Consider the following 117,374-nt stretch of genomic DNA (forward strand, 5'->3'; position numbering starts at 1 on the left):
CCTCACCTGGTTGTCTTGGTCTTAATTGAAAAGAAAAACCAAAAACCAGCAGACACTAGGCCCTTGTTTTTTCCTTTCAATTAAGACCTAGACAGCCAGGTGAGGGGAGTTCCTTACTAATTAGTGACCGAGTGGCGCAGCGGTCTAAGGCACTGCATCTCAGTGCTGGAGGCGTCTACAGACCCTGGTACAATTCCAGGCTGTATCACAATCCGGCCGTGATTGGGAGTCCCATAGGGTGGCGCACAATTGGCCCAGCGTCGTCCGGGTTTGGCCGGGGTATGCAGTCATTGTAAATAAGAATTTGTTCTTAACTGACTTGCCTAGTTAAATAAAGGTTAAATAAAAAATGAATAACAAAATGTATCAATCAAGTACTGTACAAGGGAGGCCGAAAACACACTGACACATGTGCATTAAATTAGAGTATACAGTGCGTGTCTGACTTTAAATAGATTGTCATATTTCCTGGAACATAGAGGTTTATTGAGTCAATGTCAAAGTAGATTCCGTAAATGTAGATCTACTTTGAATGCATTAGTAAAGGTGAGCAATGAAGTTGAAAAAAACTCTGGTCATGAAAGAAGTAAAGGCTACTGTCTTTTTTGACATTGAAAAGGCTTATGACGCTATGTGGAGAGAAGGCCTACTGATTAAGATGGAAAGACTTGGTATTGGTGGGAGATTATATAACTGGGTTTTGGCCGCCTTATTTAAAATCGCTCTTTTCGAGTTAAAATAGGATCAATTTTATCTGATGGAGTTGACAATGGTATTCCTCAAGGCAGTGCTATCAGTCCTATTTTGTTCAACATTATGATTAACGATGTGTTTTCAAATGTAGGTAGGGGTATTGGGGCTTCCCTATATGCTGATGATGGAGCTATTTGGAAGAGGGGAAGGAATGTCTCATGATCAAATCTATTCAACTAGCTATAGTGGATGTTGAAAAATGGTCAATTGACTGGGTTTTTAAACTGTCAGTGGCAAAGACTTGTATGTTCTTCTCGAATAAGAAAGTTTCTGATAATATACAGTTGTTTCCGTGTGGACAGTGCAGAGCCTGTTTCTAAGTACAAATATTTGGGTCTATGGTTCAATGAGCGATATACATGGAAGGATCATGTCATAAATGTTGAAACAAAGTGTAAAAAAGTGTTGAATCTTATGCGCTCAGTCTCTGGTTATTGTTATGAGAATTTCTATCCCAATGTTTCAAAAATGAACTTATTACTCAGTCTGTATCCCAGAGGTTGTAAATCTCTAATAATCAGACCAAGCAGCCCAGCATACAATCATCAGGGTTTATTCATGAGAACATTCTAAAACAAAATGGTCGTACAATATTTTTATATGCACACGTCAGAGAAAAAATCCCTCCCCTATGTAGGCAGGCTGTAGTTTTCCACTTTATAATTGCTCTCCTGACCATCAGTTCACACACACACACACACACACACACACACACACACACACACACACACTCACAAGCCTAAAAGTTTCTCTCCTCCCTAAATTCCTCAGTTATCTTGGTTACTCAGTTGCCTGTAGACAGTTATCCTTGTCCTTTGTTGTCTGGCCTAACTCTTACTCACATTGCTAAATAGTAGCACAATGTCATAATCTTTACTGGTCCTTCACTCACACATTACCAGGTAGTAGATTCTAACACATCTCACACAGTTTCAGAGTGTAATAATTAGTCACTACTAAGAAAGTACTAATCATACTTAAAACAATAACATTTCACAACTATATTTAAGGGTGGAACATTTAGTCATTACTTTTAACCTGATTCCTATATCAATCCACCCTTTGACTAAATTATCCACACTTTAATACACAGAAAATCATTACAATTACTTTTAAACTAGAGGTTTATAGTTCTAGGAATACATCCAGTCTCAAACTATCTGAATCGTCGTCGTCCTCCACCAAGCCTGGTGGGTCATATTCTTCATCCCTTAGGTCGAAGTCCGGGATTGGGCCGTATCTCACCATCTGCTGTGATACTGCATCCTCCAGCGCCTTTCTCACCAACCCTCGGACACAGGGAATAAGACAACATCCACAAAGAACAAGTATACTCATAGAAGCTATAGCTGCACCCAGAATAGTTACAACAATAGTTTTCCATTTACCAAACATGTTATCAAAACAAGTTCTCAGCCCATTCTTTACTTAATGCAGTGAGACCTGCCAGTGCTCTAGTTACTGTACCATCTGGGGCTGTATTGTTGGGGATAAACATACAACAATGACCTCCCACCATCTTGCAAATCCGCCCTTCTCTGCTAAAAGAATTTCGAGAACCAAACTATTCTGCAGGTCATGAGTGTGGTGGCGGATAGTTGGCCTGAGATTCTCTTCACTGCATCCCTTGTCTAATTAACGAACATTTGTAGATGTAATTAATCCAGTCAACATTTTTATCAATTGTAACCCACCAGAAAAACGTTGTAAACCCTTCTCCAATTTGATCTGTGATTCGCATTACTTTGGTGTCTATAACACTGATAATCTCCTGGGTTCATGGTGAATTGGGGTGCCTTAGTATTATTTTTTTAAAGAGTGGTTATTTTAATATCAGAACAATTAGGTGAGGTTTGGTTTGATCCCAAATCTATCACACAAGAGAACATAGTCTGAGGCATAGGTGCAGTTAGAAGGGTTGGCCTACCTGTTGAACAGGCATAACAATTAGTTTGACCCAACACCCTAGCTGTGTAGTTCATCCACCTTACCTAGAAGTTCTCATTTGAAATTCCTTCTACTTCTCCTTGGTTCATTTCCTGCAAGAGGAAATATTCTACCCTTGGTGGTTTAGTACTATTTAGGATTCCTTCTGAGGGCCTTCCAAGGGGTATTAGACTATTTGTTGATACCTCTGGTAATAACATTGGATCTACCTGCTGATCTGTCTCGGAGGTGGAAGATTCATTTCTCTCCTGAAAAATGAACCTCAAACATATATCTGCCCCGTAATCATCAACACAGGCCCAATAGTTCCTTGCTATGTCATTTTGCATAATTGACTTTACCGTTATCACCAGTTCCGTTTTACATTTATCATGGGTTTGTTTAATTCCCCATCGGTGTACTGCGTCCATTCCATTCTCATAGTATGTTCCCCAGGTATGTTTAAACACCCTTGCCCAAGGACATGAGCGTTCCCCAGTGCAAATGTATTTACCATACCTTCTAGGACCTAACTTTCTTGTACACGCCCCCTTCTTACCAAAGCCCCCAAAACCTCCTATCTCTTCATGGGAGAAGTCGAATGGTATCTTGAATCCCCCATCTTGTCCTAAACTGACTTTAACTATTAAAATAATAATTCCCCCAATAGTCTTTCTTGGTTTCAGTATTTCTACGAGATCGAATCAGTGCATAATTTCCCTGTTTAGGTTGACCTGGATTAATCCATAATATGGTTAACATGATGATGCAGCTCAGAGTCCCCCAAAATCCCCAAAACCGCCATCTCAATCCTGTCCCTGACCCACCTGCCTGGTACTTCCCCATACCCACACCTCTATAAACAACCCACAGTGATGAAAGGTCGGGGTAGGGTTTCTTCGTTAACAGAGTTTACCCCCGAACCCTAGTGGTTCAGTTCTTCTCTTTAACTCTGTGTGTGTTCAACGGTGTTAGTATGTGGGCCTACCTTTTTGCAGTGGGTAACGTGGACCCAAGTGGCTCTCTCAGCTATTCTTATAGCGAAGGCAGTTACCAATAGGACTTGGTATGGTCCCTCCCAGCGTGACTGCTTTCAATCCTTTTTCCTCAATGATTGGATCCACACCCAGTCTCCAGGTTATATACTATGAATCACCTTCTCCTTTAATTCTCCTGTAGGACACAAATTCTTAGACATACGGGTGTGGTTAATAAACTACCTTCTCACGTGTTCTGCTAGGGTGCTCTCAATTTCTATTTCTGCCTGCTCCGGTCCTCCTAACTCGGGCATTCTGTATGGTCTACCAAATCACTTCTCCAATGGCAATAACCCTTCTTTATCTGGAGTTCTCCTGATTGTAGTTAATACTATCGGTAGACATTGTACCCCATTTCTTCCTGCTCTCCTGTGTGTTTTCCTTAACCCCTCTCTAATCATACCGTTCACATTAGTATTCTCTTTCTAGACTGTATCTAAAAAAAACGTTTTATTTATTTAAAGTATTTAATCTTTACTTCGTCTGTTTATCTTTAATCCTACCATCTACCATCATCCCCCCTCTTGACACATGTCACTGCCCATGTGTCAATATTACCACCTACCTAAACAATCACTTAGGTAATATTGGTCATTTATCATCCAATTGCCATCCCTTATTTATTTTTGAGACTGTCCCTTGCTTCTTTATTGCTCCTATCTTCCTGATCTCATTACTAAATCAATTATCTAGGTAATAGCTGTTTCGCATTAGATTGTGCCTTCCTCTGATTACTGCAGCTCATTGCATTAATTTAGTTTCAAATACCAACTTGTTGTTTATTAAAGCATAATAAAAATTAAATTTAAATGACAACATTTGATAATACCTCAACTTACTTCTATCCCGTAAAAGTAATCCAAGATTAGTACAATTGACTAGCAACAGGTATCCCTCATGCAGGGAAAGCTCTCTCTCTCTTCTGTTATTTTATGGTTCAAATCATATATATTATTACCAAATTATAATCTTCTTCACACTTTTCACAGTATTATAAATTACCCTCAACTTGGTAAAAGAAACTATCTTAAAGTCCTCCTCTCATGCCTTTAGAATTACCAGTGTGGATGATTAATTAACACCAGAAAGTCAAAACAGAGTTCAGAGGCAATTGAAATCATTAAATGAACTGTTCCATCCCATAGTATACTAAACATTACCATCATCCTAAATATTTCATAAATGTTACTTATCCCAAGTGTTCATTAAGTCCTCATGACATTTATTCTCATAAGAAATCATATATATCCTAAACTCAGTAAAAACAGAAAAACTCCATAAAATTCACTGTGTGTGCTCCTTTAAGACTTACCTGTTGAAAACCCCCTAAAATTGAAATAACAACCCTTTATAAACATCATACTAGGTGTGTTGTTTTTTATTTGAAAAACCCAATTGAAAAACAACAACCAAAAATAGCCAGGCCCCACTTAATTTGGTAACTCACTTTTACGACCTAAATACTGCCTAACTCCACTAAACTGCTCCCCCTATCCCTGGGCAACATTCCAATGAGATAAGCGCATCTCTTTCTCCTGGAAGAGATATTATTCATTTTGTTAACCTTCAATTACCATCAGTAATCTAAAGATGGTAAGTACACACAAAACATGATACAGATATCCCCAGTCCTAACTCATCAATAATCGTTTGTATCAATCTAATTCCTCATAACTAATCCATAAAACCACTCAAAATTCCTCGAGTATACAATGATTATGTTTAATTGATTACCCTTCAGATCATATCCTCTTTAAATCTCACAATGATTATTGAACCCCTAAATCTGCTCCATGTGATCTCATCTCAAATGATCCATTATCAATTATTTGATCAACACCATAGGAAAATCTGTCTCCCCTTCTATTGTTCCTGTCGCCCCTGTAAATGTCATATTTCATTCATTAGCCAATACAATCACATACTCCGTGTAAGTAAGACATTATATTTTATCCCAGGCATCCCCTTAACATAATGCTATAGGAGACTTCCATCAATCCTGGAAGACACTATATAATACCACGTTTCATTAAGTTCACTACACCTTCTAATATAAACCTATAACCCCTTTCTATTAATTTAATCATCGCAACCTGTTGCATTAGTCTTTTAAAAATATAAACCTATTGTTTAATAACTTCATACTTATAACCAATGTTTATTCAATCCATCATCCTAATAGTCACAACTATATCCCATTGTTCAACGTACCATAAACAGTTTATCGTTTTAGAAATCACCAATTATTTTCATACACCACTGGTGTTACTCAACCTATACAATAAAGTAATAACCATTAGAATTTGTCAAAGAAATGTTTTTCATTCAACTATTCAAACTTCTGCTCGATACAGTCAAGCAAGTACAACTCTTTTACCCGCGAACTAGAACCATAAATTATTTTCCTTTGTTCTCAATTCAAATCATTGTCCCAACTCTATAGCAATTTTCAGTTCGCTATTCAATTTCTTTAACTGTTCTCTCTGATTAGGCCCTAATTAATAAAACAAATACTTGCTATCGTTGATAAGCATACATTTAATTATATTCCTATCATTTGAACTACAGTGGGGGGAAAAAGTATTTAGTCAGCCACCAATTGTGCAAGTTCTCCCACTTAAAAAAATGAGAGAGGCCTGTAATTTTCATCATAGGTACACGTCAACTATGACAGACAAAATTAGAAAAAAAAATCCAGAAAATCACATTGTAGGATTTTTTATGAATTTATTTGCAAATTATGGTGGAAAATAAGTATTTGGTCAATAACAAAAGTTTCTCAATACTTTGTTATATACCCTTTGTTGGCAATGACACAGGTCAAATGTTTTCTGTAAGTCTTCACAAGGTTTTCACACACTGTTGCTGGTATTTTGGCCCATTCCTCCATGCAGATCTCCTCTAGAGCAGTGATGTTTTGGGGCTGTCGCTGGGCAACACGGACTTTCAACTCACTCCAAAGATTTTCTATGGGGTTGAGATCTGGAGACTGGCTAGGCCACTCCAGGACCTTGAAATGCTTCTTACGAAGCCACTCCTTCGTTGCCCGGGCGGTGTGTTTGGGATCATTGTCATGCTGAAAGACCCAGCCACGTTTCATCTTCAATGCCCTTGCTGATGGAAGGAGGTTTTCACTCAAAATCTCACGATACATGGCCCCATTCATTCTTTCCTTTACACGGATCAGTCGTCCTGGTCCCTTTGCAGAAAAACAGCCCCAAAGCATGATGTTTCCACCCCCATGCTTCACAGTAGGTATGGTGTTCTTTGGATGCAACTCAGCATTCTTTGTCCTCCAAACACGACGAGTTGAGTTTTTACCAAAAAGTTATATTTTGGTTTCATCTGACCATATGACATTCTCCCAATCCTCTTCTGGATCATCCAAATGCACTCTAGCAAACTTCAGACGGGCCTGGACATGTACTGGCTTAAGCAGGGGGACACGTCTGGCACTGCAGGATTTGAGTCCCTGGCGGCGTAGTGTGTTACTGATGGTAGGCCTTGTTACTTTGGTCCCAGCTCTCTGCAGGTCATTCACTAGGTCCCCCCCGTGTGGTTCTGGGATTTTTGCTCACCGTTCTTGTGATCATTTTGACCCCACGGGGTGAGCTCTTGCGTGGAGCCCCAGATCGAGGGAGATTATCAGTGGTCTTGTATGTCTTCCATTTCCTAATAATTGCTCCCACAGTTGATTTCTTCAAACCAAGCTGCTTACCTATTGCAGATTCAGTCTTCCCAGCCTGGTGCAGGTCTACAATTTTGTTTCTGGTGTCCTTTGACAGCTCTTTGGTCTTGGCCATAGTGGAGTTTGGAGTGTGACTGTTTGAGGTTGTGGACAGGTGTCTTTTATACTGATAACAAGTTCAAACAGGTACCATTAATACAGGTAATGAGTGGAGGACAGAGGAGCCTCTTAAAGAAGAAGTTACAGGTCTGTGAGAGCCAGAAATCTTGCTTGTTTGTAGGTGACCAAATACTTATTTTCCACCATAATTTGCAAATAAATTCATAAAAAATCCTACAATGTGATTTTCTGGAGAAAACAATTCTCAATTTGTCTGTCATAGTTGACGTGTACCTATGATGAAAATTACAGGCCTCTCTCATCTTTTTAAGTGGGAGAACTTGCACAATTGGTGGCTGACTAAATACTTTTTTCCCCCACTGTATGTACTGTCTCTCACCCCCCTTCCAGTTCATAGAGCAAGTGACATCACCAAATGAAAACCGCACTAGCTCTCACCTCATTCAGCAACACAAAAACTATCTCTCCCCGCACCTATTCCTGTTGAATAAGTGAGTCTTTCTATTTAACTCAAACCACGCTACAAATCTTCCATTCAACATCACCAAACCAAATACTCAGTAGTATCCGGTTACCACCCATACCAGCCGTTGAATTCCACTCATACATACAGATTTCACCTTATGCCATTGAAATGCCCAATAAAACCATAATAGTTCAATGGAACCCTATATTGTCTTTCTACTATATTATACATTACTTCTATAACCACATTATTTTTAACTTTTAGTCAAAACAAACAAAACATCTGTTCCCAGAGCTGCAACTTAAACTACTCTGTTATACTAACCGCTATGTGTTGCTAGGACAATCTCTTTTCTCACCCTTGACGTATATCTATGTTTGGGTGAGCAAGTCAATATATAATTATTCTTCAAATTATTATTTTATGAAATCTCTCTCATTTAACACATCCCCTTCATCAAATATACTCCCAGCAGACCTGAAAAAACAAAAACAGTGTCACGCCCTGGCTCTGGGACTCCGTTATGTTGAGCCAGGGTGTGTTGTTTCTATGTGTTTTGGGTTCTAGGCTGATTATCTAGCTCATGTGTTTCTGTGTTGGCCGGGGTGGTTCTCAATCAGAGGCAACGAGTATCAGCTGTTGCTTGTTGTCTCTGATTGGGAACCATACTTAGGCAGCCTGTTTTCCACAGTGTGTTGTGGGATCTTGTTCCGTGTATGGTTAGTGTCTGTTACCAAGGACGTCACGTATCGTTTTGTTGTTTTGTTCGTGTGGTACTCTAATAAATAAGTATGTTCGCAAATCACGCTGCGCATTGGTCCACTGTGTATGACGATCGTGACAGAAGATCCCACCAAAACTGGACCAAGCAGCGTGTCCAGGAGCCAACGCCAGAGGTAACTCTAGCAGATATCCACTTCGACTGGGTCAAGCAGCGTGTCCAGGAGCCAACGCCAGAGGTAACTCTAGCGGATATCCACCTCGACTGGGTCAAGCCGCGTGAGGAGGAGAGAGGTTGGACTTGGGAGCAGAGGCTGGAGAGTCTGGTGAGAGCCATGGAGGCCATAGCCACGGGGGAGAGACGAACCCAATACATTTTTAGGGGGGGGCTCACACCGTGGACGACGGGACTGCTGGAGGCAGATAAGGGGCGAGTTAGTGGACGAGGAGAGAAGGCCACCGGGTTACGGGAGCCATTGGCGAGTAGAGGGAAGGAGAATGTAGAGGCACGGCGAGAGGTACTGAGGTGTGTTGCCAGTCCGGTCCGGCCCGTTCCTGATCCCCGGGTAAGGCCAGTGGTGTGTGTTCCCAGTGCGGTCCGGCCTGTTCCTGTCCCTCGCACCAAGCCTGTGATGCGCGTCGCCAGCCCGGTCCGGCCTGTTCCTGCCTCTCTGGCTGGCGACGCGCACCATTGGCTTGGTGCGGGGAGCAGGAACAGGCCGGGCCGGGCTGGCGACGCGCACCATTGGCTTGGACGCGCACCATTGGCTTGGTTCCTGTCCCTCGCACCAAGCCTGTGATGCGCGTCGCCAGCCCGGTCCGGCCTGTTCCTGCCTCTCGCACCAAGCCTATGGTGCGCGTCGCCAGCCCGGCCCGGCCTGTTCCTGCTCCCCGCACCAAGCCAATGGTGCGCGTCGCCAGCCCGGCCCGGCCTGTTCCTGCTCCCCGCACCAAGCCAATGGTGCGCGTCGCCAGCCCGGCCCGGCCTGTTCCTGCTCCCCGCACCAAGCCAATGGTGCGCGTCGCCAGCCCGGCCTGTTCCTGCTCCCCGCACCAAGCCAATGGTGCGCGTCGCCAGCCCGGCCCGGCCTGTTCCTGCTCCCCGCACCAAGCCTGTAGTGCGCTTCGTCAGCCCGGTTCGGCCCGTCCCTGCTCCCCGCACCAAGCCTGTGGTGTGCGTCGTCAGCCCGGTCCGGCTCGTTCCTGCTCCCCGCACCAAGCCTGTGGTGCGCGTCGTCAGTCCGGCACAGCCCGTGCCTGGGTCACCGGTGCCTGGTCAGCTGCTTGGTCAGCTGCTCCACATCGGAGCCTAAGCAATCCGCTCCACCGATGTCCAGTCCAGCTCCAGCCAGCGGGGCCAGACCGGACCAGGGGCGCTACGGAGGGTGGTGGTCAAGCCCGGAGCCGGAACCGCCTCCGAGGAGGAATGCCCACCCGGCCCTCCCCTGTTCGGTTTATGTTTGGCGCGGTCGCAGTCCGCGCCTTTGGGGGGGGGTACTGTCACGCCCTGGCTCTGGGACTCCGTTATGTTGAGCCAGGGTGTGTTGTTTCTATGTGTTTTGGGTTCTAGGCTGATTATCTAGCTCATGTGTTTCTGTGTTGGCCGGGGTGGTTCTCAATCAGAGGCAACGAGTATCAGCTGTTGCTTGTTGTCTCTGATTGGGAACCATACTTAGGCAGCCTGTTTTCCACAGTGTGTTGTGGGATCTTGTTCCGTGTATGGTTAGTGTCTGTTACCAAGGACGTCACGTATCGTTTTGTTGTTTTGTTCGTGTGGTACTCTAATAAATAAGTATGTTCGCAAATCACGCTGCGCATTGGTCCACTGTGTATGACGATCGTGACAAACAGACTGTGATTTCCAGGACACTGCCCCTTTGTTTCTGGCCTCACTATCTCCCCGAGAGTTGGCACTCCCTTAAGGTCTCTCCCAATCTGCTCTTGGTAAACTGCAAACCTTTTAACCTCAATATGTGTTGCTGTGCTTTTCTCCACCCTATCAAAGTATTTTTAATGGTCCTGCTTATCTCTGGTCTCATTCCACTGAGGAACACTATATTTTTAATTGCTGATGGTAGGGCGTATCATTCCCCTGTCTCTGGTCTGGCTTGGGTATGCCACTGTTTGCGTTAAACACATCTTTAACCCTCTCTAAGTACTGGCTGACAGTCTCACTATCCTCTTGTTTACACTCGTGTGCTTTAGAGAAGTCTGCATGACGATGGTAATGTTCTCTGAGGCTATTACACAATTCAGTTATTTTCCCAACATACTCTCCGTGATCGGCCCATGGCAAAAGTGCCCTCTGGGCATCCCCTGAAACCCACTGCCCTCTAACGGCAGCCCAAACCTTACTATTCCTGTTTTGGGGTGGGTCATTCCTTCTACCGCTCGGTTGCTGGGGCCCCTTCTTCCCTGCCAATAGATTAGGTAAGGCTATCAGTGGGTACTGGCCCCCTCCTACTCTCTCATCTCCTGACTCATACTGACTCCCTCCTGAGCTTAGCTCTGAACTGGACCTTTTTGGGGTTCAAGTCTCCTCAGGGACCTGGGTCTTCCACCCTTCGGTCCCTTGACCCCCCTATTGTACCCTAGTACTCTAGTTACTTTCTTAGCCTTCTCTTTCCGTCTCTCTCTCTCTCTTTCTAATTTCTGCAATGACCAATTGGGTTGCTGCTGTTATTCCAAACATTTCCTTAGAACCTCAACTGTACTATCTTCCTTTGCCTTATCCTCAACCCCCCTCTGTGCTCCCTCAGCTTCCCCTTGGTTCTGGTAAGGGGGTGGAAACTCCAAAATGGCAGCCTGCTGTGGCACCCTTCCCCTCACCACTACCACCTCATCGTCTGGATTTATTCCTCCAGGCCTGATCTGCCAGGGAGGTGTATAGTCTTGATCTAGACCTTTCTACAGGGGGAGCTGTGGGTTCTGTCTTAGACCTCTCTCTCTCACTCACTGCTTCTTTCTCCTTTACACACCTTATGTATCTGTTTAAGCATCGATTCGAGTTTATCTGCATCCAGACGTCCCTCAAAACCATACCTCTCCCTCCACCTGGTTACATAATGGAGATTTCTTCTATCCCTGGATTCCATAAATCTCTCATCTCCGGTTGACCCCGGGACCTCCTTGGAGGGTTTGCTTCCCTTATTGGCAGGACTCTTTGATCGTCCTATACCCAAAACTTTGAACAATTACTTTATGGCTTTTACCAAATTCCTGAATCTCACCTTTATTTGAATTTAGATTACTTCCAACTCTCTAATAATTGTTTTTGTCACTTTAACTGAGTTGTTAGGTATTAAATAATTTTAAAATTTTGCTTTTAATGATTTATTCGATCTTTAATTAATTTCTTATATGTTTCTTCCTCAAAATAGTCAATTATACTTACTTACTTCCTCACACAACCTATTTTGGTCCCTGTCTTTGGAATGTATTCTTAGATGTGACTTTTGAGCAAATATTAAGTCTCACACAAGATTATTGGTTAACACTATCGGCAACTTGGAGTTTGTACTTAGACAAATTACGGCTCCAGTTTCATGGAACGGATAGAGTTACTGCTAATCTACAGTTGTTTATGACTTATAATATTCTATTTCTCACACATACTATTTTAAATTCCCTTTACTTGATATTTATTGACGATCCCAGACCGTCTCACTATCACACTCTCTTCCTTTGAAGTTTCACCCCCGTTTTCCTATTTATCTAGAATACTCACGCTAAAGTTTACTCCCTTCTTGTATACTTTTGACAATCCTCTTTCATATTGTCTCAACACAAGGCTAGTTTATGTTCGGTAATGGCCTCTCTACCCGGAGTCTATTTCGGACCCCCCCCTTTGCTACACCAGTCGTATTTCCTACTTATTTAGAATACTCACGCGTGGTTTTCTCTAGATAAGCGTCTAAAAACACGACGGCAAGACTTCCTTGAGGGTTTTGGTAATCATTCTCTGTCCTTTACAAGAATTACAACAGTTATTGCAAGTTCAGATAATTTCCCCCAAAATCATGAATAAAGACTACTGACCTTATTCTTGTAGCTGGGACTCAATTTGGTTGGATCTCGTCACCGTTCCTGTCGTGAACCAGTTCACCGCCGGCCTGGATTAACCCTCAATCTTAGAGGTCAGGACTTTGTCCCACGGATCCTAGATCCGCCCGTGCACGGTTTCGGGGTTCCCTGGGACGACAGACAACGGGTGTTGAGATCCGGCTCGAAGGACCAAGCTGTCATGAGAATTTCTATCCCAATGTTTCAAAAATGAATTTATTACTCAGTCTGTATCCCAGAGGTTGTAAATCTCTAATAATCCGACAAAGCAGCCCAGCATATAATCATCAGGGTTTATTCATGAGAACGTTCTAAAACAAAATGGTCGTACAATATTTTTATATGCACACGTCAGAGAAAAAATCCCTCCCCTCTGTAGGCAGGCTGTAGTTTTCCACTTTATAATTGCTCTCCTGACTATCAGTTCACACACACACACACACACACACACACACACACACACACACACACACACACAAGCCTAACAGTTTCTCTCCTCCCTAAATTCCTCAGTTATCTTGGTTTCTCAGTTGCCTGTAGACAGTTATCCTTGTCCTTTGTTGTCTGGCCTAACTCTTACTCACATTGCTAAATAGTAGCACAATGTCATAATCTTTACTGGTCCTACACTCACACATTACCAGGTAGTAGATTCTAACTCATCTCACACAGTTTCAGAGTGTAATAATTAGTCACTACTAAGAAAGTACTAATCATACTTAAAACAAGAACATTTCTATATTTAAGGGTGGAACATTTAGTCATTACTTTTAACCTGATTCCTATACAGTGGGGGGAAAAAGTATTTAGTCAGCCACCAATTGTGCAAGTTCTCCCACTTAAAAAGATGAGAGAGGCCTGTAATTTTCATCATAGGTACACGTCAACTATGACAGACAAATTGAGATTTTTTTTCTCCAGAAAATCACATTGTAGGATTTTTAATGAATTTATTTGCAAATTATGTTGGAAAATAAGTATTTGGTCACCTACAAACAAGCAAGATTTCTGGCTATCACAGACCTGTAACTTCTTCTTTAAGAGGCTCCTCCGTCCTCCACTCGTTACCTGTATTAATGGCACCTGTTTGAACTTGTTATCAGTATAAAAGACACCTGTCCACAACCTCAAACAGTCACACTCCAAACTCCACTATGGCCAAGACCAAAGAGCTGTCAAAGGACACCAGAAACAAAATAGACCTGCACCAGGCTGGGAAGACTGAATCTGCAATAGGTAAGCAGCTTGGTTTGAAGAAATCAACTGTGGGAGCAATTATTAGGAAATGGAAGACATACAAGACCACTGATAATCTCCCTCGATCTGGGGCTCCACGCAAGATCTCACCCCGTGGGGTCAAAATGATCACAAGAACAGTGAGCAAAAATCCCAGAACCACACGGGGGGACCTAGTGAATGACCTGCAGGGAGCTGGGACCAAAGTAACAAAGCCTACCATCAGTAACACACTACGCCGCCAGGGACTCAAATCCTGCAGTGCCAGACGTGTCCCCCTGCTTAAGCCAGTACATGTCCAGGCCCGTCTGAAGTTTGCTAGAGTGCATTTGGATGATCCAGAAGAGGATTGGGAGAATGTCTTATGGTCAGATGAAACCAAAATAGAACTTTTTGGTAAAAAGTCAACTCGTCATGTTTGGAGGACAAAGAATGCTGAGTTGCATCCAAAGAACACCATACCTACTGTGAAGCATGGGGGTGGAAACATCATGCTTTGAGGCTGTTTTTCTGCAAAGGGACCAGGACGACTGATCCGTGTAAAGGAAAGAATGAATGGGGCCATGTATCGTGAGATTTTGAGTGAAAACCTCCTTCCATCAGCAAGGGCATTGAAGATGAAACGTGGCTGGGTCTTTCAGCATGACAATGATCCCAAACACACCGCCCGGGCAACGAAGGAGTGGCTTCGTAAGAAGCATTTCAAGGTCCTGGAGTGGCCTAGCCAGTCTCCAGATCTCAACCCCATAGAAAATCTTTGGAGGGAGTTGAAAGTCTGTGTTGCCCAGCGACAGCCCCAAAACATCACTGCTCTAGAGGAGATCTGCATGGAGGAATGGGCCAAAATACCAGCAACAGTATGTGAAAACCTTGTGAAGACTTACAGAAAACGTTTGACCTGTGTCATTGCCAACAAAGGGTATATAACAAAGTATTGAGAAACTTTTGTTATTGACCAAATACTTATTTTCCACCATAATTTGCAAATAAAATCATAAAAAATCCTACAATGTGATTTTCTGGATTTTTTTTTCTCATTTTGTCTGTCATAGTTGACGTGTACCTATGATGAAAATTACAGGCCTCTCTCATCTTTTTAAGTGGGAGAACTTGCACAATTGGTGGCTGACTAAATACTTTTTTCCCCACTGTATCAGTTATGAATGGGGTGCTGACAGACAATCGTTGATGGATATTTATAGAGCTCTGATCATTTAAAGTTATTGATTACGGGTGTATAGTTTATGGAACAGTGGCGAAGACTTGGCTTCAGAAGCTGGACATTATCCAGTATATAGCTTTAAGGATATGTATTGGTGCATTTAAATCAATGTCTGTATGTGCCTTACTAGTAGAGGCAGGTGAGATGCCTTTGGATATACGGCGTAAAAAGTTGTCATTAGCTTATTGGGTTAGGTTGAAAAGCTGTCAGGTTGAGCATCCCACTGCTACTTTTCTAGATGACTGTTGGGAATATACTAGCAGACAAGCCAGTGGTTTTGGATGGAAAGCTTGCTGATGAGAGTGGTTTGAGGGAGTCGGAGGTTGGCCCTTCTGTGGTGATAGGGCACGTTCCTCCATGGTTACTCCCAGATCCTGTTGTTGATCTAACCTTGGTAGAGAAAAGCTTGTGATTACTTGTGACTTAGAAAGTTAGCACTTACCTAGTAGATAGTTTCCTTCAGCAGATGTTCCCAGGTGCTGTTTTGAGATAGCCATCTTGAACAAATGTATGCACTGTCAATCGAAAGAGTAGAGCCAAGTCTTTGCAATCGCAAAAAAATGTCTTTGAACTAATAAGATTAAAGAAGTTTCATATAAATTCATCCACAAGTGCTACCCTACTAAACATTATCTTAAAACGTTTTTAAAAGATATTGATGTTTCTTGTACCTTCTGTAATGAACAACCGGAGACTGTTTTACATTTATTTTGGTATTGCAATTATACCCGGAAGCTGTGGCAAGATATCTGTTGATTAGTTTTAGATCATATACATGCTAGTTTTGCCCTTCTACTTGAAAATGTGATATTTGTTTTTACAAAATATAGCAAAGACTATGCAAAGCCTTTCTTCTTAATAAACTTCATTGTTTTAGCTAAATTCCATATTCATAAATTACATTTTAGTCGAAAACCTCTGTTTATTATTTTTGAGAATGAAATTCAACAATATATAAACACAATGTCTTCTCATAACAAAAAAGCAATAACTTTAAATGATTGTAATTTTTACAAGGTCTTTATATAATGTATTGTTTTGTATTCAGGATGACTGGGGCGGCAGGTAGCTTAGTGGTTAAGAGCGTTGTGATAGTAACCGAAAGGTCGCTGGTTCTAATCCCCGAGAAGACTAGGTGAAAAATCTGTCGATGTGCCCTTGAGCAAGGCGCTTAACCTTAATTGCTCCTGTAAGTCGCTCTGGATAAGAGCGTCTGCTAAATGACTAATTATTATTATTCCCCTGGCTGTTTGCAATGTTTGTATACTCCGTTGTATACTCTTTGTTTTTCTGTATTGTATATTTTGAATTGCTTTACAATTATTTGTATTGTATTTTATTTTTAAATAATAACAATAGTCTTCGAGCAAAACGTTACGTGACTTGCGTCACACGCCGTTTCCCGTTAAATTGAGCTTTCAATGGAGGGCATGGCTCATATGACTGGCACTGGCATAACCCAATGGCAGTGCTGATGCAGCAGTTCCGTACTAGCTTTTGACCAATACACCGTCGATGGGCGTGTAACGTCCCGCCCACCCGAAGTGCTTCCTCGCTGCGCGAAAGTCATTTTATTCGGGAACTACCCATCAGCAGAGCGAGGTAAAGACAGAAAAGCAGGTGCAAGTAAACTATCCAAAATGTCGCTGTCAAATAAACTCACCCTGGACAAGGTGGACGTGAAGGGAAAGCGCGTGATCATGAGGTGAGTTCCATTTATAAAGCTTAAAATTGAGCCATCGGAAAGGGTATTATTGGTGCCTTCACGACAACTTGGAACTTGGAAAAAAACGAGGTCAAATCAGTGATCTTCAGATCGGAAAGTCGGAGTTCTAGAAAGATGCCCGAGTTTCCGACATGGAATTCCGGGTTGGATGACCGTTCAAAACGATTTCCCTAGTCGGAGGTCATTTTTTTTCCGATGTTCTAGTAAGTTAACGCACTGAAGTCAGAGATTTCCAAGTTCCCAGTTGTTTTGAACGCGGCATTAGACATCGCTAGCAACCATCTTTGGCACTGTGATTTGTAACAGAGAGACGCTTGATACTTTGTAGCGTTGGAAACATTCACGATACGTTATCGAAGAGCTACATTGAACTTCATTGCAGTTACAAAGTATCAATTTGGGTAGCTATTAAAAATATCGCCTAGTCAGACCGTTATTAGTGTTCTTTCGTGGTGATACGGATCCTCACTAGTTACCACAGCCACAAAGTCAGAAATACCGCTTATTTCTACAATTTATTTTCTGAAAATCAGATTTTAAATCTAACCTTAACCACACTGTTAACTTTCTGCCTAACCCTAACCTTAAATGAACAACAAAAAGCTAATTTTTGTTTTCATGAATTCTTACGATATAGCCAATTTTGACTTTGTGGCTGTGATAACTAGTGAAAACCGGTGATACATTTGCAGTCTGCATGTAGGCTACATGTGACAGATCAGCTAGCTTGCCACTAGCTAGCTATAATGAACAAAAATATAAACGCAACAATTTCAAAGATTTTACTGAGTAATCAGTCAATTAAAATAAATTAATTAGGCCCTAATCTATGGATTTCACATGACTGGGAATACAGATATGCATCTGTTGGTCACAGATACCTTTAAAAAAAGGGTAGGCTGTTGATTATGGCCTGTGGAAGGTTGTCCCACTCCTCTTCAATGGCTGTGCAAAGTTGCTGGATATTGGCGGGAACTGAAACACGCTGTCTTACACGTCGTTCCAGAGCATCCCAAACATGCCATGGAAAAACTGGGACATTTTCAGCTTCCAGGAATTGTGTACAGATCCTTTCGACATGGGGCCGTGCATTATCATGCCGAAACATGAGGTGATGGCGGCAGATGAATGGCACGACAATGGACCTCAGGATCTTGTCACGGTACCTCTATGCATTCAAATTTCCATCGATAAAATACAATTGTGTTCATTGTCCGTAGCTTATGCCTGCCCATACCATAACCACACCGCCACCATGGGGCAATCTGTTCACAACATTGACGTCAGCAAACAGCTCGCCCACACCACGCCATACACGTGGTCTGCAGTTGTGATGCTGGTTAGGCGTACTGCCAAATTCTGTAAAATGACATTGGAGGTGGTTTATGGTAGAGAAATTAACATTAAATTATCTGGTGGGGTGGACATTCCTGCAGTCAGCACGGCAATTGCACACTCCCTCAACTTGAGACATCTGTGGCATTGTGTTATGACAACTGCACATTTTAGTGGCCTTTTATTGTCCCCAGCACAAAGTGCACCTGTGTAATGATCATTCTGTTTAATCAGCTTCTTGATATGCCACACCTGTCAGGTGGCTGGATTATCTGTGCAAAGGAGAAATGCTCACTAACAGGGATGTAAACAAATTTGTGCACAAAATTGGAGAGAAGCTTTTTGTGAGTATGGAACATGTCTGGGATCTTTTATTTTAGTTCATGAAAGATGGGACCAACACTTTACATGTTGCGTTTTATATTTTTGTTCAGTGTAGTTAGCTGGCTAACATTATAGGTTTACAGAGTCACGTCTAACAATACAAATAATTGTTTTCTATTTCCGGGGTAATATTTGTGTCAACTCTGGAAAATTGTGTTCTGTGGGTGTCACTGAGTAGGCTGTTACCCTATTTCATGGGGTGCACAGTCCATAGTTAAGGCTGTACAGTGCAATTCGAATATTCAATACGCACAATAGGCTGACCAGGAAGGTGATTTCCCACAGTCAAAGTCCTTCAATAAGAGCTAAGACAACATTTGTGTGAACTCTTGAGGTTTGTTTTTCTGTGGGTGTCTCTGAATATGCTGATACCTCATTTCATGGGTGCACAATCCATATAAGGCTGTTTTTTTTATTTTTTATTTCACCTTTATTTAACCAGGTAAGCCAGTTGAGAACAAGTTCTCATTTACAACTGCGACCTGGTCAAGATAAAGCAAAGCAGTGCGATTAAAAACAACACAGAGTTACATATGGGGTAAAAAACATAAAGTCAAAAATACAACAGAAAATATATATATACAGTGTGTGCAAATGTAGCAAGTTATGGAGGTAAGGCAATAAATAGGCTATAGTGCAAAATAATTACAATAGTATTAACACTGGAATGCTAGATGTGCAAGAGATTATGTGCAAATAGAGATACTGGGGTGCAAAAGAGCAAAATAAATAACAATATAGGGATGAGGTAGTTGGGTGGGCTAATTTCAGATGGGCTGTGTACAGGTGCAGTGATCGATAAGGTGCTCTGACAACTGATGCTTAAAGTTAGTGAGGGAGATAAGAGTCTCCAGCTTCAGAGATTTTTGCAATTCGTTCCAGTCATTGGCAGCAGAGAACTGGAAGGAATGGCGGCCAAAGGAGGTGTTGGCTTTGGGAATGACCAGTGAGATATACCTGCTGGAGCGCAGACTACGGGTGGGTGCTGCTATGGTGACCAATGAGCTAAGATAAGGCGGGGATTTGCCTAGCAGTGATTTATAGATGGCCTGGAGCCAGTGGGTTTGACGACGAACATGTAGTGAGGACCAGCCAACAAGAGCGTACAGGTCACAGTGGTGGGTAGTGTATGGGGCTTTGGAGACAAAACGGATGGCACTGTGATAGACTACATCCAATTTGCTGAGTAGAGTGTTGGAGGCTATTTTGTAAATGACATCGCCGAAGTCAAGGATCGGTAGGATAGTCAGTTTTACGAGGGCATGTTTGGCAGCAGTAGTGAAGGAGGCTTTGTTGCGAAATAGGAAGCCGATTCTAGATTTAACTTTTGATTGGAGATTCTTTATGTGAGTCTGGAAGGAGAGTTTACAGTCTAACCAGACACCTAGGTATTTGTAGTTGTCCACATACTCTAGGTCAGACCCGTCAAGAGTGGTGATTCTAGTCGGGTGGGCGGGTGCCAGCAGCGTTCGATTGAAAAGCATGCATTTAGTTTTACTAGTGTTTAAGAGCAGTTGGAGGCTACTGAAGGAGTGTTGTATGGCATTGAAGCTCGTTTGGAGGTTTGTTAACACAGTGTCCAATGAAGGGCCAGATGTATACAAAATGGTGTCGTCTGCGTAGAGGTGGATCTGAGAGTCACCAGCAGCAAGAGCGACATCATTGATATACACGGAGAAAAGTGTCTGCCCAAGAATTGAACCCTGTGGCACCCCCATAGAGACTGCCATAGGTCCAGACAACAGGCTGTACAGTGCATGTAAGTATACCCCCAATTCAATTATGCAGTCAAATACATCCACGGTGGGATTTCAAGTTTTTTTTGTTTATTTATAATTTATAAACGAATTACATGTGACAGATCAGATGGCTTGCCACTCTAGCTAGTTAGTTAGCTGACTAACATTATAGATTTACAGAGTCATGTCTAACAATGCAAATGATTGTTTTTAATCTATTTTTGGGTTAATGATTTCTATTGACTGTAAATACTTTTTATGCATGCTTATGGTGTTATCGCACAGTTTCTAAACCCAGAGGCGCAACATTGCAAGACTTCCGGAAACACTTGCGAAACAGACCAGGCTGGGGTTTGAGAAGTCAATGAGAGAAGTGAAAAATTCTTCCTCGAAATCTAAAGGCACAACCTAGATTCGAGCCAATGTCTTAAGTAGTTGGACATGTTATTACTCCAACCTTGTGAAAGTGACAAACTGGTACATTTTCGTCAAAAACAACTTAATATCAAAGGAGTGCCTTTGATTTGATGGCCTGCACATTCGCAGTTCGGCGCGAGACGACCGTTAGACCCGATGACGTGTTTTTGCGCATGCGCTTAGCTAGCCAACAACGCCATGACATCGCCTACATGTGTGATCTGGGATTTCTATTGGAGAAGCAGTTTTAGACTCTCTTCCTAATGTACTGTCTTTGGTTATAGTTCATTTTTCACACGTTGATTATAATTTTTTACTCTGTTGCTATGGTCACTGGCGGCTGTAATCCTCCATGTGTGGAATTCGTGGTTCGCCTTCAAAATGAAAGTTATTCATTGAAAGTGATGCAAACGGATACAAATAGTGAAATCATTACATATTTGGACTTGCTAATGCTAAACAATGTTGGAATGTTACATAATTTTGTAAAAACCAAAAAAACAATTAGTTTGACAATAAACTGAAATCCCACTGGATGTATTAGACTGCATAATTGAATTGGGGGCATACTTATATGCACTGTGCAGCCTTACCTATGGATTGTGCACCCAAGAAACGGGGTATCAGCCTACTCGGTGACACCCACAGAACACAATTCTCAAGAGTTTACACAAATATTAGCTTCTTAGCTCTTATTGCAGGACTTTGACTGTGGAAAATCATAGGTAAGGCTATATAGTGCATAGAAGTATGCCCCAATGCAATTATGCAGTCTAATAAATCCAGTGGAATTTAGTTTTCTGTTTGTCAAACTAATTATTGTGTTTGACTTTAAATTATGTAACAACATTCCAACCCTGTTTAGCATTATCTAGTCCAAATATGGCATGATTCCATTATTTGTATCCGTTTCTATCACTTTCAATGAGGGACCTTTTATTTTGAAGGTGAACCGCAAATTTCACTATTGTGGCTAATTGTTATTATGGCTTGCTTCACATAGGTAGGGACAAAATCAAATCACATTTTATTTGTCACAAGCGCCGAATACAACTGGTGTAGACTTTACCCTGAAATGCTTACTTAGGAGCCCTTTCCCCAACAATGCAGAGTGAAAATTTGCACAAAAAAAGCAAAGGGTAACACAATAAAATAACAATAACAAGGCTATATACAAGGACTATCGGTACAGAGTCAATCTGCTGGGGGTACGAGGTGATTAAGGTAACATGTACATGTAGGCAGGGGTAAAGGTAACTAGGCAATCAGAATGGATAATAAACAGAGTAGCAGCAGTGTGTGAAAGTGTGTGGCGTCAATATGCGTGTGTGTGTGTGAGCATATGTAGTGTCTGTGTTGGAGTGTCAGTGTGGGTAGAGTCCAGTGAGTGTGCATAGAGCCAGTGCAAGAGAGTCAGTACAAAAAGGAGAAGGATAGGCTAAAACGACCAAGAGCCAACAGTTAGGCAGGCGGCTACTAAATATTCTTAATTAAGTTGTTGTTATTTGTAACTGTAGGATGCACTGCAGCCTCAGTTAGCCTAGCTAGCTAACATTAGCTAGCTTAACTAGTTTCTCCCGGTTGAATGCAGTCCAAGACAGGTATTACGTAATCATATTTGATGATAAATAACCTAGCTAAGGCAGCTATTAGTCTACTATAGTGCGAGTCGGCTTGGTTGGTTGCTGTCTCCCCTCCCTGCTCCCATGTCATTCACTCACAGTACGGCCTCTCCCCCGCCTGCTAGAACGGCACCCCTCTCCCTCCTCTCGTGCTTTATCAGCTCCGGTTAATAAAGTAGCTTAAATGACTTTTCTGCTGCTCCCCTCACTCTGATCGGACCGGTTCTGGATCTGACCAGGTCTATACGGAATGGGTCTAGTTGTCCTCGGGTCCGTTTGGAACGGGTCTCTATATTTAAAAAAATATATTTATGCATATCGGTTCCGGTTGGGAAAGCCCCAGGTCCGTTTCGTAAAGACCTCTAGTGTGGACCATGATAGGTATTTAGTGATGTGGACACTGAGGAACTTGAAGCTCTCGGCCCGGTCCACTATAGCCCCGTCGACGTGAATGGGGGTGTGCTCAGTCCTCCGTTTCCTGTGGTCCACGATCAGCTCCTTCCTCTTGCTGACGTTGAAGGAGAGATTGTTGTACTGGCACCATACTGCTAGGTCTCTGACCTCCTTCCTGTAGGCTGTCTCATCGTCGTCGGTGATCAGGCCTACCACTGTTGTGTCGTTGGCAAACTTAATGATGGTGTTGGAGTCGTGCACGGCCACCCAGTCGTGGGTGAACAGGGAGTACAGGAGGGGACTAAGCATGCGCCCCTGTGTTGAGGGTTAGCGTGGCGGATGTGTTGTTGCCTACCCTCACCACCTGGTGGTGGCCCGTCAGGTGGCGTTATAAGGTAGGTAATGTTAAGCACAGCACAGAGAATTTTCAACCAACCTTAGTCCTACGTTAGCTTTGGGAAACCCTGCACAAGATGACTGAGGGGGCGCTATGTTGAAGACACCGTACCTCCATCTTGGCACTCCCCCACCATTGAAAAATATATTTAGGAAGCTATAGAAATGCATTCATGTCTACATCTTTTGTTTGTTTTTTGCCAAGTTTGTTCTATTATAGACACCTTTTAATGCATACTTTTAAATTATATTATGTGAACTTAAAATATAAAAACATTTTCTTTAAAGTATAATTTCTGTTGAGATTACTAATGTTACTTTCCGCTCTACAACAGAAACACACTTAAATACAATTGTTTTTATATATTGTTTTTATAATAAAATGTCCTTTTTTAAAATGTTTAATTGAAATACTGTGGAATTCCATTCATTCCTATGGAGGACTGCTCCTACTGAGGAGTGCAAATATGGCCGACCGGTGTCGTCAAAGCCTCTCGATGGCCAATGCATAGCATCATCAATCCAGGGTTTATATACATCATTGGTGTCCACCCCAAAGTCGAAGGTGCGTACACATTGTTGGATTACTTCTTGGAGCAAATGTATTTAATTTAACAATTCAAACGAACCCCCTGCAACTAGACATGGAAGTTTAGAAGACGTGTTGTCTTCCAAGTTGGGAATTGAGGAAGTATCGCCAAGTAAAGGTTGGTTGAAGAATTCTGTGCTACACTTAACATTACCTACCTAATAACACGTATCAGCTAGCTGGAACAGTAATAATGACTAGGTTACATTTTTTAATAGCTATATTTTGGGTACTTGAACAGGTGATGCATGCCACCACTCGTGACAGAACACAGGTAGTTGTCTATCGAGTCTCACGTTTTCCCTATTCAAACCAATTTACATGCCATAGGAGTGATGCAGAATGTATGCAAGAATCCCTAAAAATCCCAAAAATGTTAATTGCAATAATTTTAAAGTTTTATTTTGCATTAAGATATCAGATTCAAAGTCAAGAAACTACAAAGCTCTAAGCTGAGGATGCACTCTCTACTGTATTCATATTCAATTAACTAGTTGAATATCTTAACATCATCCTATCCGTTTTCGCTGATGACATTTGCTCAGATATTGTTGTCATGTGTGGCTCCCAAGGGTGCTTCAGTACACTGAAAAACGACACCCACTTTTAAATGTCATAGGGCCATCCTGGAGTCCCCAGCTCCATGTACCCATGATGACTGCAGGAGATACATTAGGCCTTTTCCTTACTAAAGGTCAAATCCACACTCCTACTACACAGCTGATTCAAATAACCAACTCATAATCAAGCTGTGTAGTGCTAGGACAAAAACCAAAACGTGGACCCAGGAGGGGCCCCAGGACCGAGTTTGGGAAACCCTGGAGTAGACAAACTATACTATAACAATGAAAATATCTCATCACATTCCATCCTGGGCTTGCCATAACATGCATATTTGTCTATGAACATCCTACTTCTATGACGCGGCATTGCATACCCATATGGCATTCTATGACGAGGCATTTATCCCATATGTAACTCTGTTGTTTTTATCGCACTGCTTTTCTTGGCCAGGTCGCAGTTGTAAATGAGAACTTGTTCTCAACTGGCTTACCTGGTTAAATAAAGTTGAAATAAAACAAAAATACTAGGCTTACTTGTGCAGAATGGGACAAACTGTAACTGACTGTCAGGATCTCAGGGGCTGCTATGGAGACTTCGCTGTGGTAGAGAGAATACTCTTAGTGCCAAGCCTGTCAAGCAGCCAGTGTGTTGGCCTTATTCTGCGTATATGCATCTCCTTGCTCCACCTCCAGTCTTTTATCCCTCTTATAAAACACCTGCCTTTATCGGCCCTGTAGTGTAAGGTGCCTTGGGTTACACAAATTGTAGCCTATTACAAGGGCATCACTAGTGCGGCTGTGAATAATTGTGTTCCCATTTACCCATTGAAGGGAGCATTTCTGTGTAGTGGGCATTGCTAACAAAGGCATTCCATAGCAGTATCATTCTTCCCCAATGCTGACTGTAGGGTTCTAGTACAATATAGTACAGTTATGGCACCACTGCCTGATCCTGCATGCGCCTCAGTGCATCAAGTGGGCCTGAGGAGAAACTGAGAGGGGGGGTGGAGTTACGTAATCGGCCGGAGAATGAGGGATACAGCATGTTCTCATGTCAGTGCGTGTGTCATACAGGAAAGTTTGTCACTGTTGCATCATTTCCTTTCAATACTAACCCCAGTGTCATGGACACATTTTATTAGGGTTGCAAGACACTGGTAATTTACCAAAGTTACCGGAATCTTCAGTAATTCTGTTAATTAACAGAAAATCTATGGCAATCTATCATAACTTTGGTAATTTATTCTTGAATAGCTTTTAAAAAGTGTTAATATATAGTATTCCTTTATTATACAGTATATGTCTATTTTCCATGAGTTTCTAGTAGATAGACCATATGGTTTGAGGGAAAATGGCCTAATTTAATGAACAATGGCATTATTTTCAATTAACTCTGCAACTTCCAACTATTGACTTTTTTTCACAACTGCCACCAGTTTGACAACAAATACATATTGACATAGTAAAATAAATGTTAGTAAAATAAATAAAGGATATTTCATGCTGAAACCTTCATATTAAACACCAATGGTATTCAATAAGCTGATTTATATTTAGGATAATGTTTTACAGCTTTGTCATTCTATTTTTTCAGTTTAATTATTATTTTATTATTTCATATTTTACATGTGATAAGGCCACACAGAGGGCCAGAGGTAATTGCAGACACCCAAAAGGGCCACTAGATGTCTTGTGATAGGTTACATAAAATCCTTGAAAGATGCCAAAATTCTGGTAGTTTACTGGTAAACTTAAGTTTCCAATAATATACCCTTCCTTTTCAACCCTACATTTTTATAACGCTCAAAACACTTTATTATTACTGTGCCCAAAACGGAATGTTTTCAATGTCTTTTGCAGGGTTGATTTCAATGTGCCAATGAAGGACCATAACATAACGAACAACCAGAGGTAATAATGAGCTTGTTTTCATTTTATCATCTTCTATTAGTAATACACATGATTAGACCAAATGCTACTAATTCATTCTATAGGAGCCCGATTCCAGCCTTTGCTCATACTGTGTACCTGTGTATTCCAGGATCAAGGCTGCTGTCCCCACCATCAAGCACTGTCTTGACCATGGGGCCAAGGCTGTGGTGCTGATGAGCCACTTGGGTCGTCCTGATGGGAACCCCATGCCCGACAAATTCTCCCTGAAGCCTGTGGCCGCTGAGCTCAAGAGCCTGCTGGGCAAGTGAGTGAGACCTCCTGGCATAGCTGGTTATTACCATGATGCGAGTGAAATATAACTATTGTATGTGTGTTACTGTGCCATTGACTGAGTGAAGCATTGGTATGATCTCTATTGACACACTTGGGTTCTCTCAACTGACAATGTTTCAGTGAGTATCTGAATAAAGTACTCAATCGTGCACGTGTTTCCTTTGCACCCATTCTCAGGGACGTGCACTTCCTGAAAGACTGCGTAGGTCCCGACGTAGAGAAGGCCTGTGCCAACCCCGCCATCGGTTCAGTCATCCTCCTGGAGAACCTGAGGTTCCACGTTGCAGAGGAGGGCAAGGGCAAGGACGCCTCTGGAAACAAGGTGGGTGCATCGCCATGTCAATGACTGCAGTAGCCATTCCCAGAGACCCTTTCTATTTACATAAAATGAGGGCTCCTACCCTGCAGAGGCCCAAGCTGCAACTGTCACTGTCCTGTTGGCGTCAGCAGAGCTGCTAAGGGCAACGCAGAGAATAAAATAAAGCCAAGCTGCAAAAGAATGAGGCACCAGTCAGACATCTGACCTAAAAAGCAGGAATTGTCATTTGGAGACCAGGGTACAGAAAATGGCATCTCATCTGTTTGAGGAGTACAGCCACAAATTACTGCATCACTGAGTACATCCATACTAAAACTGTTAGCAGCTCTTTAGAATGTTGCACCCCTGAGAGTATTATGTAAATTCTTAGGTTTATAGGATGAGTTTTCTGTAGTGTCTATGCCTGTGCCTGCCTGTATCAATGGCCAGGATGCTACTTCTACTTCTCCCCCTACTCCATCTCCTCTCATTCACCCGAGGTGACCTTTTCACCTGCTGACATTTGAGTGAAGGGTAGTGGGTTGTCCCGGGTCTAGCGTGTTACTTTTCTTGTCTTGTAAGCCCTGGCTGGTATGCAGCCCTTAGAGGGGGGAGGAGATTGGGAAGGGGGGTAGTTGTCGACCTTTCACAAGATTCCTCAATGGCTGGGTGGTGGTAGGCGACAGAGTTGGTAAGTCTAGATGTTATCCCTAACCACTGATTCGGGGTCAAATATTTTTCATTCACCTAATGGTTAAGGTTAGGATTGGGGGATAGTGTAATCCGATCCCAGGTCTGTGGTTAAGGGTAAGTTCTATGATGACCTGGTTGAATTGTGCTAGTGCCAACGCCTGGCATTTGGATGGGACACCATAGATCAGCCATGACCTTTCTGTGAAAGAGTCAAGAACTTTGCCTGTTAAAGTGCAGTAGGAACCTGATATAAAGTACTTAACTTACAGTGGGGGGAAAAAAGTATTTAGTCAGCCACCAATTGTGCAAGTTCTCCCACTTAAAAAGATGAGGCCTGTAATTTCATACATCATAGGTACACGTCAACTATGACATACAAAATGAGAATTTTTTTCTCCAGAAAATCACATTGTAGGATTTTTTATGAATTTATTTGCAAATTATGGTGGAAAATAAGTATTTGGTCAATAACAAAAGTTTCTCAATACTTTGTTATATACCCTTTGTTGGCAATGACACAGGTCAAACGTTTTCTGTAAGTCTTCACAAAGTTTTCACACACTGTTGCTGGTATTTTGGCCCATTCCTCCATGCAGATCTCCTCTAGAGCAGTGATGTTTTGGGGCTGTCGCTGGGCAACACGGACTTTCAACTCCCTCCAAAGATTTTCTATGGGGTTGAGATCTGGAGACTGGCTAGGCCACTCCAGGACCTTGAATGCATCTTACGAAGCCACTCCTTCGTTGCCCGGGCGGTGTGTTTGGGGTCAATGTCATGCTGAAAGACCCAGCCACGTTTCATCTTCAATGCCCTTGCTGATGGAAGGAGGTTTTCACTCAAAATCTCACGATACATGGCCCCATTCATTCTTTCCTTTACACGGATCAGTCGTCCTGGTCCCTTTGCAGAAAAACAGCCCCAAAGCATGATGTTTCCACCCCCATGCTTCACAGTAGGTATGGTGTTCTTTGGATGCAACTCAGCATTCTTTGTCCTCCAAACACGACGAGTTGAGTTTTTACCAAAAAGTTATATTTTGGTTTCATCTGACCATATTACATTCTCCCAATCCTCTTCTGGATCATCCAAATGCACTCTAGCAAACTTCAGACAGGCCTGGACATGTACTGGCTTAAGCAGGGGGACACAGGATTTGAGTCCCTGGCGGCGTAGTGTGTTACTGATGGTAGGCTTTGTTACTTTGGTCCCAGCTCTCTGCAGGTCATTCACTAGGTCCCCCCGTGTGGTTCTGGGATTTTTGCTCACCGTTCTTGTGATCATTTTGACCCCACAGGGTGAGATCTTGCATGGAGCCCCAGATCGAGGGAGATTATCAGTGGTCTTTTATGTCTTCCATTTCCTAATAATTGCTCCCACAGTTGATTTCTTCAAACCAAGCTGCTTACCTATTGCAGATTCAGTCTTCCCAGCCTGGTGCAGGTCTACAATTTTGTTTCTGGTGTCCTTTGACAGCTCTTTTGTCTTGGCCATAGTGGAGTTTGGAGTGTGACTGTTTGAGGTTGTGGACAGGTGTCTTTTATACTGATAACAAGTTCAAACAGGTGCCATTAATACAGGTAACAAGTGGAGGACAGAGGAGCCTCTTAAAGAAGAAGTTACAGGTCTGTGAGAGCCAGAAATCTTGCTTGTTTGTAGGTGACCAAATACTTATTTTCCACCATAATTTGCAAATAAATTCATAAAAAATCCTACAATGTGATTTTCCGGAATTCTTTTCCTCAATTTGTCTGTCATAGTTGACGTGTACCTATGATGAAAATTACAGGCCTCTCTCATCTTTTTAAGTGGGAGAACTTGCACAATTGGTGGCTGACTAAATACTTTTTTCCCCCACTGTATATTCACATACAGTACCCTCATCATGCAGTCACCTCCCCTGGCATCACTGCAGTATATTCACCATGTGCTCTTGTAGATACACTGTCTAGAATTGGCTGTTCAAAGAAAACCGAACCATGGTTTACAGTCTCTTCTGGCCCATAGACTACTTTCAGGGTGAGGGAGCCTCTAACATTCATATTAGGTTGTAAAATACAGAACTTCCCTTTTGAGTTTATGTTCAGTAGTCCTGAGCGATTTAGTGCTTTTGAGGTCGGTGTCAGTTCGATTATTACAAAAATAATAACGGTTTTCAGTTTCAATTATTATTTTTGACATTAAATGCACTATGCATTGTGGATTGAATGATGTCACACAGAATAAAACAATTAATACAAGTAAAAAAATAATAATAATAATGGTAATGACTTCCCATTACTGCTTATCACTTATGAACCATCATTTATTCACATTACTTTACTTTTTAATAAAATATTTGTTATATTTGATGACAAGTCATCTCATATCTATAGAGCTGCTACCTATGCTCGGACAAAATCACTATTTTAGTAGTTCTTCAAAGTACTGCTGAATACCAACTATCATTCACTTAGATAATGTATTTTCAGGTAGAGATACCTCACGAAGCAACTGCTCTCTATCCCTCCCGATCGCGCATTCTCTCTTTCAATCGCCGTGCCTGCTCCACACCATTTCTATTATAGCTCAATGCTCCACACAGACCGGACAAGTAGGCAGTAGGATTATGGTAGTTGATTACCTTTTTTTTTCCCTTTTCGCTACACTATGTAGAATATTGGCCTGTTGGAAATGACAACTCCCTACTACATGTACAGTTCAGGCTGGATCTGATTTATCTCTACAGAAACTGCTCATTGAGCTCACAGAAGAAGGAAAAAAACGAACAAAATGGAATTCAAGTAATTGAACCGACATTGGTCACTTAGTTGTTTAAAAAAAATATATATGGTTAATCGCTCAGCGCTAATGTTCAGTAATGCTCAAAGTGGAGCCCAGCGTTTTCTACCATTTGTGTAAACCACCTTTATTTGGTACCTTTTATTCCGTGGCGTGTGTGTTGAGCCTCTAAATTGTCTTGCATAACTACTTTTCTATATGTCACACTCAGTGTTCTGCCACACTGGTGGAGTTAATGCAGGCACAGCTTTACCTGGTGGCCTAGAGGTGTAGTGCATAGGAGAATTCAGAGCGCTCACACATTTGCACCAAAATGACCGTAGACATTCATGGATGGATGATGGATCCCCTCACTGTTCCATGGCTGCAGGGGGAAGGCAAAGAAGTACTGCCAGAAGATCAAAGGGAGCTCCTCCTAAACATCCTGAAGAAACCACCAGGTGTCCAAAGATGTGAGATGAATAAAGGGTCAAAGGAGCTATGGAAAGCTCTAAATAACATGATGGATGTGGCACTAGATGTGCACCACAAGGCCTGGCAAACAGAACCGGATGCATTGGCCAGGAGTGGTACTCTACAGTGTATCGTCAGCATGGAGAATGGACACTTACTCATCCAGTCCCCTGGGGAAGAAGGGGCTGGGTTTGGGCAAGAAGGCCAAGGTTCTGTCAGCAAGCCAGATAATGGGGAACATGAGCTAAAGGCTCAGCTAACTGCCGAAGCTGAGAAAAGGAAGAAGGCTGAAGAAAGCCTGCTGAAACAAGAAGTCGCTCTCCAGAAAGAGCAACAGCGAGCCGCCAAGCTGGAGAAGTATTGGAGCGGAACTTTGCAGGAGCTGCAAACTTTGAAATGGGTAACTAGAAGAAAATGTGCTCCACATGATGAAGCTGAAGAGTTGAAGAGGAGGCTAAAGATTTTTCAAGATCTCCTCAGCAAAACTGAAGAGGAGAAAAAGTGTCTTCGAGAAGAGATTGAAGACCTCAATGAAGAATGCACAGTCCAGAGAGAGTGCATTGAGAACCTGAAGTGGGAGAATGGTGAGCTACAAGCCAAGGTGGGAGAACTGGTACAGGTACCCAAGAGTCAAGATGAACAAACCCAGACTGGTGAGTCTTATACTGTTCCTCAAGATGTAAGCTGCCAAACCAGCACATTAATAGATGGTCACAGCCAGACGGACACCCAAGCATATTTGATCTCTGTGATTAATCAGACTGACGGTCTTGGTAAATCTCACAAGAATGAAGAATCTCAGACCTGCCCATCACATGTTGATGTTAACCATGATGCCTGTGAGTGTGACCCCAGTGCACTGCAGAAGGCCCAGTGCACTCAAGAAGAAGAGTGGTGGTGGGATGCTGAGTGGGAGATGGATGATGAGTGCTATGCGCTGAACTACCAGGAACCCACAAACTCGGTGAGTGAATCCATTTCATATGGGGACGATTTATGAGAAACATTCAGAACCAGAGAGGAAGAAGGATGTATGACTAACAACCATGGAAGCGAGTCTCACCTCCCAAACACTAAGGTTGCAGCTGCCAGCACCCAATTCGCCACAACAAAGATGGCCGCTCAAATGATTGGACCACGTTTGGACCATTTCTGTAACTCACCTTTTGATTTAAGAAATACACCAGCTTTTGGCTGGTTTTGAATCGTGCCTTGTGTGTTGAGCCTCTGAATTGTCTCATCACCAAGTGTTCTGACACATGTATAATAAACCCTTAATACAGTTACTCAACATAGATAGATGATATGGGCCATATTGTTGAATGTGGAAAATGGCTAATATCTTCCCATGAAGGATGACTAGTATTCATCGACGTCATCAATATGAATAAATTAGGCCTCAGTTTGCTGCACAATAGACCATACAGCTCTGTGTGCTAGGTGTGTAAACAGTTCCTGCTAGTAGTAACCTGATCCCTCTGCAGCATGAACAAGAGTATATTATTTCTCTTCTAGACTAAAGCCACCCAGGAGCAGATTGATTCCTTCAGAGCCTCTCTGTCCAAACTGGGAGACGTCTACGTGAACGATGCTTTCGGCACAGCACACAGAGCCCACAGGTAGGGGTCACCACATATTTCTGTGAAGGAGTTAAGCATAAACTCTGATATTTTGGTATCAGTTAGCTGTTTTAATGAGAAATAGAAGCCATCACTCATTGCCACTCCCTTTCTCCTATACTTTCATTTAAAAAATACTTTGTCCCTTCCTGTCATCTCCCTGTCTCTTTCTCTTCCTCTCCTTTTCAAATCAAATTGTATTTGTCACATGCTTCATCAACCACAGGTGTAGACTAACAGTGAAATACTTCCTTACGGGTCCTTTTCCAAAAATGCAGAGATAAAAAATAAAAAAAAGATTTAAAAAAGTGAAATAGTGACTTCCTTCCCTCCCCCAGCTCCATGGTTGGAGTGAACCTGTCCCAGAAGGCCGCAGGCTTTCTAATGAAGAAAGAGCTTGACTACTTTGCCATGGCTCTGGAGAAACCAGCCAGGCCTTTCCTGGCCATCCTCGGAGGGTAAGTAACTGGTCAAGTTTAACTGCTTTAGTTTAACATGTCACTGATTATGGACGGGCAGGGATAGCTGATCTGTGATGAGTTAAGAATTAAGTACCCAGAGGACTGTATCTGCTTCTATGGTATCACTCTACTGGGGACTGGCTCTTCAACTGGTTGACCCGGTTAAAATAGACTTCATCTGGTCTTATTATAGGCACAATGAAAGCCATGCAGCATTACTTAATATTTATCTCACTCTGTCGCTCTCTTTCAATCTCTTTCTATTCTCTCTGCCACTTATTCACTCACTCAATCTCTCGTTCTCTGTTGATACATCAGCCTTGGGCTGTTGTAGTATCATTCTCAAGTGCAGGTCTCTTTTAAATACACAGAAGGCAGTCCAGGAATAGAGACCTTAAGCGTGTTATGTAATACCTCAATCTGTGTGACAGTGCATTTTTTTTCCTACTACTGAGCACAGTGGAGGCTGCTGAGGGACGACGGCTCATAATAATGGCTGGAATGGAGCGAATGGAATGACGTCAAACTGTGTGTTTGATGTACTTGATACTATTCTACTCATTCCGCTCCAGCCATTACCATGAGCCCGTCCTCCCCAATTAAGGTGCCACCAACCTCCTGTGACTGAGCACTTTACAGCCTAGCACAGTGGGGAAAACTAAAGAACATGCATGAACACACAGCTAATTACCGTTGCTCACATATCGAAATTGGCCACATGTCGGAGCCCATTTCAGCTGGGCATTGTGCAACCGCCATATCCAATCAGTGTCTCTGAGTGCAGCCAATCGGGTTCTGTCACTGCCACAGTTGTGTATTTTCACAAAAACATTACCCAGTTCAGCTTTTTGGACCCCTGCCAGTGACAAAGTACATTGATATGAATTGGCTAATGATACGCCCCTCAACAATGGATGAAAGACAGTAGGATTTAGCGCTAAATTTGACAAAAGAAACAAAAGTGTCAACTATAACAAACACTGTACAGCAAAAAAATTGTCTGTCCCAATATGACCATCTTCCTCAACTAGAAACCTTTCCATATGTTTTACCATGTATGTTTATAACTACACGTACACTGAATTATGACTGCATTATAACTCATCCTGAGTTTTATAATGGATTATAGATATGGGCTTCATATCATTGGGCTATCAATGGGTTATCAATGTTTTACTATGTTTAACAGTTTTCATATGTTTTCATAGAGTTTTTCTCTGTCGGTTGTTGTGTGCAGAGCCAAGGTCAAAGACAAGATTCAGCTGATCAACAACATGTTGGACCAGGTCAATGAGATGATCATTGGTGGTGGCATGGCCTTCACCTTCCTCAAGGTCCTCAACAACATGGAGGTGAGGACAGAGAGAGGGAGGAAGATTATACTTTCTGTTTGAGGGAGACGTTGGAGGGGAGAAGGCAGTAGGGAGGGTGGGAGAGATGATACCCCTTTTTTGGCAAATTGTATTTAAATCATAATTTTAACCTCAATATTTGATTGCATATAACTCAGAACTCACTTGTGCCTCTGCACAATCTAGTTACATTTGTTTAATGTTAGACTATGGTGTATATCGCGGTTATAGTTGACATCTTACAATGAGTGATCCTTTCCTCCCTGGCAGATCGGCACCTCCCTGTACGATGATGAGGGTGCCAAGATAGTCAAGGAGCTGATGGCCAAGGCTGAGAAGAACAAGGTCAAGATCAACCTCCCCATCGACTTCATCACTGCCGAGAAGTTTGACGAGCATGCCCAGACTGGCACCGCAACTGTGGCTGCTGGCATCCCCGCAGGCTGGATGGTGAGGAGAGCAACCTGGGTCATGTTCATTAGGGCACGCAACATAAAATGTTTAAAAACAGTTGTAACAGAAAACAAAAATAAGCGTTTCTTATTGGACAAATCCAGGGTAGTCCCTCCCTGATTTGTTTTTTCCCCCTCTGTTTGATGCCTAATAAACATAACACTGATTGGGTTTTTTAGTCTTCTTGAGGGGTTTTTATGGGAATCTTTCTGATAGTTCTTGTGCTAGCTAGAAATTTGATATACTGTATCACTGAGAGTGAAATAAATAACAACACACAAAACTGTGGTTGAGCTCTGTGTCTCCCTCTGTTCTCCCCAGGGTCTGGACTGTGGACCAGAGAGCAACAAGTGCTTCGCTGAGGCTGTAGGCAGAGCCAAGCAGATCGTGTGGAACGGCCCCGTGGGTGTGTTTGAGTTTGAGAACTTCGCCAAAGGAACCAAGAGCCTGATGGACAAAGTGGTGGAGGTCACCAAGTCAGGCTGCGTCACAATCATCGGTAAAACCCTCGACCACTGTGTTTATATACAATGACCAAAACACATGTATTTCACCCTGCACCTAAGCCCAACCTTTTCAAATAAATACACATATGATTGAGATCATTCATTGAACAAAGCCTGCTGCTGCGTATTATGTTAAGGAATTTAATGAAGTTTATACTTGCACTGCCATTTTGATTGGAAGCTTTGGTTCATCCACTCTTGATATCATTCTCACCACCAGATGGCGCCAAACACCTTTTCTTCCTCACATCTATAGTAGTGAATGATCACTATCACAGTGAAGGATCTCTATGATTCTAATGTTACCCACCTGTTGTCTTGGTGATGCCCAGGTGGAGGCGATACCGCTACCTGCTGCGCCAAATGGGGCACAGAAGACAAGGTCAGCCATGTCAGCACAGGAGGCGGAGCCAGCCTGGAGCTTCTGGAGGGTGAGGGATCACAGTCTAATCCTGACCGGTATCATCCTGACCTTTTGACCTATGTCCAGTTCAAAATCTGTTTCAGTTCTGCAAGGTGGCATGATGTAGTGTCTAAGGGGATGCAGGCTAGAAAGAACAATTACATGTTGGTACTGCTACCAATAGTTACAGCATACATGGATATGATGACTTAAGAACTAATGCTGAATAGTTTTTTTCCAAAGCAGTGACCATATTGCATGTCGTTCCTTTCTGCCCACAGGTAAAGTGTTGCCCGGTGTGGATGCCCTCAGCAGCGCCTAAGCCCCATCACCGAGGCGAGGGGGAAGTGAAGACAAACTCACCCGCCAGCGTTTGGACCCCCAGCCCCCAAGGGAAAGCTCTCCCTAAGTGTTCCACCCTGCATTAGCGCCTCCTCTACCACCATCCAGTGACCCAGACGTCAAATCACCTGCTCTCTAGTTTACTACTGTACAGACGGCTGGCACAAACGGCAATGAGCTCTCTCTCCCTCACTCCTGCCCCACATCCACATCACTAAGGAATTGGAGGTGTTCGTAGCTGAAGCCAACCTCACTCCCTCATATGCACTTATGTATCACTGTTCCTTCCTGCTGTGTTTCTCTAAGAGACAAGGGCCAGAGACCAGTCAGCTGCAGCTACAGCCATTTTCACCATACAGGAATTTGGGAATGTGTCATCTTGTGTTAAAGAGCGCCTGCGTGTGCGTACATGTGTGTTTGCGTCACTCTTGTATAGGCAGCCAGCCAGCCCTGGGAGTATTACAACCCTTCTAGCGTAAAACGTGTGTTGTAACTATCTAGACCTTTATATTTGTCCTCAGCCTCCACACAAATGTTGGCTCTGTGTCACAGTTGCCCCCCTTGTCTCAACCATGTTCTCCCCCCTGTTATGTCATCCATCCTATGACCCTGTGGCCTGTAAGATAGTCGTTCCCCAGTGGGGGTTTCAGAGGGGTCGAGCTACTGTAAGTCATGTGACCTGAGAAGATGCTCACAGAATAAAACACTTGGTGTAAAATATATGTTTGATAATTTATTTGTATGTCATTCTCATTGCTAATTATAAGTGTGTATGCTGAACACAATGCTACATGTACTATGCTTATGCTGAATTGTGAATACTATGCTGAATACCATGGCACTACTACACAGGGTTGGGGAGTAACTGATTTCATGTAATCAGTTACATGTAATCTGACTTACAAAAAAACTAACCATAATCAGTTACCAGCTAAAATATTGTAATCAGATTACAGATACTTTTGAAAAACTAGACCATTACTTCTTGGATTTGTTTTAAATTCAGATTTATTTTTATTACACCTTTTCTGTTTTCTAGTTCTGAGCGATTAGTGCTTTTTGAGGTTGTTTTTGGTTCGATTATTTAAAAATTATCACAGTTTTTGGTTTCAATAATTTTTTTCCAACATTAAATGCACTATGCGTTATGTAGGTTGAATGCTGTAACACAGAATAAAACAAAAGTCCCTTGATTGTAGTGACTGCCCATTACTGCTAATCACTTATTATAAACTGGGTGGTTCGAGCCCTGATTGGCTGACAGCCGTGGTATATCAGACCGTATACAACGGGTATGACAAAACATTTATTTGTACTGCTCTAATTACATTGGTAACCAGTTTATAATAGCAATAAGGCACCTCAGGGGTTTGTGGTATATGGCCAATATACCACGGCTAAGGGCTGTATCCAGGCACTCTGCGTTGCGCCTAAAAACAGCTCTTAGACTTGGTATATTGGCCATATACCACCCCCCAGGCCTTATTGCTTAATTAACCATTTATTCACTTTACTAAAATATTTCAGTTGTGTGTATTACGTTTGTTTAGACTTTTTCATTCCAAGTTATCTCTATAGCACTGCTGCCTATCCTGACAAAATCACTTTTGTATTTCTTCAAAGTAAATAAGGCATACTTTTATGACTGCTGAATACCAACTATCAATCACTTAAATCATGTATTTTCAGGTATAGATACCTTGCGAAGCTGCTCTCTATTACCCAAGATATTTATAACTAACCAAAGATAGCCCACAGCCTGTCATTTCCAATGGGAGAAAATGTATCATAGTGGGCAGAACAAGCAAGGAGGTGGGCAGAGCCAAGCATGAACTAGCGAGATCCTATTGGGACGTTCTAGCATGTATTTGTATATTTCCGTTAGTGAACGCCTTCTGAAGTGCGCGTGTGCAATAACTCAATTCGCCCTTGCACTCCTAAACAACACAATTTTTAGAAACTTTGGTAAAGGGTAAAGTCTACTAAACTTAGTCCACTCTGTTCTTAACAGATTATAGTAATGGGAACAGAAAACGTTATTGAGATAAAATGTTTCATTGATTAGAAAATTAGCAGAATGTCGGCAAAAAGCCATCTTGCTTCATCTTCTGCAACTGGGCTTCCTCCCATCACCATATTTGGTGGTAGGAGGAATTGCCTGCCAATGCTTCAGATTTATACATCCGGTGAAACATCAGGTTCATTTCAATTTAAGGGACTTTATTGGCATGGGAAACATATGTCTACATTGCCAAAGCAAGTGAAATAGATAATAAACAAAAGTGAAATAAAGAAAAAATGTACAGTAAACATTACACTCACAAAAGTTCCAAAAGAATAAAGACATTTCAAGTGTCATATTACAGTTGAAGTCGGAAGTTTACATACACTTAGGTTGGAGTCATTAAAACTTGTTTTTCAACCACTCCACAAATTTCTTGTTAACAAACTATAGTTTTGGCAAGTCGGTTAGGACATCTACTTTGTGCATGACACAAGTAATATTTCCAACAATTGTTTACAGACAGATTATTTCACTTATAATTCACTGTACCACATTTCCAGTGGGTCAGAAGTTTACATATACTAAGTTGACTATGCATTTAAACAGCTTGGAAAATTCCAGAAAATGATGTCATGGCTTTAGAAGCTTCTGATAGGCTAATTGACATTATTTGAGTCAATTGGAAGTTTACCTGTGGATGTATTTCAAGGCCTACCTTCAAACTCAGTGCCTCTTTGCTTGACATCATGGGAAAATCAAAAGAAATCAGCCAAGACCTCAGAAAAAACATTGTAGACCACAAGTCTGGTTCATCCTTGGGAGCAATTTCCAAACGCCTGAAGGCACCATGTTCATCTGTACAAACAATAGTACGCAAGTATAAACACCATGGGACCACGCAGCCGCCATACCACTCAGGAAGGAGACGCGTTCTGTCTCCTAGAGATGAACGTACTTTGGTGCGAAAAGTGCAAATCAATCCCAGAACAACAGCAAAGGACCTTGTGAAGATGCTGGAGGAAACAGGTACAAAAGTATCTATATCCACAGTAAAATGAGTCCTATATCGATATAACCTGAAAGGCCGCTCAGCAAGGAAGAAGCCACTGCTCCAAAACCGCCATAAAAAAGCCAAACTACGGTTTGCAACTGCACATGGGGATAAAGATCGTACTTTTTGGAGAAACGTCCTCTGGTCTGATGAAACAAAAATAGAACTGTTTGGCATTAATGACCATAGTTATGTTTGGAGGAAAAAAGGGAGGGTTGCAAGCCGAAGAACACCATCCCAACCGTGAAGCACGGGGGTGGCAGCATCATGCTGTGGGGGTGCTTTGCTGCAGGAGGGACTGGTGCACTTCACAAAATAGATGGCATCATGAGGAAGGAAAATTATGTGGATATATTGAAGCAACATCTCAAGACATCAGTCAGGAAGTTAAAGCTTAGTCGCAAATGGGTCTTCCAAATGGACAATGACCCCAAGCATACTTCCAAAGTTGTGGCAAAATGGCTTAAGGACAACAAAGTCAAGGTATTGGAGTGGCCATCACAAAGCCCTGACCTCAATCCTATAGAAAATTTGTGGGCAGAACTGAAAAAGCATGTGCTATCATGGAGGCCTACAAACCTGACTCAGTTACACCAGCTCTGTCAGGAGGATTGGGACAAAATTCACCCAACTTATTGTGGGAAGCTTGTGGAAGGCTACCCGAAACGTTTGACCCAAGTTAAACAATTGAAAGGCAATGCTACCAAATACTAATTGAGTGTATGTAAACTTCTGACTCACTGGGAATGTGATGAAATAAATAAAAGCTGAAATAAATCCTTCTCTCGACTATTATTCTGACATTTCACATTCTTAAAATAAAGTGGTGATCCTAACTGACCTAAGACAGGGAATTTTTACTAGGATTAAATGTCAGGAGTTATGAAAAACTGAGTTTAAATGTATTTGGCTAAGGTGTATGTAAACTTCCGACTTCAACTGTATGTCTATATACAGTCTTGTAATGATGTGCAAATAGTTAAAGTACAAAAGGGAAAATAAATCAACATAAATGTAGGTTGTATTTACAATGGTGTTTGTTCTTCACTGGTTGCCCTTTTCTTGTGGCAACAGGTCACAAATCTTGCTGCTGTGATTGCACACTGTGGTATTTCACCCAATAGATATGGGAGTTTATCCAAATTGGATTTTTTTTCGAATTCTTTGTGGGTCTGTGTAATCTGAGGGAAATATGTGTCTCTAATATGGTCATACATTTGGCAAGAAGTTAGGAAGTGCAGCTCAGTTTCCACCTCATTTTGTGGGCAGTGTGCACATAGCCTGTCTTCTCTTGAGAGCCAAGTCTGCCTTCGGCTGCCTTTCATAGCAAGGCTATGTTCACTGAGTCTGTACATAGTCAAATATTTTCTTAATGTCACGCTCTGGCTCCGGGACTTTGTATTTTGAGCCAGGGTGTGTTCGTTTTGGTTGTGTTTTGTTTGGTTGGTTTGTCATTGGTTGTGTTTGGTCAAATGACTCCCAATCGGAGGTAACGAGTGTCAGCTGTCGGCTCGTTATCTCTGATTGGGAGCCATATTTAAACTGTGTGTTTTCACCTTGTGTTTGTGGGTTTTTGTTCTATGTTCAGTCGTTGTCACTGAGGACTTCATGATCGTGTTTTGTTTTGTATTCTCGTGTATTTCATTAAAGTCAATATGTTCGCTACCAACGCTGCGCTTTGGTCCTACTTCATAGACGGTCGTGACAGAAAAACCCACCACAACGAGACCAAGCAGCGTTTCCAGGAGTTGGATGACGAGTGGTGGAGACAGAAGAGCGAAGGTTGGGAGAGGACTATAGAGGCCTGGTCCACGGGGAGGAGAGAACCCCAGAAAATTTTTAGGGGGGGGCTCACGACATCGGGGCAGCAGGAGGCCGCTATGGAGCGGTCCAGCGGGGTCGCAGAGGAGGCCGCCAGGTTACGGGGGCCACTGGTAGAAGAGGGGATGGAAGGCGTAGAGGCACGGCGAGAGGTACTGGCGGGTGTTGCCAGTCCGGTCCGGCCCGTTCCAGATCCCGGTGTAGAGCCAGTGGTGTGTGTCCCCAGTACGGTCCGGTCTATTCCTGCTCCCCGCTCCAAACCTACGGTGTGCGTCGACAGCCCAGCCCGGCCCGTTCCTGCGCTCCGCACCGAGTCTGTGGTGCGCGTCGCCAGCCCAGCCCGGCCTGTTCCTGCTCCTCGCACTAAGCCTACGGTGTGCGTCGCCAGCCCAGCCCGGCCTGTTCCTGTTCCACGCGCAAAGCCTACGGTGTGCGTCGCCAGCCCAGCCCGGCCTGTTCCTGTTCCACGCGCAAAGCCTACGGTGTGCGTCGCCAGGCCGACCCGGCCTGTTCCTGCCACTCGCACCAAACCTACGGTGCGAGTCGTCAGCCTGGTTCAGCCCGTTCCTGCTACTCGCACCAAACCAGGGATGCGAGTCGTCAGCCTGGTCCAGCCCGTTCCTGCTACTCGCACCAAGCCAAGGGTGCGAGTCGTCAGCCGGGTTCAGCTCGTCCCTGCTACTCGCACCAAGCCAAGGGTGCGAGCCGTCAGCCTGATCCAGCCCATTCCTGCTACTCGCACCAAGCCAGGGATGCGAGTCGTCAGCTTGGTGAGGCCCGTTCCGGCTCCACGCATCAAGCCTAGGGTGCGTATCGTCAGCCAGGTCCGGTCCGTTCCTGCCTCACGCGCCAAGCCAGGGGTGCGCGTCGTCAGTCCAGATCCTACCAGCTGGGTCAGATCGGACCGGGGGCGCTACGGGGGGATTGAAGAAGGGTGGGGGTCAAGCCCGGAACCGGAGCCGCCTCCGAGGAGTAATGCCCACCCAGCCCTCCCCTGTTTTGGGGTTTTGAGGCGCGGTCGCAGTCCGCGCATTTAGGGGGGGGTACTGTCACGCTCTGGCTCCGGGACTTTGTATTTTGAGCCAGGGTGTGTTCGTTTTGGTTGTGTTTTGTTTGGTTGGTTTGTCATTGGTTGTGTTTGGTCAAATGACTCCCAATCGGAGGTAACGAGTGTCAGCTGTCGGCTCGTTATCTCTGATTGGGAGCCATATTTAAACTGTGTGTTTTCACCTTGTGTTTGTGGGTTTTTGTTCTATGTTCAGTCGTTGTCACTGAGGACTTCATGATCGTGTTTTGTTTTGTATTCTCGTGTATTTCATTAAAGTCAATATGTTCGCTACCAACGCTGCGCTTTGGTCCTACTTCATAGACGGTCGTGACACTTAATTTTGGGTCAGTCACAGTGGTCAAGTATTCAGCCACTGCGTACTTTCTGTTTAGGGCCCAATAGCATTCTAATTTGCTATTTTTTCTTGTAAATTCTTTCCAATGTGTCAAGTAATTATCTTTTTGTTTTCTCATGATTTGGTTGGGTCTAATTGTGTTGCTGTCCTGGGGCTATGTGGGGTCTGTTTGTGTTTGTGAACAGAGCCCCAGGACCATTTTGCTTAGGGGGCTCTTCTCCAGGTTAATTTCTCTGTAGGTGATGGCTTTGTTATGGAAGGTTTGGGAATCAGTTCCTTTTAGGTGGTTGTAGAATTTATCGGCTCTTTTCTGGATTTTGATAATTAGCGGGTATCGGCCTAATTCTGCTCTGCATGCATTATTTGGTGTTGTACACAGAGGATATTTTAGCAGAATTCTGCATGCAGTCTCAATTTGGTGTTGTGAATTTTTGGTTGGTGAGCGGACCCCAGGGACTCAAATCCTGCAGTGCCAGACGTGTCCCCCTGCTTAAGCCAGTACATGTCCAGGCCCGTCTGAAGTTTGCTAGAGTGCATTTGGATGATCCAGAAGAGGATTGGGAGAATGTCATATGGTCAGATGAAACCAAAATAGAACTTTTTGGTAAAAACTCAACTCGTCGTGTTTGGAGGACAAAGTTTTTCTGCAAAGGGACCAGGACGACTGATCCGTGTAAAGGAAAGAATGAATGGGGCCATGTATCGTGAGATTTTGAGTGAAAACCTCCTTCCATCAGCAAGGGCATTGAAGATGAAACGTGGCTGGGTCTTTCAGCATGACAATGATCCCAAACACACCGCCCGGGCAACGAAGGAGTGGCTTCGTAAGAAGCATTTCAAGGTCCTGGAGTGGCCTAGCCAGTCTCCAGATCTCAACCCCATAGAAAATATTTGGAGGGGAGTTGAAAGTCTGTGTTGCCCAGCGACAGCCCCAAAACATCACTGCTCTAGAGGAGATCTGCATGGAGGAATGGGCCAAAATACCAGCAACAGTGTGTGAAAACCTTGTGAAGACTTACAGAAAACGTTTGACCTGTGTCATTGCCAACAAAGGGTATATAACAAAGTATTGAGAAACTTTTGTTATTGACCAAATACTTATTTTCCACCATCATTTGCAAATAAATTCTTTTAAAATCCTACAATGTGATTTTCTGGATTTTTTTTTCTCATTTTGTCTGTCATAGTTGACGTGTACCTATGATGAAAATTACAGGCCTCTCTCATCTTTTTAAGTGGGAGAACTTGCACAATTGGTGGGTGACTAAATACTTTTTTTCCCCACTGTAGGTAGCACACAAGGACATTTTCCTCTGTTGAGATAATTTCCTTATTAATTTCTAGCCAGATGTCAAATGTTCCTGTTTTGACTAATTTAATAGAGTGGGTTAGGTCTGCTCTATACCAAATTAGCATACACCCAGAGTCTCTTCCTTGTTTCACACCTGGTATTTTGGTGGATGGGACTACCAGCTCTCTGTAACCTAGAGGGCAACCAGTGGGTCCGTCTCCTTTATACCATGTTTCTTGTAGGATGACAGTGTCTGTATTTCCAATTTCTTTGATGAAGTCTGGGTTCCTGCTCTTTAGGCCAAAGGCAGATGACCTCAGACCTTGTATATTCCAGGATGAGATAGTAAAAGCTTTGTGTTCCATAATGTCTAGTGTTGTTTTTGTGTGGTTTAGGCCCGGACCATCACAGTAGGTGTGAGCAGAGCATGTTGAGCATCTGATACATACCTCTTAGGTCGCAGGATGGTGCTTGGGCGGGTGTAATAGTGGGGGTTGGGCCTGTTGCTCTGCTCACGGCCTGGGCATATGTCCTGCTGTCATGTTGAGGTCCTTGCCACAGGGGTGAGGGGCATGGGGTGGGCAGAAGGGGCATAGGTCTGATATGGGGGGGCCTATATAGGGTGTGGCCAGGGTTTGCTTGGGGTGGTCTTAGCGTGTTGGGGTGTGGCTGGTGATGCTGTGGTCTGGGTGTAGGTCCTCTTGGCGTGGGTTCTCTCGGTGCAGGTCCTTCAGGAGGGGGTCTTGCAGGTCTGGGAGGGTGTCTTGCTGGTCTGGGCGGGGTGTTGGTTGCTCTGTTACTCCTGTGTGAGGTGCTGGGGCTACGGTTGAGAGTGACGTCCTTCAGGGTCCTGGCAAAAGTTGGGATTTCTGCCTTGTAGAGGTGGACCTGGTCGTAAAGGCTGTTCAAGTCCAGGGTGGAGTGGTTGTCCAGGTAGACATTAGGTTTTGAGTCACAGTCTCATGAAATGCTTGCATTCACCCGCTGTATGGTGGGAGGGTGAAAGTATTTTCGTGGTAGCAGGGTGGAGATAACCACTTGTGCGTTAGGGAAAGTGGAAGAAGCTTTTTCAATCACTCCCTTGAGTGCTGTGGCCACCCTTTCCTGCTGGGCCCTCAGGTCATTTGTGCCCATGTGAATTATGATGTGGCTGGCAACAGCTCCAGGGCATGCCTAGAGTTTGGGCACCGGAGTTTAGCCCCTTTGTGTTTGGGAAAAAGTTTATCCTCTTGAATGTATTTGCCATTTGAGTCACTTAGGAAGCAACACTGATTGACAATAAATTTCACATGCTGTTGTGCAAATGGAATAGACAACAGGTGGAAATTATAGGCAATTAGCAAGACACCCCCAATACAGGACTGGTTTTGCAGGTGGTGACCACAGACCACTTCTCAGTTCCTATGCTTCCTGGCTGATGTTTTGGTCACTTTTGAATGCTGGCGGTGCTTTCACTCTAGTGGTAGCATGAGACGGAGTCTACAACCCACACAAGTGGCTCAGGTAGTGCAGCTCATCCAGGATGGCACATCAATGCGAGCTGTGGCAAGAAGGTTTGCTGTGTCTGTCAGCGTATTGTCCAGAGCATGGAGGCTCTACCAGGAGACAGGCCAGTACATCAGGAGACGTGGAGGAGGCCGTAGGAGGGCAACAACCAGCAGCAGGACTGCTACCTCTGCCTTTGTGCAAGGAGGAGCAGGAGGAGCACTGCCAGAGCCCTGCAAAATGACCTCCAGCAGGCCACAAATGTGCATGTGTCTGCTCAAACGGTCAGAAACAGACTCCATGAGGGTGGTATGAGGGCCCGATGTCCACAGGTGGGGGTTGTGCTTACAGCCCAACACCGTGCAGGACGTTTGGCATTTGCCAGAGAACACCAAGATTGGCAAATTCGCCACTGGCGCCCTGTGCTCTTCACAGATGAAAGCAGGTTCACACTGAGCACATGTGACAGACGTGACAGAGTCTGGAGACGCCGTGGAGAACATTCTGCTGCCTGCAACATCCTCCAGCATGACCGGTTTGGCGGTGGGTCAGTCATGGTGTGGGGTGGCATTTCTTTGGGGGGCCGCACAGCCCTCCATGTGCTCGCCAGAGGTAGCCTGACTGCCATTAGGTACCGAGATGAGATCCTCAGACCCCTTGTGAGACCATATGCTGGTGCCTCATCAGGAGCATGCCCAGGCGTTGTAGGGAGGTCATACAGGCACGTGGAGGCCACACACACTACTGAGCGTCATTTTGACTTGTTTTAAGGACATTACATCAAAGTTGGATCAGCCTGTAGTGTGGTTTCCCACTTTAATTTTGAGGGTGACTCCAAATCCAGACCTCTATGGGTTGATAAATTTGATTTCCATTGATAATTTTTGTGTGATTTTGTTGTCAGCACATTCAACTATGTAAAGAAAAAAGTATTTAATAAGATTATTTCATTCATTCAGATCTAGGATGTGTTATTTTAGTGTTCCCTTTATTTTTTTGAGCAGTGTATTTGAAGTGAGAATGAACAGAAATTAACATGCTCATACAACAGTTTGATTTACACAGTGTTGCTCCCATGATGCCAGGGGCTCTCCAGATTAAGTCATGAACTTCAAGTAAGGCAACATACATATATGAATTGATATGAATGTATGAGTATTCCATATATCATACATTTCAAAGGACTGAGATTCATGCATGCGATACATTTTCATCATGTCAGGGGCACCCGATTAGACTACGGGTGTCAGGGGCTATGGAGGAGTTGACGAATACAGTAGGGCTGTAAAACGACACTACCTACAATGCACCGGACTGTTAACGTCTCCACCCTCTACCTGGCGAGGTGCGCATTGTCCAGCTATCACAGCTCTTGACAATACTAGGTAACATTTTGATTTGTTGCCTTTTACTTTTGAGAAACAAGGGTACATTTTACAAAGGTGTGCACGCACTTGGCGTATTTATGTGGTCGCGATATACAATTGTTGCAAATAGTTTACTCCCGGGGCGTTCTTCTGGAAGCCTAAAAGTAGCCTACGGAGGGCTTCCATTGTTGACTCACATGCCCATTCCCCATTGTAATTTGCGTAACCTTTGAATAATGGGAGATGCACGGTAATTGACTGCACTACCGTAGTGACACCATGTGACAGCCTACGCCATTTCAATGGCGATTTAAAATGTTGCGTCTGAGTTGGCAACTTTATCAGTAGCCTAGTTTAGCGGTATTGTACAACAAAGTAAACGGACCGTAGACCTATGACGTTATGTAACATTTTATTCCTTTGTTCCTTTAAAGGGAGGAATGGCGGTGAGATCTGAAGAAAACAACTTACAATGATCTCAGCCGAACACTGGAGTCCCGAGGAGGTGGCGGAATGGATCCATCTCATTGGGCTTACAGAATGCGCACAGAGTTTTCTCGGTGAGTTCAACAATGCGCAGCTTACATACAAATTCATAATCACAATGAATAAATTATTGAACATGTTAAATGCCGGGTTTACATAACTCTCTCCAAACTTTGGAGGAGGGCATAACATTCTTTCCAGGCCCCATTGCAGTTAATATTTCCACCACACAGTGGTGAACATCATACGCCAAACAGCATCCCCTGGACCAGCCCGCTCATTCGGCAGTTAGGCGGGCAGATTTACGAGGGCGGCATTTTTCAACATCTCCAACAATACATAAAACATTTTTAGCGCTGATGCTGCACTGTGATAAGCAGTGCCCACTTTGTCAAAGGCAGGGGCGCTTGTCCATTCCTAGCACGACTCTCCAGGGTGCTGTTGGAGAGAGGCGGCGCTCCACCAATGTTCCATCAAAAAATAATCTAATTGATTAGTCACAGGAATCAGGACGAAAAAAGCCAATGCAACTGTATGTTTTACAAACGGTAGACCTACCACATGGATGGGCATTCATAAAATTCTATTGTGGCTGACATTGTAGGCTACACCCAAGTAAGCATGGACTGACACAGAAGTCTTTTGGAAGTATTTTTTTTGTTGTGTTTTACAAACGGTAGGCCTACCACAGATGGGCATTCATAAAATGTAATTTCACACCACACTGTAGGCTATACCTCAGTAAGCACAGACCAACATCTTATTTCCACATCCATGGACGTTGGTTTTTGGTCCGGACCAAATCTGAACCAATCATGGATGTCTGTTTGGTTCCAAATTTGGTCCGGTCTGGACCAGCCTTGATTTGGCCCAAACATTGACGTCAATGTTTGGTTCAGATTTGGTGCGGTCCGGACCAAAAACCAACATCCGTGGACGTGGAAATAAGACGTCCAAAAGGCGTTGGCGTCAGTCCGTGTCACATACTTTTTCTACTATACAGTACATTCGGAAAGTATTCAGACCCCTTGACTTTTTCCACATTTTGTTACGTTACAGCCTTATTCTAAAACTGATTAAATAAATAATTTTCCTCATCAATCTACACACAATACTCCATAATGACAAAGCGAATACAGGTTTTAGAAATCTTTGCAAATGTATTAAAAATAAACCTACCTTATTTACAGAAGTATTCAGACCCTATGCTATGAGACTCGAAATTGAGCTCGGGTGCATCCTGTTTCCATTGATCATCCTTGAGATGTTTCTACAATTTGATTGGAGTCCACCTGTGGTAAATTCAATTGATTGGACATGATTTGGAAAGGCACACACCTGTCTATATAAGGTCCCACAGTTGACAGTGCATGTCAAAGCAAAAACAAAGTCATGAGGTCAAAGGAATTGTCTGTAGAGCTCCGAGACAGGATTGTGTCGAGGCACAGATCTGGGGAAGGGTACCAAAACATTTCTGCAGCATTGAAGGTCCCTAAGAACACAGTGGCCTCCATCATTCTTAATTGGAAGAAGTTTGGAACCACCAAGACTCTTCCTAGAGCTGGCCGCCCGGCCAAACTGAGCAATCGGGGGAGAAGGGCCTTGGTCAGGGAGGTGACCAAGAACCTGATGGTCACTCTGACAGAGCTCCAGAGTTCCTCTGTGGAGATGGGATAACCTTCCAGAAGGACAACCATCTCGGCAGCACTCCGCCAATCAGGCCTTTATGGTAGAGTGGCCAGACGAAAGCCACTCTTCAGTGAAAGGCACATGACAGCCCGCTTGGAGTTTGCCAAAAGGCACCTAAAGGACTCTCAGACCATGAGAAACAAGATACTCTGGTCTGAAGAAACCAAGATTGAACTATTTGGCCTGAATGCCAAGCGTCACATCTGGAGGAAACCAGGCACCGCTCATCACCTGGCCAATACCATCCGTACGGTTAAGCATAGTGGTGGCAGCGTCATGTTATGGGGATGTTTTTCAGCGTTAGGAACTGGGAGACTAGTCAGGATCGAGGGAAAGATGAACGGAGCAAAGTAAAGAGAGGTCCTTGATGAAAACCTGTTCCAGAGCGCTCAGGACCTCAGACTGGGGCGAAGGTTCACCTTCCAACAGGACAACGCAGGAGTGGCTCTGGCCCAGAGCCCAGACTTGAACCCGATCGAACATCTCTGGAGAGACCTGAAAATAGCTGTGCAACGACGCTCCCCATCCAACCTAAATAAGGCTGTAATGTAACAAAATGTGGAAAAAGTCAAGGTCTGAATACTTTCCGAATGCACTGTAGGCTATATCTGCTACATTATTTTTGTATTTGTTATTTTTACGGAACGATGGTGGAGCGCCGCAGCAATGCATCTGTCCAACAGCACCCTGGAGATGCGCGCTGGGAATGGACAAGTGAAATATGTTACATCCCTGCCTTGGACAAAGTGGGCACTGCTAATCACAGGGCGTCATCAACGCTAAAAAACCCATTTGCCACTGGTTAAGCGAAATTTGCATTGTTTTTGGGCAGAACTATGTGACGTTTTATGTGATTAATGTCCACGGACATTGATTTCTGGTCCGGTCCAAATCTGAACCAATCATAGACGTCTATGTTTGGTCCCATCTGGACGTCTTTTCAACTTTCATTCAGAACCGAAAATGAAACCGATATCAACGTTCTAAAAATGTATTTTCAGCTTTCTTTCAGAACAGTTAATGAACCTGATTTCGATGTCAGGAAAATACGTATTTTAGAGGCCTTTTCAACTTAATTTAGCTTAGGGGACTATTCTAGTTCTGCAGGGGGCAGCAAATTTTGTCTAGCTGAGGGCTGCAGAACGGCCAGGACCGGGCCTGAGCATCCCTACTCTCTAGTTTACAATTTGGCAATAATGTAGCCTACAGGATATCAGACAGTACTGTGTTCAGCATTGTCCTCAAACAATTTGTGACACATTGATAGACATTTCTCTTTTCTCTCACAGAAAATGCAATAACTGGCGTGGATCTCTTGGAAGTCAGTGATTCAGTGTTAGGTGAGTTAAGTTATAGCCTCTATCCTTTCAGACATATCCCCCCAAAAAACAGAGGTTTTAATATGATTTATTCATATTGAAAGCACACAAGGAATAGTAAAGTTCTGCCATCCTTTGGTGAGCTGGAAGGGGAAACCTATATAAATTCAGTGAGTGGGATTTTTGTCAAAACATTAATACTATTGGGGGTAGGAGAATATTGTTCAGTGGGGGGGGAAAAACACTACCTTGGCCTACTTCCATATCACATGATGAGTGAGGTGTGTTATGTTCTTTTTTAAATTGTATTATTAATTTTTATTTTTTATTGGGGGTAGATCAGCTTTAATATTGCAGATAGATTGTAACTTCCATCAATGTAATTGTTTGCATCACTTCCAATCCCCCATGTTTTTTTTTCTCACAAATATACAGTGGGGAGAACAAGTATTTGATACACTGCTGATTTTGCAGGTTTTCCTACTTACAAAGCATGTAGAGGTCTGTAATTTTTATCATAGGTACACTTCAACTGTGAGAGACGGAATCTAAAACAAAAATCCAGAAAATCACATTGTATGATTTTTAAGTAATTAATTTGCATTTTATTGCATGACATAAGTATTTGATCACCTACCAACCAGTAAGAATTCCGGCTCTCACAGACCTGTTAGTTTTTTCTTTAAGAAGCCCTCCTGTTCTCCACTCATTACCTGTATTAACTGCACCTGTTTGAACTCGTTACCTGTATAAAAGACACCTGTCCACACACTCAATCAAACAGACTCCAACCTCTCCACAATGGCCAAGACCAGAGAGCTGTGTAAGGACATCAGGGATACAATTGTAGACCTGCACAAGGCTGGGATGGGCTACAGGACAATAGGCAAGCAGCTTGGTGAGAAGGCAACAACTGTTGGCGCAATTATTAGAAAATGGAAGAAGTTCAAGATGACGGTCAATCACCCTCGGTCTGGGGCTCCATGCAAGATCTCACCTCGTGGGGCATCAATGATCATGAGGAAGGTGAGGGATCAGCCCAGAACTACACGGCAGGACCTGGTCAATGACCTGAAGAGAGCTGGGACCACAGTCTCAAAGAAAACCATTAGTAACACACTACGCCGTCATGGATTAAAATCCTGCAGCGCACGCAAGGTCCCCCCTGCTCAAGTCAGCGCATGTCCAGGCCCGTCTGAAGTTTGCCAATGACCATCTGGATGATCCAGAGGAGGAATGGGAGAAGGTCATGTGGTCTGATGAGACAAAAATATAGCTTTTTGGTCTAAACTCCACTCGCCGTGTTTGGAGGAAGAAGAAGGATGAGTACAACCCCAAGAACACCATCCCAACCGTGAAGCATGGAGGTGGAAACATCATTCTTTGGGGATGCTTTTCTGCAAAGGGGACAGGACGACTGCACCGTATTGAGGGGAGGATGGATGGGGCCATGTATCGCGAGATCTTGGCCAACAACCTCCTTCCCTCAGTAAGAGCATTGAAGATGGGTCGTGGCTGGGTCTTCCAGCATGACAACGACCCGAAACACATAGCCAGGGCAACTAAGGAGTGGCTCCGTAAGAAGCATCTCAAGGTCCTGGAGTGGCCTAGCCAGTCTCCAGACCTGAACCCAATCGAAAATCTTTGGAGGGAGCTGAAAGTCCGTATTGCCCAGCGACAGCCCCGAAACCTGAAGGATCTGGAGAAGGTCTGTATGGAGGAGTGGGCCAAAAATCCCTACTGCAGTGTGTGCAAACCTGGCCAAGACCTACAGGAAACATATGATCTCTGTAATTGGAAACAACGGTTTCTGTACCAAATATTAAGTTCTGCTTTTCTGATGTATCAAATACTTATGTCATGCAATAAAATGCAAATTAATTACTTAAAAATCATACAATGTGATATTCTGGATTTCTGGATAAAAATTACAGACCTCTACATGCTTTGTAAGTAGGAAAACCTGCAAAATCGGCAGTGTATCAAATACTTGTTCTCCCCACTGTATATATATCCTTTCAAAATATATATTTCCCTTTATTACTTTCCAACCCCACAACCCCTTCCCTAATTGGAGTAAAACTAGTGAACAACAACGCTTAGGCCTCTATTTCCAGCTTATACATACTATATAAATTTTATGGACACAGTCAATTTTACAATAATTATATTTTGTTTGTTTTTACGCCTGAACTTCCTCTACCCTCAACCTCTCCGATCATTTTCATGATGTCCATCCGGTTTTCTTCTATATGCCATATCTTTCTAACTGTGCTCTTTCACAAAAGCTCTCAACCTATAACCCATATACTTATTATGGACATATTATGCTTCACATTAGTTATCTTGTTGTTATTAGTCCCATCCTTCAACTCCATTCAACACCTCCAATCTATCTCTTAACACCATCCATATTGGATTTCTATTTGCCATATATTTTTCAACTGTACTGTGATTTTTCACAAAAGTTCTGAACCCTTCTATTCTCATTGTTTTTACATATTGTAAATTTAAAATAAATATTTGTGCTAAAAGTATTATTATATTATTGATCGATTGACTGACTTTTCAGATCACCCAGTAGTGCTATCTGCAGGGTTAGCTCCAGGTAAATATTGAAATCCTTCAGCCATTCCTGGACCTGTGACCAAAAACAAGCTACAAATGGACAGTACCAAAACAAATGATCTAATGATTCTGTCTCTTCGCAGCAAAATCTGCAGAGCTGGGAAGATTGTATCCCCCATATACAGTGGGGAGAACAAGTATTTGATACACTGCCGATTTTTCAGGTTTTCCTACTTACAAAGCATGTAGATGTCTGTAATTTTTATCATAAGTACACTTCAACTGTGAGAGACGGAATCTAAAACAAAAATCCAGAAAATCACATTGTATGATTTTGAAGTAATTAATTTGCATTTTATTGCATGACATAAGTATTTGATACATCAGAAAAGCAGAACTTAATATTTGGTACAGAAACCATTGTTTGCAATTACAGAGATCATACGTTTCCTGTAGGTCTTGACCAGGTTTGCACACACTGCAGCAGGGATTTTGGCCCACTCCTCCATACAGACCTTCTCCAGATCCTTCAGGTTTCGGGGCTGTCGCTGGGCAATACGGACTTTCAGCTCCCTCCAAAGATTTTCTATTGGGTTCAGGTCTGGAGACTGGCTAGGCCACTTCAGGACCTTGAGATGCTTCTTACGGAGCCACTCCTTAGTTGCCCTGGCTGTGTTTTTCGGGTTGTTGTCATGCTGGAAGACCCAGCCACGACCCATCTTCAATGCTCTTACTGAGGGAAGGAGGTTGTTGGCCAAGATCTCGCGATACATGGCCCCATCCATCCTCCCCTCAATACGGTACAGTTGTCCTGTCCCCTTTGCAGAAAAGCATCCCCAAAGAATGATGTTTCCACCTCCATGATTCACGGTTGGGATGGTGTTCTTGGGGTTGTACTCATCCTTCTTCCTCCAAACACGGCGTGTGGAGTTTAGACCAAAAAGCTATATTTTTGTCTCATCAGACCACATTACCTTCTCCCATTCCTCCTCTGGATCATCCAGATGGTCATTGGCAAACTTCAGACGGGCCTGGACATGCGCTGGCTTGAGCAGGGGGACCTTGCGTGCGCTGAAGGATTTTAATCCATGACCGCGTAGTGTGTTACTAATGGTTTTCTTTGAGACTGTGGTCCCAGCTCTCTTCAGGTCATTGACCAGGTCCTGCCGTGTAGTTCTGGGCTGATCCCTCACCTTCCTCATGATCATTGATGCCCCACGAGGTGAGATCTTGCATGGAGCCCCAGACCGAGGGTGATTGACCGTCATCTTGAACTTCTTCCATTTTCTAATAATTGCGCCAACAGTTGTTGCCTTCTCACCAAGCTGCTTGCCTATTGTCCTGTAGCCCATCCCAGCCTTGTGCAGGTCTACAATTGTATCCCTGATGTCCTTACACAGCTCTCTGGTCTTGGCCATTGTGGAGAGGTTGGAGTCTGTTTGATTGAGTGTGTGGACAGGTGTCTTTTATACAGGTAACGAGTTCAAACAGGTGCAGTTAATACAGGTAATGAGTGGAGAACAGGAGGGCTTCTTAAAGAAAAACTAACAGGTCTGTGAGAGACGGAATTCTTACTGGTTGGTAGGTGATCAAATACTTATGTCATGCAATAAAATGCACATTAATTACTTAAAAATCATACAATGTGATTTTCTGGATTTTTGTTTTAGATTCCGTCTCTCACAGTTGAAGTTTACCTATGATACAAATGACAGACCTCTACATGCTTTGTAAGTAGGAAAACCTGGAAAATCGGCAGTGTATCAAATACTTGTTCTCCCCACTGTAAATAACATTCTATTGGTAGCAAGAATTTAGTATAATAATTTCAATTGAAAAATTCTAAGTTTTGAATCTGGCGTCGTTTTGCGTATCAGTTCATAAACACTATGCCATGGAATCGGTACCTCAAAAATCTCTTCCCAACTATTTTGCAATCTATATGGGATGGCTGTCAATCCTTTGGTCCTTAAATGAAACTGGTATACTTTTTTATTTATCACAATTTTCTTTAACCAATTATGTTCTTTAATGCATGGCCGACAGACAAGTTGTGTTATGTCCTTTGTTGAATGATGTAATGAGTCTTGTCATTGATGTTTTTGTGGTCAATTTGTCTGGGATGGGCGCAGTCCTCCATGTTTCTGTCTAATCATGTGTTCTTCCTCTGTTCACATGTAGTGTACACAAAGGTGATGATGCATCATAGACCACTCCCTGGATAATAGACACTTGACTGAACATTTTAGTAACATTATTAAATGCTTGAGATTTAAGTATTTTAGGCTATGCATATTTATAGCCTAGGCTACAGTCGAGTGTTGGTAACTGCAATTAATTTGGTCTGATGTGACAGCAACATGCAGTCAGTCATCAGGGGCAATAATTGAATTGGGACTGAAAAGCTGTATTGCATTGAAAAGGATTTTGCATTTTTCCAAAGTGCACTTATTAGGACTCGAGTCGACTCTGTATCAATACATTTGAATCAAATTGGGATTACATGGTACAAGTCACTTTCCTCTCCCAGTAGACTATTTGCATAAACTGTTGCCATAAATACGAATCGATAGGCCTACCCAGGAGTTCATAAAAGACGGAGAACAATAATACCAGAACAATACTACCAGGCCAGGTTTATGTGCGTTTGTAAAGTCGGAAAACTGCTCATATAGCCTAAATACATTTACTGATATTTATTTTACTGTTGTAACCATTTTCATATCGAAAAGGTTTAACGAAGTTTGGTCGTGTAGGGGCTTTGGACTTGCCCGCGGAGTTGATCTCCTAACATACAAAAGGCTTTTGTAATTGTTTTCTTTTTTTCTTGCCTGAGTGACGGTTCCAAAATCCAACCGAAACGCCTGCAAAATTTGCTTACTTCCTATAGCAGACTGGAGAAGGAGGGATTTTCTTCCTGTAAACTTTGGACTTCTTTACAACGAAGGGGTTGGGGGTTGCGCTTGTCCGGTCTGATGCATACACTGCTACCGCGACTTTGCGGTTCGGGGCCGTTCTTTTATGCATTCCCTTCATAGCGCAGTCAAGTGGAAAAAAGATTCATCAACTTTTTCAGCAGATTAAATATGAAATGGGAACAGAAGCATACGCTTTATTATGTGGAAAAGGACAAACAGCCTGCTATTCGAAGGAAACTCCTGAAGTAACATGGATTAGTATTCATATAAGCATTTTTAGAATTGTTTGAGGAATTTTGCACGGTATCCGCTCTGTATCAAATCTATGGAAATAGCGGAGCAGGGACGCCGACAACGGAGCAGCAGTAGTTTCTTCGTGAAGTTTAATTGAAAGGTAAACACGACTACACAACGGAATATTGTTTGCCATAACTTGTAAAAGTGTATGATATAGGCTATTGGTTGGTCACTCTACAAGAGGTCGGTTTGTGTAGTTTATCAAAGAGAGCAAAACAGTAGTCCTAGATACATTTGTTGACACTTCGGTGGCATAACAGTGATATTACAGTGGAAATAACAGTGATCAATGATGCTCATGTTTGGACTCACCTATGTACTGTCACTGAAAGGGTTGGCCATGTTTCCTCTTTCTTGCTCTGGCATTCTGGCTCCATTGATGAATGTGTATGGAGTGAGATTTGTTTCTTAATTATGTAACTCACAAATAAAACCATAATCCGTAAAAATATTTCGCAAATTAAACCATAAATCACTAACAAATCTATGATCAATTTGAACAAATGTAGAACAATTTGTGAGCCAATGTTCAGAAATCCTGTGGAATGTCCATTTGCACATTCAAAAAGTGCTTGTGGATCTGTATTCTGTGTTTATAGAATAGAGTTTTTTCCCACATGTCTATGTATTACGATCCACAAATGTGGCTTCGTATGAGTCGGCGATCTCCATTCATTGGGATAATCTTTGTCACGTGATGCGCAGTGGCGACCTCTCATCACGTCTGTGTCCTTAGGAGAACGCTTTCTAGCTAGAAGATAAAAAACATTACTTCATGAAATGTGAGTATAACGTTTATTTAACATTGTTAATGTTCAGAAAATGACATTCATATGAATGTTAAATTCGACCATTGGGGCATGCAACGCCGAGTGTGTGCTTTTGACATCAGCCCACTAGCTAACGTTGGACACTAACGTTACTGATAGATAGCAGGTAATCTCGTGAGAAGGTTGCAATTGCGATCCGCAAACGGTAGCTAGCTAGCCATACATACACTGGTAGACTATGTCCTTCAACCCCGCCTTTCTGGCGCTGTTTTCCCACAGTTCTGTTAACGACGGCTAGGGCAGGTGTTCGGCAGGCGGGAGCGAAGGACACTGTTCTAGTTTAGCCAGCTAGTCCTAAAGAGGAGTCCGGTACATGGGAGGTGGGGGTGACACCGTGTGCTAGGTCGTCAGCTGTTAAGACGAACAACCAAAGTTACATTTACTTGTTAATTCAGGAATGTGTCAATTATGAAGAACTGCTCAGTTTTGAAATCCTGAATTGGTGATTTGGCTAGCAAGCTAATGAGAAATGTTGCAAATCATATTTTTCAATCCGTTTTCTTTCAGGGACTAAACAGGGCAAATGATGTCACTCTTTCCCGACTGGTGTTGAGTTAAGAAATTGTAACACTATCTGATTTAAATACGTTAGAAATTCAGCGAGCTGTTTTTTGCTCCATGTAAGATTGCTTGCTAGCTAGCCAAGTCATTTGTTGTTCATCCTTACCTACATTTTATGAATATGTTGTCAATACATGCATTCCGTATCTGATTATTGTCAGTTCAATCCCTCTCTGTATTGTGTTGCACCATTGGGTTGAGGGGCTGGGCAATGTACCAGTTGAATAAAAGGCAAAGTTATTCTACTCATACTGTAAAGACTATTATCAGTAAAAATGATTAACCTGACAATAATAACGTGAGGGTTTAATTGTGTAACAATGCACAAGCCATTATGATGGTTGAAGGTAATCTGATAATTGCTATGAAGAAAATGTTTTTTAGGATGAAATTACCCATTAAAAGTAAACCTATTACAACTTGATCAAGCTTATGAATATGTAAAACTGCATAATGATGTCACATTGAAGTGCATAAACTATACATGCACTGATTCACACACATTGACACAGGGAAGGAGTTAACAAGTCATCAGGAACAGAAACCGTGTGCTATTGGCTTTGGTTCCAGCATATGGTCCTCTTGCCTCCATTTATTGAGTGACTCCTGTTTATAAGCTTGACCAAATAACTTAATAACATGCTATTTCAAATGTTTTGTTCTGTGTAACAAGTGGTGTGTGTGCTGCCCAACTCAATATTGTTATTATATTCCTACTATTCCCACAGAGCTGTCCATTCTGAGTCAAGCTAGAACCATGACCCCTCTTGGCCTGTTCTACCACTGACCAGCTGCATTTGGACCCTACTGCAACTCCCCACTAGTCAAGCTCCCATATTTTTCAGGCCCTTCCTGAGTTGTTTGATCTGACTGCTGACTCGGCCAAGGACCTATAGCAGCGTTTCCCAAACTCTGTCCTGGGGACACCAAGGGGTGGATTTTTTTATTTTATTTTTTGCCCTAGCACCACTACACCGCTGATTCAAATAATCAACTCATAATCAAGCTTTGATTTATTTAACTCAGCTGTGTAATGAAGTAAAAAACAATGTGCACACCTTGTGGTCCCCAGTTTCGAGTTTTGGAAATGCTGACCTAAAGAATATGGTAAAATGTCAGTGTGGTTCAGCATATAAATTTAAGAGATGTTTTGCTCATTTTGTAAAGGGTGGGCACAGTCAGACATGATGGATTCTCCACTGTCAAGACCAACCGGTACAAACACTCATTTACCCCTAATGGCCATTGCCCTTTGAATACAGGGAAGAGGAGGTAGGCTAGTCAGTCTGATGGAGACTGGTTTGGGAGGCTTACTTTTTTTTATTTTCCTGTTTATACTGAATTTGTTATCACTTAGTGGCAGCCTACAGGTACATATTTTATAAACGTATCATTTGAAATTTATAAACGTATCATTTGAAATGGATGATGTACCTGTAATGTACCTGTTGCATGCCCCAATAGTTGAATTTAACATTCATATGAAAGTCAATTGTTGAAAATGTTAACATAATTTGTTGAATAAATAAATGTTATACTCATATTTCATGAAGTTGTTCTTTCTTCTAGCTAGAAAGCGTTCTCCTGAGAAGGACACAGCCGTGATGTCATCGCTCTTCACATCATGTGACACACAGATTATCCCAATGATTGGAGATAGCCGACTCATCTGAAGCCACATTTGTGGATTGCAATACATCGACATGCAAAAACAAAAGCACAGAATACAGATCCACAAGCACTTTTTGAATACACAAATGCACATTGTACAGTTGTAAATGTTAGGGATTTCTGAACATTTGCTGATATTGTAGTTTTATTAGTGAGCTATGTTGAATATATTTACAGATCCATTTATTTGTGAAATATTTTTAACGGATTGTTTTATTTAGTAAATATTTTTAATATATTTACAGATCATAATTTTATTTGTGAGTTATGTGGAATATATGCACAGATCGTGATAGACACATTTACAGAATAAATAAACAAATCTCACTCCATAAATGTGATGTAGCAGGTCGAGTTTACAGTACATTGACACTTAAGTTACAGCATACAATGTTGCCCTGTCCCACGTTTTGCTATTACAGTAGTTACCAATACATTACCCCACCCCCTTTGTCCCTTTCATATGAGTCATAAATCCTGTAATTGACTACTGCACATTTCATACATTTTTGTGTCCTGTGCTCAGTTTTGAACATTTTATTCCTTTAATTATGCATTTATTATACAGTAGTTGAGACACAGACATGGGACCATTTCACTTTGCTTGTGGAGGTCCTCAAAAAGCTTTCCAACTTCATCATAACAACAATCAGTCCTTCCATTCATGGCAAATGAATGAGCCTTATCATTGAGTGTATTATCAGTCTATTTTCACTCACATTCATCCTCTAGCCTTTGTTGTGTGACAATACCATTGGCAGCTCTGTTTGCCTGTGAGGAGACTTCTGTTAAATTATTAAGCTGAATGCCCCTCTGTTATCCCCCTGTAGGTTCACTTAATGTGGACAGATGTCCCCCTGCTCCTCAGGAATGTGGTAGGCTAGTAGAAGTCCACGGGGTAGCTGGTCTGGCACACATGCTCTCCGCTATGACAAGGAATGAGTCTTGTTGGTATAGTCAGAAAGAAAGGGTATGTAGACTAAACATGTTTAGTAACTTGTATCATTATAGACTGTAAGTATGATTTACAAGTAATGATCACACATTGAGATGTATGTGAGAATTTAATTTCTATGTGATAACTGATCATGCTAAACTAAATATAATCTGTAGTTGCTAAGTTTCCCAATTTTTAAGGGAGTTGTGGATTGTTTTGTTCAGGTCGCTCTGATTACACACTAGTTACAGTCTAACTCTGATTACACACTAGTTACAGTCTAACTCTGATTACACACTAGTTACAGTCTAACTCTAATTACACACTAGTTACAGTCTAACTCTAATTACACACTAGTTACAGTCTAACTCTAATTACACACTAGTTACAGTCTAACTCTGATTACACACTAGTTACAGTCTAACTCTAATTACACACTAGTTACAGTCTAACTCTGATTACACACTAGTTACAGTCTAACTCTAATTACACACTAGTTACAGTCTAACTCTGATTACACACTAGTTACAGTCTAACTCTGATTACACACTAGTTACAGGGGGCGGCAGGTAGCTTAGTGGGTAAGAGCGTTGTGCCAGTAACTGAAAGGTCGCTGGTTCTAATCCCCGAGCCGACTAGGTGAAAAATCTGTCGATGTGCCCTTAAGCAAGGCACTTAACCCTAATTGCTCCTGTAAGTCGCTCTGGATAAGAGCGTCTGCTAAATGACTAAAATGTAAAAATGTAAATGTTACAGTCTAACTCTGATTACACACTAGTTACAGTCTAACTCTGATTGACCCTTATGTTCTTAATTGACCAACTTAACAGTGATGCCTCATGGAATGATCTTATTCTCATGGGATTTTGAGGGAAGTGGATTTTATTAATTCATTTGATCTTATCAAATTATGTGATACTAGGCCTACATCTGCCCAATTCATACCTAACCCATTGAAATATTTTCATATTACATGAAAGTGTGTGTTTGTTAGGATACAGTCCATAGGGAAAGCTAGGGTTATTCTCTTTGACCACAGGGATTTGGTTCCTTCGGGTTTACAGGATTCCAAGAAATGCTCAAATTACAAAGAACAATGACCTGTTCTGGTCTCTGACTGTTTGGATCTGAGCCAGTGTTGATTATCCCTCCCTTGACCTGTCCTCCTCCTTCCTCTGTATGGTGGCCCTGCCTGGGCCAATGGGGAGCCATGGAGTCGGGGGCCTTTGAGTCGTAGAGGTGGTGGTGAGTGTCTGCCAGAGCAGTGCCTAGCACCATTGACTCACAGCACTGGAATGTCTCTGACTGTTCCACTCACTCTGGCTCTCTCGTTATCTGTCCTATCTCTCTCTCTGATTTTCTCTGTAGTGCTCTGTCTTGGTATAGTTTGCTCCCTCAGCCTCCCCTTCTATCTCTCTCCTTAGCCACTTGCTCTCAACCTCAGTCCCTAATTTTTCTCTCATTCTCTCTCCCGCCTTCCCTCCTTTCCCCTCTCTCCTTCTGTAGAGGAGGCCCAAAGTCCTGTCTGCTGACAGCCTAGGATTAACCCAAATGCCTCTTGTTTTCTTCTGAGCTCACACGACATCCACAATGGATGCAGATGATCCACAATCTGCTTAATAATATGCAAAAGGCATGGCCAGACACACACACTGGCACACTCACATCCTGACTCATTTACAGACACACACACACACACAAACACCCCAGACCATTCATTCACTAGGTCCCCAGGCGGATGTGTCACTCAGTACAGTATCAGTGTTTTGGGCAAAACCGTCCCAGCACTTCCCTGCTGTGATCCCCTGGCCCAACTCCACTTCCAGATGGAGTTTGTTTTGGGCACAGGAACATTTCCGTCATGGACTCACTCACTCCCGAATCCTGATGAAGTTCTAATCAGTGGTAGTTTCATTCAGTCTACTGGGACAGAGTAGGACGGAGCACTGAGTCTGAGTCAGCCGCTGCTGTCAGTCGTGATCGACTGTTGAGTTGTAGATCTGGCATTATAAACCCAGAGAGTTGGGTGGGTTTGATATTCTTTACACTGTTGCTCCAGAAACATGGAAAGGATTGAGGTGAAAGGGTTGAGGGGAGGGGGAAAGATGGGGGGAGTAGGGGGCGAGGTGACAGAGACTGGTGAGGTGACAGGAAAAGGGGGTGAAGAGAGGGTAAAGGAGGAGATGTGAGAGGGTGATTTTCCCTGCCATAACTGTAGAGGAAGACCAAATCATTCCACAGCCAGTGTGACAGAGATAAAAAGCGATTTCATCTCTGCAGCACATGCTTCCCATCAAGTGTGTGTGTGTGTGTGTGTGTGTGTGTGGCGTGCGTGTGGTAAGAGGTTTAGGGAGTTGAATATGAGGGGGTTTGGTGACCGAAAGGTTGGCCCTGTATCAGGAACATTTGTATGTGTTGCGGAGAGAATGAAACCACATTACAGAGATTGTGATTGAGTTGGAAAAAGAGCGTGATGGAGAGAGGCTCCAGAGAGGAAGCATGTCAGCATTGTCAAAATGGCTGCTGCTGGGTTTGGTCTGTTTATGATGACTGTTTCTCATTTAGGGAACGGGCCAAAAGTCTTCAACTCGTCAGATAAAATCACTTTCCCCACGTCAGCATCTCATAGCTCCCCAAACTCTCCCTGACCAACCAGAACTAGAGTTTTTAGCCATTCAGATTGAGGGTTATTAAATTCCTTCTCCCCAACAAGGGACTTTCTGAAAAACTGAACCGGTATGAGCCATTCCACGGTAACAGAATGACGTTGAAACTCCAAACAAAAACAATTTGTTGCAAAGTTAAACAAACCATACAACTATATGCACAAGGAATACTTTTAACAATTTCCACTGAACATTTTACAAAAACACATTTACCCAGATGTACAATTTGGTAGTAGAATGAGGGTAGAATCTCGCTCTGTTTTTTTATGTGACCACATTTTCCATAAACGCTTAAATATCTGCTCCGAATTAAGATTCAAAGATGTCTGCAGAAAGAATGGGGTGTCAGTTATGATATGACACCTTGAGTTCGAAAACATCTATTTTGGTTATTGAACTACAGTAAGTAACACCCGGTAACAGAATGACATCATGGGTCTCTGATCTGTACTGTACAGAAATGCATCATTATGAATGTCATTCTATTCATGGTCATCTATCCTGAATAGGGACACAAAGATAGAAACATGTCATCTCCTTTGCATGTTTGGTTATTATTCTACACTGGCTATTATTCTAATGAATAATAAGACTAAACTTGGTTGGACCGGACCAAAACTGTACCAATCACAGACGTCAAGTTTGGACATTACAGTACAGCACAGTACGGTAGAGTTCAGTATAGTACAGTACAACACAGTAAATTATACTTGTGTGCTCTACTGTACTAAACTCTACTGTACAGTACTGTATTGTACTGGCCTATACCCTACTCTACTCTTCTTTACTGTACTGTACTGTGCTGTCTAAACTTGTGAAATACATTTCTGATTGGTTCAGATTTGGACTAACCATATCTCAACAAGTTTTCAACGTCAATAGACGTTCGTTGTCAGTCGGTGCTCAGTGGGTGAGAGGGCTGGTTACAGTAAATGGAAAGAGAGGGGGCTCATGGGTGGGAGAGAGAGAGAGAGAGAGAGAGAGAGAGAGAGAGAGAGAGAGGAGAGAGAGAGAGAGAGAGAGAGAGAGAGAGAGAGAGAGAGAGAGAGAGAGAGAGAGAGAGAGAGAGAGAGAGAGAGAGAGAGAGAGAGAGAGAGAGAGAGAGAGAGAGAGAGAGAGAGAGAGAGAGAGAGAGAGAGAGAGAGAGAGAGAGAGAGAGAGACTGGGGTTTTCCAGACTGTTTTCACACTCTTGCTTTGACCACCACGCAACAGAAAGAGAAAGAAAACAGTTATGAGCTACCACATAACAGTATGCCAATGGAAGGTAGGACAGTAGCAGGTGATCCAACTGTGGTTTGTGACTACTATGAATTCCTATTGTAGCCAATTCAGTTGCAGTGTTTCTGTTACAGATTTTTAAAATAATTATTTGGTAACAGAATGACAGAAATTCCTAAGAAATGTGCAAACATTTCTAAAAACCTGTTTTTGCTTTGTCATTATGGGGTATAGTGTGTAGATTGAATCAATTTTAGAATAAGGCTGTAACGTAACAAAATGTGGAAAAAGTCAAGGGGTCTGAATACTTTCCGAATGCACTGTATATGCTTTAATTTCTCAAAAATATAGACTCTTAGCTTTCATTTGACACAACATTTGATGTGTTCCTATGAACTTTACATGTTAGTGGTCATGGGGCTTTTTACATGGAAATTCCCATATGCCTCTGATATGTAGGTCAAACTGAATTAGTTGAATACTCTGGCGTGGGGCTGCTGTTTTTGAAAGGCAAAGTGAAGGGCGCTGATTGACAGATTGCGGTATTGTGACAAAGGTCACAACAATGGCCACCTTACTTGTCCAAGAGTATCCTCACTGGAGCTGAAGTAATGTGGCCCCTGTGGAGGACTCTGCTTTCTCTCTTTCCACCCCCTTCTCCCTCGTTCTCTGTTTAATGGAACATGATCCAGCTCCTCATAATAAGCATTGCAATGGCCAGCCTTGGAGTGACTGAGGAAGGAGGGAGGTGGAGAGAACGGGGGGAGAAGGGGTTATGGAAAGAGGTAAAGGAAGAGAGTGTACAGATGTGTCAGATTTTCTTGGCATGTTTCTGTCTTCCCCAGTTGTGCTGCGGTGGGAGAAACTCCCAGGCCAGAGCCCAGTGTAATGGACACCAAGGGAGAGTAGGCTTCATGCTCTCTACCGCCAGGGAGGGGGAGGGGGGAACGGAGAGATGGGCGGCCTTTCCAGATTGGAATGTTGCATTTCCTGCTTGGTTCCTGCCATGTTTCTCAGTTTTCCATTGTTCCCCCAATCGCTCTCTCCTTTCTCTCTCTCTCTCGCTCTCTTGCTCTGCACCAAATATCCTCTTTCACTCCCCTCATGCCTTTCTTGTGACCTTCCCTACATATTTCTCTCCTCTCTGCTCTAGCCCTCTCTTCTCCATCTCCCTTCTACCTCCCTCCCTGTTCCTCTCTCTGCCCTCCTCTCTCTCCCATAACAATATTGTCAGTGTTATCTTGTCCTACATTAAGTTGAGAGAAAAGCTGAACGTGGACGAGCTCTCTGGAGTTCATTAAACCACTGGAAGCCTTCCACTAATGTTCCGCTCTTACATAAACACTGCCGAGAAAGATGACCGTTTGTGCATGCGTGCGTGTTTGTGCGCGTGTGTGTGAGTGAAGGGGGCCAGTATGCTTTAGCTACAGGGTTCTTTGGGGTCAGTTGCCTGCTCTCTCTCCCCCAGTGTGTTTGTGTGTCAGAAGGGGGTTGCCATATTGGGATCAAAAACCCACACATTCCCTGGAATGTTCCCTGGGGCTAAGTGTGCAACACATACAATGTTTGTTACTGTACAGTTGACAGAAGGCAGATCCAGGACAAAGACAGTCATCTCCTTCAGTCCCATCTCTCTACGTAGGCAGAGCAAACTGAGTGGAACTGAACCAGATGGGAACTAGGACACTGTTATCTGCCCTCTACAGCTGCATGTGTATATGGAGCCCTGTGTGAGTCCCCTCTGAGAAAACATGACTGGGACTCTTTTGAGACACAGGGAAGTGACGGTTGAGTGTTTGCTTACCATCATAGTTTCCCAGCCCATAGCCCTGGGCAGACCAGGGTTCAAATACTATTTGAATTATTTGTAAATACTTTGGCTGGTTGATTGAGCTTGCCTGTTGCAGTGAAACCAATGGAAAAGTCCTGAAGGTGCAAACCCACTATTGCATGGCAGTCCAGGCAGGCTAAAGCAAACGCCAGAAGTATTTGAAATATTTCAAGTAGTATTTGAACCCAGGTCTGCCCCTGGCTCTATTCCTGGTCTGAATAGAGAGTAAATCATCTTCATATTACCTACTGCTCCTATTTATGATTCCCCTGGGGAAAACTTAGTGTGTTTGTTTGTACTTAGTGGTGGGTGATGGGTTCTCAGGACCCCATATGTAACCTGTAGTATCACCCTCCAGGGAAAACGTGTGTCCGTGTGTGTGTCCATGGTGGGGTGTGTGTGTCCGTGTCCGTGGTGGTGTGTGTAACCTGCACTATCTCTCCTGATGGAAAACGACTTGTGTAGGTGTGTGTAAAATGTGTTCTCTGGAGACGGCAGGATACACACACTGTGTGCGTGTGGTGCGCTTTCAGGACCCAGTGTGTGTATCCTGCAGTATGTCTCCTGAGGGGAAAAAGGTCTGAAACCTGCAGTGTCTCACACTGATAAGGTCAAACGTCAACCTTACTGTCGGGACGTTTCTCTCTTTCTCTCCCTCCCTCCATCTATCCCACTCTATAGTTCTCTCTCTTTCTCTCCCTCCCTCCATCTATCCCACTCTATAGTTCTCTCTCTTTCTCTCCCTCCCTCCATCTATCCCACTCTATAGTTCTCTCTCTTTGTCCTTCCTGTCTTGTTTCACGTTTTATTAGTCATATGTACAGGATACACATGGTATACACCGTCCAATGAAATGCTTACTTTCCCGTGGCAACCCTCCTCTTTCCTTTTCCATTCTCTCTCCCTTCCCCCTCTCTCCCTCTGCTGCTCATCCCACTCTGCATTCCTGGTGTATTAGCAGAATAAACAGGCCATGTGCGGGGCGCTGGGAAACTTGCACATTGAAGGCAAATATTTACATAAGACAGTGCAACCTCAGGCTCCATTCAAAATATGAAAGGGCATTTCATAATATATATAGCTAGCTACTACTGTATATCAGTGTATCTCAAAGCTCCCAGTTAATCACGGGTTGAAGCTAGGAGCAGAGGTTGAAACAGTGTCTCTCTACACAGGTCTGGGATCAGGCTAAAGGCTGAAGGCCTCACTCACTCAGATGAGATATGTTTCTGGTCATAAGCCTGTAGGTCTTAGAACGGCTACCTGTGATTGATGCCATTTTAATTAAATGGAGCTCTGAGAGAGGGAGGGAGGGAAATATATTATCTTTCTATCTCCCTTTAACTCTCTCTCTCGCTTTCTCACTCACTCACTCTTTTTCTGTCTCTGCCTCTCTCTCTCCCGCTCTCTCCTTCTCTTCCCTCTCCCTTTAGGGTTTTTGTAGAGAGACTGACTAACTCTTGCACAGCTTTTCCAGCCATTCTATCTGTGTAGGCCTGTCTGTCCCTGTCTGACTCACTGATCTGGGGCCAGCGGGAGCCTGCACCTGTGCCCGTCCACTCCCACTCCCACCAGCCTCCATCTGATTCCAGACCTGCCTGCCAGGGTTGACTTTGGCTCCCCCAGCCTGGCTGCTGATGAAAGACAAGGAGAGAAGTTAACAAGATTTTAGACAGACTCCTGCACACACCACACACACAGCACAGGTGGTCAGGAGCCTCACCAGGGATCAAAGGACATGAATCAGCTTAATTTGCACATATCTTCTCCCTTTCTCCTGTGATGTTGAGTTCAATGAGTCCATGTTATTTAGCCGACCTGAGTCACCCTTAGTTTGTTTTGGTCCCACACCCATTATCACCTGTTAGTGATTGTTCCTCAATGGGTTTCATAATATGACTATGTTTTGGTGTCACATCTGAATCACCTGCCTTTAACTAGGCTACTCAACTCTCTTACCTGTCTGTGAGAGTCCCTCTCTCCTGACTCTCTCTTTCTCTTCCTTAATCCTTCGATTTTACCTGTCTGCTACGCTCCCTCTCATCTCTCATATCTCTTACCTCTGTCTCACCCATCTCTGCCTCTATCTCTCTCTCTCCTGACTCATCTGTTTGTCTGTCCCTCCATTGGTACGACAGGTGAGGGCTGGCCCTCTCTAAAGAGGAGGTGTGTGTGTGGTGAAGCAGCAGGTGGCTTGCGGGGTAATGGTATAATGGTAAACGGTGTAAAGGAACGGTTACACCAGCACGCAGGTATGAGGGCGTGACGAGATCCTGGAGGTCCTCCAGATTCACCTGTCCTCCTAGTCCAAGCCCCACCTGCTGGAACGAGGGAGGCAGGGAGAGAAGAGGGAGATGTGTGCCGTGCCGTGGTATCTCTTTGCACTTTGAAGTGAGAGCATTGTGTGATTGTGCATTACTGAGCTGCTTCGTGGGAAAGATTGAATTGGATTGAATACAGTAAGCTGGATCTCTTGGCGTTGTTTTGGTTCTGTGGAATATCTCACAATATTCCATTGTAGCCTACTGCTCACTTGGTATGTGATTCTTTTTAATACTTTGTGTGAATTTGCAGTTGAGGTACATCATGTCAGTGGTATTTCAAACAAGGTGGATGGATGTGAGCCATGAACTTGAATGATATTTCTCAAATCGTGACAGTGGAATTTCAAACAGTGTGCGTGTTGAGGTGAATGTCATGGCTGTGCTCTGTATGTGCTGCTGAGACCCAGGCCAGACCCAGACCAGACCCAGGCTAGCTCAGGTATGTGTAAAGGTACGCCAGGCTCCTGACTCTCTGTAGGTGTTGTTTTCAGTCACGACTGACTCAAACCATGGCCAGACCAACACTTAAACTGTCAGCAAGGTGTGTGTGGCTGACATGACACACCTGCACAGAGGTCAGAGCCACTGGAAACACTTACAGGGAGACCTATCTGAGGAACGACCGGAATGCCAGATTCCCTGAGTCCACTGCGGCCAGCTCTGGCTACGGAATAAACTGTTTATCTGAAACCGTCAAGGAACTTACAGTTTGAGCGTCAGCAAACGGTGGGAGAGGGGGTTGAAGGGACCATCTGGAAGTCATTTTTCAGAGGGGAGGGTGATTAGTCCTTGTTGTGATACTGATAGTCTTTCTCATCATACTGTCCTATCGTGTGTGTGTGTGTACTCTTTGTTTTTACGTGTATGTACGTGTCTTGGGTGTGTGTGTGTTTTGAGAAACCAAATCTGGCTTTATCAGCACTGATTGCTCTCACTGTGTTAGAGGAAGGGCAGTTTGTGTACGTGTACATATGTGTGCGGTATGGCTGCCGGGTCAGTAGGTTCCATTTCTGTTGAGAGTTTGACTATCTCTCTGGGATTTCACCCACTTCCAAATGCCTGTTGACAAAGAGCCTAGGGAAGAACATTTAAGCGGACATTCTCTTTCAAAGTAGTTTTTCCGAACACTTGAACTCTTGTTTTTTCTGTAACTGTCTCTCACCAATGTTCAGTAACCTCCCGCGAAAGATTGTGTTCAGAAAATCACCTCTGGTTCACACAGAGATGGGAGTTGTCTTGTTTTGTCAAGAGAAAGCTCAGATCCCCTTTCTCTCTGTTCTGACCGAACCCTGAACATCCTCATATCCTGTGTTTAATTCCAGCCAAAGGCCCCACACACACACACGCGCACAGTTACTTCCCAAACCCCTGCACAGCCAGTCACACAGCTGTAGGGGGCAAGGATCACTCTGGCTCTCGCTATCTGCTCACGGCCGAACCAGAGAGAGAGGAAACGACTTCACTGAAAGTGCCCCCCATTTCACATTCCCAAAACCATCGCCCCTCCTCCTCCCCTGAGCGGCCCCTGCAGCCATGCGTGTGGGACCCCACCCCCATTGTTGAGGCTGTATTGGTTGAGAGTGGCTCTTCCTGTTGCAGAGTGGCTGGGGCTAAGCGACGTGGACCAGCGCCTGTACGTGTTGGAGCGCCTGGAGGAACTGGTGACGCTACAGGACCAGCAGGAGACCCCCACCGGACCCCCCGGAGACCCCCATCTCGGTACCTGTCCTCCCCAGCATCAGCAGCACCATGAGCAACAGAGCCCAGTGAGAGCAGTGCCGGAGGAGCGCAGTGAGAGCAGCCACACAGGTAGGTGACCAGGGGGAGGGAGTAGAATAAGTCTAGGGGGGGTATAGAAGATGGCAGGGGTTATGAAATCACAGAGAGGGGGGAGGTGGGGGTAGAGGAATAGTTAACGAGCAGATTTTAAACGAGCCAGTACAGTAAGACTGAGTTTTGATTTCAAGCAACCTAACACAATTCTGCTGGCATAGTAGTAGTTTTACCCTTTCATGAATTTGATTGAGTAGAAGTAAACGATTCTGAATGTTATTTCATAAAGTAGCATCAGTACAGAGTAGAGACTACTATGTGAAAGTAAAAGGAGTTAAGAAATGCCCTGCCTGTTCGGGGTCCAGTCTAGTGTGCTGCCTGCCAGCCTGTCAGATTCCCTACTTCCTCTGTATACAGGACGCAGGCAGGCAGGCAGGCAGTAGCCTTTAAATAAGCCATGTCACTGTGTCTTGCTGTGTCAAAAACCAATGCCTTCTGTCATGCCACTGCATCCTTCATTTCTCTCCCCGTTTATTTTCAGTTGTTTGTGTTTTGTTTCTGTTCCATCCTCCATTTGTCCATTGTCCTGGTTGGTACTAGTTGGTTCTGAAGAGTGGGAGACAGAAAAAGGAGAAGAGCGGCAGGAAATAGCAGTCGAAGTATGTCGGGGAGAGTATACTACCATTGTGACATTGTTTCTCTCTTTTCCTTCTACGACTTGGAAGAGAGCCCCGCGAGGGGATGGCCCCAAAGCTGACTTTCTTATATTTATTTATTTACCACAGATGTTTCGGAAAAAAGCTTCGTCCTCCTTGAGAATGAGAAGAATATCAGAAAGCAATAGATGTAATAATTTCACCTTCATTACTTTGTAGATGGTGCCTCTTTAACCACTAGATCTCTTTAATGGCATTCAAGGTTGTCAGTGGAAACCACTCCATAGAACCCAGTTTGAAAGAAAACCAAAACATGAAAGAAGTCGGAGTTTCTAAATAACTCCTTAATCTAGTGAAGCCCTTTAAGCATAACACTTGCTTGTGGCTTTTTATTGGAGGAAGTTAAAGAGTACATTTTAACTCTCCGGAAATGAGTGTGTTTGATTTAGACCTGCGTGTTAGCTAATTAACAGCTAACATGCCCTGGGTGGTTTCTACTTTATGACTTTGTATGTTTTTTACTAAAACACATTTGCCTTCCCCTATTGTATGATTGTCATATGTCTACCAATCACAGTGCCTAGCTTGGGATCAAAGAGTTTACATTTTCGAATCAACGGTTTTGCTTTCTTCAAATGATCTGCTGGGTAATGATAAAATTAGTCGGGAGTAATTAAAATGGGCACGATTCATTAGACGATAGTAGTGCTCACTGCATGTTGACAGTAAAAATCTGATCTTCAGTCCTGTCCTACACCAGGGGAGTGGGGTTACAGTATACGCTCCTGGGTGGTCCTTAACACTCTGACACTGGGATTTAGTACCATATAATCGGTTGGTTTGGGTGACCATCAATTTGGACTGACTATAAGTCAGTATTTCTGCTGACGATGGTGTTGTATAGTCATATGTTTAATTTGGCACCAAATAGCCTTGGAAACCGACATTTGTAAGCACCAGATTTGGCCTTTAAAACCCATAATATACCCTCCAATGTTACCCATCTGTCAAAGTGAGTTTTGGTTTTATATGCTTTTTTCTGGTTTGGGCTGAACTACCTCGAGTGGTTGCGGGGGGGGGGTTCATATCTTCTCCAGTTTTCTCAGAGGATAGTGGTGGTTCAGTCCGTTTGTCATTGTTTTCATCTCCATTCTGTGTTTCACCTTAACATCACTTATGTCTGGTGTTCAGTGTGCTCAGCTATGACTCTCATGAGTGTTGGGGATGGTTGGTAAATGGCTTGTGTGTTCTCTGACTGCCTCTCCTCCTCTCTCTCGCTCTCTCGCTCTCTCTCTCCACCTTTCATCCTTTTCTTCCACCTCTACATCTCTCCCCATCCGCCTACCCTAACTCCTCTCTCCCACATCTCCTCTCTCCCTGCTTTCACCCTCTCCATCTCAACCCCTCTATTCAATCACTTGTTAACTCATCGCCTTCCTCCCCTCACCCACCCTTCTCCGTCCCACCCTCCCGTCTCCCAGGGAACATTGACCGCGGGCGCAGCTCGTCCTTCCATGAGGTGCGTGGTCTTCGGGAGGCTGAGATGAGGGCGGCGGCCGACGAGACGTCCAGCAGCAGCAGTGGCAGCAGCAACACCGTCCTGCAGCGACTCCTACAGGAGCAGATGCGCTATGACGAGGGACGCAACTACCAGCTGGCCATGCAGCAACAGCAGGAGCAGCAACGACAGCAGCAGCAGCAGAGGCAGCAGCAGGAAGGAGGGGTGAGCGGGGGCTACCCGGGCCAGGGAGGCCCCAACGACGACCGGCACGACGCCATTGTGCCCCACATCGCCCGGCAGGAGCCCCAAGGACAGGAGCTGCAGGCGGACAGTGGCATGGAGAAACTGGGCTCCCGCGGCGGGGGTAGTAGTGGAGGAGGAGGGATGAGTGGTGTTGGGGGAGGGAGTGGCCAGGGCCCCAACCCAGAGGACTTACCCACCTACGAGGAGGCCAAGGTGCAGTCGCAGTACTTTCGCGGCCACCCGCACCACCAGCTACATCAACAACAGCAACAACAACATCAACAACAACAACAACAGTTGCCTCCGTCAGTGGGCGCAGCGTTTTACGTGACGGCCGTAACCAACAATGGCAAGGTGCGTACGGAGGGGCGTCCCACGGTTCAGCGTCTGAGCAGCGGGGGAAAGGTGCACCAGGACGACGGGCTCAAGGACCTGAAGCAGGGCCACGTGCGCTCCCTCTCCGAGCGCCTCATGCAGATCTCGCTGGCCACCAGCGGGGTCAAGGCCCACGCCCCTGTCACTAGTGCCCCCCTTTCCCCCCAGCTGCCCCCTCCGGGTCCCCCGGGGGACTACTACAAGCCCTCGGGCCAGCACCGGGGCCCCCCGCCTGACTACCCCTTCAAGAACATGGGCTCCTCTCCCAAACAACAGCCGCAGCATCAGGAGCAAGGAGGGCACTATTACCAGGACCATCGGCCCAGGGAGCAGGGCAGGAATGAGGTGCCACACGTCCGCTACCAGCTTCCGCCAGAGTACGGCTCCTTCAGGTGAGTAAGATAAACAGACATCCCCCTCCCCCCACCGTACTGACTCACTGGCTGTCTGACTGTCTGAAGGAACATCCTGCCTGTCTGAGCTATATCACTTTTACTATAGTATCAAACTTTTAATAGTGCCATGTTGTTGATGTGGCTACCAGTACTTAGGTAACAAAAACGGATACAGTCTTGGTTAATTGAATGACACACACCTGGCTCAGCTGAGAAACACACTCCTAACATGGCCCTAGAGAGACAGACTGCCCTGTGTCTGCTGGCTATTTATTTAAAGTCTCTTCTGGGGTGGCCTCCATAACTTCAACAAATTACATACCCACTGCATCTTGAGCTTTTTTGGACAAGGCAACATGATTGAGAGCTTCTCTTCTAACATTCGTAGGGGTGATTTAGGCTTTTAGGAGTGATTGTGACTTTCATTTATAATTGGGGTCATTGCCTACACACACACACACACACACACACACACACACTGCTAGAGGGTGACTTACTTGTCCTATCCGTATATAGCTCAGTCCCCTGTAGCTCAGTTGGTAGAGCATGGAATTTGCAGCGCCAGGGTTGTGGGTTCGTTTCCCACGGGGGGCCAGTATGAAAAATGTATGCACTCACTAACTGTAAGTTGCTCTGGATAAGAGCGTCTGCTAAATGACTAAAATGTAAATGTATATCATCCTGCCTGCCTATCTGCCTCCCTACCTGCCGTCCTGTCTGCCTCCCTACCTGCCGTCCTGTCTGCCTCCCTACCTGCCGTCCTGTCTGCCTCCCTACCTGCCTTCACACCTGTCTGCCTCCCTACCTGCCGTCCTGTCTGCCTCCCTACCTGCCTTCACACCTGTCTGCCTCCCTACCTGCCGTCCTGTCTGCCTCCCTCCCTGCCTTCCTGCCTGCCTCCCTACCTGTCGTCCTGTCTGCTTCCCTCCCTGCCTTCCTGCCTGCCTCCCTACATGCCAGGCTGTCTGTTGAGGTGAGCAGGTTTCTTGATTAGCTGGAAGGCTGATGAGGAAGGCATGTCTCCACTGCCTGTTGGTTCCCACACACGCACACACACACACACTGAGCCAGTTGTTGGGAAAGAGGGGCTAGACACATCCTGTTCTGCCTGTTCCCCTCCTGCTTGATCATTTGTTTACCTCAAAGTAAATAATTGGCAAACAGCTATGAATACCACAGCATTTTGATCATCAGCTGAAACCTGTGGCGACACGATTGTTCGCTCTCTGATGACGTCCCATGTAGACACAGGAATGTTTGCTTATTTCCAAAGTGGTTCACAATAGTTTTTTGGTCATTTGAAAAAAAACTTGTTGGTGTATGGCAGGTGAATCACCATAGTTTACATTAAACAGATAGTATCACTGTCTATGTTTTGCCTGGTGATATATTTATATAAACAAGCACTAAGATAGAAGTTATGATAATATCTATGGACTGTTGGTGTCAGCACGTGCTTGAGTGACCCAAAGACCCACATACATTCATAAGGTAAACAAACTAACATTCCATTAGTATTAACCTCTCTGATTGGCTGTCGTGTCCACAGGTCCAATAAGGAGAGCTCAATCCACTCCCAGAGGTCTGTCCATCACCACAGCCCCACCTCCTCGGTCACCTCAGTCGGCTCTCTGTCCCGAGCCCAGTCCTCCACCCTCAGTAGTCTTCTCAGCGCCTCCCACTCTTCCCACCCCTCCCACACACACCCCCACCCACAAGGGGACCCCTATGCCTCCATGGGTCCCCGAAGCCCGCAGGGCCCTGGATCACATCAGGGAGACCCGTATGGTCCCGGGCCCATGCACCCTCCACTTCAGAGGGGCCACGGCTTCCCACACGACCCCTACGGCTCCACCTCCAGGATGCACTACCAGCAGCAGCACCACCAGTATCAACAACAGCAACAACAACAACAACAACAACAACAACAACAACAACAACAACAACAGCAGCAGCAGCAGCAGCAGCAGCAGCAGCAACAACAACTCCAACACCAGCACCAACAGTACCACTCCCAGTCATCCCAGGGCCACCCTCCCCAGCACTACCCCCACCCCCAGGGGGACCCCTTCGCCATGATGGCCCGCGCCCAGCAGATGGTGGACATGCTGTCAGAGGAGAACCGGCTGCTCAAGCAGGAGATGGAGGTGTGCTGCGAGAAGGTCACCAAGCTGCAGAAGGTAAAAGGGGGACAAATGAATCGTTTACACATGTAAAATCAATGTAGGGCACTTAATGTATATCTGAAAGGTTTGAATGGGTATAAGCAGTATGGTTATAGTTTCACCTTGCCCTCTTCTGACATATTGCATACACCCATCCAATCCTTTTAGATCCACACAATTGCCTAAGTGCTAGCCCCTCCCCCATCTCTCTCTCTTTCTCTCCCCATCCCCTTTCTCTCCCTGGTCAGTTGGAGACAGAGATCACGCTGGTGTCGGAGGCCTATGAGAACCTGGCCAAGTCATCCACTAAGAGGGAGGCTCTGGAGAAAACCATGAGGAACAAGTTGGAGCTGGAGGTGCGCAGGCTGCATGACTTCAACAGGGACCTGAGAGGTGAGTGGCCATAATCAGCTGGAATATCCAAGGCATGCATAGTTTAATGTTAAAAGGATACCTGTTCATGGATTTATGGCAGTAGATTAAACCTATTCCATGCTCAATTTATTGAAAGAAAACATAACTTTTTGTGAGCAAAAAGTGTGTGTGTTCTTTCTACATTAGATTTAGGATACTTCAACAGCTTTGCCTGCATATTTGTTCAGTAAAATGTATTTATTCATGTTCAGAAGCCGGGTTTGGTTTGCATTGATTCCACTATTACGTTTGATTTGAATGGATTGTCTGAGGATTTGGAGATATCCAGCTTCCACCAATTCCGTCTGGTCCTATTTATAAGCATTTGACTAGAGTGCTGTGATGTTGTTGAAACCTGTGTTGCTCATAATGGCATTACAGTGTATTGAGTAGGGCTGTCGCGGTGACCGTATTACCGCCATACCGGAAGCTATGAGTCATGACCGCAGTAAAATTCCACGTGACCGTTAAATCCCGGTAATCTCCTTTTATGCACTCTGGACATGTGTTGGTAGTACCCAACTCGCTAACTACCATCAGGTCCTAATGGCCTGGTACTCAGGGCTCTATTGTCCCTCTAACTTCTCTGACATCAATGCAAATGAAATTGAAAATCACATCAAACACTTATCATCTAAACAGTATGTGCTATTAAAACTCACCTCACTGTGATTGATCAATTTGAAGAAAGAAGTTCAACAACAGTTTGAAACTGAGTGGAAAACATGGTCGTTGTGGATATTGTTTCAAAGCTTAACACAACGAAATGGACAGCATAAGGTGATGATTAATTCAAAACACCCATACGCATATTAGAGTTATGCATACGTATAGGCCTATATATGAGCCCAAGCCCGAAAAAACCCCCCTGAATTAAAATAAAGATTGTGCCATTATACAATGCATAGCCTACTGCATATTATGCACGGCAGAAAAACATTTAAAAAAAACGCATTTAAGATGTCTTTGGGACATAATTGGTCTAGCCTATACTCAAAAATGTAATAAATTCTAGTAATCGCCTTTAAGTGTGGACTGTATTATTATGCATACTGGGTGGACTGGTTACCTTATGCTACGCTCCAAACTTTCTATCCATGAGTCTGGGAGAAAACGTATAGGCCTAGGCGATGCTGTTGGTTCATTGACTGTGCAGGGCAGTTTACAGAGTTAGCCTACAATTATAGTGAATTTGTATTTGATTTTGAATACCCTAGTAGTAGGGCATTTTTTATATTTTCATAATTAATAGGCTGACACATTACCTTTAGCTACAGAATATCTCCCTACCGTGCGTTTCCATCTCCTCTCTCTCCTTCATTCCTTTCTTGAGCGCGCAGAGAGAGGGGCTGTCAACAGTTTAATGAAATATGTTTTGTTGTGAAAGCATGTTACTATCAATGTTCCCGAACAGATTTCACTTGGTTTCCCAAATTAAGTACTGTGTAGTTGCAGGAAAAGGTTTGGGGAGCTCATGGCATACAGAGTTTGGGCCGAATATCACCTGTCGTGTAGCCTCTCGGAGTGCATATGGATGACATGTCTTTTTCCCCCCCTGTTCCTGCCCATTTGATAATGGGCCATTCTAAATCGAAACATATTTTACATATTGGTAATGACAAGATTAAATTGAGAATATTCTGATGGGTGAAAATATGATCACTTGATGAGAGAACAGCATTTGCAGCCTGAGGCAAGGAACAGAGCGCAAGCTTTTTTTTATATAGTCGCATCATGCAGCCAATATATGTTTTGATTTCGAAGACATTCTAAGGATTGTATCATTCACAACTAAAGTTGCCAAATAACTCTAAATCTAGCATATAGGACCTGTTTCAATATATCACTTTTATGCTCAACATAGCCACTTCACATGCGCACTTGCTCCTGAATGTGAAAAATATCCTTCCTATTTTATTCAGGGAGTTCAATTATATTCTTCTTACTATAAAATCATATAATATAAAATAATGGCACAGGATTTATAAGCATATCTTGACTGCTAAATGAACAAGCCAACAGCCTATGGCATGCCTGTGGCATGTTCTTCTGAAATACATTTTCTTCATATCATGTTTCTTTAGACCTGCCTAAAATAAATAATGGATTTATTGTGATGGTGTATATTAAATTGATTTATTATACTTTTTTAAATGTAGATGTTCCAAAGGCGCGCATCAGTGGCTTGTATGCATGGGGGCCTGGAGATGCTAAATGTGTTTATGTTAATTAACAGTCAATTACCTTGAGACCAGCAGACTTTGCATTACAATAACCGGCTGACACAATGCCATGACACCCACAGCCCTAGTATTGACTTTGGCACAGAGGAAAAGTACTGAGCAAAAGTAAAAGAGCAATCAATTGGTCGATCTGTCAATTAATCAATATGATCAATAAAATAGATATGTTAGTGTTTACAGGCAGTCCAAAGTCTCAACTTCATATCTTTACCAGAAAGCAGACCAAAGACCCTTAGAGCTCCAATCCTCACACTCTGTTTCTGTAGGAATTTCTGAGCTGAAGCAGAGTGGGTGGAGGCAGTTTCATGTCTCTAGTCTGTACTTCACTGGGCTCTTCAGTCCTGCAGAGGAAAGAAAAACCTCCATTCATGGCTCCCTGCCCAGACCAGGTCCATGGGGAGATTCCAAGCTTTTACAACAAATCGCATATAACTTTTTTTTAGGTCTCTCCTTCCTCTCTTTTTTTCTCCCATCATATTGGCAGCTGTACACATGTGAAATGGATCTTGCTCCACTTTTGGGGGTTTAGGCTAAACACATACCCCAGTCATTGTTGTGTTTCGAGAAACACAGGGAATGGAAATGGAACAACTGAATATTTGTTTCTGGAATGCTCTCTGTATGTTTCATGGCCCAGCCTGGTTGACTTAACACTCAACAAAATATTATTTTAAAGGTGCAAAATGCAGAAATCGCTCCACCATTTCCTGGTTGCTAAAATTCTAATAGTTCGCCTAATTTCAGTTTGTGACAAAACAAGCAATGTGTAGAGATTCATTGTACCGTCTAAACCGCTGTGAAATATCTGTTCAATAATCCAAAATATTTAATTTTCAGCTGTTTTGAAGATGGTGTACAAAACCGAAAGTAAAAGATGCAAAAATGAAACGCGCACATAGAACAGATCTACCGCTTCTTAGACTTGCTTTCAATGAGAATGACAGATCTATAACTCACATTTCTGTGAGAATTTGGTGGTGTCGCCCCAAAAAGTTACATATTGCAGCTTTAACGTTTGGCCCAGAAATAATGGCCTGTTTTGTTTATGGACAAAGTTCTCCTGACTCAATTTTTTTTTCTTTTCTTTTTTTCTTACCATACTTTTCAGTTCTTTCTTACTTTTTGGTTGTAGTTGACCTACAATAAGTAGTTATATGTACATGGGATGGTGGGGTGGGAAGGGATAAGAGGTGGAAGAATTGTGGGATGGGAGTGGATATCAAGAGGACACTAAATAATATTTGGTGCCTGTTGTACTGATTTTTATATATATTTAATATGTGATGAATTTGCACCATGTTTTAAATGACAAATAAATAATAAAGTTGTCCTCACATTATGGTGTAGGTGGGCAAGAAAAAGAGAATGATGACCACCTCCTCTCCCCCTCTGCGGGGAAATAAAGTTATTTAATTTTATTTTGCTCCATTTTGCCGAGCAACCGGGCCCCAAGGCGTTTAATGTAAGTGGAACGAAGGCTGGGATCTTAAGAACTTAGAGCCGTTCCATGTTAAATTCTCTTCAGGGGATAGTGAATTCCCTCCACCTCCATATTCACTTCATTCCACGGCCCCTCTGTCTGTACGGCTACATTTACACAATCACAGAGCCGTATGTTAAAAGTCTGTTTGAGCTGTTTAATAGCACCAAAATCACAATACCTACTACGCATATCCTGCATATTAACTAGAGGCTGGTTACATGGAATGTGCAACTCTGCAAAGAGTTTGAGTGTTCTCTTTAAGGAGCTTTATTCCCTTGTTTGACCATGTTGTGTTGCCATATTATGATCTAATCTGCAAATATTTGATTTACAAAAATAAGAGTATATTTGTGTATGCGTGTGTGCACGCACAGGTGTGTGTGTGTGTGTATTCACACGTGTGTGTGTGTGTGCAGTGTGTGTCTCTTCGGCCACTAGGCCATCAGGCTGGATCGGACCTGACTTTAGCAATGCCATTCTCTGTTGCAGAGCGCATGGAAACTGCCAACAAGCAGCTAGCTGCTAAGGAGTGTGAGGGAACGGAGGACAACCGCAAGACCATCTCTCAGCTACTCACCCAGAGTGAGCACATCACTCACACTATCAGGGAACGCCAGGCTAGACCAAGACTCTCTGACGTTCTACATCCACTCTGAACATACCTCTGTGTGACCTCATCAGTTAGAAAAATAACCAGGCAAAGGGTCTGGGGCTCATGTACTGTAAAAACACTACTTATTCACTAGAAGTTGCATTCAAGTCATTGTTTTTAACAAAAATGACACACACACACACACACAAAACACTGGTTAAGATGTTTAGTTAATATGGACAATGCCATTTCAAAAAGTCAGCTCATGACATAACTATTTTTAGTAAATGAAAGGAAGATCACTTCTTTAAAGGGCTAGTCCTCAGCGTGTTGTGTATGTGTCTCTCAGACAAAGAGACGGTGCGTGAGAAGGAGAAGCTGGAGATAGAGCTGAACTCCCTGCACTCCTCCACGGACGACCAGAGACGACACATTGAGATCAGGGACCATGCTCTCAACAACGCCCAGGCCAAAGTAGTCAAACTGGAGGAGGAGGTGAGGATCTGACTGTATTAAATGCTGTGTTTACACAGGCAATCCAATTCTGATATTTTGCCCAATTATTGGCAAAAGAGATTATCTGATTGGTCAAAAGACCAATTATGTTGGAAAAATATCAGAATTAGGCTGCCTGTGTAAACGCAGCCATGATGTTCTCCCTGTTGCTTCATGAATAGGTGATATCAGAAATGTCTTGGATACTTGAATACTTACTGGCATTAGTTCAATTGATTGAACTCGAGGGTATATTTAGGCCTCCTGGTGGACAAGCATAGGCATGAGTTTCTGTTGCGCGTAAAAAAATAATCTAGCTACAGTATGTTCCCCGTCTTTCTCTGGTTGTGTCACCATTAAGCTTGATAGCCTGAGAATATCAGTATTGAACCACAATGTCATCCATCCTATCACCTGGTATTGATGATGTCGTTGGCGGAAGACGGGGTCTGGTATGTGTTCAGTTGTGATCCATGGGGTTGGTTTGCACTGTTTAAAAGGTAAGACCAAAGACTGCAAAATGAGTTGTTTACATTTACTCAAAACATCATTCGTTGTTACCCAAGCAACTGCTACCTGTCCTCAGATCCAAAACCCAGTGAAAACTACAAACAATCCCCAAAATAAAATTCCTTCCTCTTTAAATTTGCTTCCCTCAGAAGTCAGTGTTTCTGATAAGATCAATGTGTCCCACTCCAGTGAGCAGATGGAAGTCCCTGATCGCCACTAGAGGCTAGATCACCCCAGCCCCTGGCCCAGCCTGCTAGAGGCCAGAGGAATGGCCCAGCCTGCTAGAGGCCAGAGAAATGGCCCAGCCTGCTAGAGGCCAGAGGAATGGCCCAGCCTGCTAGAGGCCAGAGGAATGGCCTGCTAGAGGCCAGAGGAATGGCCCAGCCTGCTAGAGACCAGAGGAATAGCCTGCTAGAGGCCAGAGGAATGGCACAAAAGACTGGCCTCTGTGTGGGCCTGGACATAACTCCCATGTGGAGCTGCTCCGAGTTCTGGAGCTGCTCCAAGCTTTTATGCCCCTGGCTGGTTGGTTCTGTTGGTTGGCTAGTAATGTGTCTGAAATAGCCCAGATGGCTAGTTAGCCAGTTCGGGCCGAGCGGAGCGGGAAACAGACCTGGAGTGTCCTAAAAAGCACAGGGCTGCTCCACTTCTTCTGCCCGGCACCGCCACAAATGCCCGCTTGTTTCCGTGAACAAAGGCTGTTGAGTTAGAGTTTTATATCTGCCATGAAAGAGCTCTGAACAGTGCCAGATTCTTGGCCTGCTCTCTCTCTCTCTCTCTCCTCTGTTTCTCTGTCAGTGTGGGAACTCTGTATATGCTCCTCTATTTCTCCCTCTCTTTCTCTCTCTTCCTTTCTCGTCTTTCTTAAAAAATAGTCTCCCTGAGCTAAATCAGTCCATTGAATAGAGCCACAGTTATAGCTCCTGCTGCAGTTGAAACGGACTGCAGTGCAGAGAGACTTTGAAACATGGTCATCAAGGACACAGACTGCATTATCTTGGATTGGGGAGTTGGAGTTGGGCACTAGGTGGGGGATGTTTGGAGGAAGGGGGGCAGGGAGTTTCCCTGTCTCCTCCCTGGCCGTATTTCAACTCCTGTGTTTTCATTCCTTGTCAACGACCTAATAGGACTGGATAGGTGAGAGCAATTATTGTGGTGCAAACAAGGGGAAACCATTGCTTTCACCAACCCAGTCAGAACGGGAGTGAACAAGTCGTCTTAAAGGGGGGAGCAGGTTTCTGGAATGGAATGCAAACCCCCTACTTCCTGTCTACTTCCTGTCTGTGCCCTGACCACATCCTGTCTGTGTGTTTTGTCTCCCTGGCTGCAGCTGAAGAAGAAGCAGGTGTATGTGGAGAAGGTAGAGCGCATGCAGCAGGCCCTGGCCCAGCTCCAGGCTGCCTGTGAGAAGAGAGAGCAGCTGGAGCACCGCTTACGCACGCGGCTGGAGAGGGAGCTGGAGTCACTGCGCATGCAGCAGGTGAGAGACACACATACAAGCTATACACTCATCAGATACAGTCAGACACACATGGTGTGTTAACCCTCTTGAGTAAATTTCCGCGGCCCCGTGAAAATCTAATCCCCAGCAAAATCTGTCTGTTTAAGATAGAAATATCTGTTTTTTTGCATGGGCTGCGTCTCAATCCACCGCATCTCACGAAAACGTCTGTAGCGTCCAACAGTTTGGGCTACACACTAATATGACCCCTCTAAGGTGAGTCTCTCACGAACACGTACACTACCGGTCAAAAGTTTTAGAACACCTACTCATGCAAGGGTTTTTCTTAATTTTTTAAACTATTTTCTACATTGTAGAATAATAGTGAAGACATCAAAACTATGAAATAACACATATGGAATCATGTAGTAACCAAACAAGTGTTAAACAAATCAAAATATATTTTATATTTGAGATTCTTCAAATAGCCACCCTTTGCCTTGATGACCGCTTTGCCCACATTTGGCATTCTCTCAACCAGCTTCACCTGGAATGCTTTTCCAATAGTCTTGCAGGAGTTCCCACATATGCTGAGTACTTGTTGGCTGCTTTTCGCCAGGCATTACTGGAACCATGTCGTCCAAAAAGTTATACTTTTGAATCATCTGTCCATAGAACGTTCTTCCAAGAGTCTTGATGATCATCCAGGTGCTTTTTGGCAAACTTGAGTCAACTTTCTGGACGAGATGGGTCCCATTATGCCTGGCGAAAACCAAACGCTGCATTCCACAGTAAGAACATCATACTAAAGGTCAAGCATGGTGGTGGTGGTGTGATGGTTTGGGGATGCTTTGCTGCCTCAGGACCTGGACGACTTGCCTTAATAGAAGGAACCATGAATTCTGCTCTGTATCAGAGAATTCTACAGGAGAATGTCAGACCATCCGTCTGTGAGCTGAAGCTGAAGCGCAGCTGGGTCATGCAGCAAGACAATGATCCAAAACACACAATCAAGTCTACATGAAAATTGCCAAAATTCCTCCACAGCGACGTGAGAGACTGATCAACAACTACAGGAAGCATTTGGTTGGAGTCATTGCAGCTAAAGGTGGCACAACCAGTTATTGAGTGTAAGGGGGCAATTACTTTTTCACACAGGGGAATTGGGTGTTGCATAACTTTGTTTATGAAATAAATATGTAATTGTTGTGTTATTTGTTCACTTATGTTCCCTTTATCTAATATTAGGTTTTGGTTGAAGATCTGATAACATTCAGTATCACAAATATGCAAAAGTAGAGAAAATTAGAAAGGGGGAAAATACTTTTTCATAGCATATTCCATTAGCGCCTTTGGGAGCAGACAGACTGCCTGGTCAACAGAGACTACCGACAGACTTGGAGCCCTACCTCTCTACCAGCCAGTGTTGCCATAGGCCAATGATTTAGGCAGAAATTGTGTGTATTGGTAATACAAATGTGTCTGTGAATGTGAGTTTATTGCTCACTTGGATGGCGGTCGAGCTCTTGAATAATTATGTTTACTAACGACCATACCTTCCACCCCCATTGTCTCCCTGCCTCCCTTCCACCCATCCAGAGACAAGGCGGCTCCCAGAGCAGCAGCAGTGGTCAGGAGTACAACTCCACGGCTCTGATGGAGCACCTAAGGGAGAAGGAGGAGAGGATCCTGGCCCTGGAGGCAGACATGACCAAGTGGGAGCAGAAGTACCTGGAGGAGAGCGTCATGAGGCAGTTTGCCTTAGACGCCGCCGCCTCCGTCGCCACCCAGAGGGACACGTCGTCGTCAGTGATAAGCGACTCCGCCAGCAGCAGCTATGAGCAGCAGCTGTCAGTGGAGGCTCGTATCCAGAAGGAGGAGGAGGAGATCCTCATGGCCAACCGCCGCTGCCTAGACATGGAAAGCAGGTGAATAGTTATTAGACACATTCTGCACAGGTCTATTCAGATCAACTGATCTTCAAAATACCTGGAGAGGCGTTAAACCTATCAATTTCATATAATAATCATATTCTGTACAGTGCACTGTACAGATACTATCCTTAACAGCCTACACAACCACTTACCCTAGACCCGTTATAGGGTGTAACCGTGACCCCAGTCAAATCCAGTCTATAACTCCCATTGTTCTCACTGATCATACAGAACACAATCAAATGAAAATGTTAATGCAGTCTGCACTTTACAGGATGTTGTACTTTATTTTATTTGAATAACTGTACTCATGTCCCGTCCCACAGGATCAAGAACCTGCACGCCCAGATCATTGAGAAGGATGCCATGATCAAGGTGCTCCACCAGCGTTCCAGGAAGGATCCCAACAAGGACCGGGATGCCGCAGCCATCATGCGACCCTCCAAGTCCCTGATGTCCATCGCCAACACGGGCGGCTCGGGCCTGCTCTCCCACAGCTTGGGCCTCAGCAGCTCCCCCATCACAGAAGAGCGCAAGGACAGCAGCTGGAAGGGCAGCCTGGGTAGGAATTATATTGGTTTTCATGGGGTTGGGTTATGTTATGTGCCACATGACAAAGGCTATTTGAGCTTTCCCCTGTTATATTTGATGGATACATTTGAATTGAGTGGGTTAGATAGTGGAACTGCAGACTTAGGGAGGGCACTACTTTTGACCAGACTCAGCCTAGGGCTCTTGTGAAAAGTAGTGCACTATAAGGGGAATAGGGTGTCATTTCAGATGCAGAGTAGAGGGACAAAAGCTGGAAGTCTGGTTTGGAGGAAGAGGGCAGGGAGGGTACCGGAAGTTGATTCACAGGCCCCTGAGATGTGTGCGTCAGAGAGTGATGACGGAAAGACAAAGAGGTGTGGAGGGTATCATTGACATGAATGGTCTTCAGCTGTGGGTTTGGAATGTAACTTAGAGTTCAGTAGTAACATTGGTCGTGCTGCTGCTCCAGTTTCAACTGCCTGCAGCTAGGGAACCCTGACCTGTTTACCAGACATGCTACCTTGTCCCGGACCTGCTGTTTTCGACACTCTCTCTCTCTACCGCACCTGCTGTCTCGACCTCTGAATGCTCGGCTGGTCATCTATGAACGTTTGAACATCTTGAAGAACAATCTGGCCTTAAATGGCAATGTACTCTTATAATCTCCACCCGGCACAGCCAGAAGAGGACTGGCCACCCCTCAGAGCCTGGTTCCTCTCTAGGTTTCTTCCTAGGTTCCTGCCTTTCTAGGGAGTTTTTCCTAGTGCTTCTACATCTGCATTGCTTGCTGTTTGGGGTTTTAGACTGGGTTTCTGTATAGCACTTTGTGACATCTGCTGATGTAAAATGGGCTTTATAAATACATTTGATTGATTGAATCATCAGGCTGAGTAATAGTCTCCTGGTCAGGAAGGAGGGTGGGAAGTTTAATATTATGCAATGGTGCTGTGCTGCTGGCTCACTCAGATTTAATATTTTCAGTATGGGCTGATTGAATCCTGCTTAATTGTTGTGTGTATGTTACTATCTACTATTTTATCTTACTTCAACTTGCTTCCATGTGCATCAATAAACAACTTTAGAGCTTGTCATGGGTAAGCCAGCACCACCACATGCCTAACGGATCTCCTCTGTTCCCTCCCCTCAGGAGTTCTGTTGGGTCCAGAGTACCGTACCGATTCTCTGAGGACAGAGTCCATCTCGTCATCTCCCTCCCCAGTCCTGCCCCTGACAGTGGGCCACTCTAAGACAGGCAGCAGGGACAGCTGCACCCAGACAGACAAGGGCCAGAGCCAGGAGGCTAGCAGCAAGCCTAGCACCCCAGCCCTGCAGAGCATGACCCTGCCCAGCCGCCTCTCCAGCCCCAGCCCCGTCTACATACCTGACCGCATTGCAGGTACAGTAGGACAGGGCAAGCCGCCATCTTTAGGACTATGTTACAGTATAGTACATTAGATAAACAATTTTTTACATCACTCCACATTTGTGTAGTCCGCCGTGAACACAAGTAGGGCCAGGAGTTTGTCCTGACCACAGGTCCTAATTATATGCTTTAACTATAGGATTTAACTAGAGTCCAGAGTCAGACCCAGTTAATATCAAGTATTTTAGAGTGTTCGCTGTCTACAATTTGAGAAATGTAAACTTTCAATTAGTCTAGACGTGACCCACGAGGATGCTTCTGCAATGCGCAGTGCTAACGTAGCAGAATGGCAAACGACGCTTGTGATTGTCAGTGTAGCCCAACACTTCAGGCTGAACTGAATCGTTTCTAGGAAAATTATTTAACCAAGCGCAAATAGGCTTTTGTTTAAAATCTGTTTTGACGTGGTGCGAGACTAATTCAATAAATAATCCAATTTGTTTCAACCAAGCAGTAGCTGGGGGGGAAGTGGTTAAGAGGGAGTGGGTCAGATGCTCTGGGTGGGCAATATGTGGTCAAATCTCCTATTCAAATATAGTGTGCAGGATATTATTTTCTCCAAGGCAAATGGCCTATTCCCTTTATAGTGCACTACTTATGTGGCTCTGGTCAAAAGTAGTGCATTATATGGGGATTGGGGAATAGGCCAAATCTTTGTTTTGGGGGTAGACGTACCCTTTGATCAGTTGACTAACCTTCTCCCGGTGTGTCTGTAGATGTGCCAGTGTTCCACAGCAGTATCCTGGAGAGGCGTGCCCTGCTGCAGTCCCACCCCCAGGCCCCATCAGCCTCTCAACAGGAGGTGGACAACGACATGGTGGAGATTCTCATCTGAACTGAACCATGGCCTCTATAGGTCACAGGACAGGACAGGAGGACAATGTGTGTTTGTGCACAATCAATACACACACATTCACAGACACACACTTTCAAAATAGGTGAAGGATTCCTTTTTTTGTTTCTTTTTTCAATGTTTGGTGTTTAACTAGTTGTCGGGTGACCGAGGGTGTGTTAAAATGCACTACTTTTTAGATGTGTTTTAATGAACAATACCGTGTACAGTTTGTGAGTCGGGAGGTTTTAGTGTCATCAGAATGATCAATGAACTCTCTTGAACAGTGTTGCTGGAGGCTATTGGTTAACTAGTCCCCTTGGACCAAATGTATTGGCTTTATTGCACTACTTATTTTTTTTGAGTGTTTACAAATATATATTTTTACTTTAAGTCTGACTTAGGTAATCTATTTATGTGTTGTAGACAGTGCATTATTCACCAATGTTAGACGTGGCACTTGGGTAATCAAAGTGATATTGTAAACTACAAAACATTATTTTAACCTGTAAATACTGTATTTAGATACTGTATGTATGGCATGTGTATCATTTAACTTAACTGAATGGAATAGGTTTTTAGAAGCCATTCAGTTACATGGCACTGCCAGCCAAGGACCACAGTGCACTGTTTAAAGTATTGGGGGCCCGGCCCCCCAAGTCACAGTGGAAAACTTGGGGGAGCGAGACTCACACATTTCTACTGTGGTCCAATGTGCTGCCTGTGTGACCCCACTGGATGGGGTCTGTCTCTTTTGAAGTGCAGCAGTAGAAGAGGTTTGGTGTTCACCGATGTGCCTATGCATCAGTTAAGATATCCACTATACCTGTTAAGTGACCTTCATTCCAGTCTGGCTGGGTTTGGTAGGGTCTTCCGCACAGACTTGCTTCAAATGATATTAGGCCTAAAATAGTCTGTTGGGATTTTAACTAGTTTATGCAACAATCTGATAATCAACTGTCTTTCTACACCTATTTACAAGCTTGATTTACATTGTATATATGAAACTATGTGGCTGCGTTTAAAAAGAAAGCCCAATTCTGATCTTTTTCCACTAATTGGTCTTTTGACAAATCAGATCAGCGCTTTTGCCAATAATTGGGCAAAAGATCAGAATTGGGCTGCCTGGTTAAACGCAGCCTATGTGGTGATAAGTGTTAGCAGTTGAAATCCAAGCCAGTTTCAAAACCGCACATATCCCTTTCTTTTGACCAAAGGTAACAGAATGAGTTTGTCTGTAGCTCGTATTACAGACAATGATTTATAGATATCACATCAGCTACTTTTTAACAGTGACTGAAATATCCACTCACATCACAATCTAGGTAGCAGTTGTGAGCATTTTTAATCCAAAGCCAAAAATGTGGGACCAAAGAAACACTCCACCAGCCAGTCTCCTGGCCTGACCCCACTATTGTCTTTAATTTCAATAGGTTACAAGTGGACATTTTAAATAAAAAAACACTGAGGTCAATACTGTCTGAACAAAACTGAACTTCCCCTGCTCAAACAAACTGTCCCCTTGTAGCTCAATTTCTCCAACCTGGCTGATGCAGGTAGGCCAGTGTTTGAAAGAAGTACACTACATGACCAAAAGTATGTAGACACCTGCTCGTCGAACATCTCATTCCAAAATCATGGGTATTAATATGGAGTTGGTCCCCCCTTTGCTGCTATAACTGCCTCCACTCTTCTGGGAAGGCTTTCCACTAGATGTTGGAACATTGCTGCGGGGACTTGCTTCCATTCAGCCACAAGAGCATTAGTTAAGTCGTGCACTGATGTTGAGCGATTAGGCCTGGCTCCAGTCGCCGTTCCAATTCATCCCAAAGATGTTCGATGGGGTTGAGGTCAGGGCTCTGTGCAGGCCAGTCAAGTTCTTCCACACCGATCTCGCAAACCATTTCTGTATAGACCTCGCTTTGTGCACGGGGGCATTGTCATGCTGAAACAGGAAAGGGCCTTCCCCAAACTGTTGCCACAAAGTTGAAAGCACAGAATCATTTAGAATGTCATTGTATGCTGTAGCAGTAAGATTTCCCTTCACTGGAACTAAGGGGCCTATCTCGAACCATGAAAAACAGCCGCAGACCATTATTCCTCCTCCACCAAACTTTACAGTTGGCACTATGCATTGGTGCAGGTAGCGTTCTCCTGGCATCCGCCAAACCCAGTTTTGTCCGTCAGACTGACAGATGGTGAAGCGTGATTCATCACTCCAGAAAACGTGTTTCCACTGCTCCAGAGTCCAATGGCGGCGAGCTTTACAAATCAAATAAAATCAAATTTTATTTGTCACATACGTGTTTAGCAGATGTTATTGCGGGTGTAGCGAAATGCTTGTGCTTCTAGCTCCGACAGTACAGTAATATCTAACAATTTCACAACATATACCCAATACACACAAATCTAAGTAAGGAATGGAATTAAGAAAATATATGAATATGGACAAGCAATGACAGAGCGGCGTGGACTAAGATACAGTAGAATATTATAGAATAGAAACAGTATATACATATGAGATGAGTAGTGCAAGATATGTAAACATTATTAAAGTGACTAGTGTTCCATTTCTTAAAGTGGCCATTGATTTCAAATAGGCAGCAGCAGCCTCTGTGCTAGTGATGGCTATTTAAGTCTAATGGTCTTGAGATAGAAGCTGTTTTTCAGTCTCTCTGTCCCAGCTTTGATGCACCTGTACTGACCTCGCCTACTGGATGATAGCGGGGTGAACAGGCAGTGGCTCGGGTGGTTGATGTCCTTGATGATCTTTTTGGCCTTCCTGTGACATCGGGTGCTGTAGGTGTCCTGGAGGGCACCTTAGGCTTTTGTGCGGCTGCTTGGCCATGGAAACCCATTTCATGAAGCTTCCAATGAACAGTTATTGTGCTGATGTTGCTTCCAGAGACAGTTTGGAACTCGGTAGTGAGAGTTACAACCGAGGGCGGACGATTTTTATGCGCTTCAGTACTTGGCGGTCCTGTTCTGTGATTGCGTGGCCTACCACTTCGCGGCTGAGCCGTTGTTGCTCCTAGACATTTCCACTTCACAATAACAGCACTTACAGTTGACCGGGGCAGCTCTAGCAGGGCAGAAATTTGACGAACTGACTTGTTGGAAAGATGGCATCCTATGACGGTGCCACGTTGAAAGTCACTGAGCTCTTCAGTAAGGCCATTCTACTGCCAATGTTTGTCTATGGCGATTGCATAGCTGTGTGCTCGATTTTATACACCTGTCAGCAACGGGTGTGACTAAAATAGCCAAATCCACTAATTTGAAGGGGTGTCCACAAACTTTTGTATATATAGTGTACAGTATGTCAGTTTTGTAACTGAATAAAAAGCACTATTCCAGTGTTCAGAAATTAAAAATGTCCAGCACAGGGGGCAATTTCTCCCCTTATAGTGTCAAGTTGGCTGTCCAGGATAGACAATGGACCCTGGGATTGGAGACTGAACCTTGGGTGGGGACTATGGTGTTGAACGCTTCATTCTTATTTATTTTTCTGTACATTTTCAGCTTCGCTAAGGCTCATTTGGATGGCTATCAGTTGCACTTGCTGTTTTACTGTTTGTAAAATGACACTTTTCAATGGTTACATTTTCAAAAGGCCAATGGATTTATTGTTCAACTTATTGGGAGAGCATCAAATGTTTTCTCATGGTGTGACTCACAATCATATAGACATTTCAATGTCCCCATTATCAAGTACTGTACCAGCCTGCACCTGAAGCTTCTGAAAATATAATTTATACTTAAATTATTTCAACTCTTTAAAGCAAAGGTGTTCCGCTTAAACTCTGTACTGATAGCATATGCAACTCTTTGCGGTCCCACCCGAGGGCCAGTCCTTGGGTCTTGCTTCAAATTTCAACACAATGTCATAAGGCCCTCATTGTTCTGAGCAGAAAAATATGTTCTGTACCCATTACTGTCGAACAGACGATTTCACAAGTGCTCAACATTTACATGTTTAAGTCAAAGTGAGCCTGCAGACCTGCCTTATCAGTGTGGTGATGGGAATGATTATCATCAAACTTTGTGGTCAATGTTGAGCGGATAGTTGGTGAGTTTACCAGTACCTCTGGTAGGAATGTATGTTACTTTTTTAAAGATGCAAGGTCTTCTAGTATTTGTGCCTTTACACAAAGTCTGTAAAATAGATGCTGCTTGACAATGTCATTACTGTACAATCGCCATTCATGTTTAATTAAATTGTATTTCTAATCAACCATCTGGTTTTTACAAAAAAATAATCTCATGCGGTTTCTATTTGTGGTTTAACTTTTTTGGGGTGTAATTTATGTACTCCTGACAATGTTCCAAATAATGACTTTCCAAATGTTTCAGATAGTGAGTTTACTTGGTTTAGTATTACATTTTTGTTAAATAAATATACATGCATTATGCTCTATTGGAATGTACACTACACATTTTTCTTTATTTTTTTGGTCTAGACCACCACAGAATGAGTCATAATACCCATGAAACCTAGCGGTCAAACAGGGAAATGGTTCCAATCCAAGTTTTTCCACCATTCATTTTTCCCATAGGGGATTTTAGAAACACTTAAAATTAGGGCTGTGTTTCGTGTAGGTTTACCCTGGCGTGACGTTTTGATAACCCTGTAAATCTCTCTAGGACAAGGGGACTTATCAATATATTTGCTTGTGTGTCACACCCTACATACGGAGCCTCCGACCACCCTGCTGGTTTTCTGTTCTAGCTGATAATTGCACCCACCTGGTGTCCCGGGTCTAAATCAGTCCCTGATTAGAGGGGAACAATGAAAAAAATGCAGTGGAACTATACTAATTGACCTCTTCGATATCTAAGGGCTAGATTAAAATCAGATTGACATACACATAGCAGTGTCTTGGTGGGGTCAGAGGTGGAACTGCATTAGAGCTGTCAAATCCACAAGCAGCTTGTTGCCTATCGCGGACACTGCCATTGGATGCAACAAAACCACACCAATCCCATGCAGCCAAACGTTTTGCAACAGAATCTGCATAATGAATACACCCCATATGTTTTGGAGGTGGAACTGCGGTATGAGCGGACATAGGTGTGCGGTTGCTCGTGTCACAAACCACTCCCTTATCCCTACTGTGTTAGAAGTTCAAAACGGCGCTAGAAAGTGTAGGCTCAATCGATGTTTAGAAATAATGACTCAAATGTCAAACCATTGGTGTTAGGCTATGCCTGTTTAGTCCAAACGGAAAACGTTTTAATTGGGAAATGTTTTCCAAGTTTATATTGGACAAATTCAGGTCCCTCCCGGTTTTGTTCTGTTTAAGAAACTTTTTGCAACAGAATCGACGTAATGAATATGCCCCCAGACCTAAGGTTCAAGCAGGTGAAAGACCCAACGGATAAAACACAATCAAACCTCACTCAACATATCAAATCTAATTTATTAAATACACAAGAAAACCCAGTACAACTTCAAAAATGGAAAAAGAACAAGAAACCCCATGTAATAAATTAGTGTTAAATTTACATTCATGGTTAATGTCGTTTGACTTCTGAGAAAAACATGACATACGACTGTATATCATTTCATAGGATAAATTGAGGCAGCCAACTTCAAAGCACTTCATATTGCAGGCATTCAAACGCAGACACACAAGTCTTACTAAAGTCTTGATTAAATTAGGCCTTACGGAAGGACCTTATTACCTATGTACTGTCTGAAACGGATTACAATTTAGGCTTCTTTAAGTCTGAAGAGTTCCAAGTAAATCACACCATAATAGTATACTAGACACTTTGGACCAGTTACCAACTGACCCATGGCATTCCACCACCAGTGGTTACCAACTAGATTGAAATGTTAAAAGTTTACATAAGCTGTGTTTTGACAGACCTATGACGTGAATCTGATTATCCAACTTAGCAACAAGAATATAGAAGAGCCTCAGCAGTAACACTATCATTTCCTATCACCACCTCCAGCCGTGGTAAGCATTAGCTGTTCAAGTCACAGAGATGGCCAATCCTTTATGCAAACATGACATGGATCAATCCCTGATAATGTTGAAATATGCCGGCATCCACCTTCACAATAAACTTAGTCCATATTTGTCCACATCTAACTCTCAACACCTTCATTTTATCCTCATAGTCAAGGCCCTACTTAAGTGGTCCAAATTGCTTCCTTTCCTCCTCCCCTGGCCTTGAAAGAAAGGAGATGGGCCATTTCGATCTATACGTGCTCAGAATCTAACACCAACGTGTGTATGAATAAATGCACTGACAAACTACCCAGCTGAGTGGATGTGGAATGCAGAGCTGAGCAAAGTAGCTGGTTGGAGCGGACCAAGGGTTGTAGTGCAGATGAGTGGGCTGTTTGAGTGACGCGTGTCTGTTATCTGCGTATCCAGAGCCATCCGTTGAGCAGGCAGGCAGAAAGGAACAGGGAGAAGAGCACCAGCTCAGTCTGTCTGCGTTCAGCGTTCTGCCTCTCCAGACCCGCCAGACGACGACTCATCTTCACCACCTAGACACGAGAGAGAAAGGCGCTGATCTGTTATACTGTAAGTGACCGATTATTTTGGTTTTTACACATTTGCCATAGTGTAAAGATGGCCTCGATTTCTGAGCATGAGAAGAAAGGACAACTTACAGAAATGCAACATACAAGTATCCATAACACAAGCAACATTAGTGACTCAACAACGGCCAGAAGAAAATATTGAAGTTATGGTTTCTGGCTCCATCTACTGGTTGTACACAGGCTACACTATCATGACGGCATAGACGGAACCAAAGCGTAAGGCCGCACTAACAGTAAAGGGGTTTATCGCGAGCGATACAGGCCTAAATTAAGCCTAAAGACGCTACTGATGTCTCTCACCAAGTCCCCTAATGTCTTACTAGCGCCATAACAACAGCGTCTGGACTACTGCAACTCGCTGTTGGCTGGCCTCCCTGCCTGTGCCATTAAACCCCTACAACTCATCCAGAATGCCGCAGCCCGTCTGGTGTTCAACCTTCCCAAGTTCTCTCACGTCACCCCCCTCCTCCGCACACTCCACTGGCTTCCAGTTGAAGCTCGCATCCGCTACAAGACCATGGTGCTTGCCTATGGAGCAGTGAGGGGAACGGCACCTCTGTACCTTCGGGCTCTGATCAGTCCCTACACCCAAACGAGGGCATTGCGTTCATCCACCTCTGGCCTGCTGGCTCCCCTTCCTCTGCGGAAGCATAGTTCCCGCTCAGCCCAGTCAAAACTGTTCGCTGCTCTGGCACCCCAATGGTGGAACAAGCTCCCTCACGACGCCAGGACAGCGGAGTCACTCACCACCTTCCGGAGGCATTTGAAACCCCACCTCTTTAAGGAATACCTGGGATAGGATAAAGTAATCCTTCTACCCCCCCCCAAAATTGTAAAGTGGTTATCCCACTGGCTATAGGGTGAACGCACCAATTGGTGAGTCGCTCTGGATAAGAGCGTCTGCTAAATGACGTAAATGTGCCCTTGAGCAAGGCACTTAACCCTAATTGCTCCTGTAAGTCGCTCTGGATAAGAGCGTCTGCTAAATGACTAAAATGTAAAATGTAAAAAAAAAATAAGATACTGTCATTAATTAATATAGGCCTATATAAACATATTTGATGCAATTTCTAGCCTACTACATTTTATGACTGTATACATTAGCAGAATCTTTTTAATATGACATAAAATACAGGGTAGCCTGCCACTGACAGGTTTGTGGTGTGAAAGAATAAATTAATTAATTTCTCTGCCCGTTTTATTTTATTTACAATGCATCAGTGCAGCAATGTATTACATTTAGCCAATGTGATTACATCACACTAGAGCTACATGTCACTCTCGCCCTTCAAACTTCCCCACCAGTTCATTGCCAACACTGTAACCTATTTTATAGCAATTCAGCAAGCAAGAGGATCGATCAATGCTTTTTAAATTGCTCGAAATAAGTTTCAAACTACACCGAACAAAAATATAAACGCAACATGTAAAGTGCTGGTCCCATATTTCATGAGCTGAAATAAAAGATCCCAGAAATGTTCCATATGCACAAAAAGCTTATTTCTCTAAAATTCTGTGAACAAATTTGTTTACATCCCTGTTAGTGAGCATTTCTCATTTGCCAAGATAATCCACCTGACAGGTGTGGCATATCAATAAGATGATTAAACAGCATGATCATTACACAGGTGCACCTTGTGCTGGGGACAATAAAAGGCCACTAAAATGTGCAGTTGTGTCACAGAACACAATGCCACAGATGTCTCAACGTTTGAGGGAGCGAGCAATTGACATGCTGACTGCAGGAATGTCCACCAGAGCTTTTGCCAGATAATTAAATGGTAATTTCTCTACCATAAGCCGCCGCCAATGTAATTTTAGAGAATTTGGCAGTACGTCCAACCGGCGTCACAACTGCAGGCCACGTGTATGGCGATCCTGAGGCCCATTGTTGTGCCATTCATCTGCCGCCATTACCTCATGTTTCAGCATGATAATGCACAGCCCCATGTCGCAAGGATCTGCACACAATTCTTTGTAAGCTGAAAATGTCCCAGTTCTTCCATGGCCTGCATACTCACCAGACATGTCACCCATTGAGCATGTTTGGGATGATCTGGATCGACGTGTACAACAGCATGTTCCAGTTCCCGCCATTATCCAGCAACTTTGCACAGCCATTGAAGAGGAGTGGGACAACATTCCACAGGCCACAATCAACTGCCTGATCAACTCTATGCAAAGGAGATGCGTCATGCTGCATGAGACAAATGGTGGTCACACCAGATACTGACTGGTTTTCTGATCCACCCGCTACCTTTTTATGTGACCAACAGATGCATAACTGTATTCCCAGTCATGGGAAAGCCATAGATTAGGGCCTAATGAATTTATTTCAGTTGACTGATTTCCTTATATGAACTGTAACTCAGTCAAATCTTTTAAATTGTTGAGTTTATATTTTTGTTCAGTATATATATATATATATATATATATATATACACATATACACACTGCTCAAAAAAATAAAGGGAACATTTAAACAACACAATGTAACTCCAAGTCAATCACACTTCTGTGAAATCAAACTGTCCACGTAGGAAGCAACACTGATTGACAATAAATTTCACATGCTGTTGTGCAAATGGAATAGACAACAGGTGGAAATTATAGGCAATTAGCAAGACACCCCCAATAAAGGACTGGTTTTGCATGTGGTGACCACAGACCACTTCTCAGTTCCTATGCTTCCTGGCTGATGTTTTGGTCACTTTTTGAATGCTGGCGGTGCTTTCACTCTAGTGGTAGCATGAGACGGAGTCTACAACCCACACAAGTGGCTCAGGTAGTGCAGCTCATCCAGGATGGCACATCAATGCGAGCTGTGGCAAGAAGGTTTGCTGTGTCTGTCAGCGTAGTGTCCAGAGCATGGAGGCGCTACCAGGAGACAGGCCAGTACATCAGGAGATGTGGAGGAGGCCGTAGGAGGGCAACAACCCAGCAGCAGGACCGCTACCTCCGCCTTTGTGCAAGGAGGAGCACTGCCAGAGCCCTGCAAAATGACCTCCAGCAGGCCACAAATGTGCATGTGTCTGCTCAAACGGTCAGAAACAGACTCCATGAGGGTGGTATGAGGGCCCGACGTCCACAGGTGGGGGTTGTGCTTACAGCCCAACACCGTGCAGGACATTTGGCATTTGCCAGAGAACACCAAGATTGGCAAATTCGCCACTGGCGCCCTGTGCTCTTCACAGATGAAAGCAGGTTCACACTGAGCACGTGACAGACGTGACAGAGTCTGGAGATGCCGTGGAGAATGTTCTGCTGCATGCAACATCCTCCAGCATGACCGGTTTGGCGGTGGGTCGGTCATGGTGTGGGGTGGCATTTCTTTGGGGGGCCGCACAGCCCTCCATGTGCTCGCCAGAGGTAGCCTGACTGCCATTAGGTACCGAGATGAGATCCTCAGACCCCTTGTGAGACCATATGCTGGTGCGGTTGGCCCTGGGTTCCTCCTAATGCAAGACAATGCTAGACCTCATGTGGCTGGAGTGTGTCAGCAGTTCCTGCAAGAGGAAGGCATTGATGCTATGGACTGGCCCGCCCGTTCCCCAGACCTGAATACAATTGAGCACATCTGGGACATCATGTCTCGCTTCATCCACCAACGCCACGTTGCACCACAGACTGTCCAGGAGTTGGCGGATGCTTTAGTCCAGGTCTGGGAGGAGATCCCTCAGGAGACCATCCGCCACCTAATCAGGAGCATGCCCAGGCGTTGTAGGGAGGTCATACAGGCACGTGGAGGCCACACACACTACTGAGCCTCATTTTGACTTGTTTGAAGGACATTACATCAAAGTTGGATCAGCCTGTAGTGTGGTTTTCCACTTAAATTTTTAGGGTGACTCCAAATCCAGACCTCCATGGGTTGATAAATTTGATTTCCAAAGATAATTTTTGTGTGATTTTGTTGTCAGCACATTCAACTATGTAAAGAAAAAAGTATTTAATAAGATTATTTCATTCATTCAGATCTAGGATGTGTTATTTTAGTGTTCCCTTTATTTTTTTGAGCAGTGTATATATATATGACAGACACACACACACACACACACAGCTGTTCAATGTCTACTCATTTAAGAGCTAGAGAGAGGGAGAGATAGGCAAGTTGCCAGTCGAGATGCGTGAATGACAAAGAACAGTGAAATATCCGCCAAAGTTTAGGCTACCCTTATCAATGTGGTTGCACAGATTTAGATAAATACATTTACACACAAATAAAAATGTAGGCCTAGTGTCAACATAACCACCCACTGCTTCATTAAAATTGATCAACGGCTGATAGGCTATGGACAGTTTGCGTGCATGTGTTTCTATTTTCAAATGGTTGTCAATTTCATCTTCATATAGCCCTATATCACAGCTGTCTCTATATCGTCCCCTTAACTTTCCTCGTCAATTTATATTATATTGATTTAGCATTATCCTATAATGTAGACTAGTTTTTAGATGCAGGTATCAAGCAGACGTTAGTAAGGCGTTGGTATCATAACATATCAGTCAGACGTTCAATGGTAGGCGACAGTAGCTCATCATTGTCTCTTTTCACCCGCGATAGGATTTAATAGCCTGCTTACCTGTCTCCTGAGTACGATGAACTCCACAGCTGCACTTCCCTCATCATCTGGGCTCATCCACGAGTCCTGCATGGCACTGCCAACCACACACACAGGTGTAAAGGTAAATGGTGCGTGCACACACCCACACAAATGCTTTAGGCTTCAGAAATGTTTTATTTTTTTCGTACCCTGAAACAAGCCCAATAATAGGAAATGCTAATGGTGTGCCAGAACTTATCACCTTTTCCTGGCTGGTTCGACATACGCAGGGGGCGCCTCAACCACAGCAGTAGTTGGGTGTTCAGTATAGCTGAACCTTTAAACCAGGGAGAGAGACCACAGTCTGCAAAAGGGTCCTTCAACACAAGGCAGATAGAAGAATAACAGGGAAGGATCCACAAGAGGAAAAACAACCAGAAGTGTGCAACAAAAGACAGCACAAAGCAGTAATAAGATGAAGTTGCCCCATGGATGCAGATCTAAGATCCGTTTTCCATTGTTGCCTGTAAAGGCTAAGGTTAGGATTAGGGTTGGGTGGGCTGATCCAAGATCTGTGCCTACTGGCAACTTCTACCCAAAGCAAGAGCAAAGCAGGGAGAAGCGGCAAGCAGAGTTTAGAGTGCAGAGGGACGGGACAGTTCATCACTAAGGACTTAACATGGTCCACACACACCCGCACATTAATGAAGTGGGCACGACAGCGTCTCTTCCCCCTCAGGTGGCTGAAAAGATTTGGCATGGGCCCTTGGATCCTCAACAAGTGCTACAGCTGCACCTTCGAGAGCACCTTGACTGGCTGCATCACCGCTTGGTATGGCAAATGCACCGCCCTCAACCGCAAAGAGCTACAGAGGGTGGTGCAGACGGCCCTGTACATCACTGGGGCAGAGCTCCCTGCCTTCCAGGACCTCTATATCAGGCGGTGTAAGAGGAAGGTCCGAATAATTGCCAAAGACTTCAGCCACCCATGCCATAGACTGTTCACTCTGCTACCGTCCAACAAGCAGTACCGGAGCATCAGCTCTCAGACAGCTTCTACCCCCAAGCCATAAGACTGCTAAATTGTCACCCGGACTATCTGCATTGACCCCATCTTGCACGGTCTCTATACATACACTCACAAGACTATATACACTGAGTGTACAGAACATTAAGGACACCTGCTCTTTCCATGACATAGACTGACCAGGTGAAAGCTATGATCCCGTATTGATGTCACTTGTTAAATCCACTTCAAATCAGTGTAGATGAAGGGGAGGAGACAGGTTAAAGAAGGATTGTTAAGCCTTGAGACAATTGAGACATGGATTGTGTATGTGTGCCATTCAGAGGGTGAAAGGGCAAGACAAAAATGTTTAAGTGCCTTTGAACAGGGTATGGTAGTAGGTGCCAGGCGCACCGGTTTGTGTCAAGAACTGCAACGCTGCAGTTTTTTCCCCCATGTGTATCAAGAATGGTCCACCACCCAAAGAACATCCAGCCAACTGGACAACTGTGGGAAGCATTGTCAACATGGGCCAGCACTAATATACAGTACCAGTCAAAAGTTGACACCTACTCATTCAAGGGTTTTTCTTTATTTTTATTATTTTCTACAGTGTAGAATAATAGTGAAGACATCAAAACTATGAAATAACACATATGGAATCATGTAGTAACCAGAAAAGTGTTAAAATCAAAATATATTTTAGATATTAGATTCTTCAAAGTAGCCACCTTTTGCCTTGATTACAGCTTTGCACACTCTTGGCATTCTCTCAACCAGCTTCATGAGGAATGCTTTTCCAACAGTTTTGAAGGAGTTCCCACATATGCTGAGCACTTGTTGGCTGCTATTCCTTCACTCTGCGGTCCAACTCATCCCAAACCATCTCAATTGGGTTGAGGTCGGATGATTGTGGAGGCCAGGTAATCTCGATGCAGCACTCCATCACTCTCCTTCTTGGTCAAATAGCCCTTACACAGCCTGGAGGTGTGTTTTGGGTCATTGTCCTGTTGAAAAACAAATGATAGCCCCACTAAGCGCAAACCAGATGGGATGGCGTATCGCTGCAGAATGCTGTGGTAGCCATGCTGGTTAAGAGTGCCTTGAATTCTAAATAAATCACTGACAGTGTCACCAGCAAAGCACCCCCACACTTCCTCCTCCATCCTTCACGGTGGGAACCACACATGCAGAGATCATCCGTTCACCTACTCTGCGTCTCACAAAGACACGGCGGTGGGAACCAAAAATCTCAAATTTGGACTCATCAGATCAAAAGGACAGATTTCCACCGGTCTAATGTCCATTGATCATGTTTCTTGTCCCAAGCAAGTCTCTTCTTATTATTGGTGTCCTTTAGTAGTGGTTTCTTTGCAGCAATTCGACCATGAAGGCCTGATTCACACAGTCTCCGATGAACAGCTGATGTTGAGATGTGTCTGTCACTTGAACTCTGTGAAGCATTTATTTGGGCTGCAATTTCTGAGGTGCAGTTAACTCTAATGAACTTATCCGCCGCAGCAGAGGTAACTCTGGGTCTTCCGTTCCTCATGAGAGCCAGTTTCATCATAGCGCTTGATGGTTTTTGAAAGTTTCTTCAAATGAAGTCGCAAAGTTCTTGACATTTTGCGGATTGACTGACCTTCAAGTCTTAAAGTAATGGACTGTCGTTTCTCTTTGGTTATTTGAGCTGTTCTTGCTGTAATATGGACTTGGTCATTTACCAAAAATAGGGCTATCTTCTGTATACCACCCCTACCTTATCAACAACAACTGATTGGCTCAAACGCATTAAAAAAGGAAAGAAATTCCACAAATTAACAAGGCACATCTGCTAATTGAAATGCATTCCAGGTGACTACCTCATGAAGCTGGTTGAGAGAATGCCAAGAGTGTGCAAAGCTGTCAAGGCAAAGGGTGGCTACTTTGAAGAATCTTAAATATATTTTGATTTGTTTAACACTTGTGTTACTACATGATTATTTCATAGTTTTGATATCTTCACTATTATTCTACAATGTAGAAAATATTACAAAAAAACTGGAATGAGTAGGTGTCCAAACTTTTGACTGGTACTAATATATATATATATAGTGCTGTGAAAAAGTATTTGCCCCCTTTCTAATTTTCTCTACTTTTGCATATTTGTGATACTGAATGTTATCAGATCTTCAACCAAAACCTAATATTAGATAAAGGGAACATAAGTGAACAAATAACACAACAATTACATATTTATTTCATAAACAAAGTTATGCAACACCCAATTCCCCTGTGTGAAAAAGTAATTGCCCCCTTACACTCAATAACTGGTTGTGCCACCTTTAGCTGCAATGACTCCAACCAAATGCTTCTTGTAGTTGTTGATCAGTCTCACGTCGCTGTGGAGGAATTTTGGCCCACTCTTCCATGCAGAACTGCTTTAACTCAGTGACGTGTGGGTTTTCAAGCATGAACTGCTCGTTTCAAGTCCTGCCACAACATCTCAATTGGGATTAGGTCTGGACTTTGACTAGGCCATTCCAAAACTTCCAATTTGTTGCTTTTTAGCAATTTTCATGTAGACTTGATTGTGTGTTTTGGATCATTGTCTTGCTGCATGACCCAGCTGCGCTTCAGCTTACAGACGGATGGTCTGACATTCTCCTGTAGAATTCTCTGATACAGAGCAGAATTCATGGTTCCTTCTATTAAGGCAAGTCGTCCAGGTCCTGAGGCAGCAAAGCATCCCCAAACCATCACACCACCATGCTTGACCTTTCGTATGATGTTCTTACTGTGGAATGCAGCGTTTGGTTTTCGCCAGGCATAATGGGACCCATCTCGTCCAAAAGGTTGACTCAGGTTTGCCAAAAAGCACCTGGATGATCATCAAGACTCTTGGAAGAACGTTCTATGGACAGATGATTCAAAAGTATAACTTTTTGGACGACATGGTTCCAGTAATGCCTGGCGAAAACCAAACTCTACATGATCAGTCTATCATTTTAATGGTAGGTTTATTTGAACAGTGAGAGACAGAATAACAATAACAAAAAATCCAGAAAAACGCATGTCAAAAATGTCATCAATTGATTTGCATTTTAATGAGGGAAATAAGTATTTGACCCCTCTGCAAAATATGATTTAGTACTTGGTGGCAAAACCCTTGTTGGCAATCACAGAGGTCAGACGTTTCTTGTAGTTGGCCACCAGGTTTGCACACATCTCAGGAGGGATTTTGTCCCACTCCTCTTTGCAGATCTTCTCCAAGTCATTAAGGTTTCGAGGCTGACGTTTGGCAACTCGAACCTTCAGCTCCCTCCACAGATTTTCTATGGGATTAAGGTCTGGAGACTGGCTAGGTCACTCCAGGACCTTAATGTGCTTCTTCTTGAGCCACTCCTTCGTTGCCTTGGCCGTGTGTTTTGGGTCATTGTCATGCTTGAATACCCATCCACAACCCATGTTCAATGCCCTGGCAGAGGGAAGGAGGTTCTCACCCAAGATTTGACGGTACATGGCCCCGTCCATCGTCCCTTTGATGCGGTGAAGTTGTCCTGTCTCCTTAGCAGAAAAACACCCCCAAAGCATAATGTTTCCAACTCCATGTTTGACGGTGGGGATGGTGTTCTTGGGGTCATAGGCAGCATTCCTCCTCCTCCAAACATGGCGAGTTGAGTTGATGCCAAAGAGCTCGATTTTGGTCTCATCTGACCACAACACATTCACCCAGTTCTCCTCTGAATCATTCAGATGTTCATTGGCAAACTTCAGATGGCCCTGTATATGTGCTTTCTTGAGCAGGGGGACCTTGCGGGCGCTGCAGGATTTCAGTCCTTCACGGCGTAGTGTGTTACCAATTGTTTTCTTGGTGACTATGGTCCCAGCTGCCTTGAGATCATTGACAAGATCCTCCCGTGTAGTTCTGAGCTGATTCCTCACCGTTCTCATGATCATTGCAACTCCACGAGGTGAGATCTTGCATGGAGCCCCAGGCCGAGGGAGATTGACAGAATAATCGCACCAACTGTTGTCACCTTCTCACCAAGCTGCTTGGAGATGGTCTTGTAGCCCATTCCAGCCTTGTGTAGGTCTACAACCTTGTCCCTGACATCCTTGGAGAGCTCTTTGGTCTTGGCCATGGTGGAGAGTTTGGAATCTGATTGATTGATTGCTTCTGTGGACAGGTGTCTTTTATACAGGTAACAAACTGAGATTAGGAGCACTCCCTTTAAGAGTGTGCTCCTAATCTCAGCTCGTTACCTGTATAAAAGACACCCGGGAGCCAGAAATCTTTCTGATTGAGAGGGGGTCAAATACTTATTTCCCTCATTAAAATGTAAATCAATTTATAACATTTTTGACATGCATTTTTCTGGATTTTTTATTGTTGTTATTCTGTCTCTCACTGTTCAAATAATAAATAAACCTACCATTAAAATTATAGACGGATCATTTCTTTGTCAGTGGGCAAACGTACAAAATCAGCACGGGATCAAATACTTTTTCCCCCTCACTGTGTGTGTGTGTGTAATCTATCTATCTCTATATATATATATATATACACATACACACACACACACACACACACACACACATACATACACACACACACACACACACACACACTACCGTTCAAAAGTTTGGGGTCACTTAGAAATGTCCTTGTTTTCGAAAGAAAAGCAATTTTTTTGTCCATTAAAATAAAATAGATCAGAAATACAGTGTAGACATTCTTAATGTTGTAAATGGCTATTGTAGCTGGAAACGGCTGATTTTTTATGGAATATCTACATAGGCGTACAGAGGCCCATTATCAGCAACCATCAGTCCTGTGTACCAATGGCACGTTGTGTTTGCTAATCCATGTTTATCATTTTAAAAGGCTAATTGATCATTAGAAAACCCTTTTGCAATTCTATTAGCACAGCTGAAAACTGTTGTGCTGATTAAAGAAGCAATAAAACTGTCCTTCTTGAGACTAGTTGAGTATCTGGAGCATCAGCAATTGTGGGTTCGATTACAGGCTCAAAATGGCCAGAAACAAATAACTTTCTTCTGAAACTCGTCAGTCTATTCCTGTTCTGAGAAATGAAGGCTATTCCATGCGAGAAATTGCCAAGAAACTGAAAATCTCGTACAATCCTGTGTACTACTCCCTTCACAGAACAGCGCAAACTGGCTCTAACCAGAATAGAAAGAGGAGTGTGAGGCCCTGGTGCACAACTGAGCAAGAGGACAAATACATTAGAGTGTCTAGTTTGAGAAACAGACGCCTCACAGGTCCTCAACTGGCAGCTTCATTAGATAGTACCTGCAAAACACCAGTCTCAACGTCAACAGTGAAGAGGCGACTCCGGGATGCTGACTTTCTAGGCAGAGTTGCAAAGAAAAAGCCATATCTCAGACTGGCCAATAAAAATAAAAGATTAAGATGGGCAAAAGAACACAGACACTGGACAGAGGAAGATTGGAAAAAAGTGTTATGGACAGACAAATTGAAGTTTGAGGTGTTCGGATCACAAAGAAGAACATTTGTGAGACGCAGACCAAATGAAAAGATGCTGGATGCAATGTGATGGTCTGGGGGTGCTTTGGTGGTGGTAAAGTGGGAGATTTGTACAGGGTAAAAGGGATCTTGAAGAAGAAAGGCTATCACTCCATGCCATACCCTGTGGACGGTGCTTGATTGGAGCCAATTTCCTCCTACAACAGGACAATGACCCAAAGCACAGCTCCAAACTATGCAATAACTATTTAGGGAGCAGTCAGCTGGTATTCTGTCAATAATGGAGTGGCCAGCACAGTCACCGGATCTCAACCCTATTGAGCTGTTGTGGGAGCAGCTTGACCGTATGGTACGTAAGAAGTGCCCATCAAGCCAATCCAACTTGTGGGAGGTGCTTCAGGAAGCATGGGGTGAAATCTCTTCAGAATACCTCAACAAATTGACAACTAGAATGCCAAAGGTCTGCAAGGCTGTAATTGCTGCAAATTGAGGATTCTTTGACTAAAACAAAGTTTGAAGGACAATTATTATTTCAATTAAAAATCATTATTTCTAACCTTGTCAATGACTATATTTCCTATTCATTTTGCTATATTTCCTATTGAAGCTCATTTCATATATGTTTTCATGGAAAACAAGGACATTTCTAAGTGACCTCAAACTTTTGAACGGTAGTGTGTGTGTATGTATATATATAAATAAAAATACACACACACACACACACACACACATTTCCACTGCATTTCAGCCCTGCCACAAAAGGACCAGCTGACATCATGTCAGTGATTCTCTTGTTAACACAGGTGAGTGTGTTGACGAGGACAAGGCTGGAGATCACTCTGTCATGCTGATTGAGTTAGAATAACAGACTGGAAGCTTTAAAAGGAGGGTGGTGCTTCAAATCATTGTTCTTCCTCTGTTAACCATGGCTACCTGCAAGGAAACACGTGCCGTCATCATTGCTTTGCACAAAAAAGGCTTCACAGGCAAGGATATTGCACCTAAATCAACCATTTATCGGAACATCAAGAACTTCAAGGAGAGAGGTTCAATTGTTGTGAAGAAGGCTTCAGGGCGCCCAAGAAAGTCCAGTAAGCGCCAGGACCGTCTCCTAAAGTTGATTCAGCTGCGGGATCGGGGCACCACCAGTGCAGAGCTTGCTCAGGAATGGCAGCAGGCAGGTGTGAGTGCATCTGCACGCACAGTGAGGCGAAGAGTTTTGGAGGATGGCCTGGTGTCAAGAAGGACAGCGAGGAAGCCACTTCCCTCCAGGAAAAACATCAGGGACAGACTGATATTCTGCAAAAGGTACAGGGATTGGACTGCTGAGGACTGGGGTAAAGTCATTTTCTCTGATGAATCCCCTTTCTGATTGTTTGGGGCATCCAGAAAAAAGCTTATCCGGAGAAGACAAGGTGAGCGTTACCATCAGTCCTGTGTCATGCCAACAGTAAAGCATCCTGAGACCATTCATGTGTGGGGTTGCTTCTCAGCCAAGGGAGTGGGCTCACTCACAATTTTGCCTAAGAACACAGCCATGAATAAAGAATGGTACCAACACATCCTCAGAGAGCAACTTCTCCCAACCATCCAAGAACAGTTTGGTGACGAACAATGCCTTTTCCAGCATGATGGAGCACCTTGCCATAAGGCAAAGGTGATAACTAAGTCGCTCGGGGAACAAAACATCGAAATTTTGGGTCCATGGCCAGGAAACTCCCCAGACCTTAATCCCATTGAGAACTTGTGGTCAATCCTCAAGAGGCGGGTGGACAAACAAAAACCCACAAATTCTGACAAACTCCAAGCATTGATTATGCAAGAATGGGCTGCCATCAGTCAGGATATGGCCCAGAAGTTAATTGACAGCATGCCAGGGCGGATTGCAGAGGTCTTGAAAAAGAAGGGTCAACACTGCAAATATTTACTCTTTGCATAAACTTCATGTAATTGACAATAAAAGCCTTTGACACTTATGGAATGCTTGTAATTATACTTCAGTATACCATAGTAACATCTGACAAAAATATCTAAAAACACTGAAGCAGCAAACTTTGTGAAGACCAATACTTGTCATTCTCAAAACTTTTGACTACGACTGTACACACACACACACACACACTTTTACAATTATTATTATCTATCCAGATTCCTAGTCACTTTACCTTGCCTTTATGTACAGTGCATTCGGAAAGTATTCAGACCCCTTTACCTTTTCCACATTGTTACGTTACAGCCTTATTCTAAAATTGATTAAATATTTTGTTCATCATCAATCTACACACAATACCCCATATTGACAAAGTGAAAACAGGTTTGTAATAAAAAACAGAAATACCTTATTTACATAAGTATTCAGACCCTTTGCTATGAGACTTGAAATTGAGCTCAGGTGCATCCTGTTTCCATTCATCATCCTTGAGATGTTTCTACAACTTGGAGTCCACCTGTGGTAAATTCAATTGATTGGACATGATTTGGAAAGGCACACACTTGTCTATATAAAGGTTCCACAGTTGACAGTGCATGTTAGAGCAAAAACCAAGCCATGAGGTCGAAGAAATTGTCCGTAGAGCTCCGAGACAGGATTGTGTCGAGGAAAAAAATGTCTGCAGCATTGAAGGTCCCCAAGAACACAGTGTCCTCCATCATTCTTAAAAATGGGAGAAGTTTGGAACCATCAAGACTCTTCCTTGAGCTGGCCAAACTGAGCAATCGGGGGAGAAGGGCCTTGGTCAGGGAGGTGACCAAGAACCCAATGGTCACTGACAGAGCTCCAGAGTTCCTCTGTGAAGATGGGAAAACCTTGCAGAAGGACAACCATCTCTGAAGCACTCCACCAGTCAGGCCTTTATGGTAGAGTAGCCAGACGAAAGCCACTCCTCAGTAAAAGGCACATGACAGCCCGCTTGGAGTTTGCCAAAAGGATTCTCTGGTCTGATGAAACTAAGATTGAACTCTTTGGCCTAAAGGCCAAGCGTCACGTCTGGAGGAAACCTGGCACCATCCCTACGGTGAAGCATCGTGGTGGCAGCATCATGCTGTGGGGATGTTTTTCAGCGGCAGGGACTGAGAGACTAGTCAGGATCGAGGGAAAGATGAACGGAGCAAAGTACATAAAGATCCTTGATGAAAACCTGTTCCAGAGCGCTCAGGAGCTGACTGGGGCGATGGTTGACCTTCCAACAGGACAAAGACCCTAAGCACACAGCCAAGACAACGCAGAAGTGGCTTTGGGACAAGTCTCTGAATGTCCTTGAGTGGCCCAGCTGGAGCCCGGACTTGAACCCGATCGAACATATTTTTAACACATTTGCAAAAATTTCTAAAAACCTGTTTTTGCTTTCTCATTATGGAGTATTTTGTGTAGATTGAGGGGGAGAAAACTATTTAATCAATTTTTTGAATAAGGCTGTAATGTAACAACATTTTGAAAAAGTCAAAGGGTCTGAATACTTTCCGAATGCACTGTACATATCTATCTCAAATTCCTTGTACCCCTGCACAGTGATATGGTACTGGTACTCCCTGTATATTGCTTAATTCTTGTATTTTATTCCCTGTGTTCCTGTTTGTATTTTTCTTATTTTTAACTCTGCAACGTTGGGAAGGGCTCGTAAGCAAGCATTTCACAGTATAGTATGATTTCAACATAAGTCGTGAGTAAAGGAAGTTATCCTGTAGTCAAGACTGAATCCTTTCTCGAAGCAAAAGCTTTGTAAAGAAAGTGAGAACTAGTAGTGTAAGGACAGTAATGCAAGCCCAAGCAAGGAAGGAATGGAAGGAGGTTAGGTGCCATTTGTTAAGATTTAGGAGTGGGTAGGCAGGGGTCACTCAGGTCGGAGAAGGTAGGAGTAGCCGCTATCCCCTAACCTGTAATTCTGAGTGACAGAGTCTGCAGGAGGCACTGTGAGGCCTGCTGGCCCAGTTCCTTGGCAGCCTGCAGCATAGTCTGTGGGGACAGGAGGCTGGGTGGGATGGCAGGGAGCCCCAGGGGCAGGGGCAGGGGCAGGGTGTCTGCAGCTGCAGTAGAGCGCTGAGGGGGGCGTCCTGCACCGCCGCAACTATAACAGGCACGAGGAGGAGTGGGGGTGGGTAGGGTCACCACAAATGACAGAGGGCAAAAAGAGAGGGGCACAACACTTACCAAGCAGTGACAAGGCCAAATAACTTCAAATGACTTTGACTGTCTCCACGTTGCCTCGAATATAACCTACATGTAAGGAGAGGCTAGAGATCAGAGGAACCAATGTTTGTCTCCCTCTGCTGGAAACACAGGTGAAGAATAGGAGGACATCGCTGCAGGGGCCTGAGGCAGCGCAAAGTCAATAGAATTTAGTGTCCCAAGCCGACAATGCAACTTTCCCTTTGTGTCTTTCTAAAATGTTCCAGGCTTAAAAGGCAAGCTGGTTTGAAAAGCAGGCAAGTGTTGTGTTGAAATAATGTTGATAAGTAATTTATCCTACTATGCTTACATATGGCCAAGTTGTTTCGTACACAAGGTGATGAAAACCAGCAAAAATAATGTTTTAAAGTGAAGAGTGTTCTGAAAACATTCAGCACCATATGTTTTGGGAGCTTTTTTCCCCTGCTTCTGAGGAAGCGTTGGACATGTAACCCCCTCACTGGGCAGAGGAGCACTTCGAGAGGCAGGTAGCCTAGTGGTTAAGAGCGTTGGGCCAGTAACCGAAATGTCGCTGGTTTGAATCCCCGAGCCAACTAGGTGAAAAATCTGTCGATGTGCCCTTGAGCAAGGCACTTAACCCTAAATGCTCCTTTAAGTCGCTCTGTATAAGAGCGTCTGCTAAATGACTAAAATATAAATCTAGTAAGCCACTCAGTCTGGTCCAAGGAAAGAGATGGATCGCGATGGGGACATTTAAAAGGAGTTAAGAAGTGTTTAATCCAATGTGTCTTGTACTTACGAGATAGGGGTGTGCGGTGTCTGTTTGCAGGTGGGGGTGCCAGGGTCGCTCCTGCCAAAAGCCTGGTCACTGTAGGACCTACGCAGTGGACTCTGTTACAGAAGAGAGAAATAGTAACATGAGTTAGATAAGGAAGGGATGGGACACTGGCGGCCCCCTTTTGTAGGCCTGCGGATCAATTTCTAAATCTCTTTTGGAGGAGGGGGGACTCAGTCGGGTAGAAGAATAGAATACACAAGGTGCAATTTAGAAATGTGGTTGTGCATCAGCAGTTTTTCTCTTGTTACGTCAGTCACTCAATTAGCCCATGTCAGCTAACATGTTTTAGATTGTAAGTTAGTCTTGCTGCCAGCTAAACTTGTTGTAATCTTGGTCAAATTACCAACCGGGGGTCCCATACTGATTTAGTTAGTCACTCAGTCAGATCAAATTTAAAAAATGCAAACATTTCTCTCCACCCTATGGCAAAATGTGTAGAATTGCAGGAAATGAACTCTAAAACTTCACATTTTGCTTAGGCCCCTCAAAAGGCTAGGCCCGGCTAACTGCATGTTTGGGTATAGATGTGGGCATGAAGACCCGCGAGCCATTGCAGATTTTTTTTGTGGCCCCCACCCCCATCAAAGTTGGCCATCCCGGAGTTAGATGGTGAGGGTAGGGCAAGATGGAAGCTGCTGGGAATGTTTCAATCCAGGTGGTGCCTGCAGATTGAATATTTTGTTATAACTCCATCTCATCAAATGCTCTCCCTAAGCATGACTCTGAACACTTTAAATAATGACACCCAGAGCAATGGCTTGACACTATATATTACCGGTCAAAAGTTTTAGAACACCTACTCATTCAAGGGTTTTTCTTTATTTTTACTATTTTCTACATTGTAGAATAATAATGAAGACATCAAAACTATGAAATAACATATGGAATCATGTAGTAACCAAAAAAGGGTTAAACAAATCAAAATATATTTTAGATGAGATTCTTCAAATAGCCACCCTTTGCCTTGATGACAGCTTTACACTCTTGGCATTCTCTCAACCAGCTTCATGGGGTAGTCACCTGGAATGCATTTCAATTAACAGGTGTGCCTTGTTAAAAGTTAATTTGTGGAATTAATTTCCTTCTTAATGCGTTTGAGCCTATCAGTTGTGTTGTGACAAGGTAGGGGGGGTATACAGAAGATAGCCCTATTTGGTAAAATACCAAGTCCATATTATGGCAAGAACAGCTCAAATAAGCAAAGAGAAATGACAGTCCATCATTACTTTAAGACATGAAGGTCAGTCAATCCGGAAAATTTCAAGAACTTTGAAAGTTTCTTCAAGTGCAGTCACAAAAACCATCAAGTGCTATGATGAAACTGGCTCTCATGAGGACCGCCACAGGAATGGAAGACCCAGAGTTAACAATTAAACAATCTCCAAAGAACATACATAATGCTCTGGAATTGTCCTGGAATTTTAACCCAAATGAAAAAGGCTCAAACTGGGGGGTAAAGGGGGAAAATGTTGAATGTGATAAATAACGGTAACGTCCTCAACATAGGAATGACCAATATCAATATTCAGACTATGGTGTCACTGCAGAAGAATAAAAAGGAAGGTTCTAAGTAACATCATACCAACATTTTCAGTATGTTGACCACAACCAAAGCTTTATTTTAAATGACAACCAAATGTTAACGTTTGCGTTATGCGTATGTTGGATTACGTTCTGATTAAATGTATGTTTATTTATTGAAATATTTATTAATTCAGTTGAATGTTTTTTTAATGTTGCATTTCAAAATGTGTTTAAGTTCGATGCCAAAATTGCTCTGCTCTAACTGTATTGTACAAACTACACTTATGTTTATGCATCTATTTACTCTGCTGCAGAGGATAAGTTCATTAGAGTTACCAGCCTCAGAAATTGCTGCCCAAATAAATGCTTCACAGAGTTCAAGTAACAGACATATCAACATCAACTGTTCAGAGGAGACTGTGGGAATCAGGCCTTCATGGTCTAATTGCTGCAAAGAAACCACTACTAAAGGTCACCATTAAGAAGAAGAGACTTGCTTGGGCCAAGAAACATGAGCAATGGACATTAGACCGGTGGAAAGTTGTCCTTTGGTCTGGAGTCCAAATTGGAAATGTTTGGTTCCAACCGCCGTGTCTTTGTGAGACGCGGTGTGGGTGAACGGATGATCTCTGCATGTGTATTTCCCACGTAAAGCATGGAGGAGGTGGTGTTATGTGTGGGGGTGCTTTGCTGGTGACACTGTGATTTATTTAGAATTCAAGGCACACTTAACCAGCATGGCTACCACAGCATTCTGCAGCTATACGCCATCCTATATGGTTTGGGCTTAGTAGGACTATCATTTGTTTTTCAACAGGACAATGGCCCAACACACCTCCAGGCTGTGTAAGGGCTATTTTACCAAGAAGGAGAGTGATGAAGTGCTGCATCAGATGACCTGGCCTCCACAATCCCCCGACCTCAACCAAATTGAGATGGTTTGGGATGAGTCGGACCGCAGAGTGAAGGAAATGCAGCCAACAAGTGCTCAGCATATGTGGGAACTCCTTCCAAGACTGTTGGAAAAGCATTCCAGGTGAAGCTGGTTGAGAGAATGCCAAGAGTGCGCAAAGCTGTCAAGGCAAAGGGAGGCTATTTGAAGAATCTCAAATATAAAATATATTTTGATTTGTTTAACACTTTTTTGGTTACTACATTATTCGTTATGTGTTATTTCATAGTTTGATGTCTTCACAATTATTCTACAATGTAGAAAATAGTAGAAATAAAGTCCCCTGTAGCTCAGTTGGTAGAGCATGGCGCTTGCAACGCCAGGGTTGTGGGTTCGTTTCCCACGGGGGGCCAGTATGAAAATGTATGCACTCAATAACTGTAAGTCGCTCTGGATAAGAGCGTCTGCTAAATGACTAAAAAAAAAAAAAAAATACCTTGAATGAGTAGGTGTTCTAAAACTTTTGACCGGTAGTGTATGTATCAGTGACACTACACTTATCCAATTATTGTGAGACAACTCATTCCCAAAGAAAAGGTCCAGTCTACAGTCTCACATACCTGCACTGGTTCCCTCATGTAGGGTTCTCTTTCTCTGTCCCAGGCACTGTGCTGCTGTGCCTCCCATGCAGGCCCCAGGGGGAGGGCTGAGCCTTGCTTGGATGACGTGAACAGTGGACGGGGGCTCATGTCCGGGGCATCTATTAGTAAGTCACAAAGATATCAGAACACTGAGATATCATAGGGACACACACAGATCCCATTACTGCTCCGACTCAAATCCTGAGAACATCAACAGAGCTTTTAGGACCAGCATTGTTAAGTGGCTAAAATAGTTTTTCTTCTGACCCGTCTCTGTTCTATCCCAACTCTACTTCTAACTTAAGCTATATAAATGTTTTGTCTTTATCAATAGGCCTACCTCCAGACCAGCCATGCACCCACCTGTGAGAGACAGCCTGTCTGGGATGTGCATGCTGTAGGATGCGGGACACTCCGCACACCCCTGCCGCTCCTCTTCCCATCTCTGTCCCATGCCTGGCCCCACTCTCAGGCGGTCGGGGACACGCATCTTCTGGTTGATGGCCTCAGAGAAGATGGAGTCACGGCCGCCGCGCACCTGGGAAACGTCACCCCGAAACCCCGAAGAGGCCATGGCAGCTGCTGTTTTAAGATCAAAATGTGTTACAACTTCTGAAGTCACACAGTGCATCTTTGACAAGTCTATACTACCCCTGTAAGACTATACTTGGATGTAGTTAGCTGATTAGGCAACAGGATGAGTCAAATGTTAGTAGGTTCGTTTCCTGCAGTGTGGATTAGCTGGAACTATCCTGTGTAATTGCGTGTTATTCTTTGGGTGCTTAAATCCAGTCCGCCCACACTAGTCGCCGCCCAACTCCATCGTAAATCGTTGAGTTTAATAGGCTAGGGGCCTGTCAAATCATTGCAGATGGCAGGCAGCTCACTTCAATTAATGATGTGAGAACTGCGTAACTAGGTGGCGAGTAGTCTGATTAATCAGGCTGTAATACACAATGAATTGGTGTATACATTCTTAAAGTAATGCCTGCAAATTGTGTACATTTTCCTTACAAGACAGAATGTTGAATAAAATTACATTAAAAACTTACTCTACTGGTTGTCTGTGCAGTTTGTCCTTCAGCTGCTCTATTCAACAAAGCATGCCATGACAATGAAAATGGTTCTGAATCAGGGGAGAACAATCCACACCTTTTTGGGAATTGCAGATTTTTGTTTAGATATAAATCAGAATATTTGTTTTTTTAATTCACACACAAAAAAAAGGTGTTGATTGTTTTCTATTCTCCCGATTCAGATAATAGCCTACCATTTCCATTGTCATGACATGCTTTGTTCAGTAGCTCGGCATATTGACAAGATAAAAACCGAACATCCAATATAAAACTAATTTGACCTCGGTGCTGAACAGAACCATAAACCTACCTGCTCTCTAAAAAGTCGGGTAAACAATATGGATAGTCCTATGGATAGTTTGTCCCGGTAGATTAATTTAAAATGTAATTGAATTCAAAATTCTGGCTTGTAAGGAACATTTACACGATTTTGCAGGCATTAGCGTCAGGCTGTATATACCAATTAATTGTGTATTAACGTTACAACCTGATTAATCAGACTAGGTACTAAACACTACTAGATAGCTATGGCTGAAGACAATTGTTGTGGTTAGTTAAAATAGCTGTGAGAATAGCTCATGACAAGCTAAGAAGCTAGCTATGGCAACACAATTTGGTTATGGTAAACCAGTGTTGGCATATTGGTCGCCAGTTAGCTAGCAAGCATAGCTACCTAGCCTGAAAAAGAGATGTCAAGTAGTGCTAGCTAGCTACTTGTTGCACTCAAACACCAAGAGCTAGCTAAGTTACCAAGGCAAGGGCTAACGTTATTCATCGGGTTTTCATCATCATACTTTGATCATTGTCCTGTTGTCATCACACTTTCTACAGTAAAATAACCAAATAAATGCAAGATATATCTAGCTAGAAAGATGACAGACCTGAGGAGTAACTTGCAGGTCAGAGATCTTTGGCCAGCTAAGTTAGCGAGTAGCTTTTGCTAGCTAGCTTATCAGTTAGAATAAAAGCGAGCTAGCTAGTAGCTAAAGTTAGCTGGCGTAAAGCTGATAGCCAAATACATTGGTCAACTATCACGAAGTTGTCAGCAGCAATTTTGACATTATCTTTAACAACAACGTAGTTAGACAGTTTATCAATCAAACACTATAGCTATGTAGCTAAACTTTATAAAGTTGACATTAGCTAGCTGGCTACCCTACAAACCTTCTTCTTCTTTGCTATCATGGCGTTTGTGCATGCCGCCACCTACTGTGCAGGAGTGTGTGGTCCATTACATTTTGTGATACCAAAAAAAAAAAAAACATTGCACCACCAACCAACCCAACACATACAGTGAGGGAAAAAAATATTTGATCCCCTGCTGATTTGGTACGTTTGCCCACTGACAAAGAAATGATCAGTCTATAATTTTAATGGTAGGTTTATTTGAACAGTGAGAGACAGAATAACAACAACAAAAATCCAGAAAAACGCATGTCAAATATTTTATACATTGATTTGCATTTTAATGAGGGAAATAAGTATTTGACCCCCTCTCAATCTGAAAGATTTCTGGCTCCCAGGTGTCTTTTATACAGGTAACGAGCTGAGATTAGGAGCACACTCTTAAAGGGAGTGCTCCTAATCTCAGCTTGTTACCTGTATAAAATACACCTGTCCACAGAAGCAATCTCTCCACCATGGCCAAGACCAAAGAGCTCTCCAAGGATGTCAGGGACAAGATTGTAGACCTACACAAGGCTGGAATGGGCTACAAGACCATCGCCAAGCAGCTTGGTGAGAAGGTGACAACAGTTGGTGTGATTATTCGCAAATGGAAGAAACACAAAATAACTGTCAATCTCCCTCGGCCTGGGGCTCCATGCAAGATCTCACCTCGTTGATAGATTAATTATTAATGACTAATTATTACACCCTGAAACTGTGTATAATGTGTTAGAAATGTGTGAGTGTAGGACCAGTAAAGGCTATGGCATTGAGCCACTATTTAGCAATGTGAGTAAGAGTTAGGCCAGACAACAAAGACAACTGAGAAACTAAGATAAAGCGGCCTCCCAATTTAGGGAGGGGAGAAACTGTTATGAAAACATGGTGCAGAATATTGTGAGAACGGCAATAACTGAGTAAAGCAGGGAGTAGGATATGTGTGTGTGTGTGTGTGTATGTATGTGTGTATGCATGTGTGTATATGTGTGTGTGTGTGTGAACTGAAGGTCAGTAGAGCAGTTTTAGAGTGGAAAACTACAGCCCACCTACAGAGGGGAGGGATTTCTTTTTGTATGACGTATGAGTATAAAAGATGGACTCTGAAATTGTGATGGCAGAATTCTCAATGAATAAATATCTCTGACTATGCAGACCGGGACTCTGGCCGTTACTTAAATCCCAAAAGACTTACAACCTTTTGGGAGACGCACAGAGACACTAAAATAGTTTGTTAAATAATTCACATAACACTCGTGGAGTTGCAATGATCATGAGAACGGTGAGGAATCAGCCCAGAACTACACGGGAGGATCTTGTCAATGATCTCAAGGCAGCTGGGACCATAATCACCAAGAAAACAATTGGTAACACACTGCGCCGTGAAGGACTGAAGGTGCCCCTGCTCAAGAAAGCACATATACTGGCCCGTCTGAGGTTTGCCAATGAACATCTGAATGATTCAGAGGAGAACTGGGTGAAAGTGTTGTGGTCAGATGAGACCAAAATCGAGCTCTTTGGCATCAACTCAACTCACCGTGTTTGGAGGAGGAGGAATGCTGCCTATGACCCCAAGAACACCATCCCCACCGTCAAACATGGAGGTGGAAACATTATGCTTTGGGGGTGTTTTTCTGCTAAGGAGACAGGACAACTTCACCGCATCAAAGGGACGATGGACGGGGGCATGTACCGTCAAATCTTGGGTGAGAAACTCCTTCCCTCTGCCAGGGCATTGAAAATGGGTCGTGGATGGGTATTCAAGCATGACAATGACCCAAAACACACGGCCAAGGCAACAAAGGAGTGGCTCAAGAAGAAGCACATTAAGGTCCTGGAGTGACCTAGCCAGTCTCCAGACCTTAATCCCATAGAAAATCTGTGGAGGGAGCTGAAGGTTCGAGTTGCCAAATGTCAGCCTCGAAACCTTAATGACTTGGAGAAGATCTGCAAAGAGGAGTGGGACAAAATCCCTCCTGAGATGTGTGCAAACCTGGTGGCCAACTACAAGAAACGTCTGACCTCTGTGATTGCCAACAAGGGTTTTGCCACCAAGTACTAAATCATGTTTTGCAGAGGGGTCAAATACTTATTTCCCTCATTAAAATGCAAATCAATTCATAACATTTTTGACATGCGTTTTTCTGGAATTTTTTGTTGTTATTCTGTCTCTCACTGTTCAAATAAACCTACCATTAAAATTATATACTGATCATGTCTTTGTCAGTGGGCAAACATACAAAATCAGCAGGGGATCAAATACTTTTTTCCCTCACTATATATATATATATATATATATATATATATATATATATATATATATATATATATATATACAGTGCTATGAAAAAGTATTTGCCCCCATTCTAATTTTCTCAACTTTTGCATATTTGTGATACTGAAAACAAAATCAGCAGGGGATCAAATACTTTTTTCCCTCACTGTATATACCACTATTTCGTTTAAAAAAAATACTAAAGCAAACACCACCCCATCCCACTACTTTGACCATAACTGATCCTACGAGGATGGGACTTTCATTCAACACCTTGACCCAAGTACTTCTCTGCAGATGCCACCACAACATCTATTCTCTGTGATTTACTTTACATTTCTGCGGTACATTTGATAACCACTGCAATGAATGGTAAGAAGCCAACCTTACTGAAGCACACATTTGTATCACTCTGTATTGGCCTACTACATTTTAGTCATTTAGCAGATGCTCGTATCCAGAACGACTTACAGGAGCAATTATGGTTAAGTGCCTTAATCAAGGGCACATCGAC

At 43.6% G+C, this 117,374-nt stretch overlaps 3 protein-coding genes and 1 long non-coding RNA gene across 14 annotated transcripts; 3 read left to right on the forward strand and 1 right to left on the reverse strand.

The window, feature by feature from the left end:
* The first annotated feature begins 16,777 nt into the window (after positions 1-16,777).
* Positions 16,778-36,698, forward strand: LOC121550442 (phosphoglycerate kinase). The gene is made up of 11 exons (XM_041862703.2): positions 16,778-16,935; positions 26,255-26,305; positions 26,436-26,591; positions 26,798-26,942; positions 32,358-32,461; positions 32,800-32,919; positions 34,160-34,274; positions 34,545-34,724; positions 35,049-35,226; positions 35,566-35,664; positions 35,918-36,698. Exons 1-11 carry the CDS (start codon positions 16,871-16,873, stop codon positions 35,956-35,958), a joined length of 1,254 nt encoding a protein of 417 aa, XP_041718637.1. The 5' UTR covers positions 16,778-16,870; the 3' UTR covers positions 35,959-36,698.
* Positions 36,699-46,353: 9,655 nt separating this feature from the next.
* Positions 46,354-88,198, forward strand: LOC121550639 (angiomotin). Of its 3 annotated transcripts, XM_041862699.2 has the most exons (16): positions 46,354-46,419; positions 46,836-46,961; positions 49,866-49,916; positions 69,318-69,527; positions 70,092-70,150; positions 70,277-70,337; positions 71,629-72,658; positions 74,211-74,841; positions 75,075-75,219; positions 79,456-79,548; positions 79,908-80,053; positions 81,894-82,043; positions 83,604-83,932; positions 84,265-84,500; positions 85,617-85,865; positions 86,609-88,198. In XM_041862699.2, exons 2-16 carry the CDS (start codon positions 46,874-46,876, stop codon positions 86,725-86,727), a joined length of 3,597 nt encoding a protein of 1,198 aa, XP_041718633.2. In that variant the 5' UTR covers positions 46,354-46,419; positions 46,836-46,873; the 3' UTR covers positions 86,728-88,198. The 3 variants fall into 3 exon arrangements, with proteins under 3 accessions (XP_041718633.2, XP_041718630.2, XP_045066704.1); XM_041862696.2 differs by lacking the exons at positions 46,354-46,419; positions 46,836-46,961; positions 49,866-49,916; positions 69,318-69,527 and having other exon boundaries at positions 69,641-70,150; XM_045210769.1 differs by lacking the exons at positions 46,354-46,419; positions 46,836-46,961; positions 49,866-49,916; positions 69,318-69,527; positions 70,277-70,337 and having other exon boundaries at positions 69,641-70,150.
* Positions 54,488-58,612, forward strand: LOC121550441. 3 transcript variants are annotated; one of them, XR_005996958.2, is made up of 3 exons: positions 54,488-55,775; positions 56,415-56,460; positions 57,016-58,612. It is a non-coding gene; the product is annotated as an uncharacterized LOC121550441 (long non-coding RNA). The 3 variants fall into 3 exon arrangements; XR_005996956.2 differs by lacking the exon at positions 54,488-55,775 and having other exon boundaries at positions 55,787-56,460; XR_005996957.2 differs by lacking the exon at positions 54,488-55,775 and having other exon boundaries at positions 55,787-56,460; positions 57,798-58,612.
* Positions 88,199-92,124: 3,926 nt separating the features above from the next.
* LOC121550569 (mitochondrial fission factor homolog B) lies at positions 92,125-114,610 on the reverse strand. Of its 7 annotated transcripts, none has more exons than XM_041862887.1 (8): positions 114,303-114,610; positions 112,709-112,924; positions 112,325-112,464; positions 109,250-109,341; positions 108,472-108,537; positions 98,090-98,164; positions 97,867-97,942; positions 92,125-93,229 (listed from the first exon to the last, which is right to left on the reverse strand). In XM_041862887.1, the coding sequence occupies exons 2-8, from the start codon at positions 112,917-112,919 to the stop codon at positions 93,098-93,100; spliced, it is 792 nt and encodes a 263-aa protein (XP_041718821.1). In that variant the 5' UTR covers positions 112,920-112,924; positions 114,303-114,610; the 3' UTR covers positions 92,125-93,097. The 7 variants fall into 7 exon arrangements, 6 of the variants coding, with proteins under 6 accessions (XP_041718821.1, XP_041718820.1, XP_041718822.1 ...); XM_041862886.1 differs by having other exon boundaries at positions 112,709-112,927; XM_041862888.1 differs by having other exon boundaries at positions 112,709-112,927; positions 114,586-114,609.
* Between the last annotated feature and the right edge of the window lie 2,764 nt (positions 114,611-117,374).

This window comes from Coregonus clupeaformis, chromosome 35 (genome assembly GCF_020615455.1).
Source record: "Coregonus clupeaformis isolate EN_2021a chromosome 35, ASM2061545v1, whole genome shotgun sequence".
Lineage (NCBI taxonomy): Eukaryota > Metazoa > Chordata > Actinopteri > Salmoniformes > Salmonidae > Coregonus > Coregonus clupeaformis.

Excerpts from the sequence above, each read along its gene's own strand:
- LOC121550442 (XM_041862703.2), top strand. The coding sequence starts at position 16,871 with ATGTCGCTGTCAAATAAACTCACCCTGGACAAGGTGGACGTGAAGGGA. Across the intron at positions 32,462-32,799 it reads ACAGCACACAGAGCCCACAG|CTCCATGGTTGGAGTGAACC; the intron begins GTAGGGGTCACC and ends TCCCTCCCCCAG. Across the intron at positions 35,227-35,565 it reads AGGCTGCGTCACAATCATCG|GTGGAGGCGATACCGCTACC; the intron begins GTAAAACCCTCG and ends GGTGATGCCCAG.
- LOC121550639 (XM_041862699.2), top strand. The coding sequence starts at position 46,874 with ATGATCTCAGCCGAACACTGGAGTCCCGAGGAGGTGGCGGAATGGATC. Across the intron at positions 82,044-83,603 it reads AGTCACTGCGCATGCAGCAG|AGACAAGGCGGCTCCCAGAG; the intron begins GTGAGAGACACA and ends CCACCCATCCAG. Across the intron at positions 85,866-86,608 it reads CATACCTGACCGCATTGCAG|ATGTGCCAGTGTTCCACAGC; the intron begins GTACAGTAGGAC and ends GTGTGTCTGTAG.
- LOC121550569 (XM_041862885.1), bottom strand. The coding sequence starts at position 112,976 with ATGCACTGTGTGACTTCAGAAGTTGTAACACATTTTGATCTTAAAACA. Across the intron at positions 98,165-108,471 it reads TTTGGCCTTGTCACTGCTTG|GTTCAGCTATACTGAACACC; the intron begins GTAAGTGTTGTG and ends CCTGGTTTAAAG. Across the intron at positions 97,943-98,089 it reads GTCGAACCAGCCAGGAAAAG|TGCCATGCAGGACTCGTGGA; the intron begins GTGATAAGTTCT and ends TGTGGTTGGCAG.